This window comes from Rattus norvegicus, chromosome 5, assembly GCF_036323735.1.
Source record: "Rattus norvegicus strain BN/NHsdMcwi chromosome 5, GRCr8, whole genome shotgun sequence".
Lineage (NCBI taxonomy): Eukaryota > Metazoa > Chordata > Mammalia > Rodentia > Muridae > Rattus > Rattus norvegicus.
In genome coordinates, this window is record NC_086023.1 from 7,411,190 (window position 1) to 7,533,085 (window position 121,896).

The window sequence follows — 121,896 nt, forward strand, 5'->3', positions numbered from 1 at the left end:
ACTAAGCCACTACCTAAGGACTATACATGGACTGACCCTGGACTCTGACCCCATAGGTAGCAATGAATATCCTAGTAAGAGCACCAGTGGAAGGGGAAGCCCTGGGTCCTGCTAAGACTGAACCCCCAGTGAACTAGACTATGGGGGGAGGGCGGCAATGGGGGGAGGGTTGGGAGGGGAACACCCATAAGGAAGGGAGGGGGAGGGATTAGGGGGATGTTTGCCCTGAAACCGGGAAAGGGAATAACACTCGAAATGTATATAAGAAATAATCAAGTTAATAACAGGAAAACACAGCCAAACAGAATTGAACAAAATCATCCAGAATCTAAGAATTGAAATAGAAATAATAAAGAAATCACAAAGGGAGGCAACCCTAGAGATAGAAAACCAAGGAAAGAGATCAGGAGTCACAGATGAAAGCATAGCAACAGAATACAAGAGATGGAAGAGAGAATCTCAGGAGCAGAAGATACAATAAAAACATTGAAATAGCCATCAGAGAAAATGTAAACTCAAAAAGCTCCTAACCCAAAACATGCAGGAAATCCAGGACACAATGAGAAGGTTAAACCTAAGGATAATAGGTATAGAAGAGAGCAAGACTCCGAACTTAAAAGGCCAGTAAATATCTTCAACAAAATATAGAAGAAAACTTCCCTAACCCAAAGAAAGAGATACCCAAAAACTTACAAGAAGCCTACAGAACTCCAAAGATATTGGACGAGAAAAGAAATTCTTCCTGTCACATAATAGTCAAAACAATAAATGCACAAAAGTATGAAAGAATATTAAAAGCAGTAAGGGAAAAAGGTCAAGTAACATATAAAAGCAGACCTACCAGAATGACACAAGACTTCTCACCAAAGACTGAAAGTCAGAAGATCCTGGGCAGATGTCATACAGACCCTAAGAGAACACAAATGCCAGCCCAGGTTACTATATCCAGCAAAATCTCCATTACCATAGGTAGAGAAACCAAGATATTCCATGACATAATCAAATTTACACAATATCTTTCTACAAATCCAGCCCTATAAAGGATAACAGGTGGAAAACTCCAACACAAAGAAGGTAACCACACCCTAGAAAAAGCAAGAAAGTAATCTTGCAACAAACCCAAAAGAAAAGAGCCACACAAACATAATTCCACCTCTAACAACAAAAGTAACAGGAAATAAAAATCGCTACTCCTTAGTATCTCTCAACATCAATGAACTCAATTCCCTAATAAAAAGACATAGACAAACAGACTGGATATGCAAAGAGGACCCAGCATTTTGCTGCATACAGAAAACATAACTCAGTGACAAAAGCAGACACTACCTCAGTATAAAAGGCTGGAAAACAACTTTCCAAGCAAATGGTCCTAAGAAACAAGCTGGAGTAATACCGAAGACAATCAACTTTCAATCAAAAGTCGTCAAAAAAGATAAGGAAGGACACTTCATATTCATCAAAGGAAAAGTCTACCAAAATGAACTCTCAATCCTGAATATTTATGCTCTAAATGCAAAGGCACCTACATTCATAAAAGAAATCTTACTAACTCTCAAAGCACACACTGCTCCTCACACGATAATACTGGGAGATTTTAATACCTCAATCTCAACAATGGGCAGATTGAGAAACAGAAACTAAAAAGAGACACAATGAAACAAACAGAAGTTATGAACCAAATGGATTTAACAGATCTCTATATACCTTCTTCTCAGCACCTCATGGTAACTTCTCCAAAATTGACAGTATAATCAGTCATAAAACAGACCTCAACAAACACAAGAAGATTGAAATAATCCCATCCACTTTATCAAATTACCACAGACTAAGGCTGGTCTTCAATAACAACAAAAACGACAGAACGCCCACATACACATGGAAGTTGAACAATGCTCTACTCAATGATAACCTGGTCAAGGAAGAAATAAAGAAATTAAAGACGTCTTAGAACTTAATGAAAATGAAGGCACAACATACCCAAACTTATGGGACACAATATAAACAGTGCCAAGAGGAAAACTCATAGCTATGAGTGCCTCCAAAAAACAAACAAACAAACAAACAAACAAACAAAACCTGGAAAGAGCAGCTTGACAGCACTCCTAAAAACAAAGAAAATACACCGAAGAGGAGTAGATGGCAAGAAATAATCAAACTCGGGGCTGAAATTAACCAAGTAGAAACAAAAAAATATTCTACAAAGAATTAACAAAACCAGGGGCTGGTTCTTTGAGAAAATCAACAAGATAGATAAACCCTTAGCCAAACTTACCAGAGGGCACAGAGAAAATATCCAAATTAACAAAATCAGAAATGAAACAACAGGCACAGTCACAAGGCAGTCAAACAGGGTCTAGGGTCTACCTAGGAGAGAATGGGGGACAAGAGATGCAAAGAACAGACAGCAAGTCAAGAAGTCTGATCAAGCTGACAATTTTTAATTTTTCTCAGGCAAAAGATAATACTGGTAGAAGCAGGATGTGGGGAGGTAACCACAAAGGAATGAGCGTGGCCTGATGACCAGGATATTGGCTGGGTAAATCAGTCAGTGGGAAGGACAATACAGGGTGGGTTGCTTAGTGACCTGACCACCAGTGCTAAGCGACCTGACAACAAGATTTATTCTATCTGTTAAGTTCAAGCAGAACTGCAGGTGCAGGCTTAAGTATGGCTGCTTTGACCTAACATAAGGCTGAAATATGATTGATTTTGATCTAACATAAGGCTAAAGTATAGATGCTTTTAATCTAACATGAAGGCTGCTTCCAACATCTTGAGGCTGCTCCCAACACTGGAGGAAATGGACAATTTTCTAGACAGATACCAGGTACCAAAGATAAATAAGATAAAATAAACAATCTAAACAGTTCCATTAACTCCTAAAGAAATAGAAGCAGTTATTAAAAGTCTCCCAAAAAAAGTCTAGGACCAGATGAGTTTAGCACAAAATTCTATCAGACCTTCATAGAAGACCTAATACCAATACTGTCCAAACTATTCCACAAACTAGAAACAGAAGGAACACTACCCGATTCCTTCTATGAAGTCACAATTATGCTTATACCCAACCATATAAAGACCCAACAAAGAAAGAGAACTTAAGACCAATTTCCCTTGTGAATGTCGATGCAAAAATATTCAATAAAGGGGGCTAGAGAGATGGCTCAGAGGTTAAGAGCACTGACTGCTCTTCCAGTGGTCCTCAGTTCAATTCCCAGCAACCACAAAGTGGCTCACAACCATCTCTAATGGGATCTGATGACCTCTTCTGGTGTGTATGAAGACAGTGACAGTGTACTCATATAAATAAAGTACATGATTAAAAAATATTCAATAAAATTCTCACAAAACGAATCGAGAACACATCAAAAAGATCATCCATCATGATCAAGTATCCTTCATCCCAGGGATGCAGGGATTGCTCAATATACAGAAATCCATCAAAGTAATCCACTATATAAACAAACTCAAAGAAAAAAGTCACATGATCATTTCACTAGATGCTGAGAAAGCATTTGACAAAATTCAATACCCCTTCATGATAAAAGTCCTGGAAAGATCAGGAATTCAAGACCCATAACTAAACACAGTAAAAGCCATATACAGCAAACCAGTAGCCAACATCAAACTAAATGGAGAGAAACTTGATGCAATCCCAGTAAAGTCAGGGGTTACACAAGGCTGACTACTCTCTCCCTACCTATTCAATATACTACTCAAAGGCCTAGCCAGATCAATCAAACAGCAAAAAGAGGTCGAAGGGATATAAACTGGAAAAGAAGTCAAAATATCACTATTTGCAGATGATATGATAGTGTGTTTGAGTGACCCCAAAAGTTCCACCAGAGAACTACTAAGCCTGATAATGAACTTCAGCAAAATGGCTGGATATAAAATTAACTCAAATTAGTAGCCTTCCTCTACTCAAGGGACAACAGGTTGAGAATGAAATTAGGGAAAGGACACCCTTCACAATAGTCACAAATAACAAATACCTTGGTGTGACTCTAACCAAGCAAGTGAAAGATCTGTATGACAAGAATTTCAAGTCTCTGAAGAAAGAAATTGAAGATCTCAGAAAATGGAAAGATCTCCCATGCTCATGGATTGGCAGGATTAATATTGTAAAAATGGCCATTTTTCCAAAAGCAATCTAGAGATTCAATGCAATCCCCATCAAAATACCAATCCAATTCTTCATAGAGTTAGAAAGAGCAATTTGCAAATTCATTTAGAATAACAAAAAACCCAGGATAGCGAAAATTATACTCAACAATAAAAGAACTTCTGGGGGAATCACCCTCTCTGACCTCAAGCTGTATTACAGAGTAATAGTGATGAAAAGTGTATAGTATTGGTACAGAGACAGGCAGGTGTTGCTGTAAAATTATTAAAAAAAAAAAAGCCATCTTCTATCAAGCTCTAGGTCCGGCACCATAGTGTCCCACGATATCTGATAGGTATCTTAATCTCAGCCATCAAAGCTTCTCACCTGCTCTGCTGCTCTGCTCCATCCCATATCATACTGCTGAAGGTTTCTCTCTGAGCCTGGCAGCAATCTCTCTACCTATCTAGTTCCCAAGGCAGGTTGCCACCATGCCAGAAATACGCATCCCAAATTCCATGGCGCCCTAGTGTCTCCAGCCACCACATATTCTCTTGAACTTAAATCGCCACATGAAAGAACACACAACACAATAACCTCTGATCCAATTGGTAAGATATAATTGCCCACCTAAACATACAAAGCCCTGTACACATCCACCCCTTAAGAATATTCATAACAACCTGGAAATGTGCAGAGAGGAATCTTAACATCAGCCTCCATGTTCTCTGTGGCTTCCTCTTCCTCCCTTCCAGTCTCCTCCTTTCCCTAAAACTTTTCTATCACACCCTCTCATCCAGTGACAGGCCTTGTTCTATCTTGTACCTACCTACAACTACAAGATGACATCATTCGACAGGCAGGTAGATCAATGAAATAGAATTGAAGACCCAGAAATGAACCCACACACCTATGGTCACTTTATCTTTGACAAAGGAGCCTAAACCATCCAGTGGAAAAAACATAGCATTTTCAACAAATGGTGCTGGTTCCACTGGAGGTCAACATGTAGAAGAATGCAAATCAATCCATTCTTATCACCTTGTACAAAGCTCAAGTTTAAGTGGGTCAAGGATCTCCACATCAAACCAGATACACTCAAACTAATAGAAGAGTGGGGAAGAGCTCCAACACATGGGCACTGGGGAAAATTTACTGAACAGAAGAACACCAATGGCTTATGCTCTAAGACCAAGAATCGACAAATGGGATCTCATAAAACTGCAAAGCTTTTGTAAGGCAACGGACACTGTTGTTAGGACAAAACAGCAGCCAACAGATTGGAAAAAGATCTTTACCGATCTTACAACTGATAGAGGGCTTATATCCAAAATATACAAAGAACTCACAAAGTTAGACTGCAGGGAGACAAATAACCCTATTAAAAACTGGGGTTCAGAGCTAAATGAAGAATTCACAGCTGAGGAATATTAAATGGCTGAGAAGCACCTAAAGAAATGTTCAACATCTTTAGTCATAAGGGAAATGCAAATCAAAACAACCCTGAGATTTCACCTCACACCAGTGAGAATGACTAAGATCAAAAACTCAGGCGACAGCAGATGCTGGCAAGGATGCGGAGAAAGAGGAACACTCCTCCATTGTTGGTGGGATTGCAGACTGGTACAACCATTCTGGAAATCAGTCTGGAGGTTCCTCAGAAAATTGGACATTGAACTGCCTGAGGATCCAGCTATACCTCTCTTGGGCATATACCCAAAAGATGCCCCAACATATAAAAAAGACACGTGCTCCACTATGTTCATCGCAGCCTTATTTATAATAGCCAGAAGCTGGAAAGAATCCAGATGCCCTTCAACAGAGGAATGGATACAGAAAATGTGGTACATCTACACAATGAAGTGCTACTCAGCTATCAAAGCAATAACTTCATGAAATTCATAGGTAAATGAATGGAACTAGAAAATATCCTGAGTGAGGTAACCCAATCACAAAAGCACACATGGTAAGCACTCACTGATAAATGGATATTAGTCCAAAAGCTTGAATTACCTAAAATACAATCCACAGACCACATGCAGCTCAAGAAGGATGACCTAAGTGTGAATGCTTTAGTCCTTCTTAGAAGGGGGAACAAAAATATTCATATGAGGAGATTTGAAGACAAAATTTGGAGCAAAGACTGAAACAATGGCCATTTAGAGCCTGTCTCACCTGGGAACCCAGCCCATGTACATACAGCCACCAAACTCAGACAATATTGCTGATGCCAAGAAGTGCATGCTGACAGAAGCCTAATCTAGCTGTCTCCTGAGAGGCTCTGCCAGAGCATGACAAATACAGAAGCGAATGCTCAGAGCCAACTATTGAACTGAGAATGTGGTCCCCATTGGAGGAGTTAGAGAAAGGATTGAAGGAGCTGAAGGGGTTTGCAACCCATAAGATCAACAATACCAACCAACCACAGCTCCCAGGTATCTAACCACCATCCAAAGAGACCTATGGCTCCAGCTGCATATGTGGCAGAGGATGGCCTTGTTGGGCCCCAGAGGGAAGAGAAACCCTTCCTTGGTCCTGCCAAGGCTGAACTCTCCCCTCCCCACTCCCCCAGTGTAGGGGGAGGGTAGAGAGGTGGGAAGGGGTGGGTGGTTGAGTGAGGGAGAAGGGATAATATTTGAAATGTAAATTTTTAAAAAATCCAATAAAAATGGAAAACAGATTAATAAATTAATCAGAAAAACTAAGCCAGAACATACACGATTAACACAAAAACTGCAATGTCCCCACATGGATGCCATAAAGAAGACTGTAATACAGCAATGGCAGCATCCCCAACATGTCACCTGAGCACCTGAGCACCTCAAGATACCTACAGTCAGAGAACTCCCAACTCTGTCCCCTACCTGACAGGAGCCAATTTTTTTTTCCTTTTCTTTTTTTCGGAGCTGGGGACCGAACCCAGGGCCTTGCACTTGCTAGGCAAGCGCTCTACCACTGAGCTAAATCCCCAACCCTCCGTGGTGGTTTGAGTAGGTTTGGCTCCCATAGATTCTTGTGTTTGAATGCTTGGCCATGGGGAGTGACACTATTAAGAGGTATGACCTTATTGGAGGATGTGTAGCTTGCTGGAAGAAGTGTGTCATTATATTGGTGGACTTTGAGGTCTCCTCTTCTCAGGCTCTGCCTAGTATTAAATCCAGAGTTTTCTCTTGGCTGCTTTCAGATAAAGATGTAGACCTCTCAGCTCCTTCTCCAGCACCATGGCTGCCTGCACAATGATGATAATGAACTAAACCTCTGAACCTGTAGCCAGCCCTAGTTAAATGTTTTCCTTTATGAGAGTTGCCTTGGATATGGTGTCTTTTCTCAGCAGTAAAGCCCTAACTAAGACACTGTCCATCTGCAACACATCTGTGTGCCCTCTGTACCTTCGCTCTGCTTTACTCTGCGACCTTCAGTATTTCTCCAGATGAGTTCAGTCTCTTCTGTGCTTCACCTGCAACAGCTCTGCCTCTTTCCCTTATGACCACTTGGAACTTTGCCAACCTCCTTAACACTTTTGTAAACTTCTTATAACCTTCATGTATACAATTGGGTAAGTGTAATTATTACATATGCAACATGTGGTCTGAAAATTAATACTAGTTTTTAAAATCAATTTCAAATAACAACTCATGCCTGTCCATGGCCAGCTACCAAGGGACATTGGGGATTTCTTGGCAAACTGCAACCAATAAATCGATGTGGCTAAATGGTTAAACTGGTAAATAAGTGCGGATCCCATCTCCATCCTGTTCTCATTCCATACCATAGCCTTCAGAGGTCGTCATTGCCACTCAGGGCTTCCTTGACCTCAAACAAGATGTCTTTTGGATTATTCTGTTACAAACTAATAAAACCTTTTTCACAAGTGACAAAGTACTCACATGTATGAAGGACATTTAAAACCATGTGCAAGCAGGGCAGTGCAACCTGGCATCTCAAATGAACTTGTTTCCTGGTTTTTGCATCTTGTGAATGTTTTGTATTTTGTTAGAGGTTAAACATGTGTATAAATTATAAAAATTGGTGTATTCCTCCCCTGAAACCGCTCAGCTCTTGGGAGTTCTTCCTCCACTTTTCCTTAATCTATAATTCTTTTGTTTAAAAAAATTTTTTTTAAGATTTATTTAATTTATATAAGTACACTGTCGCTGTCTTCTACTACAGATGGTTGTGAGCCGCCATGTGGTTGCTGGGAATTGAACTCAGGACCTCTGGAAGAGCAGTCAATGCTCTTAACCTCTGAGTCATCTCTCTAGCCCCCTAAAATTTTTTTTTTAAACAGTAAGTGGGTATTATGAATACCAGAGAACACAGCCTACACAATCAACTAAGCAAGGCTCATAGGGTCTCATAGAAATTGAAGTAACAAACACGGACCACATATGGGTCTGAGCTAGGTGCATATACTTTATGGTTTTGTGGATTGGGAGTCCCAACAGTGGGTGTGAGGTATCTCTGGCTTTTGCCTACACTTAGGACCCCTTTCCTCCTACTGGGTTACTGAGTCCAACTATGAAGGAAGGTTTGTGCCCAGTCTTATTGTATTGTTTTAGGCCATGTTCAGTAGATATCCCTGGAAGGCCTGCTTTTTTTTTTTTTTTTTTTAAGGGTGGTACATAGGAGGAGTGGGGGTGGAGAAACTGCAGGTGGCATGTAATGTATGAGAGAATAAAAATTCAAAGAAACAAACATCTAACATTAAGTAAGCGTGCTGGTGCTTGCTTGTAATCCTAGCAGTGAGGAGGCTGACGCAGAATGATCGGCTCAAATTTAAACCAGCCTGGGCTATATAGTAAACAGACCTGTCTCAAAACAACAAAAGCATTGTAAATGTACAATACATCAGAGACAGCAGGAGGAGGCTGTTAAGACTAAAACAAGTTATAAAGTTATAAAGATTTCAGGAATCCTGAAACTACTTTAAAATGTTGGGGCTAAAATGATTCAGTTAAAAAACACACTTACAGAAGGACCAAAGTTTGGTTCTAATTACCCACATATCAGCTTACAACATTCTGTAACTCTGGGTCAAAGCAATTCAACTCCTCTTTCTGTCTTGTGCAGGCAAAACACTCATACACATAAAATTTTAATTATTTTAATAATTAAAAAACTAAAAACAAAACAAATAAAAAAACCAGAGCCAAAAACAAACAAACAAAAACTCAAACACATACTGGGTAGTGGTGGCATACCTTTTTTAATATTTATTTTATGTAGAGTACACTGTAGCTGTCTTCAGACACACCAGAAGAGGACATCAGACCCCAGTATAGTTGGTTGCGAGCCACCATGTGGTTGCTGGGAATTGAGCTCAGGACCTCTGGAAGAGCAGACAGTGCTCTTAACCGCTGAGCCATCTCTCCAGTCCTAGGCACCTACTCTTACTCTATCCATTCATGGCCCAGATGTATTGGCACACACAGAAGAGGATAGATCTCTGGTCTCTATTAATTCACAGTAAGTTCCAGACATTCAGCTTACATAGTGAGATTCTCTCTAAAAACAATATCAGCAAATAAATGTAGCCATACATATACCAGAATACACATGACCACCCACATTTTAAACAAAGACAACTTGTTCTTAATTAAACATATTTTATTACATAGGAACATTGTCATGTAAAAATTATTCAAAATTCTACTCGATAATTTCAATTTCTGTTTTTAAGACAAGGTCCAGGTTGACCTCAGACCTACTACATAACCAAGATGACCTCAAATTTCTGATCTTCCTCCCTCCATGTCCGCTGTGCTGGCATTATAGCTGTACAAAAGCACACTGGGTAAATGAAGGCCGATCCTAGGGCCTCACATATGGCAAACACAGTACCAACTACTGCGTCCTCAGCCCTTACTTACACTTGTTTTATGTTTTTAACAATCACTCACTAGAAAACAATAACAAAGTAAAGGCAATATTATTATTATTGTTAGCTAAAAATGCATGACATTTAAGCACAGACAAAGAACAGGTTCATTTCTCACCCTCGTGCAGTTTCTTTTCATTGACTTCTTCCATATCAAAAGTGAATGGTTTGTCATAACCCATTAGATGGTTATAGTCTTCAGGGTTTACAAAGAGTGCTGGATTAACCAATAGCGATTTTGTTTTAGCATAAAAAGTGGTAAATATGTGTGCACTCTCTGGAACTGTCACGTCACCCTGGTGAAACACTGTGCTGCTTTCTGAAAGCACAACATTGTAAGTAATGGCTCTGTAAGTATCTGTTGTGGCTTCATGGTACAACCGAATGACATAGCCTTTTGTAAGAAAGTGAAGCAGCGTGGGAGTGATCACCGTGAAGCTCCCCATGACTCCATAAAATAAGACTTGCAAAGGCAGACTTCCAAACATCATGTTACTTTGTGAGAGAAGGTACGGTAAGAATGCAAGGCTGACCACACTTGTAGAATAAGAGAAACATTTCACACCTAAAGGGAAAAAATTATAACAAGATTAATAACTTTAAATTTTATAAAACAATCTACCCTATTAATCCCTCCAACCTTTTCTTCCTATTCCAGTTACAGTTTGAAATCAAAATGTCCACCGGGCCCTTCCTTGTCTCTCTCCTATGCCATGAAATGAGGAAGCTCCTCTGCCATCTACCCTTACCACCCTGATTTTCTGTACGAGGCCAAGCAACCACGGCCAACCGTTCCAAAACTGTGAGCGAGAAAGTACCTTTCCTCCATAAAGTAGTTTAAGTCTTGGTCACAGCGACGACAAAGCTGACAGAATAATCATTCCACCCACAACAGCAGCCAGACACAAGTGCTTCTTATGTGCCAGGTTCTATCTTCTGTCTTAAGCTTAACTTACTCCACTCATAAAATATAGAGAGAAAGTCCAGAGAGGTTCAAAATTGTTATCATTGCTCCATGTAAACCCTGAGAATTGGTGAGGCAGGAAGGTTACAATTTTGAGGCTGCCATGAACTACATGCTAAGACTGTTTCTGGAAAAGTCAAAAAAAGAGACGGACAGACAAAAGTACCTGAAGTACTCCATAGAGTGTATTTGCTTAACATGCTTGCTGTCCTAGGCTGATCCCCAGCACCACCAACAATTTAAAAAACTGAAAAAGAGAAGCTCATCCTTGTAACCCCAAGGGCTGCACGATTAACAAGTTAAATGTAAGCCAGCCTGAGTACAGAGCGAAGACCTGTGTCCAAAGCCATGGAGAGCTGGAGAGCTGGTTCAGTAGGTACAAGGATGACAAGCTGAGCTCATCTCTCTGGCATCCACAGAACAGCTGAGCACGGAAGCACAACCTGTAACTCCAGAGTTGGGAGGCAGAACCAGGCAGATTCCCACAGCTTGCTGCCAGCCAGTTTAACCAAAACGATGATCCCCAAGCTAGGCATGATGGCACATGCCTTTAATCCCAGCACTCAGAGGAGGCAGAGCCAGGCAGATCTCTTGAGATCAAGGTCAGTAAAGATCAAGTTCCAGGACAGCCAGAGCTACACAGAAGAAACCCTGTCTAACAAATCAAAACCAACCCCAAATTCTCCAAGTTCAATGAGAGATTCTGTCTCAGAAAATAAGGTAATGACCTGTAGTAATTAGCATTAACCATCAACTTGGCACAGCCTAGTCCCAAGAGAAGGCAGTCCTGGTTGAGGCTTATGGGCATGTCTAGAAGGGATTGTCTTGATTATTAATTGATATAGGAGGGCCCAGCTCAACTTTGGTGGCACCATGGTGGCAGGTGGTCCTGTGTTGCAAAAGTAACTTAGCTTAGGGCTGGGGCTGGGGAGATGGCTCAGTGGTTAAGAGCACCGACCCGCTCTTCCAGAGGTCCTGAGTTCAATGCCCAGGAACCACATGGTGGCTCATAACAAACTGTAATGGGATCTGATGTCCTCTTGTGGTGTGTCTGAAGACAGATAAAGTATACTCATATACATAAAATAAATAAATAAATCTTTAAAAAAAAGAAAGGAAAAGAAAAAAAAACCTAGCTTAGTTGAGTTTGTGAGTGAACCAGCAAGCAGCACTCCTTCAGGGTTTCTGCTTCAAGGTCTTGCTTGAGCTCCTGTCCCAACTCAACTCAATGACGGACTGCAGCATATAAGCTGAAATAAATCTATTACTCCTCTCTAAGTTGCTTTTGGTCCAAGCACTATATAACAGCAACAGAATGAAAAGAAAACAAGAGCAATAGAGGAAAATACCCGATATCAATCTCTGAGGCACTCACACACATACACACATACGCCCTCACACTCAAGTGTTCGAACACAAAAGGGAGGGAGGAGGAGGAGGATGAAGCAATGCACAAAGGCATATGGCTAGTTACTAATAGTTGGAATTCAAGTAATTTGACCCTTCATGAATAAGGCTAAAGCAGGAAGGTTGTGAGTTCAAGTTCAGCCTTGGCTATGTAGAAACACTTGGTCTCAAAAAATAAAACAAGCAAAATAATTTAAATACCATATACTTAGAAAATATACACAGTAAGAGTTTGAGGAAAAATGTCAATGAGACAATGAGATAAGGGTTAGTTCTGTCAGACATTAATAAACTACAAAATAGAGCGGCACAGGTCCACAAAGAGACAGACAGACACATACACACACACACACACACACACATACATACATACACACACACACACACACACACACACAGAGAAAGAGAAAGAAAAAGAGAGAAAGAGACTAGTGTAACACTGATGCATGCATAAAAAGACCTCAACCACATTGAATTATATGTTGAAATTTAATATAGAATAAAGACATTTCTAAAATTAGTGGGTAAGCCAGGCATGGTGGCAGGCACTTTTAATCCCAGCACTCAGGAGGTGGATCTGTGAGTTAGGAGGCCAGCCTGGTCTGCAGAGTGAGTTCCAGGACAGCCAGGGCTACACAGAGAAACCCTGTCCTGAAAAATGAAGAAGAAAAGAAAGAAATCATATGTAAAAAAATTAACTTTTTATTAAGTGATGTGAAGTTTTTAGGAACTTGCTATACAAGCTCTAACTACCTAATTTCAACCCAAGAACCAACACAAAGATAGGAGAGAACTGCTGCTCTTTGACCTCTGCACATATGCCACGTCTCTCTCTCTGACACACAGAATACAAATTAAAACCTTAAAAACAAAAGGATAAAATTCAATCCACCCTTTATCCCGTAAGCCACGGAAAACCCAGAGTGCAGAGATATAAGTGTGAAGACAGAAATCACAGAGTATCCATATCCATGCAGTCCTTTAAATCTGAAATGGAAACATTTTCAGTAGGACTCAGAACAGAGACAAAGCTGGACATGGTACCACACAAGTGTAATCCCAGAACACAGAGGGCAGAAGCAGAAGTAACAAGCAGCTTCTGCTCCATAGCTGGTCTACCCGAGACAAGACAGCACGAGATCCTACGCACAAGCAAAGCAGGGGTGCTCAGCAGTCAGGGGAGTGGGGCTCTTTCAGGACTCCGCTCTCAGCAGACACAATGAAAGGCTCACAACTGTCTGCATTTTCAGCCCAAGGGATCTGTATTCATGCGCACATTCCCTATAACAATCATTGTCAGAGATACTCTGAACTTATACCAGAAGGATAAATGTTTGTGGAATGAGAAAACCAAAAAGCTTGACATTTTAAGGGAAATATGTAAATGTCTCCTTAAATAAATTTAAATAAATCGGTACAAAAATCTCATTCCTAAGATACATGTAATCAAAGTTAAATGTTATTGCTTTCTCCCAAACTGACAAAAACAAAAGTCTGACAACTTACTGTTCACAAAGCTGGAACTAAGCAGTCATACTGCTACTGGCAGGAAGCTCAACTATTTTTTTTAGTAATTTAAGAGCAGTTCCGTTCCTCTCCTCTTCTCACAGGTGCCTGATATGACATCAGTGCACTGGATAAATGAGGACCATGCTGACTCCTATATAATACTCTCACCCCTTCCAAATTACCTTCCCCATTACTTTTGTCACACTGTAGTAAGTTAGTGTCTCTTGAAACTGATGCCTAAAGAACTTTATAATGTGTCCTTATTTGGAAATAAGATCTTTGTAGATGTAAAGAACAAGATAAGATCATGCAGGATTAAGGTGGGCTCTAAATCTAATGAAAGTGCCCTTATAAGGTCACAAAAAGAGATGCAGGGAAGGCCGCCACAGGAAGAGCAAGCAATAGTCACAGTTAGGCAAGTTACAAGCCAAGAATGCCAGGGTAGTCAAGAGTCACTAATTCCTACAGTCTTCACAAAATGTAACCCAGGTCACATTGTAGTCCCCAGACCTGTAAGAAATACATTTCTATTGTTCTCACTTACTAAAAAGAAACTACCAGATGGGAAAGTGTAGCTAGCTAGCAGCAGGCAGGAGCTGATGGAATGTGGCCAGACACAGGCAGTTCTGTTCCCTTAGGAAGAGCTCAATGAGCTTTGTCATCTTTCTCCAGCCCAAGACCCCACACATGGAATGACAAACTCACATGTAGGGTGGATCATCCCACCTCAACTAAGCAGATGTAGGGAATCTTTCTCAGACACACCCAGAGATCCCTTCAGCCTGAAAATCTTCCTGCCTCTGCTTGGACTAAGTATCCTGCACCTAGATGTATATGCTCCTTCCTCGCTTCCAGATCAGACTTTACTCATCAGACAAGACCTAATAGAACACCATCACAATGCGACCATCTTAATCCGTCGCCTCTATGTGAACTCAGATCTAATTTATAACACTGCATTGAATACTTGTAGGTTCGTCTTTTCTTTCCTACCAATGTTCAGATTCTGCATTACCTTTAAGTAGTATCCCTGACACAGTGCCCCTGATATAATTCATAGCAGATATGGTATCTGTAATTATCTGTGACTAAACTAATAATAATGAGAAAAGTCTTCAAGTGTTTACCATGCAGCAGTTAATGCCCCAAATCACAGCACTTCCTCAGTGTTTCTCCCCAAGTTCCCATATACAAAGTAGTACTGACCTTTGACATGGCAGCTTCCCATAGCTATCCATAACGCTGAAAGACTCAGGCAACAACTTCTACACATTACAGTTGTACTCTTTGTTCTGTTTTTGGTTTTGTTTTTCAATACGTTTTCTCTTGTTACAGTCCTGGCTATCCTAGAACTTGCTCTTGTAGACCACACTGGCCTCAAACTCAAAGAAATCTGCCTGTCGGACACCGCCAGAACCTGAAGGAAACAGACCTGATAAACAGTTCTCTGCACCCAAATCCCGTGGGAGGGAGAGCTAAACCTTCAGAGAGGCAGACACGCCTGGGAAACCAGAAGAGACTGCACTCTGCACACACATCTCAGACGCCAGAGGAAAACACCAAACGCCATCTGGAACCCTGGTGCACTGAAGCTCCCGGAAACGACGGCGCAGATCTTCCTGGTTGCTGCCGCCGCAGAGAGCTAGTGGGCAGCACACCGCGAGCGAACTTGAGCCTCGGGACCACAGGTAAGATCAACTTTTCTGCTGCAAGAGACCTGCCTGGTGAACTCAAGACACAGGCCCACAGGAACAGCTGAAGACCTGTAGAGAGGAAAAACTACACGCCCGAAAGCAGAACACTCTGTCCCCATAACAGGCTGAAAGAAAACAGGAAAACAGGTCTACAGCACTCCTGACACACAGGCTTATAGGGCAGTCTAGCCACTGTCAGAAATAGCAGAACAAAGTAACACTAAAGATAATCTGATGGCGAGAGGCAAGTGCAGGAACCCAAGCAACAGAAACCAAGACTACATGGCACCATCTGAGCCCAATTCTCCCATCAAAACAAACATGGAATATCCAAACACACCAGAAAAGCAAGATCTAGTTTCAAAATCATATTTGATCATGATGCTGGAGGACTTCAAGAAAGACGTGAAGAACTCCCTTAGAAAAACACAGGAAAACATTAATAAACAAGTAGAAGCCTACAGAGAAGAATCGCAAAAATGCCTGAAAGAATTCCAGGAAAACATAAATAAACAAGTAGAAGCCCATAGAGAGGAGACACAAAAATCCCTGAAAGAATTGAATGAAAACACAATCAAACAGTTGAAGGAATTAAAAATGGAAATAGAAGCAATCAAGAAAGAACACATGGAAACGACCCTGGATATAGAAAACCAAAAGAAGAGACAAGAAGCTGTAGATACAAGCTTCACCAACAGAATACAAGAGATGGAAGAGAGAATCTCAGGAGCAGAAGATTCCATAGAAATCATTGACTCAACTGTCAAAGATAATGTAAAGCGGAAAAAGCTACTGGTCCAAAACATACAGGAAATCCAGGACTCAATGAGAAGATCAAACCTAAGGATAATAGGTATAGAAGAGAGTGAAGACTCCCAGCTCAAAGGACCAGTAAATATCTTCAACAAAATCATAGAAGAAAACTTCCCTAACCTAAAAAAAGAGATACCCATAGACATACAAGAAGCCTACAGAACTCCAAATAGATTGCACCAGAAAAGAAACTCCTCCCATCACATAATAGTCAAAACACCGAAAGCACAAAATAAAGAATATTAAAAGCAGTAAGGGAAAAAGGTCAAGTAACATATAAAGGCAGACCTATCAGAATCACATCAGACTTTTCGCCAGAGACTAGGAAAGCCAGAAGACCCTGGACAGATGTCATACAGACCCTAAGAGAACACAAATGCCAGCCCAGGTTATTGTATCCTGCAAAACTCTCAATTAACATAGATAGAGAAACCAAGATATTCCATGACAAAACCAAATTTACACAATATCTTTCTACAAATCCAGCACTACAAAGGATAATAAATGGTAAAGCCCAACATAAGGAGGCAAGCTATACCCTAGAAGAAGCAGGAAACTAATCGTCTTGGCAACAAAACAAAGAGAAGAAAAGCACACAAACATAACCTCACATCCAAATATGAATATAACAGGAAGCAATAAACACTATTCCTTAATATCTCTCAATATCAATGGCCTCAACTCCCCAATAAAAAGACATAGATTAACAAACTGGATACGCAATGAGGACCCTGCATTCTGCTGCCTACAGGAAACACACCTCAGAGACAAAGACAGACACTACCTCAGAGTGAAAGGCTGGAAAACAACTTTCCAAGCAAATGGTCTGAAGAAGCAAGCTGGAGTAGCCATTCTAATATCAGATAAAATCAATTTTCAACTAAAATTCATCAAAAAAGATAAGGAAGGACACTTCATATTCATCAAAGGAAAAATCCACCAAGATGAACTCTCAATCCTAAATATCTATGCCCCAAATACAAGGGCACCTACATACGTAAAAGAAACCTTACTAAAGCTCAAAACACACATTGCACCTCACACAATAATAGTAGGAGATTTCAACACCCCACTCTCATCAATGGACAGATCATGGAAACAGAAATTAAACAGAGACGTAGACAGACTAAGAGAAGTCATGAGCCAAATGGACTTAACGGATATTTATAGAACGTTATATCCTAAAGCAAAAGGATATACCTTCTTCTCAGCTCCTCATGGTACTTTCTCCAAAATTGACCATATAATTGGTCAAAAAACGGGCCTCAACAGGTACAGAAAGATAGAAATAATCCCATGCATGCTATCAGACCACCACGGCCTAAAACTGGTCTTCAATAACACTAAGGGAAGAATGCCCACATATGCGTGGAAATTGAACAATGCTCTACTCAATGATAACCTGGTCAAGGAAGAAATAAAGAAAGAAATTAAAGACTTTTTAGAATTTAATGAAAATGAAGGTACAACATACCCTAACTTATGGGACACAATGAAAGCTGTGCTAAGAGGAAAATTCATAGCGCTGAGTGCCTGCAGAAAGAAACAGGAAAGAGCATATGTCAGCAGCTTGACAGCACACCTAAAAGCTCTAGAACAAAAAGAAGCAAATACACCCAGGAGGAGTAGAAGGCAGGAAATAATCAAACTCAGAGCTGAAATCAACCAAGTAGAAACAAAGAGGACCATAGAAAGAATCAACAGACCCAAAAGTTGGTTCTTTGAGAAAATCAACAAGATAGATAAACCCTTAGCCAGACTAATGAGAGGACACAGAGAGTGTGTCCAAATTAACAAAATCAGAAATGAAAAGGGATACATAACTACAGATTCAGAGGAAATTCAAAAAATCATCAGATCTTACTATAAAAGCCTATATTCAACAAAACTTGAAAATCTGCAGGAAATGGACAATTTCCTAGACAGATACCAGGTACCGAAGTTAAATCAGGAACAGATAAACCAGTTAAACAACCCCATAACTCCTAAGGAAATAGAAGCACTCATTAAAGGTCTCCCAACCAAGAAGAGCCCAGGTCCAGACGGGTTTAGTGCAGAATTCTATCAGACCTTCATAGAAGACCTCATACCAATATTATCCAAACTATTCCACAAAATTGAAACAGATGGATCACTACCGAATACCTTCTATGAAGCCACAATTACTCTTATACCTAAACCACACAAAGACCCAACAAAGAAAGAGAACTTCAGACCAATTTCCCTTATGAATATCGACACAAAAATACTCAATAAAATTCTGGCAAACCGAATCCAAGAGCACATCAAAACAATCATCCACCATGATCAAGTAGGCTTCATCCCAGGCATGCAGGGATGGTTTAATATACAGAAAACCATTAACGTGATCCATTATATAAACAAACTGAAAGAACAGAACCACATGATCATTTCATTAGATGCTGAGAAAGCATTTCACAAAATTCAACACCCCTTCATGATAAAAGTCCTGGAAAGAATAGGAATTCAAGGCCTATACCTAAACATAGTAAAAGCCATATACAGCAAACTAGTTGCTAACATTAAACTAAATGGAGAGAAACTTGAAGCAATCCCACTAAAATCAGGGACTAGACAAGGCTGCCCACTCTCTCCCTACTTATTCAATATAGTTCTTGAAGTTCTAGCCAGAGCAATCAGACAACAAAAGGAGGTCAAGGGGATACAGATCGGAAAAGAAGAAGTCAAAATATCACTATTTGCAGATGACATGATAGTATATTTCAGTGATCCCAAAAGTTCCACCAGAGAACTACTAAAGCTGATAAACAACTTCAGCAAAGTGGCTGGGTATAAAATTAACTCAAATAAATCAGTAGCCTTCCTCTACACAAAAGAGAAACAAGCCGAGAAAGAAATTAGGGAAACGACACCCTTCATAATAGACCCAAATAATATAAAGTACCTCGGTGTGACTTTAACCAAGCAAGTAAAAGATCTGTACAATAAGAACTTCAAGACTCTGAAGAAAGAAATTGAAGAAGACCTCAGAAGATGGAAAGATCTCCCATGCTCATGGATTGGCAGGATTAATATAGTAAAAATGGCCATTTTACCAAAAGCGATCTACAGATTCAATGCAATCCCCATCAAAATACCAATCCAATTCTTCAAAGAGTTAGACAGAACAATTTCCAAATTCATCTGGAATAACAAAAAACCCAGGATAGCTAAAACTATCCTCAACAATAAAAGGACTTCAGGGGGAATCACTATCCCTGAACTCAACCAGTATTACAGAGCAATAGTGATAAAAACTGCATGGTATTGGTACAGAGACAGACAGATAGACCAATGGAACAGAATTGAAGACCCAAAAATGAACCCACACACCTATGGGCACTTGATTTTTGACAAAGGAGCCAAAACCATCAAATGGAAAAAAGATAGCATTTTCAGCAAATGGTGCCGGTTCAACTGGAGGTCAACATGTAGAAGAATGCAGATCGATCCATGCTTATCACCCTGTACAAAGCTTAAGTCCAAATGGATCAAGGACCTCCACATCAAACCAGACACACTCAAACTAATAGAAGAAAAACTAGGGCAGCATCTCCAACACATGGGCACTGGAAAAAATTTCCTGAACAAAACACCAATGGCTTATGCTCTAAGATCAAGAATCGACAAATGGGATCTCATAAAACTGCAAAGCTTCTGTAAGGCAAAGGACACTGTGGTTAGGACAAAACGGCAACCAACAGATTGGGAAAAGATCTTTACCAATCCTACAACAGATAGAGGCTTTATATCCAAAATATACGAAGAACTCAAGAAGTTAGACTGCAGGGAGACAAATAACCCTATTAAAAAATGGGGTTCAGAGCTAAACAAAGAATTCACAGCTGAGGAATGCCGAATGGCTGAGAAACACCGAAAGAAATGTTCAACATCTTTAGTCATAAGGGAAATGCAAATCAAAACAACTCTGAGATTTCACCAGTGAGAATGGCTAAGATCAAAAACTCAGGTGACAGCAGGTGCTGGCGAGGATGCGGAGAAAGAGGAACACTCCTCCATTGTTGGTGGGATTGCAGACTGGTACAACCATTCTGGAAATCAGTCTGGAGGTTCCTCAGAAAATTGGACATTGAACCGCCTGAGGATCCAGCTATACCTCTCTTGGGCATATACCCAAAAGATGCCCCAACATATAAAAAAGACACGTGCTCCACTATGTTCATTGCAGCCTTATTTATAATAGCCAGAAGCTGGAAAGAACCCAGATGCCCTTCAACAGAGGAATGGATACAGAAAATGTCGTACATCTACAGAATGGAATATTACTCAGCTATCAAAAACAATGACTTTATGAAATTCGTAGGCAAATGCTTGGAACTGGAAAATATCATCCTGAGTGAGCTAACACAATCACAGAAAGACATACATGGGATGCACTCATTGATAAGTGGCTATTAGCCCAAATGCTTGAATTACCCTAGATGCCTAGAACAAATGAAACTCAAGACGGATGATCAAAATGTGAATGCTTCACTCATTCTTTAAAAGGGGAATAAGAATACCCTTGGCAGGGAAGAGAGAGGCAAAGATTAAAACAGAGACTGAAGGAACACCCATTCAGAGCCTGCCCCACATGTGGCCCATACATATACAGCCACCCAATTAGACAAGATGGATGAAGCAAAGAAGGGCAGACCGACAGGAGCCGGATGTAGATCGCTCCTGAGAGACACAGCCAGAATACAGCAAATACAGAGGCGAATGCCAGCAGCAAACCACTTAACTGAGAATAGGACCCCAGTTGAAGGAATCAGAGAAAGAACTGCAAGAGCTTGAAGGGGCTCGAGACCCCATATGTACAACAATGCCAAGCAACCAGAGCTTCCAGGGACTAAGCCACTACCTAAAGACTATACATGGACTGACCCTGGACTCTGACCTCATAGGTAGCAATGAATATCCTAGTAAGAGCACCAGTGGAAGGGGAAGCCCTGGGTCCTGCTAAGACTGAACCCCCAGTGAAGTAGACTGGTGGGGGGAGGGCGGCAATGGGGGGAGGGTTGGGAGGGGAACACCCATAAGGAAGGAGAGGGGGGAGGGGGATGTTTGCCCGGAAACCGGGAAAGGGAATAACACTCAAAATGTATATAAGAAATAATCAAGTTAATAAAAAAATAAAAAAATAAAAAAAAGAAATCTGCCTGTCACTGCCTCTTTTTTTTTTTTTTTTTCTTTTCTTTTTTTCGGAGCTGGGGACCGAACCCAGGGCCTTGTGCTTGCTAGGCAAGCACTCTTCACAGAGCCAAATCCCCAACCCCCTTGTCACTGCCTCTTGAGTGCTGGGATTAAAGGTGTGTGCCACTACTGCCTGGCCAAAAAATTTCTAAATCATTATTTTATGTGTTGGGTGACTTATCTGTGCAATCCATGTATACCTGTCTGTAGGCAGGAGTCAGATCCCCTGGAACTGTACTTACAGATGGTTGTGACCCTCCATGTGGTCACTGAGAATTGAATCTGGAAGAGCAGCCAGTGCTCTAAACCTCTGCCTAGCTCCAAATCTGTACAACTTTGATACCCCGTTACACTCTTCCACAGACATTATATCTTATCCATACAAAAATCAATCCTGGCTTTCTTTTTTATAAACAAGAGTCAAGGAAGTATACAGCATGACTCAATAAACTTTCCTATATAAACCTTCAACTCAGTAAGGACTTTTGAAGATATTTCTAACCCCTTAATAATAATAATACTCATTAAATTGTAATTCTAAAGTCAGTACAATATTTGGTCCTTATTCTGAAAAAGTTATAGATAGCTAAAATTTTAAGCATACTTTAATACCAAATAATTGAGAACCATCAGATTTCCAGAGTTAAATTTTATATAGTCATTTGATTCTAACATGAGTAAATGTAAGCACTGAAATTTTGTGACAATACTTGGCCATACAGCAATCTGCAAGGAATTTCTGACTCTATACTTACTGAGGTTATTAAACTACAGGACAATCTCTGGGGACCTAACAAATCCTTTAACTTCACCAAGTTCTTCTCGGTGTGTCCACTAAACTACGACGGAAGTCAGTAAACAGCTCCCTGATGTTACTCAATATGTCATCTTTTCCTTCTCTACAACCACCCTCTAGTCCTGGGAAGATAAGGAAGGCTTCCACAGATTCTAAGACAAACTGAAGAAACCTTCTACAGATTCTAAGACAAACGGAAGAAACATGATTTACACATTTTGGAAATATAAAACGTTCCTTCCCAATGCTCAGAACTGAACACAGAACGACTTCAAGCACCAGGCAAGGAAGTATTCTAACCACTGAGTAACACTGCCAGCCCCACCCTCATTTTAAATGTTAAATTTAGAAATGATGTCATTACAGAGGCCCCTGTCACCGTGTCACATTTTTTTGGAGACAGGATTTCACTATGTAGCTCTGGCTATCCTCAAACTCACTATGTAAACCAGAGAAGGCTACCCCACCCAGCTTCAAACACCTATTCTAAAAAGCTATAACTCCAGCCAGGCATACAGGATAGTCAGTATCTTGTCTCAAAGCAACAACAAAAAAGAGGTGTTACCAGACTTTTGGTCAGGGCTTTTGTATTATGACCAAATACTAAAGAAAAGTAACTTAAAAGAAGGAAAAGGCAACTTTGACTCATTATTTCTGAGTTCTCAATCTACAGTTGCTTAGTGCCTATGCACTTGGGCAAAACATCACCCCAAAAGATGTATGTAGTGGAAGACCTTCAAGGCAAAGTGGAACCAGAGAAAGGATGGAAGGAGTCCAGAACAAGACACTCCTCCCTCCAAGAACTCACCCCCAGTGACCTACTTTCTAGAAGAAGGCCCCTTCTAGAGTTTCCAGAATTCTCAAAGCAGTGCCATCAGCTGGGGAAGTTAGGCTATTAAATATATATCATTATATATTTAATAAATATATTATGTTATGATTGTGCTTTTATTATTAATATATTAAATATATGAGCTTCTGAGGGATGCTTCAAATAAAAATATAAGAGTCTTCTTCCACTCTAGAATAGTCACGTATTTATATTTGTCTGGTGGCTACTCTAGGACAAACGATGATGAAAAGAAAGCTTCAGGGCCCAGTTGTCAGACCACACACTGCAACTCAGCCTTCACATGTCTTTAAAACCCCTACAAACAAAGTTTCAACCTCCACATTGGATCAATAAGCTTTAAGGAAAAAACAATTCTATGTGTTATAATAATTGAGTGATGTTAAAAAGCTGAGGTTAACATATGCTAAAAAGGGTTTGCTGGGCAGAGGCAAGCCCCAGAGACCTCAACCCCATGCAAAGACTACAGGCAACTGAGTAAAGCTGGGCCTGGGAGAGGTGGTCTTCCCCAGAAAAGAACACAGCAACTGGTTTTCCATCACAAAACAGACAGCCCTGAAAACACACACAAGTAACACTGTATCCACTCAACAGATTATATTTAGAATCATTTATGCATATACATATACCCATGCAATAACAGTTAGTGAAGATAAGAGGCCATGAATTTAAAGGAAAATGAGGTGTATAGGTTTTGAAGACAGGAAAAGGAAGGAAGAAATGTGATTATTTTATAATCTCAAAAAGAAAAAGAGAAAAGGAATAACCCCACTTCAGATTACTCACCAAATACTGTCCGGGCCAGGTTCCCAGTATAAATCAGCCTGCCATCTTCTGGTTTACCAACTTGTGTATGTAAGAGGCAGACACATGGTCTCCAACAAACAGGTATCTGTTGAAACAAGAAACCACTGAGTAACCGGCTATTTGAACAAACTTTTATTTTTATCAAAGTTGTTTTTTTCTCCTTTAAGTATAATGAAGAGAACTTGTTACAATGCCATACAAAGAATTCCCTCTAATAACCTAGAGGATCCCTAGGGCTTCCTGCCTGCCACTCTAGCCAATCAGAGAACACCACACCCAAAGAGATCTTATCTCTTAAATCAGGTTTCAGGATAGAGAGGCTCAGTGCTCCTCCAAAGGACCAAGATTCAGCGTCCCAGCACCTACATGATTTACACAAGCCCATGAGATCCATGCCCTCTCTTTGGGCCTTCATGAGCACTGATGTGTATGGTTCATTCATATATATTCATACACACACACACACACACACACACACACACACACAAGCAAAACACCCACATATATGAAATAAAAATCTTGCTGCACAGTGGTGGTGCAAGCCCTTGATCTCAGCACTTGAGAGTCAGAGGAAGACTGATCTGAGTTGAGACCAACCTGGCCTCAGAAAAAAAAACAACAAACAAACCTTGGGGGCTGGAGAGATGACTCAGTGGTTAAGAGAACTGACTGCTCTTCCAGAGGTCCTGAGTTCAATTCCCAGCAACCACATGGTGGCTCACAACCATCTGTAATGAGATCTGATGCTCTTTTCTGGTGTGTCTGAAGACAGCTACAGTGTACTGATAAAAAAAATCTTAAATAAGGTTGAGATAGAAGCCAACCAATGTTGACCTCCACATGTGTGTACCCAGACATATTACATATGCAAAAATATTTGTTTAAATTAGCTTTAATACAGTAATCTAAGCAAAACAAGGGGGCAAGGTGGTACATGTCTTTGATCCCAACAGTCAGGAGACAAAGGCAGGTGAATCTGAGTTCAAGTCCAGCCAAAAAAACCCACAAAACAATCTAAGCAAAATCCTGTAAATTGAGGGGTTTGCTTTGCTTTGCTTTGTTTGGTGGGTTCCTGTGCACACACATGTCTGAGCACATCCATGTCCAAAGATCAAACTATGGTGCTGAAGACAAGAGCCTCCACAGGCTAGGCTTATCCTACCAATCCTATGGTTAGTACTTATGAACTACTTACATTAATAACTAGTTAAACTGTTTATGGCTGTTTCCCTAAAAGACTTGGAAATACCTTGTACCCATTTTTGTTTTGCAGATGAAGTCCAGTCATTAATGAGTCCATGTCCTCTTGAGCTAACACTGGGATTTTTTTTAAGTATATGCCACTGCCACACCCTGTGCCCTCTTATCTCTTAGCAAGAAAGCTTGCTTGAAAGCTCACGAAATCTCACAATAACAAGTTTCCCATGTATGTGAAAATGAGCATCTAAAAATTAATTTCACATTGCCCACATTTAAAAATGTAAAAAGTAGGCCTACTTTTAAATTTCTTTCTGTTGAAATTTAAGACTCCAATATCTGCCCTTGGCTATAGCACAAACCCTTAATCCCAGCACTCAGGTGGCAGAAACAGGAGGTTCTCTGAGTTTAAAGCCAACATCAGCCTGGTCAACAACAGATCAGCCAGGACTACATAGGGAAACCCATCCACAAGCAACTAACGACAAATAACCCAACTACCACTTTCGGCATTTCTTAAAAGGTTTTTAATTGTTATACATTATAATGTAGCATAAAATACATAAAATTCTTGCCGAGCCCCGCCTTTAATCCCAGCACTCTGGCAGAGTTCTCTATGAGGTCAAGGCCAATCTGGTCTACAGAGCAAGTCCCAGGTCAGCCAAGGTTACACAAGAGAAACACTGTCTCAGAAACCCGTAAAATTCTTACGTTATTACATAGTTTAAAATACTACGGAGTTTGTGCTATCCCACCCATACCACATCTTTCTCTCGGTAATCAAGGAAATTCCTAAAAACAAATAACACAACTTATGAGACTGTACAAATTCCTTTTGCTCCTGTCTCCAGGTGTTACATCAATTTCTTAGCACCCAGCATCCTTTTGACCTTCAGCTCTAGGGTAAGAAATTAGCCCCTACGTAGTGGAGCACATCTTTAATCCTAGAATGGGAAATCTGATTTCAAGGACAACCTGATCTATATGGTGAATGCAGGCCAGGTGAGTCTACAAAACTGGGACACCATGTCTTCGAAAAAGACCAACACCCCCCTCCCCCCCCAAATGAAGAAACTAAACTGGGTGTTGCTATCACAGACCACACAATCTGGGACCATTTGTGGTGCTTGAATAGCCTAGGAAAAGAGAGTCAATTCCCTGGATTGACAGCAGCAGCGGGCCCCCGAAGTCGAGGCCTGCTCCTCCCGGACTCGCACTGGAGCTCCCTAGACCGCACGCTGCGCCCGCTCCCCGCCACCCCAGCCCACGAACGGCCGACCTGCGCTCGCCCGGGTGACCCCAAAGGCTCGGCTAGCGGCAGGAGCACGCCGCTCCGCAGTCGCGCGGGCTCAGTGCGCAAGGCCGCACGCCGGAGGACGACCCTGGAATCTCGGAGCGCGGCGGCCGCACACCACGACGTCCTAGTCCGGCCGTGCCATAGGCCTGCTGTCCACCGGCTGACCATAGGCAACAACATGCTGCGGGTTGGATGGAGGCTGTCGGTTTGCAGCAGCGGCCAAAGACGCCAAAAAGCGACTTTACACTACAGTAGCAGTCAGAGAGGTGAGGCTCCGCCCCTTAAGTTGAACACGCGGTAGGATTGGTGCCCGCGCGTGCACAGAATATGAGGCCGGTCTGCAACCTTGTCCACCTGGTAGGTTCCAGGCGGCAAAAGACCTGAAACCCCAACTCCCTGCCTAAAGATGGGCTTCAACCCAGTTCTTAATATTTGGTCGGCTTTTGACCATGTGCAAAGACAGAGCCCAGAAGCCTAGTTAAATAAAAGTCACTTTATAGATCCTAAAAATTGTTTGGGAAAATGATTCTAGCTTTGCAGAAGTAATTCTAGCATATCAGCCTCAAAGGAATGTAGTTTAAAATGCATAATGTCGGGTTGAGGATTTAGCTCAGTGGTAGAGCGCTTGCCTAGCAAGCGCAAGGCCCTGGGTTCGGTCCCCAGCTCCAAAAAAAAAGAAAAATAATTCATAATGTTATAATGTTTAAATATTTTACATGCTATGACATAAATGTGCTATGAATAAATAAATGATTTATTTAATTCCACCACTGAGATAGGAGAAAATGGAACTTTTTCACATAATATTTTTTTTATTTTATTGACAGATATTCACATTTGTTTTTTGCCCATTAAAAGCATAGTGTCGGGCTAGAGAGATGGCTCAGTGGTTAAGAGCACTGACTGCTCTTCCAGAGGTCCTGAGTTGAATCTCCAGCCCCACATAGTGGCTCACAACCATCAGTAATGGATCTGATGCCCTCTTCTGGTGTGTCTGAAGATAGCTACAGGGCATTCATATATATTTAATAAATATTATTTTTTAAAAGAAAAAAGCTATACTGTCCAAGGTGGGGAGTGCAACTTGCCTATCTTGTGGAGTCTACAATGTTGCAAATCCAGAGCCAATTTATCATGGGCCATTTACAGATCTTTTTTTTAAAGATTTGTTTATTTTTGTTTATATGAGTACACTGTCCCTGTCTTAAGACACACTTGCAGAGAGCATCGGATCCCATTACAGATGGTTGTGAACCACCATGTGGTTGCTGGGATTTGAACTCAGGACCTCTGGAAGAGTAGTCAATGCTCTTAACTGCTGAGCCATCTCTCCAGCCCTCTACAGATCTCTTAATAGCCTTAATTTATTATCCACCTCCGTACCTAACATCTTCAGGACCTTCAGATAAGCCAATTGGAACATACGGAACTCACGCTTCCATTTGGAATGCACGAGGTATTAGTTTTCCAACCAATCAAAAAGCTAAGAGTAGGGGCTGAAGAGATGGCTCAGTGATTAAGAACACTGACTGCTCTTCCAGAGGTCCTGAGTTCAATTCCCAGCAACCACATGGTGGCTCACAACCATCTGTAATGAGATCTAATGCCCTCTTCTGGTGTGTCTGAAGACAACTACAGTGTACTCAGATATGTAAAGAAAATAAATATTAAAAAAAAAAGCTAAGAGTACTGTCAAATAGTAGCTGAAGCCTAAAGCAGGTTTCCCCCCTTTTAAAAACCTACCTAACCTTTCCATTAATGTAGAAACCTGTCTTGATTGATTTTTTTCTTTTTGTTCTGTTACTATAAAAGCTTCATGAAACTACTTCCACATTGGAACATTGAACATGGGGTGACCTAAATCTTTGTTCCCTAGCCATGGTCACTCATTTGGTTTTAGAATAAGTTATCTTTTATCTCCATTGAGGTGAGTTTTTTGAATCAACACTGTACTTTTCTCCCAAAAGCAGATGATACTTAGTGCCTATTGCCCAGGACTTAGATAGGAGTAGGGGAAGTACTGTAACTGGATAAATTTGGGACCCCATGGTGCAAATGTGTACTAGGACAAGCATCTAAAAATAAGCTAGCAAACCTCTAACTGGAATCTCTGTGTTCTAGGTCAGGTCAGACATTCTGTCACAATGCCTGAAATAAATACCAAGCATCTTGATAAAAAACAGGTTCAGCTTCTAGCAGAGATGAATATTCTTTTTTTAAATATTTTATTTATTCATTTATTATATATGAGTACACTGTAGCTGTCTTCAGACATACCAGAAGAGGGCATTGGATCTCATTACAGATGGTTGTTAGCCACCATGTGGTTGCTGGGATTTGAACTCAGGACCTTTGGAAGAGCAGTCGGTGCTCTTAACCACTGAGCCATCTCTCCAGCCCAGAGATGAATATTCTTATTGATGACAATGACAATAAAATTGAGGCTGACACCAAGAAAATTTGTCAACTGAATGAAAACATTGACAAATGATTATTACATCAAGCTTTTAGTGTCTTCTTGTTTAATACTGAAAAATAAGCTCCCGTTACAACAGAGATCAGATGTTAAAATTACCTTTAAAATTATTGTTTCCCCAATAGTTGCTGTAGTCATTCATTAGATAATCCAGGTGAGCTGGAAGAAAACAAAGCCATCCACGTGAAATGAGCAGCACAGAGGTGCTTAAAAGCTGAATTAGGAATGCCCTTGTTAGAGGTTGATTTAAATAAAATAAATCCGTTATCTAACAAGAATTTACTACAAGGCCCAATCTGATGGTATCTGGGGTGAACATGAAATTGATTACATTTTGTTTCTGAAGATGAATGTAACCTTGATCCCAATGAGATTAAAAGCTATTGCTATGCATCAAAGGAAGAACTCAAAGAAATTATGAAGAAGGCAACAGGTGGTGAAATTAAGTTAAGTCCATGGTTTAAGATTATTGCAGACACTTTTCTCTTTAAATGGTGGGATAACTTAAACCATTTGAGTCCATTTGTTGACCATGAGAAAATGCATAGAATGTGAATGTGCAAATGATTTGAAATTTTTTCTACCTAGTAAGAATGGTTTTGTTTTGCTTTAAATTGGACTCCCTGGGATACATAGGTATTTTACAACCAGAAATTTTTTTTTGAGAAAAGGAAAACAAAACTGAGCTAACTTATAGTTTTATATTATATATCCTACACATATGCACTGATGTTTGTAAAAGACATTTAGGAGAGATATTGTGAAATTATGCCATAAATAAAACTTAATTTAACCTGTCCAAACACATGACTATGATAAGATTAAAGAAATAAGTAGGACTCATGTTTACATTTTGACAAGTTCAAAACACTTCGCCTTTTCCCAAGTGTTTTTTGTATCATTAGATTTTTATCATAGAAAACTGAACAGAAGACACTGCTTAGCTGCTTTGAAACAGCAGATCAAATGGGCTGGGGATACAGCTCAGTGGTATATGATAGCCTTGCAGGCATGATGTCATGGGTTGTTGGATAATGGATAATTTTTTTCTTATAAAAGTTTTAAACCTAATTTCTTGCTAACTCAGAACAGATAATTTATAATTAGGGATATGACTATGTAGCAAGTGTTTATTGAAAATTAAAAATAAATTATTTTTTAAAAAAACTAAAAATACTGTTGTTATAATAAAATGGAGATACACTATTTTACAAAATACTGCGTAAGTTTCCAAAGGCAAACTTGATAAGTTTGTCCTCTGAATATCTTCAGATCAACTTCACAGTCAGCAGCATCAGGAAAAATGGTCATCTAGCTCAGCACCTCTCACCTGTGGGCCATGACCCCTTCTAGGGTCAAAGGACCTTTTTATAGGGATTGCCTAAGACTAACAGAAAGCCAGATATTTATGTTACAATTCATAACAGTAGCAAAACTACATTTATGAAGTGGCAACAAAAATAATTTTATAGTTGGGGTCGCCACAAATTGAGGAACTATATTAAAAGGTTACAGCATTAGACAGGCTGAGAACCAACTGCTACTGTAGCAGGTGACAGATGATACAGATTAGAGTAACCCACTTCTCCTAGGTGCACTTAAGCAGAACTTAAGCATTGTTGATATACTGTTAAATAATAATAATAATAAAAAAGAGCCACTGTTTAGTAAGTAATCCTCTCCATGCTTATTTTTCTTTTAAAGAAGGTGAGAGGATGACATAAATTCCATTTCAGGACCAGGCCTAAAATGACTTTTCAAAAGGAAAGTCATCAGTTCCAGGAAATGACCATACCCCCCATCCCCCAAGTCACCAGCTCCCAGAACAAGGCCATAAAATCCCCTATCCAAAGAAGAGCCTGAGGAAAACCACAAAGATGGGGAAATATCTTACTTCAGGATGGGCATCTGCGCTGGGTAGCCGCCGCCGCCTCCTCCTCCTTCTCCCCCTCCTCCTCCTCCTCCTCCTCCTCCTCCTCCTCCTCCTCCTCCTCCTCCTCCTCCTTCTTCTTCTTTAAAGATTTTGTTTATTTTATGTGAGTACATTGTAGCTGTCTTCAAAGACACCAGAAGAGGGCATCAGATCTCATTACATATGGTTGTGAGCCACCATGTGGTTGCTGGGAATGGAACTCAGGACCTCTGGAAGAGCAGTCAGTGCTCTTAACCATTGAGCCATCTCTCCAGCCCAGTAGGCAGCCTTCTATGGTTTAAGTATCTCATTCATGACACAGAAATACAGTCCACCAAACACAAGCCAATCAGAAAACAACCCATGTAATGTCACCCTGCTCCCACCAATGAAGGTTTAGATTATCTAACCCTAGCTAAAGTTCCCTTAGTTCCCTATAAGAAAAGGCCTGTGTGACTTTGTCTGTCTTCACCATCTTTTTGTAAGTGACCGATCCCTACATCCAGGCTTCTTTCTTTCAAGAAACAAAAAACACTCTTGCCAATTGCATATGTGAGTGGTGGTCTCCATGCAGTATTTTAGGACTTAACAGTAAAGTGTTTGGGGACTCAGTTGATAACTCTTGGCCAATTCCCTAGTCCTGGATGCTTTGAACAAAGGCTTACCAATCTAGACAGCCAAATGCTCTCAGGTTTCTGTGAACACTCCATAGAGGCCTTGAAGAAACTGCAACAGCTGCTTGCTGCCAAAGCACAACTGGCTCCAGAAGGTGCTCTTCTAGTTATGATTATTTCAATTTACACGTGGCTCTTTGCCATTTCGAGCCTTAATGAAGGTCTAGATGACCTCGAAGCCATTTTCACCTAGACCAGAGTGCAATTTTCCTGGTGGACCAATAGAAAGTCTAAGATTAGTACCAACACAGTTCTCCATATGAATGAAAGACTACCAATTTGAGGCACCCATGGTCCTGCATTTGCTGAAAGACAGACTGGAATGATGGACAGTCTTTGTTTTCATAAAGATTGACACAATGAATGTAGTCACCTTTGCCACACATATTTTCTGTCTATATGTGCTGACTATTCAGCTATTTGGGGAGCCTTATGGGAGACCTGGCTTAGCAATTTAGAGTACTTGTTCTTGTAGAAGACCTGGGTTCAATTTTCAGCATTCACGTGGTGGCTCATAATCACCTGTAACTCATAACTCCAATTTCAGGGGATCTGATGCTGAAAGCACAATGTAAACCCCTTTTGTCTCCATTTAAGGACCAGGCTGATTTCAAAAAAAGGCCATAAGGCACCAGCTCCAGGGACAAACCATCAGTCCCAGAACTAATATGATAGCTTCAAGGACAGACCATAAAATCCAGAACAAGATCATAAAGGCCCCTCCCAAAGAATAGTCTGGGGAGAACCATAAAAAATGGGGAAATGTCTCAGAATGGGCCATCTGTGCTGGGCAGCCTTATCTCATCCTATGAGTATGTTCATGAGGTACGAAAGCAGACCACTGACCACCTGTGATCCCCCAGCACCCATCAATAAAATATTAGATTACCTAATCCCTCTAGAGAGTTCCCTGTTCCCTATAAGAAGGCCTGTGCGCCTTTGTCTGGGGTCAACATTTCAAAAAATGGTTGAATCCCCCCTTCTCCCTGCCCTGCCCCATGCTAGTTGTTTCTGCAGAATAAGCACTCTTTGTCTTTGCGTACTGAGTCTGGAGTCTTTCAGTGATTTTCAGACCTTTACAATGCCTCCTTCTGACCATCATGAGTATTGAGCATGCTCCTGGTACACAAACAAAACATTTGTACACATAATCTAATTCCTTCCTTTCCTTCCTCCTTCCCTCCCTCCCTCCCTCCCTCCCTCCCTCCCTCCCTCCCTCCTTCCTTCCTTCCTTCCTTCCTTCCTTCCTTTAAAAGAAAAACGGGACACACTTGTGGACATACTCAGTGTGGATCATCAAGATGGCTGGCACAAAAGGGTACAGGAACACTGAAAAACTCTGCCTCAAAAATTCAAGAATTCCCTTTGAGAAGTCATCTTTAGTTCTAGAAATTCCCAATCGCACATACATACTTCCTTTTGTGGGATACTATTACACAGCTGCGATTGATTGAGTAATTAAGTAACTTGAATCTATATTTTCAAGCCCACTCCATGAAAACAGTGGAGAGGAAACTTAACCGAGCTGTCTTTCAGCTTTCTAGGAAAGGTGCCTAGGTAACCACCGGAAAGCCAATGAAAAGGTTTGCTTGAAAGGGGTGTGGAACTGGGGAGGTAAGGAGCAGAAATAATGGGCCCCGACTTAAGTAATGGTAATAGGCTGAGAAATCTGGATGGGTGGGCGTGGCACATTTTCAGTAAACGCTGACCTATACCGAGAAGAAAGGAAATGAGGCATACACTTTGCGAGTTTGTTAAGATGCTCGGTGATGTGTATTACTTTAAGCAAAGAGACGGAGACTAGCTTTAAGGCCACCAAAAATTTCAACACTACACGGAAAACCACAAGTCCCAAGATGCTAGTCGCATCGGACCAAACACTAGCCGTAACCCTGTAAGAAACTACATATCCCAGAATGCACTGCTGCCTCGCCGGTTCAGCTTTTCTCCGCAGAAATTGAATCCGGAAGGCGTTGCATGCTGGGAATCCAGAAGTCCTAGCATCTCATTGGTTGGGATTTCGTAGCGATATCTCTTAAATTGGCCTGTTTTACTGAACACAACGCACTTCCTTCGGACGCAAGTTATTAGCTTACTGCTTCTCGGCCTCGCCAGGTACCAATCTCCCGCGCGTTGCAGAAAGCGGCTGTGACGCGACGGAAGTAATTCCTTCCTGTGCCCCGGAACCCACGGGGGTAGGCAGCTGGGGGTGGGGGGGGCGGCCCTGAATAGGGGCTGTGGCGGTACGTGGGGTTACGGCTGTGGTGGCTGCGGGACTGGCTAGTGAGTGTCGACCTGTGGTGGGAACCGGGATCTGATTTTGCTCGGAGAGTTAGTGCAGCTGGGACTGGGCACTTTAGTTATTTCTCTGCTTACCCCTTCGCGTCTGGGCGGGGAAGGAACGGAAGCTCTGAGCGTCTCCGGCCTCCCTTGCTCCTGGCTTGGGGGAGGGGAGAGGAGTTTGGCGGGACCTTAACTAGCTCAGCTCCATGGGTTTGGAAAGGGGAGGCAAGACAGGAGGTGCGGGCGTGCTGGGCCTTCTCCAGGCAGAGCGCGGGGAGGGTGGAGTTAAGAGCATGGCAGCCCGGTCGCTTTTCCTTTTTTTGCCTGCCTCATGTGCGCTTATATTTGTTTTACTGTTGAAATCAGTCTCTAGTCCCAGGAGAGAGCCCTCGCCCGTTTAAGCTCTAGGACCGCGAAAAGAGTTTACGTTCCGCACAACTTGGGTAATCTCTGCCTGGCTGGGTACATTGGCTCATGATGCATATTTCTACCTATTACTTTTTTGCATGAAAGGAGGTATCTAGTGCCAGGTACAATGCCCACTTAGTTTCCCTTTTAAGGAACTGAAATTTCTTAGTTTTGTGAGCATGAAGGTTGTGTCATTTAGTGCAAGCATGCCTACTCTGCACTTTCTGGTGTAGAAAGCAATCGAAATAGTTTTACAACTTGATTCAAACTACCAGATCTGCTTTTTAGTACCCAAATTGGATTTTATTTTCTGCCAAGTGGTCTAAGGTTGTAAGTATCTGATCTCGTTTACATTATAATGTGTTATTGCGCCGGCGAAGTTCACAAGTGGATTTAGTCTTCTCAGTGATGAGGAAACTGCTGTGGTTTTATGTTATAGATATTTGTTATTTAATTTATAGTAACTTGGGATTTCTATATATTTCTATTTACCAATTTTTTTTTTGAGTACTCTTGGATGGCATGGAAGTCTCATAGTTGGTTTTAAAGGTGTAGACCACCATGCCTGTCTCTCAAGTGTTAGTTTTAAAGGTGTGGACCACCATGCCTCTTCTCTTTTGAACGTGCTAGAATTAATCTTGGACCTCAACTACACTGAGTCAGCACTCTTGAGTGACACTACTCCATATCTTCGTCTCCCTATTTAATTTATAAGTGTCTTCTCATCTTTCATATATTTCTCTAATAACTGCCAGACTGGGCCTGTAACTTGATGTAACTTGATGTTTGCTTAATATGCAGAGGCCCTGGGCTGATTCTCCAGCACCACACAAAATGTTGGTTTATTACCTCATAATGCTATTTTAAAAAGTAAACATATCCATTTCTTTATTGAGACACGAATGTAACCCTTGCTAGCCTAAAACTCAACCATATGGACTTGCATGGCCACCTATCTCTGCCCTCCAAGCAGTGAGATTAAAGGTGTGCACCACCACTCCCAAATTATCTCTTATTTCAAATGGAGAGGATCTGCTTCATTACTGGATGGTAATGCTGCCGTGTGAACAGGCAGTGGTACAGAAGTGATAGCTTACTTCTCTATATTAAGTTCTTAAAGAAATGGTTCGGAACTTCGTGCGTCAGGAAAGATTGGGGTTTTTGTGGGTGATCTATCAGATTGCAACGTAAGCAGAAAAGTCTTTGAATGTATGCTTTAATATGTTAATGGGCTCCACATGCTTTGATAGTTTATTAAGTAAAGACAAAGACATCCACTACTGGAAATTTTACACACATAAAGATATACACACACAGTTTTAGGTCATAAGTGTGTAGAGATAGGTATGGTGTCAGAAGCCCGTAAACTTATATTCAGAGTATTCAGAAGGCTCAGGCAGGCAAAGGATTGTCAAGAGTTCCAGGTCAGCCTGGACTACATAGTGAAGCCCTTTTGACCCTTCCTCAATAAAGAAAATGGAGGAAGGGGATACAACGAAGTCAGGAATCGGTGTAACAGATAAGGAAATGGGTCAGGGAAAGATGTTTGACCTAGAAACATCATAGGGAGGGTTAAAGGAAGAGCTTCCGGCTGCAGTCGCTGCAAGTCCAAGGACTTAAGTGTGAGTGAGCTTGAACTGGTCAAGAAATTCCAAGGACACAAATGTTTGGAACATATGCCAGATAAGGTTATAGCCCTGGCTGGCCTGGCACTCAATTTGTAGACCAAGCTGGCCCAGAACTCCTCTGCTCCTGAGTGCTGGGGTTTAAAGGTGTACACTTATAAATAGTTAATTTAAAATACAGTTAGCTTGATCTAAAGATGTAGAACTGAAATGGGTAGAAAGTCATCTGACTTGAAATATAATTTGAAGCCAAATAGCTGTTTGTCTTTCATTCCTAGAACAGGGAAAAAAAAAAAACAATCTTTTGCTAATCGCCTTGTAAACAGTGCCATTTACTGAAATCAGAAGACTGAAAAGGAACATTGGTTTCTGACCAGTTTATCAGTTCTCTGGGACTTAGCTTGATAACTCCGTAAGACAATCAAGATCTGCAGAGAGCATGCACCAGCCTGGTGTAAGAAGACAATGGGATGTTTCTGACTGGCACTCAGAGGAGGAATAGAGCTACGGAGGGAAACCTGGGAATTGTGTCTTTTGAATGATATTTAAATTGGAGGATATCATATGGGTGATGTTAGATTGTTTGATCAAAGAAAGCAGGTGAAATGTAATGTACTGCTTTGATTTTTATGTTTGGGGCAGAGTCTCACCTTAGTAGACCAAATAGGCCTTTGAACTGGTTCTCCTCTCTCAGCTTTCCATGTCTTAGGATTTCAGAACTGTGTGTGCATTGTTCATGAGCCTCTTCAAAGCCTTACACACTTTTCATCCCAACAGAGATCAGATCTCTGAGTTTAGGACTGTTTTATCTACATAGTGAGAGGATAGCCAAGGCCTAGCTCAAGGGGGAGGAGCCTCTTGAGGATGGATAGAATAGGGGCAAAATAGACAGACTTTGGAACGTGCAGGGCTCTAGGACCTTTAAGTTATTGAATGTTTTACTTTTATGTATATGAGTGTTTTGCCTGCAGATATGTACTTGCTTAGTGTCCACAGAAGCTAGAAGAGTGTCAGATACCCTGAAATGAAAGTTAGTACAGTTGTGAACTGTCATGTAGGTGCTTGGAACTATTTTAGGGGATCTGACCTCCTCTTCTGGCTTCTTTAGGTTCTTTTTAGGTTTATTTATTTTATTTATATGAGTACACTGTACCTGTCCTCAGACACACCAGAAGAGGGCATCAGATCCCATTACAGATGGTTGTGAGCCACCATGTGGTTGCTGGGATTTGAACTCAGGACCTCTGGAAGAGCAGTCAGTTCTCTTAACCACTGAGCCATCTCTCCAGTCACTTTAGGTTCTTGAACACACATGGTACACATGCACAATTCAGGCAAAACACTATACACATACATTTTTAATTTTTTAAAAAAGAAAACCCACTTAAACGGAAAATTATTGGTTATTATTTTTCTTTCTGCCAAGAGTGTAACCTAGGGCCTTGGACATGCTAGGCAAGGACACACCACTGAGCTAAATTTCATGTCCAGATTGTACAATTTTTGAGTAGTTGAACACAAATTAGGAGGCAGACAGATCTCTTGTCAAGACCAGCCTGGTCTACAGAGCGAGTTCCAGAACAGCCAAGGCTACATAAAGAAACCCTGCTTTGACAAACAAAACAAAACAAAAAATCCGAAGAGGACTAGAGAAATGGTTCACTAGTGAAGAACACTTACTCCTTTAAAGGTTCGGTTCCCAATATTCACATAGCTGTTCACAGCTTCCCATACTAGAGTTTCAGGGGACTCAGAATCCTCTTCTCTCCACCTTGGTCTTCTGTACAATCTCAAGGTACATAAACTCATGCAAGCACACACAAACATAAAAATAATCTATAACTACTGGTTTGTAATGTGGTCTTTCTAAATTCTGCTTCTATAATATTTTACAGGAACACAGCCACATTCATTAGTTTCTATCTTGTCTGTGACTGGCTTATGACTGTAGTTGTAACAGACCTCACAAACGGATAAGCATACATATATTTACTGTCTGACCCTTACAGACAGGTTGCTTCCCCCTACAGTACAGCAAGGATATTGGAGGACAGTATAGTGATGTTTATTTTGTTCCTGACTTATCCTGCCACTTAGACCAGGATGGCTTGTTTATTCCTCTCACCATCCACTGACTTCCAATTAAGATATGGGATCATAACATTTTATATATTCATACACCGTGTACTAGTGTCACTCATTCTTCAAAATTCTTTAGGTTGGTGTGTGTAAGTCTGTGAGTACAGGTGCCTGCAGAGGTCGTAGGGCATCCCATCCTCTGGAATTAGAGTTGCACACAGTTGTGAGCTGGTATGGGTACTGAGAAGCAGACTCGGGTCCTGTAAATGTATGTGCTGAGCCACCTCTCCAGCTCTCCCAGAATTACTTTTTTTTTTTTAATTTATTTTATGTGTACTTAGTAACAATTTTAAGCTGCTATGTGGGTACTTGAAATCAATTAGGGTTCTGGGGAAGAGCAGTCACTGCTCCTGTCTCCACTATGTTCCTTGTCAATCACTATTGTGTTTGATAAGACCCAGTTGCCTGATCTCTGGCCTCTTCCTCCCTTTTCTCTCCTAGACATGTTGTTCTTCCTCTTGAAAGGGTTCTTGGGTCATATATCCAAGCCTCACCACCTCACTCCCTTCAGGCTTCTGTCCAGTGTTAGTGAGACTCTCTTCACGACCGTGAAATACAGCTTCTTTCCAGTCTTCACCCCTGCCTCCCTTAACTCTGCTTCGTTTCCCCATAGACTGTCTCCCATCATACACAGTTTGGCATGGTATCCTTTGGGTGGGAGTGGTAGTTAGCCTAATACCCCACAATGTACTCTCGGCAGCCTTTGAACTCTTGGTAATTCTGCTTCCATCTCAAGAGCTAGGATTTCATTAATGCTCCATGAAGCTGGGCTTGTCCCTGCTATTTTTCTCCCCGTGAGGTTAGAATCTTTGTTGTGTTCTGTCTCCTGTATGTAGGAGAGCACATGACATAGTGCTCCTTACAGTAGTGTTTGTGTTTGTGAGTGTATTTCTGTTAACTGGTTTTCAACCATACTTAGTTGTTATATATAGTTGAGGACCTCCCAGGATGACTTGGTGAAATCGATCGTTCCTTGGATCTCTCTCTCCTTTAAACTTGGTAAAATAATTTCATCACTAAATTACCCAGATCAAACATTGTCTTTTTATACATAACACATTTTCTGTTTGAAGGTTTGTAGTCACCCATTTACTTTCTTGGAACAGCTAAGCTTCTGCTTCTTTTTGGGTAACTTATCCAAAGAATTTTATTTAGTTTTATTGACAGTTCAGTGTTCTTGTTGATTCTGGTTTGATTTTGGTCTACTTAGACTGGCTTGGCCTCAAACTCAGAATTCTCTGCTTAAGCATGCTGAGTGGGATTACAGATGTATGTATACAACTACATCCAGCTTTCATTCACTAAAACTATTAAGATTGTAAGTAGAGCATTGTCATGTAATTATATTAGTGCCATAGTATTGACTGACACTCTCTGAAAGTCCAGTTACATGGGAATTGTGTCTGTTTAAACAGAGATTTGTCTTCAAATGTGAGTTTCTGGATATTTGAGTTAGATACTTAACTGTATGTCATATTTTAAATAATGTTGATGGTGATAGGACTCCTACTCCTTTAAAACTTCATATTGCTTACATGCTGGTCCTGATTTACTACAGTGTGTACAGGAGTCATCGCTTCCCAAAGGCCTTCTGAGATGAGTCTTTGCATGGTTGTTTAGCTACAGCTAGTTTATGAACAACCTAGGTGTTTTTGCCGTGGAGATTATCTAGATAGAAAAGTTAGTTGACAGTTGAAGTTCTTGTACTGCAAGACTTTCAGAGTTTTTCATTTTTAAAATGAAAAGAGGGTATAAACAAAAAATGACGGTTTGGGTGGAATTTTAGCTGCCTTTTATTACAAAGAAACATAGAATACAGTTAAATTTTTAGAGAACCATCCAAGGATTTATGTCATCAACTTAACTAAAAACAAAGTTAATTCACACAGAGCTAGTTTAAAAAAAGATAAGTAAGGGCAGGTAAAAGCTTGGTGTGGTGATACCTTTAATCCCAGCACTCTGGAGGCAAGGACAGTTGAATCTTTTTGGAATCAAGAGCATGGTCTACTGAGAAGTTCAAGTTTAGGACAACTAGGACTCTTTCTTGTAGGGAGAAAGCCTGCCTTTAAAAAAAAAAAAAAAAGAAAGAAAGAATTGTACATTTGGGGCTGGAGAGATGATGGCTCAGTGCTTAAGAGCACTCTACACTATTCCAGAGGACCGGGATTCAATTCCAAGTATCTACATGGCAACTCACAACTGTCTAATTTTAGTTCAGGGGATCTGACACCCCTATACAGATATACATGCAAGCAAAAAAAAAACATTTACTGCATATAAAATAAACCATTTTCAAGAGGCAGAGGTAGCTGAGTCTCTGCATGTTCAAGGCTAGCCTGGTCTACAGAGCTAGTTCCAGGGCAGCCAGGGCTCCACAGAGAAATCCTGTGTTAGAAAGAGGGACGGAGGGAGGGAGGAAGGGAGGATGAATATTTAAAAAAAAAAAAAAAAAAACACAGCCAAAAGCTGGGCCGAGGTGGTGCCCTTAATCCCAATGTTAGGGAGACAGATGCAGGCAAATCTGAGTTTGAGACCATCTCAGGTTGTAGGTTGCAGGAGGCAGGGCTGTACAGAGAAACCCTGCCATGAAAAACCAGGAATGAAAACAAAGTAAAGGCAGATCTTTAAACCCTAATGCAGTTAAGTAGTAGAAGCCACAGGCTTCCTGATCTCCAGAGGAACGATACTCTTTTGGGAGACTTATTTTTACAGAAGATGTTTATCTGAAAGGTAGGGAACTAATGCAGTAGTCATCAGTGAGTAAGCCCACAAGGTATTGAGCTTGGCAAACCAGGGTAACACTTTTCTCTCCTTTATCTCATATTAGAAGTGGTACAAATTATTGAAATTACTGAAAAAATGCCTTTGTAGGAATCATTTTATTTTATAAATTAAAGATTTCCCAAAATAGGAGCTTCAGATGGCTCAGGTAATACTAGATGAATTAAATTTCCAGGACCCACATGGCAACTTACAACCATCGGTAACTTCAGTTCCAGGGATCTAATACCCTCTTCTGGTCTCTAAAAACACTAGACACATGAATGATACACAGACATACATGTAGACAAAACATCTGCATATGTAAAAATTATAAAATTTTAGAAGCCTTTTCCACATAAAATTTAAGTGTTCATATGTTTTATGTACATTATGTGTACATATGTTTTATTGGGGTCAGAAGAGGGTTTGGAACCCATGTAATTGGAATTACAGGTGTGAGCCCTCATGTGGGTGCTATGAACCTGGGTTCTGTGGAAGAAGAGTAAATGCTCCTGTTAATCATTTTTCCAGAGCCTACCCCAAAGTTTCTAATATTTAACCCTTCACTGTTAAGTTCAGAACTTTAGTACCTTGTATAGAATGGATAGAAGAATAAAATACACATGTGCACATTTTGTAATAAACAAGCAAGCCTTACCGTTCGTTGCATGTAACATACTTCATGTCACTGGCTAATGGATATATTTACTTGGTATATAGGCAGGATGGAGTTTTTTTTTTTAATCCCCAGCTCATTGACATGAAGGAAGGCACAAGAAATTATTAATCTTCAGAAGCTAACATGACTTCAATGTCCATTATTAAACATTGAAATGATTATTAATAAAATTTAAGTCAGTACCTGATTGTATCTAAAGTTCATTCTGTTGTCAATGCCTAGCAAAAGCCCTCCCCTCCATCTTCAGGCCTCTAGCAAGCTTAAAGTAGCTAGAGGCTCACTGTCAGCTGCTTGAACAACTATCAGGGTATAACATGAGTAAAATAATTTATAAGCTCCTATTTGGAAACCAGGGGGGAAAACACTAGTTTTCTGACAACAGGGCCCACAGTAGTCTTCAGATTCTCAGCAGGAAAGGCAGTGATCTAGAACATTTTGAAACAGTGGGTTTTGGTTCTTGGGTTTGAGTTTAGGGATTTTAGTTGTTTATGAGTGCGTTTTTGATGAGCAGAACTTTTTCACATGTTGTATTTTTGACCTGTCACTTTACAACTGCCTCAGCACTAGCACCATCAGTCAGTCAAACTGAACTGATGTTAACTCTGGGATGCAAGGCTGGACCTTGTACAAAGTAAGCAGATGCAAGCAAGAGCTCAGCTACAGACCTAATCTCCTTATGAGCTTTGGGTTTGGTTTGGTTTGGTTTGGTTTTTGAAAGTTTCCTTCTACAGACTGGCCTGTCTAATAAACTAGCAATCCTCCTGCTACTCTGCCTAGTTATTTATTAGCTGCTTTTTTATGCATTTTTTTAAGGCTGATCCCATGGGATCCCATACCATTCCAGTGGTAAATTTGACACCGAGTTTTGCACTTTCACATTGCCCCTGAACTGTATTGCCTTGACAACCAGTTTATAATCGTTACTTTTAAATAATCTTTCTGGAATTCTGGGAGCTTGTTGGAATCATGACCTTCTGTAAGGAGGGAGAGTCCTGAAATGATTAGCATCAGAAACGTAGTGAATAGAAATGTGTGGGAATGCAACATTAATCTTTGTATGCTTTTGTTTTTTCCAGGAAACTAGTAACTTCCTCTGGGATCAAATAGAATTTTATAAGAACACAATGGGTAAGTTGTACTGATGTGATTTTGTGTTTAATTACTGGGAGCTGGTTTTTTCTGTCAACTAAAGGCACCTATGGGCCAACACACATGACTTTATTGCACATACCAGCACTTGAACACATCCATATAGACATCAAGGGGTGACTTTCAAAGTCATCACCATAAGAAAATGGCTAAAGTGAAATCAATGTTTACTTGAATAGTTTCTGTATCTCTGTAAGATAATACATAGTAACAATATTGTGTCAACTAAAATTAGTAATGTCTTGTCAACACCTTAAGAATGAGACTTTTACACTAGATGGTGATGGTGCACTTCTTAGATCCCAACACTCATGAGCCTGTTCTACAGAGTGAGTTCTAGGACACCCAGGACTACACAGAGAAACCCTGTCTTTTACCACCACCACCCTGCCAAGAATAATAACGAGACTTTTAATAACAAATATGAATCATTGTATGTTGGTTTTTCTATGTCCAGATAAATACTGTAAAAACTTGCAAGGGTTGTATGGCTCTAATTTCAGGTATCTGATTCATCATAGCAAGGAGAGTGCATGCTGAGCAGAGCTGCTCAACTGCTAGTCTGCAGGAAGCAGAGCATTATTAAGGGGAAGGACAAGATAGAGCTCCAAGTACATTCCTGCTCTACGTTTGCCTGATAGATCTTTCCACACAATACTGCCACCTTGAATAATCTGTTGGTGTGCATGACTTAAGCTGTTCGTTAGAGCAGAGCCCGGCTGATCTACTGGTGGCTCCTGGAAGCACTCTGACAGATACGACGTATGTTCATTAGGTATTCCTCAAGTCAGTCAGGTTGATAGTCGAGTATCATAGCATGCAAAAATACAAGAAGCATAAAGTGAGCTTCTTAACAGATAGTATTGAGATGTTTTAGCTAGCTAACCCAGGCTGACCGTAAAGTGTTAATCCTCCTACATTGTCCTTTTTTAAAAGCTGATTCTCTGAGGGGGAGGGGGAAGGAGAGGAAGAAGAGGAGAGTTGTTATTATTCCTCCTTTCTTTTTCTTCTCTCCTTTATCTTCTTTATTCTTCCTCCTCCTTGCTTCTATTTCTTTTTCTTCCAATGTAGTCTTGGAACTCATTCTGACCTTGGAACTCAGGCTGACCTCAAACTCAGATCTACCAGCCTCTGCCTCCTAAGTGCTGGGACTAAAGGCATATGTTATCAACTGGATGATTTTTCTTCTTGTTCCTTCCTTTTTCTAGTAAAAACTGTTAAAAATCTATAAGCTTAGGGGTTGGGGATTTAGCTCAGTGGTAGAGCTCTTGCCTAGCAAGCGCAAGGCCCTGGGTTCGGCCCTCAGCTCCGGAAAAAAAAAAAATCTACAAGCTTGAATAGTTTAGGAATTGCTTACATCTTTATGAATCCCCATGCTTTTATTGTAATAATTGCAGGAGTTACATAGTCAAAGCCTTTTCAGGGACCTGGAGAGAGATAGCTCAGTGGGTAAAGGACATGGGTTGGAAGCACCAGGACCCCAGAACCCCATAACCTCTGTAAAGCCAGTTTCAGTACTACATTGTTATCCCAGTGCTGAAACAGAAGAGTCTTTGGAAGCATTCAGCCTAGCTCCATGAATATGTAGTGATGGGCAGCATAAATTCACTATCTCAAAATGAAAGGCAGAGCCAATAGCTATGGCTCCCCTCAGGCCTCTCTCCACATATGCTCTGTAGCACTGCACATCTGTTTACTTACATGATTATACACAAAATCGTTTTTCTCTTTTCACTGGTAAGATACACTTGCACACCATGAACACATTTTATATTTCCCAGGTGTTTTGATACTCTTCTTAAGCAGGTTTACTTTTTCTTTTTAAAGATTTACTTATTTATTTTGTGTATATAACCATACTGTCCTTGACACACCAGAAGAGGGCATCAGATCTCATTACAGATGGTTGTGAGCCACCATGTGGTTGCTGGGAATTGAACTCATGATCTTTGGAACAGCAGCCAGTGCTCTTAACCACTGAGCCATCCCTCCATCCCACAGGTTTACTTTTTAAAGATTTGTTTACTTATGAAAGGAGTGTTCAATCTGCATGTACTCTCCTGCATGCCCTAAAAGGGCATCAGATCGCATTATATTATAGATGGCTGTAAGCCACCACACTGTTGCTAGAGATTGAACTCAGGACCTCTGAAAAAGTAGCCAGAGTTCTGAGCCATGTTCTCCAGCCCACAGCTTTACTCTTTAAATCTAAGTATAAGCAAGAATCATTATACTAACTTGTGTCTTTAGTGTTCTCTTAATAGTTTCCTACTTCTTCAGGAGTGAGAAAGGTCTTCTGTCAGGTATTAACTTGTTTTAAAGACTGAAATTTGTCTTTTTACATGGGTTTAGATGCAGAAGAAACATTTTTGAGAGAAATGGTGATTTTAATCCTAATTTTTGTGTAGGGATTTCTGAGTGTGGATGCTTGTAGATAAACAATAGAACAATCATTTCAGAATAAGATTTTAAATGCTTTTATTGATGGTAACAAATAAAAGTAATTACAAAAGATGTGAGGAAAAACCCTTGATATATAAAAGTATGTATTTTGTTATTATTAATTTTTTTTTATCCCTAGCAGAAGAGTGTAGTTGAAGCCAGCACAGCGGCAACAGTAGAGTAGCATTTATACACTGTCTTCACCTCTAATGCGACTTTTTTCCTTTTTCATGCTGAGCAGTCAAACCCATGTACTAAGAACATGCTCTGCTGCTAAACACAGACCTGTGATTAAACTGATTTCACTGCTTTATCTCAGATGGAGAGGAGAAAACCTATGGTGGCTGTGAAGGCCCTGATGCCATGTATGTGAAATTAATATCTTCTGATGGTCATGAATTTATTGTAAAAAGAGAACATGCATTAACATCAGGAACAATAAAGGCCATGTTGAGTGGTCCAGGTAGGTAAATGTTGTCTTTTTCTTCATACGTCCTTTTAACGTTTAATACATATATTTAAGTTAGCTATGCATAGCGCATAAGAGAGAAAGTAGTTGCAGAGGTACAGGCCTTTTGTCTCAGCTGCTTGAGAGGCTGAGCTTTGGAAGGATTGCTTCTAGCTAGGAACAGTGAGACATTTCTCCAAAGAAAAAGGGGACTGGAGACCAGATAGCCACAGGCATATGGACCTGAGTTAGGCTCTCCAGAATCCACGTTTTAAAAAAAAACAAAACGGGTACTTTGTAATCTTAGCTTTGGGAAAAAAGAGGAAGAAGGCAAACACACACACACACACACACACTCACTCTCTCTCTCTCTCTCTCTCTCTCCACTCTGGTTCTGATCTTACAGCGTTCTTTAAGTGAATATTTTCCAAATTCCAAAATAATTCAAAGCATACAAATCCAGCAGCAGTTAATTAGATTTATATCAGGTACAACCATCCCTAGTATCTAGTTCTAAGTAATTTTTATTTCTCCAGAAAAGAGGAAACTCTTACTTACTCTTCAGCTTTATCTGTGCCCACTGTTTTCTGTGTCCCCTATTCTGGAATCTGTACAGAGTATTAGACATTCTCTTAGGAATAGGCTAACATCTCTGCTCATCACAGATGATGAACATTTTGTGTCCACCGTTTTGCTATTGAACAGTGCTGATGTAGACACAAGTATGTGTAAGTGCCTGTTTAAAACACCAGCTCTCAGTTCTGTTCTGCTGCTCCGAGGAACTGGTTGGATATGATTGTTTTGGAGGAGCCACCGAAGTGTATCTGAAGAAGTAGAATCATTTTCTTTTTTCTTTTTTGTTGTGTTGACAACATAGTAGTCATCATGTTTATAAAACACCCTGACTGGGATTTGTCTTTTTCTTTTTGTTTATTCTATTTGTGTGTTTGTGTAGCATGTATCTGTATCAGTTTATGTGTATCAGTTTATGTAAGAACTTGTGGAGCCAAAAGAAGGCATCCGATCCCCTAGAACCAGAGTCATGGGTGGTTGTGCCAAGTGAGTGCTGGGAACCAAACCCAGACTCTGCAACAACAGTATACTCCAGTGCTGGGCTCTCTCTCTGCGCATTACTACCTTTATAATAACTACTGATACTGAACACCAGCTCATGCATTTGCTTGCATGTATTCAAGATCCTTGCACATGCACACCCATGATCTTCCTCCATCTTTGAAGTAGCACATACCTGTAATCTCAGCAGGCAGGAGGCAGAGGCAGGCAGACTTGTTTCAGAATAGCCAGAGCTATGCAGTAAGACCATCTACAAAGGGAGATAAATAAGTGCTTAATGGTGTAGGCTCTTTAGCATGATGAAATGTCTTGGAGCTAGATGGGGGCGGGGGTACACAATTATGAAAACTAAATACTTAGACTATAATTTTTAAAATAGTTGATTTTATATATGATTTTTGGCTTTAGAAAAAGCCCCATCTCTAGTATCATGAATGTTGTTGATGTATTGCCTACATATATTCAAGAAAAGGTTTTAACTGCTGCCAAGCAAAATTTCCTTTTAACCTCAGAATCTCATCATGCCTCACTTCCAACTAAAGGCAATTGGACTTTTAATGCTGTATTCTTTTGCTGGATGATGATGTACACCTTTAATCCCCATAACCAGGAGGCGGAGACAGGCCAGTCTCTGAGTTTGAAGCCAGCTTGGTCTACAGAGTTCCTGGGGCAGGCAAGGCTACACAGTAGTGAAACCCTCTTTAAGAAAACATTGTTTCGGGGGCTGGAGAGATGGCTCAGCAGTTAAGAGCACCTGACTACTCTTCCAGAGGTCCTGAGTTCAATTCCCAGCAACCACATGGTGGCTCACAACCATCTGTAAAGAGATCTGATGCCCTCTTCTGGTGTGTCTGAAGACAGCTACAGTGTACTTATATGTAATAAAAAAAAAAAAAAGTAAAATGTTTAAAAAAAAAGAAAAGAAAAAGAAAACATTGTTTCTGTTTGAGTTAAGGCCAATATTATAAATAATAAGTATATTGCCAAGACATTTTGAGGCACTACTGGAAACTGCTTCACATAGCATTAACTCAGAATTTGGTGTCTACAAGGAAATTGCATTACTTGAATTGTTTGGTTTAGTACTGTGAATTGTTTGGTTTTATTTTTTGAGCCTTGATTTAGCAAAACAGTCAGAGACAACCTCAGATCAGTCTTCCTGCCTAGCCTCTTAACTATTGAGGTTATAGTCACATGCCATTACACCTAGCTGCTGTGTTAGACAGTTTTAAAGGGTTGGCTAGATAACCTGTTTACTGCTAATCAGTCTTTTAACGTTAGTTTTCTGCCTCACAAAGTCCCATCCATCGTGTATGTACTGCATAGCTTTGGAGTCGAGAACTTTTCCTACATTTCTGACATAATCAATCTTTAGAGACTTGGCGGTGTTGGTTATTCTCCATCCTGGCTCTTTGAATACTGGTCTGTCTTTTCACATTCTCTCCGCTGTGTCTAGTCTCTTCTGATGAGGATGTCAGTTTTGCTGTGCTCCTTCCTGTCCTAGAGACTTTGTTTTAACATAATTTAAAATGAAAGACCCCACCTTCAAGTACAATCACATTCTGAGGGAGTTAGACTTAATGTAGCCCTTAGAACAAGAAAAGCCCTAACATACATAACTCTTCTGTTTTGCAGGTCAGTTTGCGGAGAATGAAACCAATGAGGTCAACTTTAGAGAGATCCCTTCACATGTGCTATCGAAAGTGTGCATGTATTTTACCTACAAGGTCCGCTATACTAACAGCTCCACTGAAATTCCTGAATTCCCAATTGCACCTGAAATTGCACTGGAACTGCTGATGGCCGCGAACTTCCTAGATTGTTAAATAAAATAAATTATAATAAACTGTTAATTTTTTTCAGTATTTAATACCTGTAGTTCAGTTAGTAATTTTTCACATGTAGCATGTTGCCTGTATGAAGCTGAACTCTAAAGTGAATCGCTGAGCAGATTTCTTCTGTCATTTGCATAGCAGAGTTGAAATTTGTTTGCTACATCAACAAATTAAGGAAGTTTCACAAGCCAAAAAATAAATAAATAATGCCAGTTTATAGGTGGTTTGCTTTCTCCTTTGGATGTGACCTTTAAAGTTATACCTGATATAGCAAATCCTGGAATGTAAGCGTAAATGAATATATTCTACAGGTAAATACAGGGGCTAAGGATTTTTATGTTTTTAGTGTTTTTTTAAGAACCAGTTCTGATCTTAAGCCACTGAGCATTATTAGAATTATGCAAATAATTACATGAAAAACATGTTTATAACTTAGCCGAACCTTGATTTTTGTAACTCAAAGAATAAGAGTTGAAATTTCTTATGTGTTTTTTGATAAACTGCAGTATTGTTTAAGTGCATCTTGTGTTTTGTTTATTGCCACAATTCAAGTACTTTATTTAAAAGCAATTTTGGAAGCTAACCAGGTATATTTTTTAGAATAGTAACTGAACTGTAGCTGTCTAGTCAAGTAAATGATGACTTAAGAGTTCTGTGCACTGTGTTTGAACATTCTGAAGCATGACTTCTATCATCAGGGTGTCTCAAGTTTCCATTCTTCATGGTTTCTTGGAGTAACACTTCATGGTGTTGAGATGTGTCCTAAACACTTCATGAGCTTGATCCAAACTTAGAGTCTAGGTGTGCCAAGCTCTTCTAGTCTTCCTGCATCACTGGAATGCTATGAAAATAGTAATGGAGGGCTGTGGCACGAGCCCTGTGCTCTTAGATGTACCACCAGATAGGTACCCTCCTAGCGTATCTTCCAGCCAACCATACATACTAAAAGCCATGGGTCTGCTGAAGTCACATTCATGAGTCACATTCAGCCTTTAAATGAGCAGACAAAATCTCTGAATGTGTTGGCTAGATCTCTGCCTTGGCATGGTGGAGCGCTGAAGTGAATAGGATGGTGGGATGTGGTTGCCTCCAGTGGCTGTCACAGGTCTGTCTGCAAGCCTTCTACATTCTTCCCAGGACCGGAAGCTGCAGAAACCGTAACTTCTCAGCATGGAAGTGGTTCCATGTAAGTTGGTTTATTTTTAGTAATGTTTCAAGGCATGCTGGCACACAGCTTAGTACAGTGTTCTGGAAGTACAGGAATTGTGTTTCGGGCTACAAGTATTGGAGACTCAGTGGTAGTGCCACTGTGACAAAGCCCTCTGCTTGCTCAGTCTCTAGCTAACGTACTTGCCCTTTCTGTCAGCGCTAATTCAAAGCCCAAAAGACAGTAGCTAGAAAGAAGAGTTAGCTTGAGCCAGTTTTTGCAGGCTACTCTGTGTTCGGTCCAGAGGTAGCCTTAACTTCAGAACATTAAAATTACAACACTCTAGGCAAATTGTATATGGTACAGCAAATGGTACATTGTGTTAATAAACGCTGTATTGGCTGAAAAGGTCCGATCAATACTTGGTCTTTACTCTTAGCATTGTCTCCTGTACATGAAAGACACACTACTATGGAATATCTTGCCGTGTAACTAGTTTGGTTCAGTTTAAGGTGGTTTTATGTAACATCAATATGTTAATAGTTTTCTGATACTTAGTAATTATACTTTATCGATCATGTGTAATCTTTCTAATTTTTAACATAGGAAATAATACCATAAAATTGTATTTTCTTCAGTAATTCATTCTGGAGCCTGGAGGTTAGTGGTCCAGCACTTGACCGAATATTCAACGCTCCTCAGTTCAATCCCCAGCACTAAAAAAAACACGTTTTGCACCAAACTGGGTTATACTTTTCAGGTTGGATGTTTTTCTTGTATTTAATCAATTTCCTTTTATACGTTCTCATTCATACTGAGTGCAGTTACATGAAGCTCACAAGAATAGGAAGAGCTCTTCTGTGGATTAGTGGTAGATCTTTAATTACTTATGGACATATGCTGAGGTGTGAGATTAAGGTGTAGTTAAAGACTCCACGTGTTTCAGTCAGGTAATTCCTGTTTCAGCAGGGAACTTCTTGCAAAGGTACAGAACTTGAATATATCCACATTGAGCAGTGGGGATGGAGAAGGCTCAGCAGTTAACACTTCCAGCTCTTGTACAGGACCCACACCATGCAAGTCACAACTGCCTGTAGGTCCAGTCCTAAGGATTCCAACATCCTCTGGCCTCTGGCCTGTACACACATTGCAAGGAGGCACACAACAAGCACTTGTCACTTGTCGATTATATTTAACTCTGGTACTCAAGATACCATTGATTTTGTGTACAGTTAATTGCTATAAATCTGGTGTAATACTAAGCTGATCATATTTATGTGTATCTTCCTATTAGTGTAAAAGAGAGTTGTTCATAGTATAGCACCAACCTCAGAGTTTAGCGTGTATCTTGTGTTCATGCCATGAAACCTTGAACAAATGTGTTGAGAGAGGGGGCATCAACCCTAGACTTTGAGTATATATGTATGAGTGTTTTGTTCTCATGTATGTATACATGTATGTTTTTGCTTTCATGTATTAGGTGTACTACATATGTGCCTGGTGTAAAGAAGTGTCAAAGCCCCTGGAACTGGAGTTAAGGATGGTTTTGAGCCACTATGTAGGGGCTGGGAATAGAACATGTGTCCTCTACAAGAGTAGCCCATTCACTTTACCACTGAGCCGTCTTTTCAGCCCCCAAAATGTGTTTTATAGCTAATCTGAATCTATAGCACCAGGCTCAGTTTTACAGGAAACAGGCTCTGTTATCTAGGCTGTCTTGGAATTAACTTGGGCTCTATCCCAAGCCTTCCAAGTAGCTCAGCCGTGTGCACCACTAGACCCAGGCTTGCTGCTCTTTCTCTCTACTGAGGGAGACTACAGTTATCACCTCAGTGTTGTAACATAATAGGTGACAAGATTGTGAACTAGGCAGAAAACGTTTCTGCATGTTTTTTCGTTTTCCTAGACTAGATGTTAAGTGTTACATATAAATACTGTACGTTCAGGCATTTTGTTTGTAGAGCTGGGCATTGAACTCAACACTCAAGCATGCTAGGGAAGAGCTAAGCCACCAAGGAATTGTACTGTGGTCCGATAGAAATCTTGTCCAGTTCTAGTCCTGGTTCTCACTTAATATAAAAAGAAATCTATGTTCTGTGATTTTTTTTGTACCAGTATGTTTAATATGAAGTTAATCCGGAATTTATTTTTCATATGTGTACTGACTTTTCCTGAGTTAAGTATGTTTACAATTTCTTCATGTATGTCCATTCAGTTAAGAACAAAAGGTCAGGTTTTGGGGGTTTAAGATGCTGATTATCAAACTTAGGGCCTTGAATATTCTAGCAAGCACTTTACCACCAAGTTACATTTCTTCTCCCTAAAAGATACAATTTGTAAAAGAAGTTTATGTGTCTTTGAATGCTCTCAGGTGAACTCAGAGGCCTGAAGTGGGTATTGAGTCTCCAAGAGCTGGAGTTAGTGGAAGTGCTGGTTGGTACTGAAGTTGAAACTCTTCCTCGTGATCATGCAGCCAGCCCTGCTAGCTGCCAGTCTACCTCACCAGCTCCTTGAAGACGGTGCACGTGTCTCCACCACATGCATACCTGGTAGATGGTGTTAGACAGTTGTAAACGACCATGTGGGTGCTGGAAAAAAAAAACAATTTTTTATGTCCTCTAAAAATGTCAGTTTATTCTGTTTACATTCTCTTTTTTTTTTTTTTAGTCTCTTTTCTTTTTTGTTTGAGTTTCTTCCCGTACCCCTCTTCCTGTGATGCTTAGATCAAGCCCAGCACTTTGTTTATAGCAGGCAAGCACTCTGCCAATAAGCTGTAAGCATATTTATTGTCTCTAAGAAGTGTGTAGTTAGAGGACAGCATTGTGGAGTTGGTTCTCTCCTTCCATGACATGGGTTCTATTAACCTAACTAAAATAACCAGGCTTGCATGGCAAATGCTTTTACTTGCTGAGCCATCTTAGAACCAAAGGTTTTTGGGTTTTTTTTTTTTTTTTTTTTCCTTCGGAGCTGAGGACCAAACCCAGGGCCTTGTGCTTGCTAGGCAAGCGCTCTACCACTGAGCTAAATCCCCAACCCCTTTTTGGTTTTTTTGTTTTTTTGGTTTTTTTGAGACTTAATTTTTTTTGTTGTTGTGTGTATGTGTATGTGATGTATGTTCAAATGCCCTCGAACAGAGGAGGGTGTCAGATCCTGTGGGGTTGGTGGTTGTGAACTGCCCATGTGGGTGTGAGGAAACAAACTTGGATCCCTGGAACAGCAGTAAACATTTCTTGCTTACATATCTATTCCTTACTGTACATGTGTATGTATAGACATGTATATATGTGTGTGTATGCACTCTGTAGACCAAGGTGGTCTCTAGTGCTGAGATTAAAGGTGTGTACTACCTCCACCTGGCAATCCACTAATATATTTTTAATAGCTAAGTGATGGAAAATGCCTTTCCTTAAATTTTGCAGTAGTCAAGTTTTTAAATCCAAACTTAGCAAATAAAAGTAAGGGTGGATCAGTGTAGTACATAGTTAATGGAGTCAATATAGCTTTTTGATTGTTGGGTGACATTTCTGGGGAGACATGAGCAAGCATCTACTTACCCAGATAGGGAAGCAAGGACAGAGAAGGTGTGAATACCACCAATATTCAGTTTGGTGAACAAGTGAGTTATTAAAGTTAGAGAAATAGAGAAGGGTTACACCTGCATCACCAGAAACCTACCCAGCAGGAGTGACAGTTGATGAAAGATGGAAATTGAGCATGCTGCACAATTGCAGGCAGCTCAACAGGCTGGAAAGTGTCCTGTTCAGCTCAGCTCAGCTGATCTCTGCTGATTATCAGCTTGACTTGACTGAGCATGATTCAGCAGTTCTTTCTGCTTATATATGTTTGGGAATGTAGGGGCCTGCTGAATCTGTTCAGTTTTAGGGACTTCCTGAAGCTATTGAGTTGTTTATTGTTTGAACTTAAGCTTCTCTGCATGATGGAATGTTTCACCTCCCCTTAGAATATCTTGTTTTATCTCCCTATGGGTATCCTTTGAGCTCACCTCTGTAATGAATGATTTAATTTCAGAGGCTATCTCTACGCAACATTAATATAGCAAAAAATGTAGTGCAGGAGAACCAAATTTAGAATTGTAGGAAATAGAAATAATCAGCTTTAATATGACTTCAAATATCTGTCAGTTTTTCTGAAAATAATTGGTTTTGTTTGCCTTGGGAGAAGGGAGCACAGGGACTCATTCTGTAGCCCAGGTTGACTGTGAGCTTGGTTTGATCATCCGATTTAGCCTCCCAAGTACAGGGATTGCAGGTGTAAATTACACCATCCAGCTCTGATGCTTTGTAAAACTGTTGTGGTATTTTTCCCAGAGATAGTTTTATTAAGTTCTGTGCTTAAAGCACATTGAATTGTTTGTTTGCTTATTTTTAACATCACATCAAAACACTATCTATTCTGGATATAAAAGTACTACTTTTAACAGTAACGAGACCCCTGTGAGATCTGTTTTTAAAGTGTTGACTCTCTAGCTACATGCTTAGGGAGTGCCTGTACTAGAGTCAAAAAGCTAAAGATTTATTTCATTTATATGAGTACACTGTCACTGTTTTCAGACACGCCAGAAGAGGGCAGCAGATCCCATTACAGATGGGTGTGAACCACCATGTGGTTGCTGGGAATTGAACTCAGGACCTCTGGAAGAGCAGTCAGTGCTCTTAATCGCTGAGCTCTCTAGCCTGAGCACAGTTTTCATAAGGGTGGTTTTGGCCTTGTGTTTAACAATTAGAAATAAAGATATTTGGTCTTTGAGATACATTTATTTCTTCTCTAACATTTAGCATAGCGGTAATTTATTGATGTACAAAGGCAGTAACTTAATTAAATTAATTCTACTGAATCTTTTCAAAAAGGTTATGTTTATTTTCTTTGATTTTGATGGATTTAAGTCTCCACCTCTGTGTAAATGTATCCCTTAGTCTCCCTGGGACTGTCTGTACATTGTCCAATCCCCTGATTTGCAGAAAATACTGGAGGAAATGAAAATGAAAGCTGTGTTCTAGATTGGTGGTTGCTGACCCAGATTTTTTTTTGTTTGTTTGAGTGCTCTGATGCATGTCCATCCTTCTGCCTGAAGAGGGCGTCAGATCCCCTACAGGTGGCTGTGAGCCACCATGTGGTGGCTGGGAATTGAACTCAGGACCTCTGAACAACCAGTGCTCTTAACCGCTGAGCCATCTCACCAGCTCCATGACCTAGACTCTTAATGTTCCTCCATGACAAATAAGACATTTCTTCAAGGAAGATACACAAATTACTCCAATGATACACGAAACCATGCACATTAGTCATGGAAATGCTAATAAAAACATGAGTTTCCATTTTATAGCTACTGGGAAAACTACAATAACAATGTGTAGAATAGGTAAAAATTAAAGTCCTTAAAAATTGTTGGTGGCTGGTGAGGTATCTAATGCCCATAATCGCCACAATTAGGGGCTAAGGGAGGAGAGTAGCTTTATATTCCAGGCCAATCTGGCCACAGTAAGCACTTCCTCATTTTAATTTTAGATTTTTTTTTAAAGTATATGTGAAGGGAGAGTGTGTACATAGGAATGCAGGATGCAGGTACCTACAGAGGCCGGGTAATGATGTCACTCAGAATCCTTGGAAGCAGAGTTACAATTGTGAGCTGCCTTGATTCCGCTGCTGCAAACTGGACCAACATCCTTAGCAAGAATAGTACATGCTCTTAACTACTGAGCCATCTGCCCCAGCAGCCTGTATAGCGCACCCTCCCCCGCCCCCCAACCCTGGTTCTAGGAAAGCTAGGCAGTGGGGAGGAAATTTTCAGGTTAGCTCCAACTCAATATTAATTTGTTCCCCGACCAAAATAAGTTGTGCCTTTAGCAATGGAGGGTTACCATCTTGTGATGCCCAACCAAGAGCAACAACAGTACCAGTGTTTTGTGTGTGTGTGTTTACAAATGAGTGAGTTCCCAGAGGCTTTTCTTACATGCTAGCCCAGCCCCACTGCTCCATTCTGTCACCACTTAATCTTATCACTTAAAGCTTTGATTCTCCTCTGCTCTCACATTGTGTGTGACTCTCTCTTTACCCCATTAATGCCTCATCTCCCCCTCTCATGGGCACTTTCTAGCACCCTGACCTCTTCAGACACTCCAGAGTGTACAGACAAACTGTAAAATTCAAAACTAGGATGTACATAGGGGCAAGAACATGAGACCTAGTCCCCCTAAGTTACATCACTTAGTATTTTCCAGCAAATTGTTTCACTTTGCATTATGTCTGGGTAAAATTCCATTATATATTTATACCACATTTTCATTATCCATTTTTCAGTTTGTAGGCCTTTAGGCTGGTTCCTTTTGTAGCTATTATGAATGGAGCACAGTGTGCAATGTGTCCCATAGTACACCCTTTGTTCACACATCTTTATTTGCAAATGAGTCATTGGTCTGCTTCGAACCCTCTGGCTTCTGCTACATTATCTATACTGGACCTTCACTGAGACTCTGCTCCAATATCCTGTTATGCCCTGTGTCATGGAGACCCTGAGGCTTTGGATCTGCAAGGCTAGCTCCTTCACCTGCTCTAACAGTTCATAGATGGGGTAAATACTGGGGTGGGCCAACTCAAAGCCCTGGCTCTGAACCTGGACAGAAGTAGAATTGGTCAACCTACCCTCTCTCCTCCACTCATCCACCAGAGCCAGGTCTCTAGCACTGCTCACCCAATGCTGCAGCCAGCAAGGGACAGGCCCAGTTTATCTTTCGGCTTAGGACTGCTTTGGTTGTCTGGGGTCACTTATGCTTCAGTGTGCATTAATTTTCCCCTATTTTAGTAAAGGACATGATTAGAATTTTTGTTGGGATTTAATTGAATCTGTAGATAGATTACTTTCAGTAAGACAGCCATCATTCAATGTTTATTCTTCCAACCCAGGACCATTTCTTTCTTCCATGTTTTAGTGTTTTTTTGAACAAACAAGCAAACAAACAAACCTTCATATCCATTTGGGTGGTGGTGCAATGCTTTGATCCCAGCATTCAGGTAGAGGCAGGTCAATCTCTGAGTTTGAGGCCAGCTTGGTCTAGAACAGCTGGCCAGCAAGTTCTAGTAGAGCCAGGGCTACATAGAGAAACCCTGTCTCAGAAACAAAACAAAACTTTTCAGATCCTTTTTAGGAGTATACCAAGGATTCCTGATAGTTCTTGGGGCCACTGTGAATGACATTGTTTCCCTGAGTTCTTCCTCAGTTTGTCATTGATATATGTGGGAAGACTAATGATTTTGTGTGGGTATTTTGCTGCAATTAACTGCCACTTTGCCGTAAGTGGTTGTCAGTTCCAAGAGTCATCTGGCATATATTTAGAATCTTTTATGTTTAAAATCATACCATCTACATACAATCCTTTGGCTTCTTCCTGTTCTGTTTGTATATGTTTTATTTGATCTCCTGTATTCTGGTCTACCTAAGGCATCTAGTACTATATTGGATGAGAATGGGGAAAGTACAGACAATCTAGTCTATTTCTGACTGAGTTTTTCCCTGTTTAATATAATGTTGGCTATACATTTGTCATATATAGCCTTTCTCCCTTTCTGCTTTCTCTTTTCTTCTTCCTTCCTTCCTTCTTCCTTCCTTCCTCCTTCTTTCCTTCCTTCCTTCCTCCTTTCCTTCCTTCCTTCTTCTTTCCTTCCTTCCTTCCTTCTTCCTTCCTTCCTTCTTCCTTCCTCCTTCTTTCCTTCCTTCCTTCTTTCCTTCCTTCTTCCTTCCTTCCTTCTTCCTTCCTTCTTTCCTTCCTTCCTTCTTTCCTTCCTTCCTTCTTCCTTCCTCCTTCTTTCCTTCCTTCCTTCCTTCCTTCCTTCCTTCTTCCTTCCTCCTTTCCTTCCTTCCTTCCTTCTTTCCTTCCTTCCTTCCTTCTTCCTTCCTTCCTTCTTCCTTCCTCCTTCTTTCCTTCCTTCCTTCTTTCCTTCCTTCCTTCTTTCCTTCCTTCCTTCTTTCCTTCCTTCCTTCCTTCCTTCCTTCCTTCCTTCCTTCCTTCCTTCCTTTGAGACAAGGTCTGCCTCTGTAGTCTTGGCTGTCTAGAACTCTCTGTGTGGACCTTGCAGGCCTCGAGCTAGCAGAGATCTTCCTGCCGTTAAGGCTAATGGGCATGATGTGCTTTGGTTGCATCTGCAAGCACTGACCAGAGATTCTAGCAGTCATCTCTACCTCTACAGCAGACTCCATGAGCATTGTTCCCAACGTATGTGTTCTTTTGGAAATTATGATCTACAACCTGAACTGTATGAGACCCTATCTCAAAAAAAAAAAAAATCAAAACAGAAACACAAAATGAAAAGCAATGAATAGTTTCTTTAAAATGAGTTCTAGAGATGCCCCTGAATTCCTACCTCCAGCTTCCTGCTTCAGCCTCCCAATTAGCTAGTCCTCAGCTACATGCCACTGTGGCTCATCCTCCCTTCCCTACCCCATCCCTCCTCCCTCTTCCTCCCCCCCTTCCAGTGTCTTGGTAAGTAGCCAGGTTGACCTCATCCTCTGGAATGCTTGTTGAATTTGAATTCTGGGATCACAGAAGTCCCCTCCCCCCCCCACACCTTCTCTCCTTTTATAACAGGCTTATTGAGTTACAATATACGTAAGTACTCACTTTATGTGTATAATTTAGTACTTCGTAGTAAGTTTCTACATTTGGGTAAACAACCATGAGTGTAATTTTAGAATAGTTCCATTACATCAACAAGAAAACATTGATTGGGGAGATGGACCAGTGTTTAATTCTATTTCATTAATCTTTTACATATATATATATAATATATGTATATATTACATATATATACATATTAAATTTTTTTTGGTTCTTTTTTTCAGAGCTGGGGACCGAACCCAGGGCCTTGTGCTTCCTAGGCAAGGGCTCTACCACTGAGCTAAATCCCCAACCCCCATATTAAATTTTATTGTTAAGAAAAACTTACAGGGCTAGAGGGCACAGTAAAAAGCACTTGCTGCTTTTGGAGAGGATCTGAGTTCAATTCCCAGCACCTGCATGACATCTTGCAATGGTCTGTAATCCAGTTCTGCATGATCTAATGTCCTCTCCTGGCCTCTGCAGGTACTGTATGCATGTGATGCACACACAGTTGGGCAAACATCCATACAATAAAATGAAATGATTAAAATTTTTAAAAATCTTAAATAGAATCAACACCACACACCAAAATTAACTGAGATGTCTCAGTGGCTAAAGCACTTACCACGCAAGCCTGAGGACTGGTATTCCTCAGAACTTACAGACATGTGTGGTGAAATTCTATCCTCAGAAGGTGGAAAAACAGAAAACCCCAGAGCAAACTAGGTAGCTAAATTAACTCTATTTGGCAAACCCTAGGTTTGATTGACTCTGCCTCAGTGAGTACAATAGAAGAGTGATCAAAGGTGATTCCTGACATTCATGCACATGTACACATCTCCAACCTGTGCCTACCCAAGTGCAATCATGCATACATACACATGCACACATCACAAACACACAAAGCAAAAAGCATAACGTAGCTCTAAAATGATTAGTCACTAGCTATTGTTCTACAATCCCCAAAGGCCATTGCTCCCACAGTCTAGTCTCTGAACATTCCTAGACTCCTCCTAAATCTAACAAAAGCATCCAGGTCACTCAAAGCATCCCAAATCTCTCTTCCAGCAATACATTCATTTCTTGGTTATCAGCCCATAGCTTTTCATGTTTTATGGTCCTCAAAAGTCCATGCATCAGAAATTCAACTATTCTATGTTAAAAATCTTCTGGTGGTGGATCCTGGTAAATTCTGCCACACGGACTAATAGCCCCCTAGCCTACATGATGTCTTTGCTCCCACCATCCAAAAGCAAATTTAAATTTTCAAAAGCTGGAAGTTATGGGGCATATCTTTGTTCCCAGCAGTCAGAAATAGGTAGATTTCGGAGTTTGAGGTCAGCCTGATCTATAGAGTTGGGATTACAAGAGAGAAAAACTTATCTCAAAAGAACAAAAACAAACAAATAATTTTTTTTACTAGCTGCCCAAATTTGAAATCCATACAAAACCATGGAGGTTATGCAATTTGGTGTATTAATGAGGGAATAGACTGTAGGGCCTTATCTACGATTGCTAATGACAGGGCTAGGATGGGAATCCAACCTCCAATCCTCATTTAATGCCCTTTTTTTTTTAAAGATTTACTTAATGTATATGAGTACACTGTAGCTGTCTTAGACACCAGCAGAGGGCATCAGATCCCATTACAGATGGTTGTGAGCCACCATGTGGTTGCTGGGAACTGAACTCAGGACCTCTGGAAGAGCAGTCAGTGCTCTTAACCGCTGAGCATCTCTCCTGCCCCCTTAATCTCCTTTCTAACCAACAATAAGTAAGCTGTAAGTGTGGGATGCGTCCATTTCTCTGGAGAGATCAACTATGAACAGCCCCTGGGAGACAGACTCAGGCAAGCAGACCCTGTCTTCTACTGTGTCCTCATACTTCGGCAAGCAAAGCTTCAGCACACTGCTTCTGCAACCCACTCCAGTGAGTCACTGGACCAAAGGCAGCGGTGAGCTGCATCACATTACAGAAATTGTGGCAGTGACCTGCACTCATTATGGCTCCTCCAATATTACTAGAGGGTCTCATATTTTCTCCATCCAATCAGAATGTGCAATGGCTATCTTAGTCAGCATTATCTCAGGTTTTCTCCTGCCCTTGGAAGGGGAGACTTCCAACACCTGCCCACACATTATACTCTCCTGTTTTTTCTCACAAGAGATGAAAGTCAGAATGGTTCAGGAGAGGAGGAAGAACTGCCTCTCCTTGCTAGCCGATTGTCATCCTACTTGCTGTGGAAATTAAAAACTGAATACCATTATTAAATCTTATATAAACAACAATTCGATTCTGTTTGGTTGGTTGTTTTTTTGAGACAGGGTTTCTCTGTATAGCCCCTGGCTGTCCTGGAACTCTGAAGACCGGGCTGGCCTCAAACTCACAGAGATCCACCTGCCTCTGCTACCACCACTCACCTAAAGAATAATTCCAGCTAAATAACAATTCCTTCATATCCATTCTATTTTTTCCTTGGCTCTAGTTGTCTCAAAGACGTATTCTATAATTTGTTTGAATTGATAAGTGGAATTACATTACATTTTGTGCTACTTATGTTTTATTGCAAATATTGCTTTTAAAATTTTTTCTTTCATCATTGCTGAGTCTTTCTCTACCATGGTTGTGTCTATTCCAACCCTCTTGTTGGAGATTTGCTTCCTTTTCCCCTTTTGGTACTATCAGGCACTTTAAGTTGCCTATCCAATAAGCCACGTTCTGAGAAAAAAAATGTGAGCATCTTCATCAAATAGTGGACAGTCAAGAGTTTTAGAAACACTTTATACTCACTGAAAGTAGCCTTTACACTGCCCAAAAGTCACATTCTTTGCTCTTGAGTATGTCAGGAACAGTCTGTTGTACACCTTTGCCTTTTGTTTTGCTTTCTATGCTGAGAGATCAAATTCAGGGTCGCCTACATGTTAACCACAGACTTTCCCAGTGAACTATATACCCCACCCTCTATTATGTATAAATTAAAGAATAAAGATGATAGGTAGTTATGAACTGCTTAGCATTTCCTAGGATGTGATTAACGTGGACTTTTTGCCTCCTGTGAAGATCATGTGAGGTGAAGACAAGACATTAGTTCTACTGTAAGCAACAAAGTTCCTGTATCTGCTTTTCTCCCTTCTGAGTACCTTGCCTAGGCGGCTATTTATTTACTCTGATGAGGTCATAATGCTATGTTTGTGGAGTCTCCTTCATCACTTACACCTTTGAGAAGAATCAGCTTTTAAACAACATGTGTTAGCTGGTACATTTCAACCTGAGATCACAGGCACAAAGATCTCTGGAAGAACTGGTTGAGAACCCTTCCTGTAAGCTTACCTCGTTCACTCGGTTATGTGGGCACTTTATTTCAAGTTGTAATGGTAACAACACACCTGGAGAGACGGTGGATATGCTTCTGATTGATTCTTGTATTGCAAGTCACGGAAACCTCCATGACAAAGTCCCTTTATGGTGAAGATAAACCGTCTTGAATATCACACCATAGAATAACTGGCACATTTAAAGATCTTTTCCTTTTTTGAACACATTTCTTACGGATGTTCCCAGAGAACATCGTGATCTATCTTAAGTGTGAAGAGTGATAACCTACATCACCATTATATTTATATCTTAAAGAAATGTCTAAAAACGAAGCCAAGTTAATAAAAATAAAGATTTAAGCTTTCATTCTGGTAAAGTAAAAGTCTTCTACTCAACATGCCATCCTCTTTGATTCTTTTAGAGACAGGACACGAGGTGCAAGCTTTTGGTTTCCATTTTCTTCATATATACCAAACGACATCTTCAGTTCCGGAAGAGCTTTAAAAATGTGACTTCTGATAAATATTGGCAGAACTGGTACATTTCTAGAATAAATTCTGTATGCTCAGCGTATCCTACTCAAACTCACTCATAGGTCATCTGATCATGCACTGTCCACCACAGAATAGGCTGAAGAGAAATCTAGGCATGGTAGAAGGTATATTATAACGTGAACTATATTATTATATTGAAATGTCACGGCTAGAGTGAAATCGCTAATCAAAGTTAGCCTGATGTAACAACGACTATTACAGTACACCTGGACTTTACAATTTAAAGGGTTGGGGAACTAGAAAAATTGCACACAAAAGGGAACTCCATTAGTCTCCCTCCTTCCTTTCCCAGCACGTTTCAACTCAGCAAATCCAATTGCTCTTGCCTTTAAGACCACAGCGTTGCCCTGCTCTCAGTTTTCTTTCTGTCCTATGGGGAAACCTGTGACTCTCTGCCCCTCAAAGTAGAAACTTCCTAGGTCTGCAAAGAAAGCATCTCCAGGTGAAGTTGTATCTGGCTCAGGAGCTAAAACGCGGTAGGTGTAAAAAAGACATACGAGGGTTGGGGACGCGGCACGGACTATAAATCTTACACTTGTAGCTGGAAAAACAAAATGAGATCCCCTTCCCACCAAATGCCCGCGGATTCAGACAGCTTCCTGACCTCAACACACCGCCGCTGGCCCAACCCTGAGCAGCGACCCAGCCAGCACTGATGGTGGGCGGGCGTGTAAACTGGCTGGGATGCAAGGTACCCAAGGCGCCTGGCCCAGCCTGGCCCCGCCCACCCGGCCCCGCCCCGCCCCGCCCCGCCCCCCGGGCACCCGCGCGCTAGCCAATCGAGCACGCGGGCCCCCTTCCCATCGGCGACTCCACCCCCGTGCCCGGGATGTTGGGCCCCCGCGGCGTGACGCGAGCACGGCGGCTCCGCCCCCTGCGTCTCAGGCCTCGCTGGCCTTGGGGGGATGGTTTCATCATGGCGTCAATGCAGGTGAGCGGAGCTGCTGCAGCGGGGAGGGTGAGAGGGCCACCGAGACGGGGCGAGCTTCGGCGTGGGGGCGGCGTCCGGGACCTCTGGGCCCGGCTCCGGGTGACTTTCCCTGACCTCGGGGCGTAGGGGATCGCCGGGTGGAGAGCGGAGCGGGGGTGTCGGTCGGTGGCCGCGGACAGTCGCGGCCGCGAAGTTGTAGCATAAAGGCGGCTGAGGGGAAGAAAGGGCGAAGTTCGGCGTGCGCTCCGCGGTGGAGGCTCCGCTCCGCGCTCCTGCGCGAGGATCGCTGCCGCTCGGCTCCCCGGATACCACGGGGATGCTTTTCCCCTCGCGCTCCCTGGCGGGGTGGAAACAGCTGTGCCCACTGCCCTCGCCCGCGGTCGGGGAGGCCGGAGACGGGCAGAGCGTGGGGTAGCCGGAGAGCGCCTCGCCGAGGACGGCCGCCTGCCCACGGCGCCCCGCGGCCTCTGCCCGGCCTCCCACGCGCAGCCTCGGATCGCTGGGCTCCTGCTCGCACTTCTCTGATCTTCATCCTGTGCCCCCGTGGGTGCCTCCTCCTGTCAGCCCGCACTCTGGGCATTCCCTGGCAGCCCACGTCTCTTCGAAGCCGCCCTACGTCCCTGTCCCCAGCGTCCTGTGCCACCCAGCGTGCGAGCTCCTGGGCCTGCTCCTCCGCCTCGATAGAAACTCGCCCTCTTAATTTTTTTATTTCTTACGATGCCCCACCCTTGCGGACTCGGTAAGGCTGTGTCTTCTTTGCCCTTCTTTCCCAGACCTTTAAAACCTTAGTTTGGTAGAAGGCGTCTTTTAACCCATGCCCTCTCTGACTTGATGGTGGTTATCTCGTCTTCCAACTTAATGTATTCCTTCCCCCCCCCCCCTTGCAAATCCGAGAAAAATGATTTTTTTCAGGCAAAGATGGCAACCACAATTGTGGTTTCTAGAGATTGCATGATCTATCGCGGGCATTTAATTTTCAGATGGGGCTAGCGGTGTTAAAGCACACAGGAAGGGAGAGTAGAACTCTTGTAGTGTCAGCGAAACGCCTTTTGGAGTTTTAACAACAGCTCAAGTAAAGAGAGAAACCGCATTTTTCCTTAGAAGAGTTTTTGGCTTTTGTTTCTAGAATAGTCAAGATCTCATTGTTGGCGCTTCTCTGTGATAGAAATGGTTTTCATTCTTCTGTATTTCCCCCCTTTCCCTGTATCTTCCTTCAATCTGCTTTCCTTATGGTATTCTTTTTGCATTTGCTTGTCCTGTTGGCCTCTCCTGCAGAACAATAAAACTGCTAGTAACATTTCTAGTTGAAGAGGTGTCACGAAATGGTGCAGCGAAACAAGAACAATTTCAGGAAACGTTATACTTTACTCATCTCCCCAGAGACGTTAGAGAAGTTTCGTCATTTGAGGCCAAAAAAAAGGAACTGTGGAACATCAGTTGGACAGCCGATGGGCTATATGATTGCTTTACGATTTTCTGCACTAAGACATTATTTGTTATGAACACCTGAAGATGATCTGTCTTAAGATACAGGCATTATTTAAAACTAAAAATCAAGATTAAAATCTACCACACTTGTATTTGGCAGGAGAGCTGGTTAGCTTTTACACTTCAGGTATTTAGAAAAGGCAGATCTGTTTGTAAGAGAGATTGGTATTTTTGGAATTTACTCTGTCTTTATTAGTGGGGAAAATGCCTTTTCTGCCTGTTTATATGCTTCAACCACTACTGTAGAGGAGCAGTGTCTTTCTTTTGTCTGATTAGTGTAGGAACCAATCCTTTCTGTTCTAAAGTTAAATCTTGACCTTTTTATATGTATTTCGAAGTATCTGATAATTTTTCTGGAAAGAGTAGCATTCTGACAAAGATTTATTTATTTCTTAATTGTGTGTATTGTCTTAACACTGCCCCCCCCTCAGTGTGTGTGTGTGTGTGTGTGTGTGTGTGTGTGTGTGTGTGTGTGTGTGTGTGTATGCGCGCGCACACGCAAGTGCCTGTGTAGGCCACGCCTGCTCTGGGTCTGAGTTACAGGTGTTTGCCAGCTGCTGGGTGTGGATGCTGGGAACCAAACTGGAGTCTTCCACAAGAGTAATTGTTGCTCTTAACCACTGCTCTATCTGTCAGCTCCATAGCAGACTCACTCTTTGCGGTTTTCATTTTAGTATCTTTGCTCAAAGTTTGTTTCCTGACCATCTCCACAGCAGAAGTTAGTTCTTTTCAAAATAATGTAAATAAACACAGCACTGTAACTAAGTGATCAAATGTGTTCATTAACTTAACAAGTACTTTAGATAAGATTAGACTTCCATATCTTACCATAGGGGATATTATTATTGCTAACGAAGAGATTACTTAAGCTGCAAATAGGAGCTGCTGTATTTTAAAACTGTGCATACTGTACATCTGTATTGTAAGACTTGCTAGCAATGGAATAGTTTTTAAATGCAGTAAAACCAAGTAAGGAGAGTCTTTGCTTCTGACTAGAGAATATGGACTTAAAATTGAGGTTATACTGACTTTCATGTTTCTGTTGTGTTGTTTTGGTAGAACGGGCTGCCCTGTAAAACCGCCTGCCTCTGCCTCCTGAGTGCTGAGTGAGGTTGAAGGTGTGGCTGCTTCTGCCCAGCTTGTTCTTCCATGTTTTAGCTTCATTCTTTGAAATGGGTTCTTGTTGGGTAGCCTCGGCCTACCTCACATTTGAAATGGGTTCTTGCTGGGTAGCCTCGGCCTACCTCACATTTGACATGGGTTCTTGCTGGGTAGCCTCGGCCTACCTCACATTTGAAATGGGTTCTTGTTAGGTAGCCTTGGCTTACCTCACATTGGAGCTCTTCCTGCCTGGGTCTCTTGAGTCCTGCCTGGGTTTACAGGTTGATGTGCTGTGCCTGACTTTGCTGTCATGTATTCTGCCAGTGTTCTCAACTTCTTTTCATTCACACTAAGTACTGTCAGACAGATGATGATGTTAGTCTGGAAGCACCTAGCCAGGCTCCTGAGGGACTTTGTTCTTGTGCCCACCCGTGTCCTGTGGGGAATCCTGTGGGGAAGCTGCTGTTGCTAGCACTGTCAGCGTGCAGTTCTTTTTTTTTTTTTTAAAGATTTATTTTTATTTATTTTATGTACAGCATTCTGCCTGCATATGTGACTACAGGCCAGAAGAGGGCACCAGATCTCATCACAGATGGTTGTGAGCTACCATGTGGTTGCTGGGAATTGAACTCATGACCTCTGGAAGAGCAGTCAGTGCTCTTAACCACTGAGCCACCTCTCCAGCCCTACATAGTTTTTTCTATTCTTTTTTTTTTTTTTTTCCCGGAGCTGGGGATTGAACCCAGGGCCTTGCTCTTGCTAGGCAAGCGTTCTACCACTGAGCCAAATCCCCAACCCCCCAGCGTGCAGTTCAGTGTGACACTTCACACTCTGATGCCTGCTTCTCCCTTTCTTCACCTCTGCTTCCTCTAGTTCTCCTTAAAGCAAAGTCAGAAACCACCAAGTAAGAATTCTTTCTTTAGGGCTGGAGAGATGGCTCAGCGGTTAAGAGCACCGACTGCTCTTCCAGAGGTCCTGAGTTCAAATCCCAGCAACCACATGGTGGCTCACAGCCATCTGTAATGAGATCTGATGCCCTCTTCTGGTGTGTCTGAAGGCAGCTACAGTGTACTCATATACAATAAAATAAAATCTTTAAAAAAAGAATTCTTTCTTTAAAAAAACTTTCAGATATATTTTTGTTTTATGTGCATGAGCGTTTTCCCTGGCGTGTATGTTTGTGTATGCCTGAAGAAGCCAAAGAGGGCTTTAGATCCACTGAAACTGGAGTTAAAATTGTGAGTCACCATGTGGACGCTGGGTCCTCGGAAAGCACAACAAGCACTCTTAACTGCTGATCCATCTCTCCAGCCCTAAGAACTCATTCTTAAAATATTGCTTAAGTATTGCCAATTGTAATACTTAAAATGGTAAGAAATCGGCCTAAACTTAATTTTGTTAATTCAAAAAGATTTTTTTAAAAATTAAGTGAAAAGATATTAGTAATAGGTTTCAGTGCTAGTAGCACTTGGAAGACGAGTTTAAAACTTCCCTTATATACTGCAGAAGCATTATTAGGTTTTTTAAATGTGATTCTAAAAAGTTGGTAAACCATAACAATACAGGTTATTTTTTCCATTTTGTGTGTGTGTGTGTGTGTGTGTGTGTGTGTGTATGTATTATATATATTTATTTTCCCATTTCTTTTTTTTTTTTTTTTTTTTTTGGTTCTTTTTTTTCGGAGCTGGGGACCAAACCCAGGGCCTTGCGCCTTCCTAGGTAAGCGCTCTACCACTGAGCTAAATCCCCAGCCCCTATTTTCCCATTTCTTACAGATTATTTCATGTTATGAATTATTTAGTCTGACTTTCATACATATTTTCAGATTTACTATGTAGCCATTTTGTTCATACTCCTTTAAACTAAAAGTTTTAAAATTTACCTGATTGAAGCTGGGTGGTGCAAGCCTTTAATCTTAGCACTTGGGAGGCAGAGTCAGGAGGATCTCTGAGTCTAGTCTTCAGAGCAAGTTCTATGACATCCAGGGCTATATAATGAGGCCCTGTCTCAACAACATTTTTTTTAAAAAAGGTTTATTTATCATACATAAGTACACTGTAGCTGTCTTCAGACACATCAGAAGAGAGCATCAGATCTCATTACAGATGCTTGTGAGCCATCATGCTGTGCTAGGAATTGAACTCAGGACCTCTGGAAGAGCAGTCAGTGCTCTTAACCATTGAGTCATTTCTCCAGCCCCAACATTTTTTTTTTTATTAAAACATAATTGGAATAAGGTGGCTGAGTGAGTAAGGCAGTGGACTACTAAAATCTATCTGGTATGTTTTCCTAATTTGACCCATGTTACGGTTATGATCTTAGGAGTCTAGCACATAATAGTTGATGTTTGTCAACTATAATGTGGTTATTTTTGTGGAAACCTCCTTCTTCTCTCCAAGAGTATTCTTTGTAAATGACAAACATAAGTGAACAAAAGCACAACGTAATGGGTCTTCTGTCCCTTTTAGTTTGGGATCTATCACTTGTATATTTGTCTTCGAAGTGTATAGATTTTTAACCCTTCAAGCACCCCTTCCCAATGACTCTATGACAGCGGGAAGAAAGTGCTTTAATCTTTAAAGTGCGAACAAAGCTTGTGAGTATAGTGAAGAAGCATTCAGGAATAACAAGTCTTTAACTAAGTCTACTTTAGGAAAATCTGTTATGCAGATTATTAGTGGCAAGGTTGAATAGCTACCCAGAAATACTTTAAAACCCCTATTCACATTGTATAGTCTAAAGAGTTGTTCATTGTCTTGTATGTATTTGTAAAACTTTTCCTAAGTACTTCTATATTTTTTTCATCTGATTCTTACTGCAGTTTGTCAGGTAACTCTTTTATTGTGACTTAGCAGTTTCTGTAAGATACTTATTTGGAGAAGTGACTTCTTAAAAATTATGTAATAGCTAGCAAACCAGATTTGAAGCCAACTTCTGGAATCTAGAGAGAGGCTGTACATTTGAAGGTAGTGAAGATTCACTAAGTTTGGCACTGAGAGAAGTTACTAGGATGATGAGTTAGCTCAGGAGTCAAGCAAATGGGCTGGGGCTCTGTTGCCCAGTGGCAGCACATTTGCCCCATGTACCTCAGACTCTGGGTTCCATCCACAGCACTCCATAGAAGAAACAAGTCTTGTCAGTACACTGATTTATATATAGCCTCTGTCACTAAAAAACTGAATGGACTCTGGCATGGTAGTACACACCTTAAATCTCTAGTGCTTGAGAGACATAGGCAGGCAGATTTCTGTGAGTTCTGGTCTATATAGCCAGTTCCAGGGCAGCTAGGGAAAGGCAGTAGGAGGAGGAAATATTCCTTAACATTCGTAATAAAATAACTTTATGGATCAAATTGTGTGTATATTAGCTATGTACTGAGAAAGTTATGATGGGAGTTTTTACTGTTCAAAGGCACTCTTCTTTATCATCAAGGAAAATTAAAAGTGTGATCTGGCATGCCCTTTGGCTTGTTACTTACCTAAGCGGAGCACCTACTTGGTGACATGCATTGTATCTCTCTAATTGGTCTGCTCGTGATTGATATCTGCAAAACCTTGTTTGAGTTTTTCAGGTGTTTTAAAAGTTTTTGAGGATAGGTTTTTGATCACAAAGGAATACTGCATGGCTCTGAGATGTTTAGAACAAAACAAAGAACTCTTATCATTCAGATGCCTTTATAAAACTATTATAAAAACTCTTAGGAATAAATAGCATGGACTCTGGAATCAGGGGCTCTAGGATGGGGGCTGTCTTGAGACCCGAGAACCTATGCTACAAAAAACCGTTTGCAATGGAGTGGTTAAGACAGAAGATTGGGAGAGGCAAATATGGATAAAATGCCTTTATGATTTTTGTTTTGAGGCAGGATCTCCTAATATGTAGCCTAGAATGGCTGTAAATTTGGAATCCTCCACTTTTTTTTTTCCACAATTATAGTCATGAACCATCTCACCCAGTTATAAAATTGCTTTTATGAATTCTCTTCCCCAAACACGTTTTCTTTGTTGGTACTTGCCAGCTTCTTTATTTCCGAATTAGGAACCTTAGATTCATCCCACCCCATCACCAGACCATCTGCAGATTATGTTAATTCTACTTGCACGAGAGACCCAGAAGTGAACAGTCTCCTCTTGCAGATTACATTATCGTCATTCCTTTCTGGATTTTATATTAGCAGTTTCACAGATGATTTTCCAGCTTCACTTTTGGACCCTTACTGTTTTTCTCCAGCACATCTGACAAAAGGCAAATGACCACTTCAGTCACAACCTGACTGGCTTCCTTATTTTGCTCAAACTGTGACAGGACTAAGGCAGCAGTTTTCACCCTGTCGGACCCCCCATAGGGGTCACATATCATACATCCTGCAATCATATATTTACATTATGATTCAAAACAGTTGCAAAATTTCAGTTATGAAGTAGCAAGGAAATAATTTTATAGTTGGGGTCACTATAACATGTGGAAATAACTGTATTGAAGGAAGCGTTAGCAAGGGTGAGAACCACTGAGCTAAGGCCTTAACCTCTCCCAAACACTCAGGTTCCTGTTAGGTCTTGGCTCCTTTTGTTTCCATCAGGCCTTTCCTCCCTGCTCCCATTCACATCCTTAGCTGCAGCTCTTCAGGGTGGCCGGCCTTCTCTGATTAACCAGTACAAACACCACTCTTCCCCACATGATGAACTCACTTTGCTAAGTCCCTCCAAATTAGGATATATTGGAAACTATGCGTGGAACTGGATGGCTGGTGTATAGGAGGGCCCTGTACATGGTGAATGAGTGAGCACAGTTTCTAGAATACAGGATGCTTGGATTTGATTTTGATTTTATATTTTAATAGCTTTATAACTTTTTCTCTATTAAGCATAAAATAGTCATATTTGATAAACTTGCAGATCATCTGATTTCATGAACTTTTTTGACTTGCTTGAGATTTTAACTACAATGCTGGAGGGCTCCAGATTTAAACTCTCCAGCAAGGGTTTTGTTTTGCTTGTCCTTTTGATTTCTGGTGTTTGTATTGACTATCAGTAGATTTCTTTTATGATTGTCATATGAGGACTCCCACATCATAGGAAGTGGGGCGGAAGTACGCACTCCAGTTAGTGTGCATTCTCTACCAGCCATCTTAATAATTTGAGAGCTGGCCAAGTAAGATTGTGAGCCTTCTGTGCCACTTGTCAAGGCGGCCTAGTTTCCCTTTAAATTGAAATGTTCAGGCTGGGTTATAGTTCAGTGGTAAGGCTTGGGTTGTACATGTAGCACATAAATAAATAAGATAGAGAAAGAGCTCATGAGTTATAAAGTATATTGCAAGGCTTTTGATATGTCCACTCCATGAATACTGTTTTTCATATTTTTATCAACCTCGGAAGAAGCCTAGTGTTTGCGGTTGCTTCCACGTTCCTCTTTCCTCTAACCTCAAGAAAGCCAGAATCACTGGGTTCATAGGCTCTGAGTCTGTGAGTTTATTTCTGGTGCAGATCTTATCAGTATTTTCAGGGGATAGGAATAAGTAATAGTCCATTTTATGTTGTAAGGGGTTTATTTATCCATTTGTCAAGTTGATTTTGTTTCCTGCTTTCATTTATCAATTGATAGCTGAGATTGTTTCCTGTTGTGATGAACAATGCTTTCTGTGTCCATGCATATTTTAATTTGTTTCAGATGTATACGGAGGAGTGGAGTTGTTATATTTTAAGTTTCTAAGTCCATAGAGAAAACTTTTCTATGTTCTTTACTCATAACACTTGATACTTCTGAGTTCATTTCCTCCATAAAGTATTTATCCGATATCAGTTGGGTGATCTACAGTTCAATCCAGTTCATATTCTGACCAGAGTTAATACAGGCCCTACAAGAATGCCCCCTGCTTAGATACATACCAGTTGCAAGCATAGAGTCCCAGGTTACTTCCAAGTTCTGTCTGATTAGCCTCCAAATTGGAGATTCTCAGCTGAGTAGCTCCTCTATCCCTTTAATAATTTTCTTCAGTTGGCTCATAGCACTCCAAATAGTGGACACAGTTGGTTGTGTATTATGAAGGAATTTCTGGTTTTCTTGTTAGCAGTTCTTAGTTTCTTGAGTACTGACAGTACAGACACAAGTCACCACACGTAACCATGAAGAGTTTTGTTGTTGTTATTTTGACACAGAGTCTTCTATGTAGCCTGGATGTCTTAGAACTCTATATAGTCCAGGCTGGCCTTGAACTCACAGAGATTTGCCTCTGCTTCCAGAGTGCTGGAGTAAAGGCATTCTATACGGTGCTCAACAGTGAAAGCATTCCAAAGGACACAAATAAAGAGCCAGATGAGGCGACACATAGTGAGATTCCTAAGGATCTCTCTCGAGTTTCGGAGTCTGTTCCTTAGAGTTGGAATGCAGATGAGGTCTTGCTCAACCCAGAAGCTCTTCAAAACCAGCTTTTATAGACTTTTCCCCTTGAGACAGGGTCTTGTTTACACCAGAGTGTCAACCTACAGTGTAGCTGAGGATGAACATGAACTTCTGGTCCTTGAATATAACTAGGGTTACAGGGATGGTCCCTTAGACTTTGTTTATACTGTGCTGGGGTTTGAATGCAGGTCTTCATGTATGCTGGGTAAGTAGTCTAGCAACTGACCTCTGAAGTTTTGTTACGGAAGCATGATTTGATGTTGTCATTGGTCACTTGTTGTCACCTCCACTGTTAGCCTCTACCTAGAGATTGGGAGGCTGGGCTTCCCCGATTAACTAGTCTTCCTCTTTAGGATAGCTGGGAACCCCCAGCTAACTCTGCATAACTATACATAACGCATAGAAAGGACCCAAGGGGGCTGTGTGCCACGCAGTTGTTAAATGACCTAATACAGTTGTCCCTCGTCACTTTTTCAAGACGGGTTGCTCTGTGTATTCCTGGCTGTCCTGGAACCCTCTCTGTAGACCAGGCTGGCTTTGAATTCACTGAGATCTGCCTGCCTCTGCCTCCCAAGTGCTGATTTTAAAGGTGTATGCTACCATTTCGGGGCTAGGATACTAAAATCCTTAGATGAGCAAATCCTTATGTAAATTTTCATAACATTTTTATATACTAGATGCAGATTCTTGTGTGTATATGTGCCAGTGTATTATAAATAGGGCTGTCTAAGATGTCTTCAAACTTTCTGTCCATCTTGGCTCAGCTTTCCAACTGCTGAGACCTATCTCTTGTACACTTTAAATTATCTCTTGCTTGTTTAAGCTTATTACAATGTAATGGTATTTGACAGTATACTACAAGAGTGTGTGTGTGTGTGTGTGTGTGTGTGTGTGTGTGTGTGTGTGTGTGAATGATGACAAAAGATATGTTCAGTAGAGGTATAGCCCCTACCTTCCCTACCCTCTACCTCACCATAGGGTTTCACTCTCTAGCCCAGACTGGCCTTGAAGTCACTGGGTAATCCAGGCTAGCCAATCCTCCTGCCTCTGCCTCCACCTCCTCATACCTGTCTGTCCCCCAAATCTTTTGGATCTAGTTGGCTAATCTGAAACTCTGGGACCCTTTAATAAGGAACATTTTATATATTTATTTATATGGAGGTATATAAGTCCAAGTACCACACTCTGGAACTGCTTTTTCCCAAGCAGCTGCCCTATTTCATGTTTCTGCAAGCAGTTTATATACATTCTGGCTAATAGTGGTGTGTGTGTGTTTGTCTTAGTGGATAGTGATTTTAAATTATATTTATCAATGATAATGATGTTGAACATCTCTTCTTGGACTTATTGACCATTTGAATGATTTCTTTGGAGAAGCATCTGTTCACATCCACTTTCCATTTAAGAAATTAAGTTCTCTATTGTTTAGTTATAAGAGGTTTTATTAAATTGCTTACTTATTTTTTTCACGAAGGTTCTTACTCTCTTCCCCTAGCTGGCCTGGAATTTGCTATGTAGACCAGGGTTGCCTGGAATTCACAGAGATCTGCCTCCTCCTCCTCCTCCTCTTCCTCTACTTCTTCCTCTTCCTCCTCTTCATCCTCCTCCTCTTTTTTTTTTAAATTTATTTACTTTTAGTGCATTGCTGTTTTGCCTGCATGTATGTCTGTAGGAGGGTGTAGGATTCTATAGAATTAGAGTTACACAAAACTGTGAGCAGTGATGTGGGGGCTGGGAATTGATCTGGGTCCCTTGAAAGAATAACAGTGCTCTTAACCATTGAACCATCTCTCCAGCTTCCCCTTCCTCCTCTTAATGCTGGGATTAAAAGTGGGTGGAGGTGGCTCACACCTTTAATTCCATCAATCAGAAGGTAGAGGCAGGCAGATCTCCTGAGTTCAAGGCTAGCCTGATCTTTGAATTACTGGGATTAAAGGTGTGGGCCACCACCCTGGACTTCATTTTTAATTCTGTGTATGTGGGGTGTGCATGTGTGCAGTTGACTAGAGGCCTGAAGAGAGCATGTTGGATCTCCTGGAGCTGGAGTCACAGGACGTGAGTCACTGGATGTGGTGTTTAAGACGCAAACCAGAGTCCTCAACCAGCACTCGTAGCCACAGAGCCGTCTCTCCAGCCCTGTCTAGGAAGCGCAAGGCCCTGGGTTCGGTCCCCAGCTCCGAAAAAAAAAGAACCAAAAAAAAAAAGACAAAAAGAATTTGTATATGTTCAACATGTGTAGACAAGGCTGGCCTTTAAACTCACGGATTAGCCTACCTTGCCTCACAAATGCTGGGATTAGAGTTGAGTACCTCCACCCATGCCTGCATCTGTATTTTCTTAAGTACTAAAATTATAGCTCATACATTTATATCTTTGATTAATAAAGTCCCTTTTTGAATGTTGTGTATGGTGTATTTAGTGTTTACATGGAAGCTTCTCTTCCTTCTGAAGTTGAATATGTGCAGACTGAAAGTCTGTCAGGTTTGATAGTCTCAAGCTGATAAGTGGAGAGCTGTCTGCAGAGAATATATATGTAGCCCTACTAAGAATTGCCTTAAATGCCAGCCAACCATTGCCGAGACTCCATGTGTTTCTCTGTTGATCATCATTATAATTAAAAGAGGCACACTTGCGTTAGACTTTTTAAAATGCCATCTTACAGGTATAAATTTATTTTACTGTTCAGGTATAAATTTAACCTTTTCTTGAAACTGTAGCTACATTTTATGAGTGATTTCAAAAAATAAGTTTTCAGTTGTGGAAATAGAATGCAGAAATTAAGCTTGCTTTGTACATTAAGAGAGTCTGATAGGAAATTAGATATACTGGACTTTGAGAAAGGGGATTGTGCTGTCTTCATTAGTACAGATTCTGTACTTGAGTCCACCTGCTTGTTTATCTGAAACCCTGAATCAATTGTGAAAGTGCTTTGGGGGTCACATTTGCAAAGCAATAAGGGTGCGTTCCCCTAAGCACACACTAAAGGTCAAACAAGACACGGTTGTGCTGACTGTGCTGAGGTTCATTTTAATGTCCTGGGTTTTGCATTTTTGTTCTTTTTTTCTCTATTTAAAATTAGCTGCAAGCCTAGTATTAAAGTGCTATTTAAGAGTCCTGAGTTCACGAATGCGCTATCATGTGCCTTAGAGAAAAGGCTCGTGTCAGATAAGATTCACTGAAGCATGAATTATAGTGTTGTGGCTGTGATCGTGATGTTAATGAGTTAACAATGGATAGTAAATAAGACATCCATCCATCCATCCATCCATCCATCCATCCATCCATCCATCCATCCTGTCTATTGTGGTGCAGTGTAGGGCCTCATGCATCCTAGACAACTGCTCTACTGATATGTTCAATGCAATAAGGAATCTTTAAAAAGAAACCTACTTGAAAAAGGGTTACTAGTGGTTGAAATTGTGGTAAGAGGTGTAGAGAAGCCCCTGTTTCGTCTCGAGCAGTGTTTACCAACTCAGCACTTGGTTGGATGTAAGCTTGGAACACTGCAAATGGACTGGTTTAACTTTCAGTCCATCTTGAATGGGAAGTGAAATGTAGATTAGAATTGGTAAAATGTGCTACTGCATCCATATTCCTTGTTTCTGCTTTCTCCTGCAGTTAGTGTTAGTGTTAGCTGGCTTTGGATTTGTTTTTCAAGTTGGCCCACACAATTAAAACCAGCTGTTTTCAACTTTGACCGCATATTGAAGTCAGCTGGAAAGTTTACAAGCCCCCAGATTATGATTTAATTGTCCTGGCATGCATTTTGGAGTTTGTCTTGACTCCTTAGGTAATTCTTTTTTTCTTCTTAAAAAGATTTACTATTTTATGTGTTTAGGTATTTGCCTGCAAGTAATTGTGTGCATCATTTGTGAACATTACCTGCGAAGTACTAAAGAGGGCATTAGATCTCCTAAAATTGGAGTTAGACAGTTGTGAGCTGCCTTGTGGGTCTGGAAGTGGAACCTAGGTCCTCTGGAAGAGCAACGGGTTCTCTTGACTGTTGATCCATTGTGATTCTGATGTACCACTTCAGTTAAACTCTCGTGTCTTTGTGTTCATAGTAGGGATTAGATAAACACTGTACACTGGATTAGTTAGCATGAACCTTTTTGTTTCCAGTGGAGAGTTTAGGAGACCTAAGGCATTTTTAAGGTTTAATCCTCTGGAAGGTCTAAAGAATCAAATTTAAAACTATAGAAATAATTACGTATTTCCTGGTTTTCTGCATAATTGTAATTCTATCAAATAATTATATTTCTTATTCATAACAAAACACTGATAGCTCATTAATTTTCTCAAATTTTCTTGTTTAATGGCTATTTTTATGTGAGCAGACACAATTCTGAAATGAAATTTCATTGTTGAGCAGAATTAGAGTATCAGATGTTTAGATGAAGTGACTGAGTGGTTTGGGATAGGCTGTTAGGAACTGATGGTTCATTATTATCAATTGTGTGTGCCTAGATTAATTAATAAGGTATTTATTTTAATAGCTGTATTTAAATTTTTATTTTTTAAGACAGGATTTCTCTGGAACTTAGTCTGTAGACCAGGCTGGCCTCAAACTCAGAGATGCCCCTGCCTCTGCCTTGTAAGTGCTGGAATGAAAGCTGTGTGCCACCACTGCCCATGTACGGTATTTATTTTACTTAATTTGCTCCCTCTCCTTTTTCCTATGTCTGCCTGCCATGTGTATGCAGGTTCCTGGGAAACCAGTATCAACTTCAGATCCCTTGGAGCAGTTGTGATCTGCCCAGCAGGGTTGCTAGGAACCAAACTGGTCCCTGTGGAAAACCAGCAAGAACTCACTGCTGAGCTGTGTCTCTGGATGCAGTTTTTGGGTTTTTTTGTATTATGTAACTTATGTAGACTGTCCTGGAACTCACCATGTAGTAGAATTCCTATCTTCCCTTCCCAAGAACTGGGGCCTTAGGTGTTTATCACTATGCCTGGCCATATGTTATTTTAAAATATATATATTTATATATAATTTTAAAATGTATTTTTTATTCAAGTTATAACCACCCCAACCTTCCCCCCTGCCTCATTCTTCCTTTTCTTTTCTTTCTTTTTTTTTTTTTTTCGGAGCTGGGGACCGAACCCAGGGCCTTGCACTTGCTAGGCAAGCGCTCTACCACTGAGCTAAATCCCCAACCCCTTCTTTTCTTTTTTTAAAGGTTTATTTTATATGTAAGTACACTGTAGTTATCTTCAGTCACACCAGAAGAGGGCAGCGGATCCCATTACATATGGTTGTGAGCCACCATGTGGTTGCTGGGAATTGAACTCAGGACCTCTGGAAGAGCAGCCAGTGCTCTTAACCTCTGGGCCATCTCTCCAGCCCTCATTCTTCCTTTTCCTGTATACACATAGGTCTGAGAGGCCTTGCACTTGGGTATGGGCAGTCTACTACTAGTCTGCTAGGAAGTGGGGCCTCCTGTACCTCTCCTGTATCCATTCTGAAATGTTGACTGGCTTGATCTTGGGAAGGTCTTGTGCACTGGTAGCTGCTGTGAGTTCATGTCATGTCGGGAAGGAAGACAGGATTTCATAGTGTTTCTTCTCATTCTCTGGCTCCTATATTTCTTTTTATCCCCTTTTGTGTGGGGTTCCATGAGCCCTGAGGGAAAGGAATTGATGTCCATGTCCCAGTTAGCGCTGGTCATGCACAGTCACTCTCAGCACTTTGACCAGTTATGGGTGGGTCTGTATTAATTGCTGCCACTGCAAAGCAAAGTTTCTCTGACGGAGGTTGACACAGTTACAGAGTGAATTGCTGGCACAGTGGCCCTGAGGTGGAAGGTGATGTTCTTAGGTCCTTCTGTCCAGGAGGTTCCTGTGGTGCTTGTGTTGGAAAGTGGAGAGGGATTCATTGGTTTTTGCAGCCTCAGTGTCCTGGGATTTTGGCTTTGGAAAGGGAACATTGTAACTTCTTGGTTGGTAGTTCCCTTAGACATTGGTGCTCCTCTGCAGTCTTTGCAGTTTCTTGGTTTATTTACTGTTTATATATATACTGTTTTGTGTGTGTGTGTGTGTGTGTGTGTGTGTGTGTGTGTGTGTGTGTGTGTATGTATACACATACATATATATATATATATGTCCATTGTTAATCTGTAGCATTGAATAGGAATGAAAATTAACCTATAGTCCTATATTACTTATTTATTACAACTTTGAGAGGCAGTTTGTGAACTAGAGCATCTTTGTGAATCCAGGTGTCTTTTGAGCCAGACATTAAAGATAATTTTCAAACATAGAACATTATACCATTCTGCCTCTGAGTGTCCTTTAACTTGTGCTTTGTAGCAGGGGTGGGCAGTCCTCTTGGTCCTCTCCGTCTCCACCCATATTTGTGGAGACATTTTATGCTGCCTAATTTGTTCGTTTGTTATTTCATTTTTATGTGTGGGAGGGTTTGCATTTGTGTGTATCTGTGTACCATGTGCAAGCCTTGTGCCCACTGATGAAGCTGGAGCTCTGTTGTAAGCCACGAGTTGAACCCAGGTCCTTTGCAAGAACAAGTGCTTATAGCTGTTGTGCCACCTCTGCAGCCCCAATCTACTTTTATCTGAGACAGGAGTCTCATTAGGTAGCCCTGGCTATACTAGAACTCCCTACATAGACCAGGCTACTTTCAAATTCACAGATCTATCTGCCTGCTCCTTTCTGAGTGCTGGGCTCAAAGGTGTGCACATTGTGGCCTTTGTATTTTTATGTTTAAGTGAATTGTATTTTTTAACATTTGAGTTTGAACTGTGAAGTAAATATCAATACACTCTATTTAGGGTTGTATTTTCTCTTCCTCCCATTATTGGATGTGTTATGGCAAAAATGCTATATTCAGGTAAATTACAGCCTGTGTTTTTGGATTTCTGAGTTACTGTTTTCACTTTTTTCTAGAGTTACCCAGGGTATCCACCCTGTTGTGTGCTGGAAATGGAAGCCAACGTAGTCCTTGACACATTTCTGTGTTGGCTTTCAGTGTGTAACAGTTTTCTTCTGTACCTTTTACAAGTGGAAGAGCATTTAACCCCACCCCTGCCCTTCAGTAGAGTCTATAGCACAGGCTGGCCTCTAGCATACAGTCAAAGGACTGTACGAGAGCCTCTGTGAGTTTGTACTTGAAGTTCCCCACTGCCAGTTGGAGAGCTGCAGTTGTTAGACTTCTCACTTTGTGGACCTTTTTCAGATTGTTGAAAGTGCTAGATTACAGAATGAAAACATTTGTTCCAGGCTTTTCCTTTCCTTAAAGAGGAAAACAAAACAAGTAACTGGAGTTAAGGTCTGTAGAAGGTGTACTCAGCATTCAGTTGAAGTATTGTTTTGCTTTATGCTAAAATTATTTCATTGCTAAGCTTTTACTAAAAGTCATTTCTTTTTTTTTTTTTTTAAGATTTTATTTTATTGTATGAGTACACTGTAGCTGCCTTCAGACACACCAGAAGAGGGCATCAGATCTCATTACAGATGGTTGTGAGCCACCATGTGGTTGCTGGGATTTGAACTCAGGACCTCAGGAAGAGCAGTTGGTGCTCTTGACCACTGAGCCATCTCTCCAGCCCTAAAAGTCATTTCTTAATGTTAGGGTAACAGTTGGGCATGGTGGCTTGTACCTCCATGTGTTAAGCTAGCACCTGAAGGCAAGAGGATTCAGTGTTCAAAGTCATCCTTGGCTACATGAAACTCAGTCTCCAAAATGAGAGGGATATGAATATGAATACAACTGCTAATGGAATGCTACCATTGTATGGCAGATTCTTTTCCTCCTCATATCATGTTTCCTGTGCTTTCATTAGATGCAATTGGAGAAAATATTGTTGGTTGTCTTTAGTATTTTTTACAGTACTAGGAATTGAACTCAGGACCTCACTAATACTAGGTAAACATTTTACCACAGAGCCACACCCACTGCCAGTCTGCACTAGCAACCGTTGTTACATAAGGGCACCACCACCTTAGTCCTCCCTTCCCTCCTTCCCTCCCTCCTTCCCTCACTCCCCACTCTTTTGTTTATTTTTGTTTTAAGATAGGGTCTTACTCTGTCACCCTGGCTGGCTTGGAACTGGCAGTGTAAAGCAGGCTGCAAACTCAACAGAGATTGGCCTCAGAATTGCTGCAGTTAAAGGCATAAACCACCAGGCTCTTCCTTCATTTTGGATATCTTCCTTTCTCTTGTTTGCATTCCTTTTTACCTTCAGTGAGAATTTCTACACTTTAGAATAGTTTCGCAGCAAAACCAACAGTAAAAACAAAATGCACCTTTTCAGGGTTTCAGTGAGACAAAATATTACAAGATGTAAAACCTCCCTTTAATCACTCCGTATCCAACACTTTGTTTTATTGAATATTTACATCTCTCTTCCCACTTGAAAATGAGTAAAGGATTTTTGTCAGTTTTGACAATTGATGTATTATTGTAACCATTGTCAATTAAGAACTTCCTCTGTTGAGTTTTCTGCTTTACATTTACCACATGTTGGTACATATGAAAATGAGTTAATGTGGGTCTGAGCGATGTCTCTGTGGTTAAGAGTTCTTGCTGATCTTTCTGAGGGAAGACATATGATCCCAGCACCCAGTACAGATAGCTCACATGTGCCTGTAACTCCAGCTCCAGGAAATCTAACATCTGGCCATTGTGGTCACCAGCATGAATGTAGGCATGCAAACAGCAGACAGTGGACACATAAATAACAAGTGCATCCTAAGAAAATTGGATTCATATAAAAGGGGAGTCACTTTAGAAATGAAAGAACTTTTTTTTTTAAAGATTTATTTATTTATTATATATGAGTACACTGTAGCTGTCTTCAGTCATACCATAAGAGGGCATCAGATCCCATTACAGATGGTTGTGAGCCACCATGTGGTTGCTGGGATTTGAACTCAGGACCTCTGAAGAGCAGTCAGTGTTCTTAACCGCTGAGCCATCTCTCCAGCCCGAAAGAACTTTTTTTTATTGGAAATTTTTTTTATTTATTTACATTTCAAATGTTATCCCCTTTCCTGGTTTCCTATCTTTTCCCTCCTCCCCCGACATCTATGAGGTTGTTCCCCACCCATCCACCCACCTCTTCCCACTTCCCCGCCCTGACATTCCCCTACACTGGGGGGTCAAGTCTTGGCCTAACAAGGCCATCCTCTGCTACATATGCAGCTGGAGCCATGGGTCTGTCCATGTAAACTCTTTGGATGGTGGTTTAGTCCCTGGGAGCACTGATTGCTATTGTTCTTCTGGGGTTGCAAACCCCGTCAGCTCTTTCAATCCTTTCTTTAACTCCTTCAATGGGGACCCCGTTCTCAGTTCACTGGTTGGCTGCGAGCATTCAACTCTGTATTTGTCAAGCTCTGGCAGAGCCTCTCAGGAGAGCTATATCAGACTCCTGTCAGCATGCACTTCTTGGCATCAGCAATATTGTCTGGGTTTGGTGGCTGTATGTATATGGGCTGGATCCCCAGGTGAGGCAGTCTCTGGATGGCCTTTCCTTCAGTCCTTGCTCCAAACTTTGTCTGTATATTTCCTCCTGTGAATATTTTTGTTCTCCCTTCTAAGAAGAACTGAAGCATCGCACTTTGGTTGTCCTTCTTGAGCTTCATGTGGTCTGTGGATTTTATCTTGGGCAATCCATGCTTTTGGGCTAATATCCACTTATCAGTGAGTGCATACCATGTGTGGGTTTTTTTTGTGATTGGGCTACCTTACTCGGGATGATATTTTCTAGTTTATTCCATTTGCCTATGAATTTCATGAAGTCATTGTTTTTGATAGCTGAGTAATATTCCATTGTGTAGATGTACCACATTTTCTGTATCCATTCCTGTGTGGAAGGACATCTGGGTTCTTTCCAACTTCTGGCTATTATAAATAAGGCTGCTATGAACATAGTGGAACGTGTGTCTGTGTTGTATGTTGGAGCATCTATTGGGTATATGCCCAGGAGAGGTATAGCTGGGTCCTCAGGTAGCGGAATGTCCAATTTTCTGAGGAACCTCCAGAGTAGTTGTACCAGCTTGCAGTCCCACCAACAATGGAATTGTTTCTCCACATCCTCGCCAGCATCTGCTGTCACCTGAGTTTTTGATCTTAGCCATTCTGACTGGTATGAAGTGGGTTGTTTTGATTTGCAATTCTCTGATGACTAAGAATGTTGAACATTTCTTTAGGTACTTCTCAGCCATTCGATTTTCCTCAGTTGAGAATTCTTTGTTTAGCTCTGTACCCCACTTTTTAATATGTTTATTTGATTCTCTGGAGTCTAACTTCTTGAGTTATTTGTATATTTTGGATATTAACCCTCTATCATATATAGGATTGGTAAAGATCTTTTCCCAATCTGTTGGTTGCTGTTTTGTCCCAGGGACAGTGTCCTTTGCTTATAGAAACTTTGCAGTTTTATAAAACCCTATGTGTCAATTCTTGAAATTAGAGCATAAGCTATTGGTGTTCTGTTCAGGAAATTTTCCCAAGTGCCCATGTGTTCAAGACTCTTCCCCACTTTTTCTTCTCTTAGTTTGACTGTGTCTGTTATGATATGGAGGTTCTTGATCCACTTGGACTTAAGCTTTGTACAGGGTGATAAGAATGGATCGATTTGCATTCTTCTACATGCTGACCTCCAGTTGAACCAGCACCATTTGTTGAAAATGCTGTCTTTTCCCACTGGATGATTTTAGCTTCTTTGTCAAAGGTGTGTGGATACATTTCTGGGTCTTCAATTCTATTCCACTGATCTACCTGCCTGATTCTGTACCAATACCATACAGTTTTTATCACTATTGCTCTGTAATACAGTCTGGGGTCAGGGATGAGGATTCCCCCAGAAGTTCTTTTATTGTTGAGTATAGTTTTCGCTATCCTGGGTTTTTTGTTATTCCAAATGGATTTGCAAATTGCTCTTTCTAACTCTATGAAGAATTGAGTTTAAAAAAAAAAAAAAACAGAACTGAGTTGGAATTTTGATGGGGAGTGCATTGAATCTATAGATTGCTTTTGGCAAAATGGCCATTTTTACCATATTATTCCTGCCAATCCATGAGCATGGGAGATCTTTTCATCTTCTGAGATCTTCTTCAATTTCTTTTTTGAGATATTTGAAGTTCTTGCCATACAGATCTTTCACTTGCTTGATTAGAGTCATACCAAGGTATTTTATATTATTTTTGACTATTATGAAGGGTGTCATTTCCCTAATTCTTTCTTAGCGTGTTTTTCCTTTGGGGAGAGGAAGGCTACTGATTTGTTTGAATTAATTTTTTATCCAGCCATTTTGCTGAAGTTGTTTATCAGGTTTAAGAGTTCTCTGCTGGAATTTTTGGGGTCACTTAAATATACTATCATATCATCTGCAAATAGTGATATTTTGACCTTTTTTTTTTAAACTCCCCCCCCACCCCCCCCCGGGGGGCTGAGGACCGAACCCAGGGCCTTGCGCTTGCTAGGCAAGCGCTCTACCACTGAGCTAAATTCCCAGCTGATATTTTGACTTCTTTTCCAATTTGTATCTCTTTGACCTTTTTGTTGTCTGACTGCTCTGGCTAGGACTTCAAGTACTATATTGAATAGATAGGGAGAGAGTGGGCAGCCTTGTCTAGTCCCTGATTTTAGTGGGTTTGCTTCAAGTTTCTCTCCATTTAGTGTGATGTTGGCTACTGGTTTGCTGTATATGGCTTTTACTATGTTTAGGTAGGGGCCTTGAATTCCTGATCTTTCCAGGACTTTTATCATGAAGGGGTGTTTAATTTTGTCAAATGATTTCTCAGCATCTAATGAAATGATCATGTGGTTTTTTTCTTTGAGTTTGTTTATATAATGAATAACATTGATGGATTTCCATATACTGAACCATCCTTGTATCCCTGGGATGACACCTACTTGATCATGATGAATGATTGGTTTTTTTTTGTTTTTTTTTTGTTTTTTTTTTTGTGGTTTTTTTTTTTTTTTGGAGCTGGGGACCGAACCCAGGGCCTTGCGCTTCCTAGGTAAGCACTCTACCACTGAGCTAAATCCCCAGCCCCATGATGAATGATTGTTTTGGTGTGTTCTTGGATTCCGTTTGCAAGAATTTTGTTGAGTATTTTTGTGTCAATATTCATAAGGGAAATTGGTCTGAAGTTCTCCTTCTTTGTTGGTCTTTGTGTGGTTTAGGGATTAGTATAATTGTGGCTTCAGAGGAGTAATTGGGGAGTGCTCCAGCTGTTTCTATTCTGTGGAATAGTTTGGATAGTATTGGTATGAGGTCTTCTATGAAGGTCTGATAGAATTCTGCACTGAACTCATCTGGACCTGGGCTTTTTCTGATTGGGAGACTTTTAATAACTACTTCTACTTCTTTAGGAGTTATGTGACTGTTTAGATGGTTTATCTGATCCTGACTTAACTTTGGTACCTGGTATCTGTCTAGAAAATTGTCCATTTCCTCCAGATTTTCCAGTTTTGTTGAGCAAAGGCTTTTGTAGTAGAATCTGATGATATATTTTTTTTTAATTTCCTCAATTTCTGTTGTTATATATCCTTTTTCATTTCTGATTTTGTTAATTTGGATACTGTCTCTGTGCCCTCTGCTTAGTCTGGCTAAGGTTTTATCTATTTTGTTGATTTTTCTCAACAAACCAGCTTCTGATTTTGTTGATTCTTTGTATAGTTCTTTTTGCTTCTACTTGGTTGATTTCAGCCCTGAGTTTGATTATTTTCTGCCTTCTACTCCTCTTGGGTGTATTTGCTTCTTTTTGTTCTAGAGCTTTTAGGTGTGCTGTCAAACTGCTAGTGCATGCTTTCTCCAGTTTCTTTTTGCAGGCCCTCAGAGCTAGGAGTTTTGCTCTTAGCTCAGCTTTCATTGTATCCTGTAAGTTTGGGTATGTTGTACCTTCATTTTCATTACATTCTAAAAATTCTTTAATTTCTTTCTTTATTTCTTCCTTGACCAAGTTATCATTGAGTAGAGCATTGTTCAGCTTACATGTATATGTGGCCTTCCTGTTGTTGTTTTTGTTGTTATTGAAGACCAATCACCCTTAGTCTGTGGCTGTCTGATAGGATGCATGGATTATTTCAATCTTCTTGTATCTGTTGAGGCCTGTTTTGTGACCGATTATATGGTCAATTTTGGAGAACATACCATGAGGTGCTGAGAAGGTGTATTCTTTTGTTTTAGGATGAAATGTTCTATAAATATCTGTTAAATCCATTTGATTCAGAACTTCTTTTAGTTTCTCTGTGTCTCTGTTTAGTTTCTGTTCCTAGTTTCTGTTTCCATGATCTGTCCATTGCTGAGAGTGGGATGTTGAAGTCTCCCACTATTACAGTGTGAGGTGCAATGTGTGCTTTGAGCTTTAGTAAGGCTTCTTTTATAAATGTAGGTGTCCTTGGGTTTGGAGCAGGATTGAGAGTTCATCCTGGTGGGTTTTTCTGAAGTATCCTCATCTTTTCTGATAACTTTTGGTTGATTCAGTATTAGAATGGCTACTCCAGCTTGTTTCTTGGGACCATTTGCTTGGAAGATTGTTTTCCAGCCTTTTATTCTGAGGTAGCGTCTTTCTTTGTCACCGATGTATGTTTCCTGTGTGCAGTAAAATGCTGGGTCCTGTTTACATATCCAGTTGGTTAGTCTCTGTCTTTTTATTAGGGAATTGAGTCCATTGATGTTGAGAGATATTAGGGACCAATGATTGCTGTCTCCTGTTGTTTTTGTTGTTGGAGGGAGAGTTATGTTTGTGTTGCTGTCTTCTTTTGGATTAGCTGAAATTAGGTTTTTCTTGCTTTTTCTAGGGTGTAGTTTTCCCTCCTTGTGTTGGAATTTTCCTTCTATTATCCTTTGTAGGGCTGGATTTGTGAAAAGATACTGTGTTAATTTGGTTTTGTCATGGAATATCTTGGTTTCTCTATGGTAATTGAGAGTTTTGCTGGATATAGTAGCCTGGGCTGGCATGTGTGTTCTCTTAGGGTCTGTATGACATCTGCCCAGGATCTTCTGGCCTTCATAGTCTCTGGTGAGAAGTCTGGTGTAATTCTGATAGGTCTGCCTTTATATGTCACTTGACCTTTTTCCCTTACTGCTTTTAATAGTCTCTCTTTGTTTTGTGTATTTGGTGTTTTGACTATTTTGTGATGAGAGGAATTTCTTTTCTGGTCCAATCTATTTGGAGTTCTGTAGACTTTTTGTATGTTTATGGGCATCTCTTTCTTTAGGTTAGGGAAGTTTTCTTCTATGATTTTGTTGAAGATATTTACTGGCCCTTTAAGTTGGGAATCTTTGCTCTCTTCTATACCTATGATCTTTAGGAAAAATTATCAGAAACCAAAAGAGGCAAAGACTGCATCTCTGTAGTAAAATACAGTCTAATAACACTTGACTGCATTACTGTTGTACAGTACAATCTGATAATACTGTTGACTGCATTACTATAGCATAGTACTGCCTGATAACACTGTTGAGTGTGTTGCTGTCGTACAGTACAGTCTGATAACACTGTTGACGCATCACTGATAACACTGTTGCACAAAATGTGGTCAACCTGTCTGTACTTTGATAAAAATGGAGTGTCTAACTTTCCCAGACTTGACAAATTACTAACAGTAAACATATGGCAATTTAAAAAACAAAGGAAAACAATGTCAAGCTCTCAGAGTGAGTCAGATGAGTTTATGAACTTTACCAATACACAGCAGTCATGGTGGATCCAGCTGTACTCAGTAAGCACATTGAGGGGCGCAATGTTGGTTCAGAAAAAAGACCTCTCTGTTTTTTTTTAACAACTGATTCTTGAAAATCTCAGTCTCCTGTTTGTCAGCTAGTCTCCTCTCCTGCCGATGTGGAAAATTTCTACAGTACTGTTCCTCAAACTGTGGTCATTGAAAGAAGGCTTCTCTGAGGTACTTCAGGGTGGGGCCCCATTATTTGAGGCTCTTTCTCTCTCGCTCTCCCACCCTTTCTGTTCCTTTCTTCTTCCCTCCATCTGTGCACCCCCCCCAACCCCCCTGTTTTTTTTTTTTTTTTCCCCAAGACAGTTTCTTAGTATGTGTAGTCCAGGCTGACTGCACATTGGTAACTCTACCTCAGGTTCCTGAGTTCTGGAATGAAATATCTTACTACACTAGCCTGAGAGACCATTTTTTTAACCAGATGACCCATTTGAGTAATAAATAAATATTTATGTTTGTTCATTTTACTCCAAGAATTAACTGTTGGGGACTGGAGAGATGATTCAGCAGTTAAGGATATTGTTGCTCTTACAGAGGATATGATCCGGTTCTTAGCACCCACATGGTAGCTCACAGCCATCTCTAACTAAAGTTTCCAGGGTTTTGGATCCCCTTTCTGACATTCAAGGGCACTGGATATGTATGATGATGTGGTATGCATATATGTATATATATATATATGTAGGTAGAAATTCATACACCTAAAACAATAAGTGCAAAATAAAACAATTAGTAATTCAAAAGACAGACGGCTCAGTGAGTAAAGGTGCTTGGTCACCAAGCTTTGACAACTTGCATTCAGTCCCCAAGACCTCACATGGTGGAAGGAGGAATAACTCTCTCAAGTGTCCTCTGACTATCACATAGTGCACCCACACATACATTTAAATAAACAAAATAAGTAATGTTGGGCTGAAGAGGTGAGCCAGTAGTTTCAGAACACTTGCTGGTCTCCAGAGATCCAGAGAGTTCAAGTAAGATACTGTGATTTTAAAGGATCTTTATCACCTTGCATACAATTTCAATGATGTGGTCGTGGTTTTGTAGTGTTGAGGATTAAGTATAGAACCTTGTGCATGCCAGCCAAGTACTCTAAGCACAGGGTCACACTCCTGGCTCTGCTACGTTTGTACATGGGAAAGAAGTGTCTGCTTGTGGTAACTAGGGGAAGAGGCCAGCACTGGAAGCTGTGCAAGTAAAACGCGCAGAACATAAAGCCAGTGAGAAAGTCACTATGGGGAAGAAAATCCAACAACTTTATTCTAATATATTGTGAAAAATGTTCGTGAAAATAGCCAGAGTGAATCATGTTCAAATAATCCTATTTAAAACATAAGTACAGAATTAGGCTGAGTTGAATTTAAATTGCTTTTCAGGAAACTGTTGTGGAATGGGTTACTCTCATAATTTCCCTGGAAAGCGTATCTGTTTCCATGGTTACAGACTACTATAGTAGTTATTTGAAAGCAGGGAAGACTGGTGAACAGCTTATCTCTAACCCACGCTGAAGCCCTGTGCCCTCAGTAAAGTCGCTGTGAAGAAAGTCCATACCTCACTGTCCTTTGGAACTGGATTGGAACACTGATTCACTGCTTGTGAACTGTAGGACAGTAGTTTAAAGATTAGGCACAAATATTCTGTAGAGTTTTGAGGGGCTTGTAAGAAAGAGGTTGAAGCATTGAAAAGAAATTTAATCTCCTATTTTAGACTGTATAAAGGAAAAATATTAAAGAGTGTAAATTATTATTGATATTTTCTAGAAACGACTACAAAAAGAACTGTTGGCTTTGCAGAATGACCCACCTCCTGGAATGACTTTAAATGAAAAGAGCGTTCAGAATTCAATCACCCAGTGAGTATTTGACTCTTTTTTTTTCTTCTTCTTCTTTTTTTTTTTTTTCTTTTTCTTTTTTTCGGAGCTGGGGACTGAACCCAGAGCCTTGTGCTTGCTAGGCAAGCGCTCTACCACTGAGCTAAATTCCCAACTCCGAGTATTTGACTCTTAAAGGTCTTCTTGTGTTGTACAAGCATGTACTCATCCATTGAAACAGAGCTGTCTTCGTATTTCCTTGCATTCTGTTACACATTAATAGAGTAAAAAGATCTTATTCCATATATTGCATATTCTTTTTTTAACCTTACTGTAGACTCATTGGCATATAATTTGTAAAGTTTCCTTTTATTCTGAAACAATCTTTGTGTGCTTTTCATGTTCCTCATTATTTTTTTTTCTTTTTTCTTTTTTTCGGAGCTGGGGACTGAACTCAGGGCCTTGCAATTGCTAGGCAAGCGCTCTACCACTGAGCTAAATCCCCAACCCCTCATTATTTATATATGTATGTATTTATATTTGTTGACTCTGGGCTAGCCTTAGTCTCTAGAATGCTGGTATTACAGGGAGGTATGTGCCACCACACCTGGCTCTTACTTAGGTCCTGAGCATCTGCTCTACATTCAGACTGCAGCACTATGAATCCCATCCTTAAACACAGTAAGTCAAACATCCATGCTGTACTGAAGAACAAAGAGAGGTTCCTAGCACAATCAGACAGTTAACCAGCACAGATTGTACTTTTTTTCCCTTAAGCCTCTAGTTGAAAGGGTGTTGAAAGGTTAACACTGTGTCTACAGTATAGACGGATGACAGTGAAATGCCGTAACTTTATAGTCTGTAGTCAGTTTGTAAAGTGGAAACTTTGTAACTCACAATTGCCTTTGAGAATTCTGAAGACAGGCCTTGCTGGCTGGGTGCAGTGGTCCATTCCATAGTCCTCACTGCCCAGGAGGTTGACATAGGAGGACGAGCCGGAAAGCCCATGCCTACTCTGGGAAACTTGGTGAAACCTAAAGAATAAGCCTTGCCCCAAGGGCAGACAACATTTGTGTGCTGCTTGTCTTAGTCCATAAACACAGCTCTCCTCTTCTCTGGAATAGAGTACATAGCTATTCCTTTATTAGAAGTGAAGGTGTGTGAAAAGAATGCCAAATCAAACCATTTCTTTATAAGAAGGAGTAACAGTTACTCTTCTAACGACTCGAGACTTGAGACTCATTGGAGAAAGGTGTGCTTCCTTGCCACGGCATCCTTAGTCTGAGGCACACACTTGTGATTGTCAGTCTGTGGGACTGGGACTGGCAAGAGACTTAGCCAGCTGCTAAGGGTGTTTGCCGCACAGGCCTGGTGATCTGAGTTTATTCTTCAGAACCCATGGAAAGGTAGAAGGTGAGAAACGGCTTCATAAAGCTGTCCCCTGACCATCATTCCTCACCATGGCATATATACCTATACTCACACACGGTACACATGCACACCAGTTATTAGTAAGGATAGAAAATTGTGAAATTTAAGTGTGCATATAATAAAAGTACTGTATTGTCACCAGTGATGTAGTAAACTGCAAAATGATAAGAATAAATCACATCCCAAGAAGTGTAACAGTTACTATTCCTGAGCATTTATATTTTCTATCTTTTTAAAATTCTATAAGCATGTATTACTTTTTTAATTAGCAAAGATTAAAAATTTATTGCACATAGTATTAGAAGCCATGTCTTTGACCTATTTCATGCAAATATTACATAATTAATGATGCTTGCTCTGCTGTTATTTAAACTCTGCTTTGTATGTCACTAGTGGATTGATTGTGTTTCAGTCCTAAAACTTGACACATTCAGAAATGAAGGAGCATCAGGAGATCCTGTTTCCCTGGATTAGCTCTCTGAGTAGTAGATGTGAGCCAATGGAGAGATGAATTTTGAAGCTGAGAGAGACTTAGTTTTTGTCCTAAATATTTTATTTTTGTTTTATGTGCATTGGTGTTTTCCCGGCATGTATGTCTGTGTAAGGATGCTGGCTCCTCTGGAACTGGAGTTAGATAGTTGGGAGCTACCATGTGGGTGTTGGGAATTGAGCCTGGGTCCTCTGGAAGAACAGCCAGTACTCTCATCCACTGAGCCATCTCTCCAGGCCCTTGTTTTGTTTTTTGTTTGTTTGTTTGTTTGTTTGTTTTTGCTTGTTTGTTTTTAAATAAGAAGAGTGTGTGTGCATGAGCACATGCACAGAGCTGTGTATTGAACCCAGGCCTCTTTAGCATGACATGAGAGGACTTGACCACTGACCTGTACGCCCCACAGTGTTCTTGCTTTCTAGACAGCTTTGTGCTGTATTTAATTTACTATGTACAGCTATGGTGACAGAAATACATGAGGTTTTCTTTTTTTGTATATTTGTAGTATCATTTCCCTCTCCCAACAGTATCCTTCTTACATGTGAGGTACTCAGCATACATTCTGAAAGTGAATTGTTATGTTTTTAAGGGTTTTTGTACTTCAGTTGATTTCTTTCACAGTTCAGCCCATGTTACCATTTTACATTTCTAGTGCTATACCACACGAGACATGAGTAGAACCGTATCCCAGTATTCTCTGTCCCCCTCTGATTTTCCTGGACAGAGAATTGAGTGGGTGATATTGGCTGGCAGTATTGGGCATCAAACCCAGGGCCTTGATGAGTGCTCTACTGCTGAGATATATATCCTCAACCCCAGTTATCCTGTGTTTAAAATAAGCACATTTTTATACCAGAGAACTGTGAGGTTAAAGGATTTGGCCATCTACAGTAATTATATGTGCAGCTGTATTTAGAGACTCATTCCTAATGACTTCCATTCAAGTCTAAATGGTGTCTGTCCTGTCATCTTTGCTGTTTCTATCTTCTATCCCTTTTTCTAATGACTAGAGATGGCTACAGAATAACAATAAAAACATATAAATTCCTGTTACAAAACAAGCTCTCTTAAATGCCATAGGAATCTGTGTGTGCTTAATTAAAGTGCTGAAAGTAAGCTAGCAAGGAAAGGCAGGAGAGACTCTTGCTGGAAACCTCCAGAGATTGTGGAGGAGGATCCATTTGGTCTTTCTTAGAATGCTGATTAGGAAGATACGTTTGTTAGCTGCAGGCTTCTAGAATGTGTTAATAGCATTTTTTTCCCATTGCTTCTAATAGGAAAATGGCTAATGAATTTGGAACTGTCTAAAGTTTTTCATTACTACAGAAAGTTGTCTTTTAAAAGAAAATAAGATTGTGTGATCTGAAAGGAAGAGCCCAGTATAGACCCTGATATTAGCATATGTTCGAGTTTTTACTTGTTCGTTGTTTGTAGTTTGTTTCAGGTCTGGCTTACAAGCCTGGCTTTGACCTTGGCCTAATTTCTTTAAAGTGTCACAGAAGGATAGGGAAGAGAGTATTACTGTGGGTTGTAAGAGAGTGTGTTCCTATTCCAGGGTACCCCCTAGTGTGTGTCGCTGGTAGCTCAGAACAGGCTGAGACTCCAGCCCAAGGAGATCTGAAGCCCTCTTCTGGCCTCTGTGGGCACCAGCACACATGAAGTGTGCATATATACGTACATACACGCACACACCACACACACACCACACACACATACACACACACACACACACACGTCAAACAGACAAACAACCCTGCTCTGGGGGCCAGAAAGATTAAAACGCAAGGTAGTGGTGACCGGTGTTCAACCTTTTAACCCACATAGAGGTGGAAAGAAAGGGTCACAAAGCTGTGTATTGTGTGCTGTGGTTGTGAATGCCCCACCCTATACAACAATAATAAATGTACCCAAACATGTGTAATATACACAATAATAATACATTTTAAAAGTTCTCTACAAAGAGAAAAAACACAGTGTGAGAGTTGCTGGGTGAAGTAGAGCACCACCGTCTGGTTACTCCACCCAGTGCCCGGCAGGCCAGTGACCACTTTTCCCTGCACTTCAACTGAGTTTTAAATCTGCTTCCTTTTGTTTTTCTTTTTCCTGTCCTAGGTGGATCGTAGACATGGAAGGTGCACCAGGAACCTTATATGAAGGGGAAAAATTTCAACTTCTGTTTAAATTTAGTAGTCGATACCCTTTTGACTCTCCTCAGGTAATCTCCTTGCATGTAACATTGTATTTATAAGTCACGATTTTATGAATTTTATTGGGAGAGAGGCTTTGCTTGTTGTCATGCTCCCGGGAGCTTCAGGTGGTTTGCCATCTGTGGGTTTCATGAGCAACCAGGAGAGGGCAGTGTTTTAATAACTGCAGGGCTCTGAGTGCACTGGTAGAGGTCTCTGCGGATTGAGAGGCAGTGTTTAATAACTGCAGGGCTGAGTGCGCTGGTAGAGGTCTCTGTGGATTGAGAGGCAGTGTTTAATAACTGCAGGGCTCTGAGTGCGCTGGTAGAGGTCTCTGCGATTGTCTTTGGTTTTCCGCTCATGTGTTCTTTGCAGCCTTTAAAAACAAGCTTTGTTTACAGATGTCAAATACATGAAGTCCACTGAAATCTGATCATTATGGTTTGAAGCAAACATAGTGTAGTTACTAGTTTAACACTTAGACAAGGAAAAAGTGGGTAGTGGAATTAAAAAAAACAAAAAGAATGAACTTTTCTTGGGGAGGGCTTGTGTGTATTATTTTTTGCCTAGATGTATGTCTGTGCTTCACAAGTATGCCTGATGTCCTGGGAGGTCAGAAGATGGTGGTGGATCGGAGTATCCATGTGGGTGCTGGATTGAACCTGGGTTCTCTGGTGGAGGAACAAGCATTGCTAGCAGCTGGGCTCTCTCCAGCCCCAGGGAATGTTCTTAAGAGGTATTAAGAGTAAATAATTAATTGGAAGATAGAGTGGGGAGATTCTGGGATGATTTCCAGGTTCCTGACTTGAAGACAGTGAGTTACTAGAATTCTTTATTCTTCTCAAAAGTGTAAGAACCTATTTCACATTTTAACCTTGAAGTTTGTGAGATATGCTGTTAATGGAACCCTGCAAACCCTCTGTGTTGCTGCTAAGTAATGAAGTGTTCTGGAAAATAAACCCAGTGCCTACAGTTCAACTTGGTATATGATTATTAATGTGCGATTTCCAGCAAAGTCACATTTCATTGTCACCTTCAACATAATATTCTTTTTTTTAATTGGATATTTTATGTATTTACATTTCAAATGTTATCCCTTTTCCCAGTTTCCCTTCTGGAATACCCCTACCCTATTCCCCCACCCCCTGCTTCTATGACAGTGCTCCCCTCCCCTCCCACACACCCACCCATCTCACCACCCTGGCATTCCCCTTCACTGGGGAAACGAGCTTTCACAGGACCAAGGGCCTCTCCTCCTATTGATGCCTGACAAGGCCATCCTCTGCTACATATGCAGGAGCCATGGGTCACTCCATGTGTACTCTTTGGTTGGTGGTTAAGTCTCTGGGAGCTCTGGGGGGTCTGGTTGGTTGATATTGTTGTTCTTAAGGGGTTGCAAACTCCTTCAGCTCCTTCAGTTCTTTCTTTAACTCCTCCATTGTGGTCTCTGTGCTCAGCCCAATGGTTGACTGTGATTTGTCAGGCTCTGGTAGAGCCTCTCAGGAGACAGCTATACCAGACTCCTGTCAGCAAGCACTTCTTGGCATCAGCAATAGTGTCTGGGTTTGGTGTCAGTATTTGGGCTGGATCCCCAGGTGGAGCAGACTCCTTCAGATGGCCTTTCCTTCAGTTTCTGCTTCACTCTTTGTCCCTGTATTTCCTTTAGACAGGAGCCATTCTGGGTTAAAAACTTGGAGATGAGTGGGTGGCCCCACCCTAACCTCTGGATATGGTCTCTATAAGTTCTCCCTCCCCTTTGTTGGGCATTTCAGGTAATCTCATGCCTGTTGGGTTCTGGGAGCCTCTTGTTTTCCTGGCATCTGGGACTTTCTGGTGGCTACCCCATTCCCCATCCCCCATTGCTACACACCTTTGTTCAGTTTCCTGACCCTCTATATATCATCCCAGTCTCTCCCATACCTGATCCTGCCCCCCCCCTTTTCCTCCTCCCCCTCCTTTCTTCCTCCCAAGTCCCTCCCACCCTCTACCTCCAGTGAGTATTTTGTTCCCCTTTCTAAGAAGGACTGAAGCATCCACACTTTGGTTTTACTTCTGCTTGAGCTTCATGTGGTCTGTGAGTTGTACTGTGAGTGTGTGAGGTTTTTTCCTAGTTTAGTACCCACTTATCAGTGCGTGCATACCATGTGTGTTCTTTTGTGAATGGGTTACCTCACTCAGGATATTTTCTAGTTCCATCCATTTTTCCTAATAATTTCATGAAATCATTGTTTTTAATGTATAAATGTACCACATTTTTTGTATCCATTACTCTTTTGAAGGGCATCTGGGTTCTTTCAGGAATGCTAGCATTCCTTTCTAACAGCTTTTTTTTTTTTTTTTTTTTTTTTTTTTTTTATTAACTTGAGTATTTCTTATATACATTTCGAGTGTTGTTCCCTTTCCCGGTTTCCGGGCAAACATCCCCCTCCCCCCTCCCCTTCCTTATGGGTGTTCCCCTCCCAACCCTCCCCCCATTGCCACCCTCCCCCCATAGACTAGTTCACTGGGGGTTCAGTCTTAGCAGGACCCAGGGCTTCCCCTTCCACTGGTGCTCTTACTAGGATAGTCATTGCTACCTATGGGGTCAGAGTCCAGGGTCAGTCCATGTATAGTCTTTAGGTAGTGGCTTAGTCCCTGGAAGCTCTGGTTGCTTGGCATTGTTGTACATATGGGGTCTCGAGCCCCTTCAAGCTCTTCCAGTTCTTTCTCTGATTCCTTCAACGGGGGTCCTATTCTCAGTTCAGTGGTTTGCTGCTGGCATTCGCCTCTGTATTTGCTGTATTCTGGCTGTGTCTCTCAGGAGAGATCTACATCCGGCTCCTGTCGGTCTGCACTTCTTTGCTTCATCCATCTTGTCTAATTGGGTGGCTGTATATGTATGGGCCACATGTGGGGCAGGCTCTGAATGGGTGTTCCTTCAGTCTCTGTTTTAATCTTTGCCTCTCCCTTCCCTGCCAAGGGTATTCTTTTTCCTCATTTAAAGAAGGAGTGAAGCATTCACATTTTGATCATCCGTCTTGAGTTTCGTTTGTTCTAGGGATCTAGGGTCATTCAAGCATTTGGGCTAATAGCCACTTATCAATGAGTGCATACCATGTATGTCTTTCTGTGATTGGGTTAGCTCACTCAGGATGATATTTTCCAGTTCCAACCATTTGCCTACGAATTTCATAAACTCGTTGTTTTTGATAGCTGAGTAATATTCCATTGTGTAGATGTACCACATTTTCTGTATCCATTCCTCTGTTGAAGGGCATCTGGGTTCTTTCCATTTTCTGGCTATTATAAATAAGGCTGCGATGAACATAGTGGAGCACGTGTCTCTTTTATATGTTGAGGCATCTTTTGGGTATATGCCCAAGAGAGGTATGGCTGGATCCTCAGGCAGTTCAATGTCCAATTTTCTGAGGAACCTCCAGACTGATTTCCAGAATGGTTTTACCAGTCTGCAATCCCACCAACAATGGAGGAGTGTTCCTCTTTCTCCACATCCTCGCCAGCATCTGCTGTCACCTGAGTTTTTGATCTTAGCCAATTGCACTGGTGTGAGGTGAAATCTCAGGGTTGTTTTGATTTGCATTTCCCTTATGACTAAAGATGTTGAACATTTCTTTAGGTGTTTCTCAGCCATTCGGCATTCCTCAGCTGTGAATTCTTTGTTTAGCTCTGAACCCCATTTTTTAATAGGGTTATTTGTTTCCCTGCGGTCTAACTTCTTGAGTTCTTTGTATATTTTGGATATAAGGCCTCTATCTGTTGTAGGATTGGTAAAGATCTTTTCCCAATCTGTTGGTTGCCGTTTTGTCCTAACCACAGTGTCCTTTGCCTTACAGAAGCTTTGCAGTTTTATGAGATCCCATTTGTCGATTCTTGATCTTAGAGCATAAGCCATTGGTGTTTTGTTCAGGAAATTTTTTCCAGTGCCCATGTGTTCCAGATGCTTCCCTAGTTTTTCTTCTATTAGTTTGAGTGTGTCAGGTTTGATGTGGAGGTCCTTGATCCACTTGGACTTAAGCTTTGTACAGGGTGATAAGCATGGATCAATCTGCATTCTTCTACATGTTGCCCTCCAGTTGAACCAGCACCATTTGCTGAAAATGCTATCTTTTTTCCATTTGATGGTTTTGGCTCCTTTGTCAAAAATCAAGTGACCATAGGTGTGTGGGTTCATTTCTGGGTCTTCAATTCTATTCCATTGGTCTATCTGTCTGTCTCTGTACCAATACCATGCAGTTTTTATCACTATTGCTCTGTAATACTGCTTGAGTTCAGGGATAGTGATTCCCCCTGAAGTCCTTTTATTGTTGAGGATAGCTTTAGCTATCCTGGGTTTTTTGTTATTCCAGATGAATTTGCAAATTGTTCTGTCTAACTCTTTGAAGAATTGGATTGGTATTTTGATGGGGATTGCATTGAATCTGTAGATTGCTTTTGGTAAAATGGCCATTTTTACTATATTAATCCTGCCAATCCATGAGCATGGGAGATCTTTCCATCTTCTGAGGTCTTCTTCAATTTCTTTCCTCAGTGTCTTGAAGTTCTTATTGTACAGATCTTTTACTTGCTTGGTTAAAGTCACACCGAGGTACTTTATATTATTTGGGTCTATTATGAAGGGTGTCGTTTCCCTAATTTCTTTCTCGGCTTGTTTCTCTTTTGTATAGAGGAAGGCAACTGATTTATTTGAGTTAATTTTATACCCAGCCACTTTGCTGAAGTTGTTTATCAGCTTTAGTAGTTCTCTGGTGGAACTTTTGGGATCACTTAAATATACTATCATGTCATCTGCAAATAGTGATATTTTGACCTCTTCTTTTCCGATCTGTATCCCTTTGATCTCCTTTTGTTGTCTGATTGCTCTGGCTAGAACTTCAAGAACTATATTGAATAAGTAGGGAGAGAGTGGGCAGCCTTGTCTAGTCCCTGATTTTAGTGGGATTGCTTCAAGTTTCTCTCCATTTAGTTTAATGTTAGCAACTGGTTTGCTGTATATGGCTTTTACTATGATTAGGTATGGGCCTTGAATTCCTATTCTTTCCAGGACTTTTATCATGAAGGGGTGTTGAATTTTGTCAAATGCTTTCTCAGCATCTAATGAAATGATCATGTGGTTCTGTTCTTTCAGTTTGTTTATATAATGGATCACGTTGATGGTTTTCCGTATATTAAACCATCCCTGCATGCCTGGGATGAAGCCTACTTGATCATGGTGGATGATTGTTTTGATGTGCTCTTGAATTCGGTTTGCCAGAATTTTATTGAGTATTTTTGCGTCGATATTCATAAGGGAAATTGGTCTGAAGTTCTCTTTCTTTGTTGTGTCTTTGTGTGGTTTAGGTATAAGAGTAATTGTGGCTTCGTAGAAGGAATTCGGTAGGGCTCCATCTGTTTCAATTTTGTGGAATAGTTTGGATAATATTGGCATGAGGTCTTCTATGAAGGTTTGATAGAATTCTGCACTAAACCCGTCTGGACCTGGGCTCTTTTTGGTTGGGAGACCTTTAATGACTGCTTCTATTTCCTTAGGAGTTATGGGGTTGTTTAACTGGTTTATCTGTTCCTGATTTAACTTCGATACCTGGTATCTGTCTAGGAAATTGTCCATTTCCTGAAGATTTTCAAATTTTGTTGAATATAGGTTTTTATAGTAAGATCTGATGATTTTTTGAATTTCCTCCGAATCTGTAGTTATGTCTCCCTTTTCATTTTTGATTTTGTTAATTTGGACACACTCTCTGTGTCCTCTCGTTAGTCTGGTTAAGGGTTTATCTATCTTGTTGATTTTCTCAAAGAACCAACTTTTGGGTCTGTTGATTCTTTCTATGGTCCTTTTTGTTTCTACTTGGTTGATTTCAGCTCTGAGTTTGATTATTTCCTGCCTTCTACTCCTCCTGGGTGTATTTGCTTCTTTTTGTTCTAGAGCTTTTAGGTGTGCTGTCAAGCTGCTGACATATGCTCTTTCCTGTTTCTTTCTGCAGGCACTCAGCGCTATGAGTTTTCCTCTTAGCACAGCTTTCATTGTGTCCCATAAGTTTGAGTATGTTGTATCTTCATTTTCATTAAATTCTAAAAAGTTTTTAATTTCTTTCTTTATTTCTTCCTTGACCAGGTTATCATTGAGTAGAGCATTGTTCAATTTCCACGTATATGTGGGCATTCTTCCCTTATTGTTATTGAAGACCAGTTTTAGGCCGTGGTGGTCCGATAGCACGCATGGGATTATTTCTATCTTTCTGTACCTGTTGAGGCCCGTTTTTTGACCAATTATATGGTCAATTTTGGAGAAAGTACCATGAGGAGCTGAGAAGAAGGTATATCCTTTTGCTTTAGGATAGAATGTTCTATAAATATCTGTTAAGTCCATTTGGCTCATGACTTCTCTTAGTCTGTCTACATCACTGTTTAATTTCTGTTTCCATGATCTGTCCATTGATGAGAGTGGGGTGTTGAAATCTCCCACTATTATTGTGTGAGGTGCAATGTGTGTTTTGAGCTTTAGTAAGGTTTCTTTTATGTATGTAGGTGCCCTTGTATTTGGGGCATAGATATTTAGGATTGAGAATTCATCTTGGTTGATTTTTCCTTTGATGAATATGAAGTGTCCTTCCTTATCTTTTTTGATGACTTTTAGTTGGAAATTGATTTTATTTGATATTAGAATGGCTACTCCAGCTTGCTTCTTCTGACCATTTGCTTGGAAAGTTGTTTTCCAGCCTTTCACTCTGAGGTAGTGTCTGTCTTTGTCTCTGAGGTGTGTTTCCTGTAGGCAGCAGAATGCAGGGTCCTCGTTGCGTATCCAGTTTGTTAATCTATGTCTTTTTATTGGGGAGTTGAGGCCATTGATATTGAGAGATATTAAGGAATAGTGATTATTGCTTCCCGTTATATTCATATTTGGATGTGAGGTTATGTTTGTGTGCTTTCATTCTCTTTGTTTTGTTGCCAAGACGATTAGTTTCTTGCTTCTTCTAGGGTATAGCTTGCCTCCTTATGTTGGGCTTTACCATTTATTATCCTTTGTAGTGCTGGATTTGTAGAAAGATATTGTGTAAATTTGGTTTTGTCATGGAATATCTTGGTTTCTCCATCAATGTTAATTGAGAGTTTTGCTGGATACAGTAACCTGGGCTGGCATTTGTGTTCTCTTAGGGTCTGTATGACATCAGTCCAGGATCTTCTGGCCTTCATAGTTTCTGGCGAGAAGTCTGGTGTGATTCTGATAGGTCTCCCTTTATATGTTACTTGACCTTTTTCCCTTACTGCTTTTAATATTCTTTCTTTATTTTGTGCGTTTGGTGTTTTGACAATTATGTGACGGGAGGTGTTTCTTTTCTGGTCCAATCTATTTGGAGTTCTGTAGGCTTCTTGTATGTCTATGGGTATCTCTTTTTTTAGGTTAGGGAAGTTTTCTTCTATGATTTTGTTGAAGATATTTACTGGTCCTTTGAGCTGGGAGTCTTCACTCTCTTCTATACCTATTATTCTTAGGTTTGATCTTCTCATTGAGTCCTGGATTTCCTGTATGTTTTGGACCAGTAGCTTTTTCCGCTTTACATTATCTTTGACAGTTGAGTCAATGATTTCTATGGAATCTTCTGCTCCTGAGATTCTCTCTTCCATCTCTTGTATTCTGTTGGTGAAGCTTGTATCTACAGCTCCTTGTCTCTTCTTTTGGTTTTCTATATCCAGGGTTGTTTCCATGTGTTCTTTCTTGATTGCTTCTATTTCCATTTTTAATTCCTTCAACTGTTTGATTGTGTTTTCCTGGAATTCTTTCAGGGATTTTTGCGATTCCTCTCTGTAGGCTTTTACTTGTTTATTAATGTTTTCCTGTGCTTCCCTAAGTGTGTTCATGTCTTTCTTGAAGTCCTCCAGCATCATGATCAAATATGATTTTGAAACTAGATCTTGCTTTTCTGGTGTGTTTGGATATTCCATGTTTGTTTTGGTGGGAGAATTGGGCTCCGATGATGGCATGTAGTCTTGGTTTCTGTTGCTTGGGTTCCTGCGCTTGCCTCTCGCCATCAGATTATCTCTAGTGTTACTTTGTTCTGCTGTTTCTGATAGTGGCTAGACTGTCCTATAAGCCTGTGTGTCAGGAGTGCTGTAGACCTGTTTTCCTCTCTTTCAGTCAGTTATGGGGACAGAGTGTTCTGCTTTCGGGCGTGTAGTTTTTCCTCTCTACAGGTCTTCAGCTGTTCCTGTGGGCCTGTGTCTTGAGTTCACCAGGCAGCTTTCTTGCAGCAGAAAATTTGGTCTTACCTGTGGTCCCGAGGCTCAGGTTTGCTCGTGGGGTGCTTCCCAGGGGCTCTCTGCAGCGGCAGCAACCAGGAAGATATGTGCCACCCCTTCCGGGAGCTTCAGTTCACCAGGGTTCCAGATGGTCTTTGGCTTTTTCCTCTGGCGTCCGAGATGTGTGTGCAGGGAGCAGTCTCTTCTGGTTTCCCAGGCTTGTCTGCCTCTCTGAAGGTTTAGCTCTCCCTCCCACGGGATTTGGGTGCAGAGAACTGTTTATCCGGTCTGTTTCCTTCAGGGTCTAGCGGTGTCTCTGGCAGGGGTCCTGCCGCTCCCCCACAGGAGCCCAGAGGCCTTATACAGTTTCCTCTTGGGCCAGGGATGTGGGCAGGGGTGAGCAGTGTTGGTGGTCTCTTCCGCTCTGCAGCCTCAGGAGTGCCCACCTGACCAGGCGGTTGGGTCTCTCTCTCACCGGGTCTGGGAGCAGAGAGCTGCTGCGGGCCGGGATCCGCGGGTGTGGGACTTCCGGTAAACACGGAACGTGCCCGGTCCTAGAGAAATTCTGCTTCCGTGTGTCCCAAGCTCACCAGGCAGCTTTCTTGCAGCAGAAAATTTGGTCTTACCTGTAGTCCCGAAGCTCAGGTTTGCTCGTGGGGTGCTGCCCAGGGGCTCTCTGCAGCGGCAGCAACCAGGAAGACCTGTGCCGCCCCTTCCGGGAGCTTCAGTGCACCAGGGTTCCAGATGGTCTTTGGCTTTTTCCTCTGGCGTCCGAGATGTGTGTGCAGGGAGCAGTCTCTTCTGGTTTCCCAGGCTTGTCCGCCTCTCTGAAGGTTTAGCTCTCCCTCCCACGGGATTTGGGTGCAGAGAACTGTTTATCCGGTCTGTTTCCTTCAGGGTCCGGCGGGGTCCTGCCGCTCCTGGGCCCTCCCCCACGGGAGCCCAGAGGCCTTATCCTAACAGCTTATTTTTAATGTATCCATTCATGCATTGTACATTACATATACCAATTTATATTGGTTAAGAAAAGTGAAACTACTCTAAGGGCAGGGGTTTCTTAATTATTAAAATTATTTTATTAATCATACCATCCATATGGCTTTAAATATAATGGATCAAATAAGATTTGTGTACATGTAAAAGGAATGTGAAATATTGTTTTGAGATCGGTTCCCCAGTTATAAGGTAGTTTGAGGAAACAGAAACATTGGCAGTTGTTACATACTAGTCTTCATCTTCCTACAGAATAAGCAATAGTGAGTACATGACTTCTTAGGAAAACAGAATTTTAAGAGTATCCCTGGAGTAGACCAGTCTCATTGTGAAATGCCCACTATTGAATCTGAAAGCATAAAGGCTGTTCCATACCTGTGTAGGTTTCTATGGTTTCCCCTTATTCATGAATAGCTTCTCACATTATATGTCATTTGCTGTGGGAGAAAAAGCTACCTGCCTATGTAATGATGTTGGCTTAATCATTTGTTCTTAAAGAAGATGACACTGGGTGTTTTTCAGTTAGTTAGGAGTGGAGTTGAGGTAGCATGCTGTCATCATTCTCCACCACTGTGTACTTAATGCTAAATCCTTCCTACACAGGAAATACACTGGACCTTATTGGTTTATGCTAAGTAATACATAAATGGCTGATTAATTCAGTGTGTCTAGAGTGTGTATGCTGTGCCAAACACTTGTCTTTATATGAAGAAATGGAGGAGTATGGAGAGACTAAAAAGACAGTAGGTTGCCTTTAAAGGACTTTAATCTGCTTGTTGGATAGCTCAATATTTGCTTACCTGTCATCTGTTAAGGATTGAGTGTATAACACAGAGTCAGATCTATTTGGCTCAGATTGTAGAGTTTCCATGGAGAGGTGTATACCCTAGCACCAGTACTCAGGATGTTGAATATTCCTTGAGCAGACAGTTCTAGACTAACCTGGGGAACAAAACAAGATCCTGTCTCAAAAAAGCAAAGCAAAAAGCTGGGAAGATGGTTTCCAAAGTAGAGTTGCTCTACAGCTAGGAGGACCTGATTTTAATCCCAAGGCCAGCTAAAAGCCTCTTTTTCTCCTGCCTATCTGCCTGTCTCTTGTCTGTCAGTCATCTATCTATATCTGTCTTCTCTGTCTGTCTGTCTGTCTGTCTGACTCTTGTTCGAGAATGAATATACACACACACACTCCTAAGTACAGCCATATCCGTCTGTAATTTTACCTGTATGTATATGATCTTCCTAGCTATTTTGTAGGTTATTATTAATCCTAAATTTGCTATATCATATGTTACATTTTTAAATTTTATTTATTTATTTTTGGTTGTTTGTCACAGACATATATACTCATTCCTAAAAACAACAAATATACCTGTGTGTTACTTCTATGTATATGACCTCCCTAGCTACCTTTGTCAGTTATTAATCCTAACATTTCTGTATCAGATATTATACTTTTATATCTTATTACTTTTTTATTTTGGTTGCTTGAGATATGGCATCATGTATCCTCTGGGTTGGCCTTAAACTTGCCGTGTATCTAAGGATGATCTGGAGCATCTGGTCTTCCTGTTTTTACCTCCACCTGGGAGGTAAAACATGAGACAGGAGAAAACCTTGTCTCATGTTGTCCCTAACAGGAAGCTTTGGTATCTAGATGACTGATAGACTTGTTTTTATAAGTACACCTTAGCGTTTGGTTGACTTTCTGGCTGCCCCCTTACATCCTGAATCCCGAAACTGACTGATAATAGGGCTTATGCATTACATGTAAACCACCACTTAGCTGCCCTTCCCGCCTGTAGACAGCCCATTGTGTTTATACTGTTTGGTAGGTAACACTTTTCTTTTTAAGTTTATTTATTTATTTTGAGTATACTGTCACTCTCTTCAGACACACCAGAAGAGGGCATCAGATCCCATTACAGATGGTTGCTGGGAATTGAACTCAGGACCTCTGGAAGAGTAGTCAGTGCTCTTAACCACTGAGCCATCTCTCCAGCCCCACATTTTTCTTTTTAAAGCTGCCCATGGAACACTGTTGTATCTTTGTAAATAAGTGCTGTGTGGTCTTTCATTATAATACTCGATGTTGGGAAATTTTTGAATTTTATATATGAAAGTTACCTGAACTCTATCCTTAGTAATAATGTCAAGACTTTAAGCATACTGCAGTATATGTCTAGTCATAGTTTTATATTAGACTGTTGTGGATATTGGCAGTTATCAGAATGAATCTGTCAAATTTGAGTAATGAGTCAGGTACTTTTTAAATCGCTGTAGAAGGAGTGCTTCAGCCCAGGGGTTTGTGGCCAGCCTAGGTGACAGGGAGATGCCATGGCCTTTTTCCCCCTAACCTGAGTGGTGGTTCTTCATTGTCTGGGCAGGTTTTCATCACTCCAATGTCTTTCCGTTTGGATTCTAGTCGGCTCCACATTCATGATCCTCTAAGATTATTTTAAGATTGGTCTGGTTAAGTTTTTAGACTAGATGTGGACTAAAATTATTTTGAGTATACTTCTGTCTTGGCTCTTGTCTACTTTTGAAAATGAGCTACAGTAATAGAAAGTGATTAAAAATACAGAAACAAAGTTCTAACTCTAAATTCTAGAGTTGAACCTTTACTTCCTCTCTGTAATGCCATTCTCCTTGGGTTTCTGCAGCAAAGAGTATATAGAGTTTTCAGTTAACTTTGAATGGTGTGTGTGATTGTATAACTAGTTTTGACCTGAGGCCAAATGAATTGAATTGTAGTTTCAGATCACTTGTATTCAATGGTCTTGTAGTGTCAGTCAGGCCTACGTAGTTTTATCAGCTACATGGGGCAACCCCAGTTTATTTTTACAATTCCAGAAACAACATTTTGAGTTCTTAGTATCTGCTTGCCTGAATTACAACAGAATTGCCCAGTTTTCTCCTTTGATTTATACTTAGTAGTAAGCAAGGTGGAAAACTGATGGTTGAATTCAGCCTCGGTTACTCTACCACAATGGTGGAGAGCCAGAGTGACAGAGCGTGTTATAAAGCTCTCCATGGAAATGGCAAAAACCTGTAATGCCTTTTACATGAACAAACTGTTATAAAAAAAAAAAATAGTTTGTTTCCTTTCAGGAATTCATCTGGCATGTCAGGCAGCCTTTCTCAGCTTAGACAAGCTTCTAAAGTGCCTGGCCCCTGAGTGCTGCTTAATACGTGCAGGGAGTTAGCTCAGTCTGGTCACTCCAAGTTCAGGCTGGCTGCATTTGCTATGCATGGAATATGTTAAAAGCCTAATTGAGATTAATTTTGTTTTCAGTTAAAACAGGGCCTTACTACATAGCTCAGGTGGGCTGTCCATCCAAGATCCTATCCTGTCCAAGCCATCTGGAATTACAGATGTGAGCCACTGCAGCCAGCAGAGAACTTGGTCTGTTTTTTGTTGGGCCTCTGTGCTGTTCCAGCTGTTTAGTCTTGCCCTTTGCTTTGCTTGTAGACCTCTGCTGCTTTTGCCATAGGTGCCCTCTCTCACCCTCTCCACTTTCTCCTCTGTTTGCTTTTTCTTTGGGTCCACACAGATTCCTGGCTCGTGGGCATTGATAACAGTGTCTTTCCAAGGAGAATGCTGCTTCTCCTTTGCTCTGGGAATGAGTACTCAGTTGTCAGAGCTCTTGTATCCGGCTACCCATGTATTTACCTTGGTGATTGTTGACAGCCATGTTAAAAAGTTGGCAGCTTTTTATTTTTGGCACTTTCAGAGCATTATTTTCATACACTTCTTAATTAAAAGGCCTTTGAGAGGAGGATTCTTTTGCCTCTGTTCTCTGTGAAAACACTGCTAGCCAAATGGCTTTTTAGGATAAAATGAATAACCCAGAACAGATCTATATTCTGCGACATCTGTAAATCCCTGCTCTAAACTTGTGTAACACAGTCTACAAATAAATATTTTGTAATAAGCTGTGGTTCATACTTCTAAAATTCCACTAAAAAGCAGTTGTGAGTAAATTCAGAAAGTATAGAATTCAAGACTGCTCAAAGCTGGGTGTTTTTAGGTCAAGAACAGTGACCTCAGCTGAATGAACAGCATTTCCTAGAGTATCCATTCAGAAGTGAAGAGCAGACTCATACAGTTGTGTCAGACAAGGGACTGGCATCTCTCATATGACACTGGGCTTGATGTTTCTACCTTTCTTCTGTAGGGATGGTGGAAGTGGGTGGCCAGATCTTAAACACTTAGTAAAGCAAGTTTGAAAGTGATCCTTTTACTGTCTATTGGTGGTTTGTTAGTGTGAATGTTTCTAAGAATTTTAGTAAAGTTGGATTTGTGGCTTGATATTTAAAGTAGCTATAAAACCTTAGCTTATTTTAATTTCACAATGTCTATTCTAATGTTAAGTGTGGGCATACCTTACTCTAGGCAGGTGAATCTCATTGACTATCTTCTATGAGCAGCAAACGTTTTGGCAGTTTTTGTCATAATTTAGACTCTGGTTTCTCCTTGGTATTTTACTGTAGCTGGTGTTTTGCAAGGGTTGAGAGGTTCTGTTAGTCTAGGTTGAGAACTGTGAATTCTATGTAGGGACTCGTGGTCCTGAATTGGCAACTTTGAGTTTATATATGTTTATGACTGTTGTTGCTATTTAAGAGAAAGTTGTGCTATTTTTCCCAAGACTGGCTTTGAACTTCTAGGCTCAAGTAAAATTCCTTCCCTGAGACTTTCCAGAAGTTGCCCCTGCCCCTGCAATGGCCCTCTGCCACACCAAGCCTGATTGTGAATTCTTAACCACACCCTCACTCAGGTGATACTGGTATTTTCCTTTTTATGATGTGATTACTATTTAGGAACAACTGCTGAACAACAGAACTAATATGGTAGCACCACCTTATAAAACTGATTTGAAGACTGGCAAGTTAGTTCAATTTGAATTTTATGTAAAATCAAGCAGTTTCTCTTAGAGCTCAGAGTAGAGCACTTCTGTAGCACGTTCACCGACCCAAGTCTTTGCCCAGCATTGCAAAGTAAAGTGGAGTACACGTAGTTGTTCCTAAGTCTGTCTGCTGTCTTTGGATTGTCTTGGAATGTGTGTAATGGAATTTCAAGATGTGCGTACATAGTCTCTTTCCTGTTCGGATGCTTAGGTGGTTTACTTGAAGCGTTAGGACAGGGAAAACCATTAATATTATGCCAAGGTTAAGATAAAAGACTCAGGTGACAGCAAATGCTGGCGAGGATGCGGAGAAAGAGGAACACTCCTCCATTGTTGGTGGGATTGCAGACTGGTACAACCATTCTGGAAATCAGTCTGGAGGTTCCTCAGAAAATTGGACATTGAACTACCTGAGGATCCAGCTATACCTCTCTTGGACATATACCCAAAAGATGCTCCAACAAACAACAAAGACACATGCTCCACTGTTCATAGCAGCCTTATTCATAATAGCCAGAAGCTGGAAAGAACCCAGATGCCCTTCAACAGAGGAATGGATACAGAAGATGTGGTACATCTACACAATGGAATATTACTCAGCTATCAAAAACAATGACTTTATGAAATTCATAGGCAAATGGAGGGAACTGGAAAATATCATCCTGAGTGAGGTTCCCCAATCACAGAAAACCACACATGGTATGCACTCATTGATAAGTGGCTATTAGCCCAAATGCTTGAATTACCCTAGATGCCTAGAACAAATGAAACTCAAGACGGATGATCAAAATGTGAATGCCTCACTCCTTCTTTAAAAGGGGAACAAGAATACCCTTGGCAGGGAATAGGGAAGCAAAGTTTAGAACAGAGGCAGAAGGAACACTCATTCAGAGCCTGCCCTACATGTGGCCCATACATATACAGCCACCAAACTAGATAAGATGGATGAAGCAAAGAAGTGCAGGCTGACAGGAACCGGATGTAGATCGCTCCTCAGAGACACCCCCAGAATACAGCAAATACAGAGGCGAATGCCAGCATTAAACCACTGAACTGAGAACGGGACCCCCGTTGAAGGAATCAGAGAAAGGACTGAAAGAGCTTGAAGGGGCTCGAGACCCCATAAGAACAACAATGCCAACCAACCAGAGCTTCCAGGGACTAAGCCACTACCCAAAGACTAAACATGGACTGACCCTGGGCTCCAACCCCATAGGTAGCAATGAATATCCTAGTAAGAGCACCAGTGGAAGGGGAAGCCCTGGGTCCTGCTAAGACTGAACCCCCAGTGAATGTGATTGTTGTGGGGAGGGCAGTAATGGGGTGAGGATAGGGAGGGGAAACACCCATAAAGAAGGGGAGGGGGAGGGGTTAAGGGGATGTTGGCCTGGAAACTGGGAAGGGAAATAACAATCGAAATGTAAATAAGAAATACTCAAGTTAATAAAAAGAAAAAAAATTGTGCCAAGGTAAGGTAGCCCTGGCTAGCTTGGAACTTAATATGTAGTTCAGACTGGCTTCATAGTGACTGAGAATCACCTGCATCTGCCTTCCAAGGGCTGGAATTAAAGATGAATAATGAGTACTGAGGACTGAGTAGAATTTGAAAAGAAAAAAAAAAAAAACCAAACCATTCTTATAAATACACTGTACCATTTACTAGTAAAAAAACAATAGAAATATAGAACATTTCAGTGCAATCTATGAAAACAGCCTAGGGATCTCTACTGCTGCATGGTTATTCATACAGTAATGTTGATACGAAATGGTTGGTAGTGGGTGAGCATCTGCTCCTGAAATCTATTTGTGTTTATTTTATGTCTTAAAAATTAATACTAGTTAAATGTGGAGAATATTTTCATTTTTAATAGAGATTATTGAGCATTAATGGAATTTTATTTTTTCTTAGGTCATGTTTACTGGTGAAAATATTCCTGTTCATCCTCATGTGTATAGCAATGGTCATATCTGTTTATCCATCCTAACAGAAGACTGGTCCCCGGCGCTCTCAGTGCAATCGGTCTGTCTCAGCATTATCAGCATGCTTTCCAGCTGCAAAGAAAAGGTAGGACTTGCACCATTATTCCAGGTAATGTCTCCTCTTCAAGCGTAGGAAGGTTAACAGTTTCAAAATATAATTAGCTGCATTTGAAGGAGGACGTATGCTTTTTGTTTTTAAATTGTAATGACTTTTTTCTGTAATAAGTTGGCAAGTTATCTTTCATTCTAAATAGATTAGAAGTCAAAGTAAATGTTTTATGTATATATTTCTAATTTATAGTTTATTAAGTATACAACATGCTAGCAATGTGAGTAGTAACTAGACTATAGTTGTCATTTAATCATTTTTAAACAAGACATTTATGCACATGTTTTTAATCTGAGTTTCATTTTTATAAACAAACACAGAGTAAAAGTGTGCAGCACACTCCTGTTTTTAGATTTCACAGTGGAGAAGTTAGGAATACAAAGCTCCTGGCTCCTTACCCTCCTTCCCACTCAAGCAAGCATTTCTCAGAGTTTCCTAGAATCCAGAGCTTTCCTATCTTACTGGTTAGATTGAAGGAGTCACCCAGTCACCAGGACAATTTCTGGAACCTTGCACTTTGTTTTCCTTTATTCACTCACAGATTCTGTCTCTAATGGAAGTGGGGAAAAGACCAGAGAGAAATGGTGTGAGTTAAATTTGAGACCCTTAGAGTAGACGCTCTGCAGTTGTGTGTGCTTCAGCACGTTGTCTTCTGTTCTCTAGATTAAATGGACTGCTGTTTTACTCATTAGAACTTAGAGAATCTTTAAGGTAATTGTTTATTTCTAAGCAATAAGTTTAGAATCGGTAACAGCCAGAGTCACTGTTTTACTAAATAAGTTTCTTGAATGTTAATTCAAAAGAAGGTTGTTGGGTTTTTTTTTTTTTGTTTTTTTTTTTTTGTTTTTTTTTTTTGAGTTGGGCAGGATACATCAAGATGGTTCAGCAGCTAAGCATGCTCAGAATCCCCATTTAGAAATAGGAAAATGTGGGGCTGGGGATTTAGCTCAGTGATAGAGCGCTTACCTAGGAATCGCAAGGCCCTGGGTTCAGTCCCCAGCTCCGAAAAAAAAAAACACACACAAAAAAAAAAAAGAAATAGGAAAATGTGCAAAACAATTATTATAGATGAAATATAATAAATGCATTTTAACAACACTTTGCAAATATATATTTTGTTATACGTATGGATGTTTTACCTCCATGTATACTGTGAGATGCCTGGTACCTGTGGCGGGCAGCCAGAAGAGAACATTGGATTCTCTGAAACGGGAGTTACAGGTGACTGTGAGGCATTGCGTAGGTGCTCTGCAAGAGTGCCCAGTGCTCTGAACTTCTGCACCCTCTCTAGCCGCCCTAACATTACTTTAACTTTAGATCCTTCTGCATTTGTTTAACTGTAGAAGTTGTTGTGAGTCTTCCTCATTTACTACTTCATTTATTACTATGACACTATACATAGGCACACAAGGGCTCCAATATGCCTATGGCTCTTTACAGTGAGGTGATGACCACAGGCTGTGAGGGTCATTCATTGGCTTTTGTTTGCATTGACAGGGAATGTTTTGCACCAAGAGCCAGAGAGGAACTGTCGCTCTGCCTCTCATCCTTTTCTAACCCTCATCATTCCACTCACCAGCTAGTTCACTGCTAGTGCTTTGTATACTTTATTTTAAAACCGATCATTTCATTTAAACTATTGATAAACTATCTTTTTTTTTTTTTTTTTTTTTTTTGGTTCTTTTTTTCGGAGCTGGGGACCGAACCCAGGGCCTTGCGCTTCCTAGGTAAGCGCTCTACCACTGAGCTAAATCCCCAGCCCCGATAAACTATCTTTAGACGAACTGTTGTATGATAGATTTAACTGTGATGATAATTTAAGAGTCAGAATATTTCTGAGTTTGATACAATTCAATATTTATTAGATGCTTGCTGTTTTTCCCCTACTGAATGCTAGGTAACTAAAAAGGAAATACATGACTTCGTTTTGTAATCTTAATTTCTAAGGAAATTTTCTCAATTGTATCAGGGCAATCTTGGCATAGTTAACAGATTATACCCAAACAGTCTTTTTGTTGTTGTTGATTCAGATTACCGCTGATGTGAATCCCTACTACAGGCACTGGAAGGGTCAGCTGACAGCTAAGTGTGTAAGCACCAGAAGCATTAAGTGGATGGCTGCTTTCTTCCCAGCAGTCTAAGTTGTCCATCACACTTGTCACTGCTTTCTGCCTGGGCCTTTCTTAAATGATGCAGCTCTTATCAGCCTCAGTAGAAGGAGTTCTCTTAATCTCTCATCTTCACTAGTCTAAATAGTTACGTCTAAACACTGCAAAAAGAGATTTAATAGGGAAAGGAAGACATTGTTTTATCAAAGTCGTTGTAAAAGTTAACCAAAAGCTCTCTGTTGCTTTGTTGGAAGCTGTCCCTCCTACTACTGCATTAAAATAAACTCGACATTTGAACTGTTGACAGAAAGGTAGACTCCTGCCAGGCTGGTGCCCAGGAGTTGTCAGGCAGGGTATCTCCCAGTCTTCCTCCAATGTGTTTAGCATCACTCTTGCCAGATGTCCGTATTGTTCTAGTCAGGACACATAAGGAGCAGCAAGGCCACTGTTACTTACAAGCACTAAAACACCTTTCCTCTTAGATGCTGTTTGAATCAGAATCATCTGCTCTGTCCTTAATACATTACAATAAATTAATAAACCTACGTGGATACTTGAGTTGCTGTCGTTCTTCAGACAACCTTAGTTAAATAAGTAGACTCTTTGTTAGTTCGAGTAAGTAGTCATGTAGGTAATGACTCAGTGGGAATAAGAAGCATGAAGAACTTGGATGCTGTCCTCGTACTGGAACTGACCGCTCCCACGCCCCTTCTGAAAACAGTTGACTATGGCATTCTAATTAAGCTTTTAGTGTTGCCCTTGTTTTGGTTCATTCTATAGTAATTTTGCTAAACTCACTTTTCCCCATCACTTTCTTTTAGAACTTAGCTGTTTAAATTCTTTTTTGTTGTTATTTTGTTTTTGTTTCAGAGACGACCACCAGATAATTCCTTTTATGTGCGAACATGTAACAAGAATCCAAAGAAAACAAAATGGTGGTATCATGGTGAGCAATTTTAATTTCTAATGACAAATTTTGGTTATTTTTATCTGAAAGATAACCAATTATTTGAAAGACTTGGGGAAAAAGTGGAAGGATGTAATTGAGGTAACATTTTTTTTAATACTGCAATGTAGAAAGTCTTTGAAAATGTGGATATCATACTAACTTTTTCAAACAGTCATATCTATTGTAGGAAAAGTAAAATTAGCATTACTTTAATAATTCCAACAATACCATTTAATATCTGGTGTGCTTTGTTTTGTCGTACTTTTGAAGGTTGACATGATTTTATATCTATAAACCTTTCCTGAGACTAGCTGTGTAGGCCAGCTTATAGCTGTCCTCCTTGCCACTGCTTCCCAAGTGCTGGGGTTATAGATGTGTGCTGCTAACAGACCGTAAAGTGTAGTGAGCTTTATGTGAAGTAGATGTTCTGGTGCCCTGTGCACTCAGTTCTGCTACTTTTTGTAACTGGAGGCAATTGCAATAAGTTATCGTTTTCATTAGAGAAAGCTGCTCTGGTCCCAATAGCTTGTCTTAGTCACTGGTCTAGTGCTGTCAAGAGACACCATGACCCTGGCAACTCTTGTAAAAGAAAGCATTTAATTGGAGCTTGCTTACAGCTTCAGAGGTATAGTCCATTATCATGGCAGCATGCAGGCAGTTGTGTTCTAGAGGAGTAGCTGAGAGGTACAACTTGACCAGTGGCAGAGAAGGTGCTCTGGGTTTGTCATGGGCTTTTAAACCCTCAAAGCCCGCTCCCAGTCACATACTTTCTTCAAAAAGGCCATACCTCCTAATTCTTTCTATTAGTCCTACTCCCTAGTGACCAAATCTATGATCCTGTTCCCATTCAAACCACCACAGCCCATTCCCTGGCCCCTATAGGCTTGTAGCCATAGCATACTGTAAAAACCAGTCCAACTTGAGAAGCCTCCACCCCAGTCTCAGCACTGTTTAAAAGTTCAAAGTTAAAGGCTCTTCGAGACTCAAGGCAATAATCTTAACTGTAACCCCTGTAAAATCAAAATTAAAAAAACGGATCACAAACTTCCAATATACAATGGCATAGACTATACATTAATGTGCCAAAAATGGGGAAGTGGAGCATAATGAGGGAATACTGGACCAAAGCAGTACGTAAAGCCATCAGAGCAAACTGCATCTGTATGTCCTGATGCTGTGCACTCTGCAGATCTCCAACTCCTTTCCACTTTACTGACCGCAAGACGCTTTTCTCTCTTGGGCTGGCCCTCGCTTCCACCTGGGCTGCAGCTCTCCTTAGCAGATAGTCAGTGACTGGCTTCTCTAGCGTCTTGGGGCCTCCAACACAATCCAGGCTTCACCTCCACAGCTTCTTCATACCGTGTTCTTTCTGGGCCTCCGAGTGAGGATACCCTTGAAACACACACCTGGCCTCAGTGGCTCTCCTTAGCCACAAAGGGAGATTCTGTAACCCGTTTTTATATTCTTGACTCTAAAGTCAGAACCACATGGTCAAAGCTGCCAAGTTCTGCTGCTTGCTGAGACTGAAACATGGTCCATCCCCTTCAATTACATCTTCATCAGCCTTCTGTTGTCTGTTGTTTCCTTCTTGCCAAAGCTTCTCTTCAATTCCTTGAAGAGTTGGAAGCTTATTTATCTGTGTTCACTAGGCTAATTTTGCACTCCTGAACTCAAGGAATCTTTCTCTCTTCAACTTAGCAGCAACTATAAAGCCATATGATCAAGCCCTGTAGACTTATTTCTTAGCTGTTTTATTGCTGTGATAAAACACCATGACCAAAAGCAGCTTAGGTACCTTTATGCACAGGTCATGGTCCATCACTGAGGAAAGTCAGGCTAAGAACTCAAGGCAGGAACTGATGCAGAAGCCATTGAGGAGCACTGCTTACTGGCTTGCTTCTCATGCATACTTAGCCTGCTTCCTTTAATATGTCAAGATGGTCCTGGATCAGTGGTGACACAGCTCACAGTAGGCTATGCCCTCATCAAATGTTGATCAAAGGAATCCCCACAGGTCAGTCCTATGGAGGCACTTTCTCAATTGGAGTTCCCTCTTGTCAAATGACTCTAGCTTGCGTTCAATTGACAAAAAACTAGTGAGGACATTAGTGCTGCCTAATTCTCAAAGCACTATGAGGACAGACCATCTTCCACATGTGATCTGTGAAGCTGTTCCAAACTTCAGAGCCGAGAGTGGGATGTATCTCAGTAGTCGGCTGTGTGGTTAACGAGCGTGAGGCCCAGGCCCAACGCACATGCACAGGTATCTCATGATCAGGAAAGGGACACACTCTTCCCCCACACCATATGTTTACTTTGTTTCTAATCTACAGATTCTCAAACTCTCTCTGTGTGTGTGTCTCTCTGCCACCCTCTTCCCCATTCCCCCATACACACACAGCTAGCATTTCAGTTTTGAGAGACTAAGTGGAAGGTTTGAGGCATCCAGCTCTATAGCCATGCTGTATGGCACTAACAACATGAATGGGCCAGCATAGATGCCAGTGTAGATGGAAGCAGAGGTTTGGTTGAGATAATGATGTGTGTGCTCGAAAGAGGACTTCGTACAAGCAGGAGACACTAATAGTGAAGATTACAAGTCTGAAATCATTTAAGCTCCTGATTTTATAAGATGGGAACCTCAGAAGTCAGGCTGAAGTTGATCTACCAGACAACAGTTAGGTCTTCATAAAATACTCAGAGCTAAAATTTTGCTTGTCTATGTTATCATTTAGAATCTCTTTCAAATTAGGTCAGTCCATTTGTGTGCTTCATCCCTCATATTAATTGCTTTTGAGGTGTTAGTACACAGTGGTTTATTAAAAGGTAATCATATTAGGTAGAGTTTTGGAATATAAGAAATTGTATTAGTATGTGACAATATATTCCTTATTGTTACCTGAAATCTGGACCATTCCCAGAACTCTTCAGTTTCCAATTAGGCTATATGTGCATTAGATGCAAGCATGCCGTGTTGCCATTTAACCCAGAGATTTGTCTGCTCTGAAAAATAAATTGAGTAGAGACGATTAGGGCCAGAAACGGAAAACTTAATCAAAATAGGTTTATGAAATAGCTGATTCACTTGCATTATACAAATGGGTTTGAGATTTGCCATGATTCAGACATGGAATCTTCCTTATATAGAATTATATCTTTGTACCCAGCTGAATGAATGATATACAGCCCAAAGATTTTTGTTTTTTTTCTTCTTGCTTTTCTTTTTATACTGAACGGCCTTCTTTGAGAACTTCATATAGTACATTTTATACTGGATGGCCTCTTTGAGAATGTCATATAGTGTATTTTATACTGGATGGCCTCTTTGAGAATGTCATATAGTGTATTTTATACTGGATGGCCTCTTTGAGAATGTCATATAGTGTATTTTAATTACATGTACATCCCACTCCTCCCAGCTCCACCCCACCTTTCCATCTACCACCTCCCAAACTTCATGCCCTCTTTTCCTTTTACAACTTTATTTCTACAGCTGTGGCAGTGCTGTGACAAATGGTTAGAAGTGTTTCACCAAGTCATAGACATAGGTATGCACATCACCTTCAAACCTGATGACTTACACAGTGGCTTGGCTTCAGCCTGGTGTATGGCCATGCCAACTCTCTTGGAGCCATCATCTGTGGTGTATCCCACATGTTTGCCTATCAGGCCATCACAAGCTTGGGGTCCATGTCTAAAGGAGGGGCTCACTGCACCCTGCCATGAAACGGTCGCCCTCTTTATAATCATCCAGAAGCTGGTACGTGTACAACATGTGGTGTTTGTCATAAGTAATATAAAAGCTGGCATCCAAGAGAGGAGCTTGGCCCAGGACCATCCCTCTCCATTCATCCTTAGAGCCATGCTCACCCTCAAATACATGTTCCACTGCTTTGCCAATTCTCTCATCAGCAAGGCTGGGGTCAGTGACTTGGGATGATGCCACCCTGTTGGAAAGAATTTTAAGGGACAGTACCCTTTCGTCTCTGTGAAGTTCCAGTCCATAGACACAGTCAAATTCCATCATATTTCACCAGGTGAGAGAGGGGTTTATAGGCACCTGATCTAGCACAGTTCCTTTCCACTGTGTGATGAGCTCATCTCCTTCCTTCTGCCCGTGAGAAACTCTGCAGCCCACAGGCCTGGATGAAGGTCTGCTCCTCTGCCTGACCAGCTCTCTTCTTGGTCAACGTTGCACTTTCCATATTCTGTCCTGCAGTTTTGCTGATGTGCTGCCCTTCTGATTCCTGGGTCCTAGAAGGCTCCAAGGCTCTTAGCTTGTACTGTCTGCTGTCCTGCCTTAGGGATAGTCCTTTTTTTCCCCTTTTTTTCTTTTCTTTTTTTTTTTTTTTAACACACTGTTCAGTTTGGCAGACTGTGTTACTGTGTTTTTCTAGTCTTGTGTCCTTGATGAGACTTGAGGAGATGGATTTCCAGGATATTATGCCTTTTATAATTGTGGAGAATGTAGTGACCTTTGTCTAGTTCTTATATTTCCATAAACTCAGTGAAGTTAGTGGTGATGGAGGTAACCTTTCAGGAACCAACACTATAGGTATTATATTGGAGATGGGATTTTAGTAAAAGCTTTGGTAGTTCCAGAGACAGTTAAAGTCATTATTCTGGGATTTTCTTTTCAAGATATTTTATTGCCACAATAGTTTAGCCAAGAGGTTAAAAACTATTAACCTTTTATAGTTGTATATTTGTCCTAACCCAAAATAGGGTTCATGCCATTGGTTGTGTATGTGTCCATCTAGCATGCATTGATGTTTGCATGTGGTTGGAAAACTATATTCCTTGGAGGTTTGTTGTTTTGTTGTTTGGTTTTACCTCTTAGCTATGGGAAAGCAGGGTGATGGTTTTGACTCATACCCAGGTTCAAACCAGTTATTACAGGCTTCATTTATTGAGGATTTATAGCCTTTCAAGTCCCTGGGGGTCCTGTTGTTAGAGATCATTGAATTCAAACTTTAAAAATACATTTCCACAAAATTAAGATGTTCAAGGCAAGTACAACCATATCAACCTAAATCAATTTTAACATTTGATCCAAGATGGAGCCTAGGATAGGAAAATAGCTTTAGGGATTTTATAAACATTTTAGTAGCACAGTCTACAGAAGCCTGCCACGCTGGGAACCTTCCATAATGGACAGCCATTCGTAAAGGTAAATGTGTGCGGTCATCTAAAACATACGGTATGTCTTTAGAAGTACAAGCTTGTTTCTAGTTTACTTAGTAGCATGCTTGACTGGATTTAGTAACTTTGCTACTGTGTGTACTATTGTCTGTGTCTCTGAAGGTTGTCTCAGTACTGTTCTATTAGGTAGAACTCACTGCTGTACTGCAGCTTATAGAGTTAGTCTGTTGGGTTGTAGTGTTTGTCTTAAACTATTTTATTGAGCTGGCATTCTTATAATCCCATATACTTTGGAGGCCAATGTAAGCACATTGCAAACTTGAGGTCGGCCTCGAAAGTTTAGCAAGAGCCTGTGTAAAACATAGTCACACACACACACACACACACACACACACACACACACACAAAAACACACTCTCTCTCTCTCTCTCGCACACACACACACAAAAGAAAAAACAAATCAAACCATTCCCCCACAAAATACTACACACATATACTCATGCACACACACATACACGAATCCAAAAAACACACACACATGCATGCATATATACACACAAACCCCAATACACACTCACCAAACTACCTCCCCCCAACCCCCAAAAAACCCCCTCAAAATCCAAACACACACACACATAAAACTAAAACATCATTTGAAAGGTAAGTAGTATTTTGAGAAACTCTTTACTGTTTGGTTTATGATCACAACAAGTACATCTTTCAAATTCACAGTGGTGAGTATTTTGATATGAAACATAAGAGATATAAATTCTCCACTTGTTTTTTCTTCAGTATGTTCTTTTTTATTTGATGGGTTTAGTCATGCCAGTTAGCACTTAGGATTTGAAGGTGGGAAGATGAGGAGCCAGCCCTGGCTACTTAGCAAGGTTGAGACCAGTGTGAACTATATGAACCCAGTCTCAAAAAATTGTCAGATTTTGGCGCATGTCTGCGTACATATGTGTGTGTGTTCGTGTTCTCAAAGGTTCCCTGGAGCTTGAGTTCAAAAGTCATTGTGAGTAGCCCAGCATGGATGCCGTGGATAGAACTGAGATCCACTCCTGGAACACTTACCCTCGGAGCCACCTCTTCCACCCGCCCATTTGTCTTATTTGATAGAGGATCTAGCTGAGTAGCCCAAGCTCGCTGCACATTAAGTGTCTCCTGGTTTCCTGGTGCCTATTGTTGATGCTGGGATTGAGCCTGCATGATTTTTTTAATTATTCAAACTATGCCCAGGATTAAGAAAATACATTGCCACTGAGCTTTATCACCAACCTATGATTTATTTTTAAAATATAGTTTATTTACCATGTACATTATAATCCATGAATTCCCCTGGCATAACAGAATTGACTTAGTCTCTATTAGTGGAAATCCTATTAGCACTAATTTATCAGCCTTTACGTGGAATTATTTGTAAGGAATTTGGCCACTATTTTCTGAGCTTCTGCTTTGTAAGTTTGCATAACTCTTAGGAGTTACTGTTAGTTTGAAGCTTCTTTCTGAAAAGTAACTAATCCTCAAACTTCTCAGATTTTTTTTTGTTGTGTGTGTGTGCGTGAAATTAGTTTTCTAAAACAAGTCATAGACACTACAGTTATGTACTGTCTAAATATAGTGTGTGTAGGCTACCAGAAGATATTATATGGTTTTGGGGTTTTAAATGACCTTGCATATGGATATTTCTGAACATTATGAATACTTTCTGAAAATTCATTTTCTGAAAGGACATTAACATTAAATGTCTACTGATTGATTCGAAAGTTGTATCTTACTATTGAAAGAGAGTTGCCTTATAGACTAAAGGTGTGTGATGTACTAGTTAATGTAAAATGTCATGACTGCTTAAGAATTGCTTATAGAAAAATTCTCTTCAGATATGTCCTGAATATGTGCTACCTTAGTATATCAATTTCTTGCTTCAGATTGAAGTAATATACTAATCATACATTATTTTAAAGTTTTTGCAAGCTATCATTTCCTTGAAAGACTAAAGGTTGGCTTGCTTATATTATATAATTGAACACAAATTTTTATCTGTAAAGATTGAGCAAGGCAAATCAGGTCAGCCATGTTCTTGTTACTTGACATTGTTTCTACATGAGATTAACTTGTACATTACTTGCACATGCTTAACTTTTTAATTATTTTTTTCTTCTTTTCTTAAAGATGATACTTGTTGATGCCACTGTTCTCATCCTCGTAGCAGAAGATAGTCCTACTGAGAAAATGAGCACTTTGATCATTCAGTCTTTGAACTTTAACCTTTGACTGGAAGTGACCTATAGGCAATGAAGACTACTTCCTTTTACTGCATTTTTACTCGTGTGCATTCTGGGCGCATGTTGATCGCTGGTTCAGTCCAGGCAACTGACATGCTTTTATTAGTCATACAGTATTAATGCAGGTGTCAGGAAATGTCAAATATAATTCCATTTTTTTTATTTTTATTTTTTTAAGCTTTTGGAAAAGTTCCAGGTCCTCATGTGTTGTGCAATAACAGTGACTTCCTCAGTGGTTTGGGGGCGTTCATTGCCGGCAATGGACGTTGTGAAAGAGTGAGTTTTCTTAACTCCTGCCACTCGGTGATTAATGCATGATAGGGCCTCTGAAATGAATTTACCGGTTATTGTGGGATTATAAGGAAAGTGAGGGATCCAACGTTACATTGAAAGACACCCCAGCTGTTGATATTGGATTCTATGCACTGTGATCCTAAGGCTAACAGCATGAAAACATGCATCTTTAAAGGACCGTGAGAAAGATCATTGCATATTTATTTAATTGTTTATATCTGCTGTCAAATTGTTTTGACATGGAAAGTTTTCGAGGAACATTGGCAGAGAGGTACAATATGTTATCCCTATGGTGAAAATAAATTCATTTATTGTATATAATCCTCAATCTCTGAAGTAAAGGTGTGAATAATAGGGTATGAATGGTTTAACTAAGGCTTTGTTTTGGAAGTAAAAAAATAGCAGTGATGATTAAATTACTGCCATCCATCATTTGGGCCTGTTATTATTTTCCAAGTATATGACACTCTTACTTCCTGCTAGCCATCAGCATGAGCCCTGTTACCTAAACACTATTCATCTATTTATGTTTGGAAAAATCCATAAACATTTTTGTTTGTAATCTTGTTTCTTTTGTTATGTTTTCAGTTTGTTTTAATGTTACAATACTTTAATTGAAAGAATTTTGTCAAGTTTTTTCTTGTAACTTTTCTTTACTTGTATCATCTTGTCCTTCAATACTGTACCCTGAAATGAGAAATACATTTTTGACAGAGGCTTAATGTTTTAACAAAAGAGTGTGGACATTTTTATTTTAAGATTTTGGCAAAAGGACACTATAAAAATGCTCTGTTTGCTTATTGTCTCACATATCCATTGTGCAGAGTTTCTTGGAAGAATTTGTTTTACTTGTTGAAGATTTTGCTTACAGGTAGATGAAGTTTTTCTGTCTGTTTGTCTATCCCCCCCCCCGCAATCTCAGTCGATATCTACCCCCCCCCTCTGATCTATAAAACAGTTGCTGAGAAGGTTCCATCCTAAGTACCAAGTACCATGAAATGATGCTACAACTAGGTCTTTTTAAGAAGTGATTAATGTATTTTATAAATTACCTTTTCACATATGCAAGACCTGTTTCTATGACAATGTTATTTTTACTAATGCCTTACTGTTGCACTCTTTTTCAATATCCTGCAATGAATATATTAACCAGTTTGGGCTTAAATAAGCCAGTTGGCTGAAAGGTCTGACAGTATGTAACCCCATAGAAATCATTCAATTGATAATCGGTAAAGAATATTTTAAAAATTGTTTTTAATCTCTGTGTAGATGACATTTTGTAGCTTTGTACATGTTGTTAATTAAGGGCATATAATTTTACATTCTAAAAGTATAACTGCTGAACTCAGGGGTGGGTAGACTTCAAAAATATGTCTGCTGTAGAAATAACTTGAAAAAAATTAAAACCATGGCCAGCCACCAAATTGTGGACACTGTTTATACTACTAGGGAGCAGTCATCATTGTTTTTAAAGACTACACACATTTTCTTCTGTCTTGACTGCATGTACGTAAGTTCCCACAGTGATCATTATCAGTTTTATTAGTTGGCCTACTTAACATGAAAGAAATTTTTACATTCTTAGTTTTCCTCTGTTTTCAATATGAAATTACAGCTGTAACTCTTAAAATACTAATTAACTCTTTTTGTCAGGGGATTGGGGCACAGGGAGAAATGCTTACCTATTCTAACTGAAATCCTTGCCTGTGACATTATTCACCAAAGGAATTACTATACCAGGTCAAGCATTAAGTGCTGTAGTGTAGATGAGTAGCTTCAGCTGGGTTTTGTAACAGTGCTTTAATATACCTCTCTATGTACAGACATAGGATAGACTCAAATGAATAGGAGCATGAAAAATCAAACAGTTTTATTTCACTTTTGGCTCCAAGTGAAGAAATTAAGAACATATCTAAAATATAGGGGTATCGACTATTAATTCATAATCAGATTAATATTACTCCTTTGAATTTAGGAGTCACTGAAAATTCTTTTACACTAGCATCTAATTATTTGCCATTATTAAAAGTCATAAGATGTGTATCTGGGTCATTGCTCAGTTGAGGGAGTTATGGCTTTTAATAAAACATATTTTGCTGTATGTTACTGAAAGAAAGCCAGAAGGACAGGTAATTTATATGAAATGTGCTGTGTTCACTCCCTCCTTCCTGCATCCGCCAGGAAGTACCAGCCATATTATATTATAAGTACCATTATATTTTTACACACAGGGGCCGTGGCTGTCTCTCCTCTCGCTCTCACACTTTCAGTCTGCTCTCTGTTTTGCTTAAGTT

General features: G+C 40.7%; 3 protein-coding genes, 1 long non-coding RNA gene and 2 pseudogenes across 12 annotated transcripts; 3 read left to right on the top strand and 3 right to left on the bottom strand.

Moving 5' to 3' along the window:
* Positions 1-9,206: 9,206 nt before the first annotated feature.
* Positions 9,207-26,834, bottom strand: Tmem70 (transmembrane protein 70). The gene is made up of 3 exons (NM_001109258.1): positions 26,517-26,834; positions 24,020-24,125; positions 9,207-10,548 (listed from the first exon to the last, which is right to left on the bottom strand). Exons 1-3 carry the CDS (start codon positions 26,712-26,714, stop codon positions 10,091-10,093), a joined length of 762 nt encoding a protein of 253 aa, NP_001102728.1. The 5' UTR covers positions 26,715-26,834; the 3' UTR covers positions 9,207-10,090.
* Positions 26,835-28,678: 1,844 nt separating this feature from the next.
* Idi1-ps1 (isopentenyl-diphosphate delta isomerase 1, pseudogene 1) lies at positions 28,679-29,838 on the top strand (annotated as a pseudogene).
* Positions 29,839-33,579: 3,741 nt separating this feature from the next.
* Eloc (elongin C) lies at positions 33,580-49,998 on the top strand. 6 transcript variants are annotated; one of them, XM_006237724.5, is made up of 4 exons: positions 33,580-33,791; positions 42,570-42,621; positions 45,404-45,547; positions 48,242-48,476. In XM_006237724.5, the coding sequence occupies exons 2-4, from the start codon at positions 42,618-42,620 to the stop codon at positions 48,430-48,432; spliced, it is 339 nt and encodes a 112-aa protein (XP_006237786.1). In that variant the 5' UTR covers positions 33,580-33,791; positions 42,570-42,617; the 3' UTR covers positions 48,433-48,476. The 6 variants fall into 6 exon arrangements, with proteins under 6 accessions (XP_006237786.1, NP_072115.1, NP_001257491.1 ...); NM_022593.4 differs by having other exon boundaries at positions 33,632-33,711; positions 48,242-49,998; NM_001270562.1 differs by lacking the exon at positions 33,580-33,791 and adding an exon at positions 33,796-33,879 and having other exon boundaries at positions 48,242-49,998.
* Positions 49,999-51,702: 1,704 nt separating this feature from the next.
* Positions 51,703-62,786, bottom strand: LOC134486910 (uncharacterized). The gene is made up of 2 exons (XR_010066469.1): positions 60,991-62,786; positions 51,703-52,176 (listed from the first exon to the last, which is right to left on the bottom strand). It is a non-coding gene; the product is annotated as an uncharacterized LOC134486910 (long non-coding RNA).
* A 63-nt stretch (positions 62,787-62,849) lies between these two features.
* On the top strand, positions 62,850-120,337 carry Ube2w (ubiquitin-conjugating enzyme E2W). Of its 4 annotated transcripts, none has more exons than XM_063287052.1 (6): positions 62,851-63,000; positions 88,453-88,544; positions 92,533-92,635; positions 108,645-108,824; positions 111,803-111,878; positions 119,196-120,337. In XM_063287052.1, exons 1-6 carry the CDS (start codon positions 62,899-62,901, stop codon positions 119,207-119,209), a joined length of 567 nt encoding a protein of 188 aa, XP_063143122.1. In that variant the 5' UTR covers positions 62,851-62,898; the 3' UTR covers positions 119,210-120,337. The 4 variants fall into 4 exon arrangements, with proteins under 4 accessions (XP_063143123.1, XP_063143122.1, NP_001388217.1 ...); NM_001401288.1 differs by having other exon boundaries at positions 62,946-63,000; positions 108,645-108,800; XM_063287054.1 differs by lacking the exon at positions 62,851-63,000 and adding an exon at positions 63,009-63,739.
* Positions 115,399-119,197, bottom strand: LOC134486908 (spindlin-2-like; annotated as a pseudogene).
* Positions 120,338-121,896: the final 1,559 nt, after the last annotated feature.

What these genes read in the sequence shown, in the direction of transcription:
- Tmem70 (NM_001109258.1), bottom strand. Translation starts at nt 26,714, where the DNA reads ATGTTGTTGCCTATGGTCAGCCGGTGGACAGCAGGCCTATGGCACGGC. An exon ending in GGTCACCCGGGCGAGCGCAG is followed by an intron (nt 24,126 to 26,516) that starts GTCGGCCGTTCG and finishes TTGTTTCAACAG; the next exon opens with ATACCTGTTTGTTGGAGACC. An exon ending in CCTGGCCCGGACAGTATTTG is followed by an intron (nt 10,549 to 24,019) that starts GTGAGTAATCTG and finishes TTTTCCCTTTAG; the next exon opens with GTGTGAAATGTTTCTCTTAT.
- Eloc (XM_006237724.5), top strand. An exon ending in GGCCATGTTGAGTGGTCCAG is followed by an intron (nt 45,548 to 48,241) that starts GTAGGTAAATGT and finishes TCTGTTTTGCAG; the next exon opens with GTCAGTTTGCGGAGAATGAA.
- Ube2w (XM_063287052.1), top strand. Translation starts at nt 62,899, where the DNA reads ATGTTGGGCCCCCGCGGCGTGACGCGAGCACGGCGGCTCCGCCCCCTG. An exon ending in ACCCTTTTGACTCTCCTCAG is followed by an intron (nt 92,636 to 108,644) that starts GTAATCTCCTTG and finishes ATTTTTTCTTAG; the next exon opens with GTCATGTTTACTGGTGAAAA. An exon ending in GACTTGCACCATTATTCCAG is followed by an intron (nt 108,825 to 111,802) that starts GTAATGTCTCCT and finishes TTTTTGTTTCAG; the next exon opens with AGACGACCACCAGATAATTC.